The following is a 138,554-nucleotide window of genomic DNA, read 5'->3' as shown; positions in this document are numbered from 1 at the left end:
CAAGACCAGGAAACATAAATGGCCCATCTCGTTTTATATCGGTGAATTTCTTTATCACTTGTATTTCATCTCGGTATGATTATTATATAAGTGACATTTCGTTTCAAATGTTGTGCATTTTTCTGGTAAATCGGGCAAAAATATATAGTTTTTTGTCTATATCGTCCATTGTATCTTCTTTTCTTCTTTATCTACAATTTTAACCATTCTGATTAAATATAATATTATTTGTAAAATAAAAAAAAATAGGATGTGTTTTGGCCCTATGACTAATTTAACGAGGGAAATTGGTAAAGAGATAAAAAAGTATACACTTTTATTTTCCAGATCAAACTTAATAATGGATAAATATAAGATCACACTTGATATTAACGTTACTTTCCTCGTGATTTTTTTAACTATATTAAACGGGATTTTGTCAAGGGCATAGAGAATGTAAAAGGGGAAAACCCCTTTTTAATGTTTATTATAAGGAAACAATAGAATCTCATACCTGGCACTGAAGCTATCTCCAATGAAAACCTTAGAGGCAACTGAATAAACGTCATTTAACAAAGTCCATATCATAGGGATAGATAATTTAAATATATTCTTCGTTTACAATTTTGAAATCTTCCAATTTTTCTATAAGCTTTGTCATGCCTAAATGACCATGATACTTCATGTTTTCATATTCTATGCAAATATTTTTTTTTCTCAAATATCAAAGTCTAATACTTTTTCAGAAGAAGAGACATAGTTCAAGGAAGATTATCATAATTCCAGTCTTTCTAATTTTGCTCTCTAAAATAGCCTTGGATAAGGTCTAAGAAATGTCAGTGTCAGGGTATAAACTATGTACAGAATCTGAGCCACCAATATTTCGACAACATAAGCAAGTACTTTTACTCCAAACAATGTCTATCGATAGATAACAAAAACAGGAATGTGATTGTGTCTTTGTCCTAGAGCATCATCATCATCCTGACTTATTTATAATACAAGTGGACACTTAGAATGACTTCCGTCTACGTAGAGAAGGATCAAACTGGATAATGATTTGTGCATGTAGCTCTTGAATATGCAAATGAACTGTACACTATTTTGCCTTTAAAATCAAGGTGTTTATTATTTGCGTGGATATTCAGTGTCTTGGAATGGATTTGTTTGCTCTATCCAGTGACGGACAGACGGACAGACGGACAAACCATAAAATTTAAACCTCCCCCAATCTTAAATAACTGAGACATTAAAAGCTGAAGAGGAAATCGACTCTAACTGCCCAATTTAAGGTCTCCATGCATGAATTTACTTTTGACCGGTCGGCAGGGAATGCTCACTCCTCCATGGTACCTGGTCCCATCTCTGCTGTTTTGGAGGTCCGTGTTTGCTCTGCTCCTATTTTGTTTTGTTTTATGGAGTTTGATATTGAATACTGTTCGTTATCTCCATATGTTTCATCAAGAGAATCACATTGCCATTGGGATCGACCATTAATGTTTCGGTTCCATAACATTTCATCTGAAAAAAACGATTTTTTGTGTTGATTTTTTTATGTTTAAAAGCGAAATTTTATCCAACCTATTGTCCTCTACAAATATTTGAATTTTTCAAAAAAAATTTGTATATGACAATTAATTGTCATATACAAATTTTAATTGAAAAATTCAAATTTTTGTAGAGGACACTATCATTAATTTTGGAACACAATTCTGGGAAGTATTGTGTACATTTGCAGCATTGTAACAACACTTATTATGTTGAGAATCGTAATGAAGTGTAAGGGATTCAAGCTTCGATCCCTTAGTATAAGTGGTTCCTCTAAAATAAAATGTTCTTCATTTATCCTTGAGAGGCCACCAATGGCTTCTGTATCGATAGCAGCAATGTTATCTGGAGATAACGAGCAGTAATGGTGTTCAAAAATCCATTGAAAAAATAAATATCAGGAGAAGAGCAATTTAAAATTACAGATTTCTGAAAAAGAAAAAAAAAACACATAAAAGGTAGGGTCAGTAACATTGGAAAAACAAGCAACCTTGTTAACTGATCACACTCGCCATGTGCCTTTTTTTTTTAAAAATAATTAAATTAAGAAAACGGAAAAATCCTTAGATTCAGGAGTGTTAATAAATAAAAGCTAAAAATTTGTACGAAAACCATCGGTCAATATTCGACTTATTGATAAAGGAAATTTTGAGCGTTCATTAAGAAATAATTTAATTTTAGTTGAAACCCTTCATTTCATTGGTTAAACGGTTTTATCCATTTTGTATAACATAACTTGCCTACGTCACAATGAGTTACGTCAAAAACGTATTACTCCGCTTGACGTTAATTTTTAGCCGGGCTTATTGCTCAAAGAGCAATTGCCGGCTTATATGATCCTGTTCAAGGCAGGATGTTAACCCCATAGTCGCCATTTCAAAGTTACGTGCAAAAATATAGTTCTTACTCTCAACCGCTTTTGAGATAATACAAACGCTAAATAAAGCAACAAAAATAAAACGAAGTTTTATCTATATAAAATAAACATTAGCAGTAATGACTTTGAAAACTTCATAAGTCAAAGAACATAGTTCATTAGCGTAAGGATTTTTGATAATCAGTGTTACCGTAGTTCTCTACACATACGAAGTAAAGCAGGAGAGGGAACCAGACTGGCCTGTTTGTATACATTCAGCTGCGGTACCAGATTAATTCTGATTCTGACAAAATCGGACCGTGGTATTAGGATTGAAAAACTAACTGACTGTCGTCACGAGAAAAGGGCCCTTAAGGTCAAATTTTCATAAAATGACTTTTTGGTGAATTTTGATAGCCGGACTCTTTCTGAATGCAAATATACATAAATTTTGAAAATATCTCACTTTTTCAGTATTTTATGAGTATTTTAGTGAGGCGCTCCAAAAACAACTTTGACGTTATACATAAATTTTGAAAATATCTCACTTTTTCAGTATTTTATGAGTATTTTAGTGAGGCGCTCCAAAAACAACTTTGACGTTACTCACTGAAAACGTAATGACGTCGCATGCGTCTAATTCATTTTTCAGAAATTCTTAAAAATACATTATTTAAATAACCTCAATTGTTTTGAGAATTAAAAACTTTAGAAGGTATTTTTTTTTCTTCCAAGCGACTAGTATACAACTATTCCTAATGAATTTCGTATATCATTACTCTTTTTATACTATTTTAGAGCAGATCTAGTTATTTCGTAAAAGGGGTGGGGGTCTTGACAGAATCTAAGAATATTTTATACATGTAACATAATCAGTAGGGAAATAATATTTGTTTAAATCCATGCAAATTATTCTTTTTTATATAAAATAATCTAATCCAATTAATAAAATATATAAAGCACTCGGACACTTAAATATTAAAGGAAATATATACAGAGAGAGAGAATTCCATGCAGAATGGCACCGCGCGCTAAACGGGGCACCCCCTCGAAAAAAGAACATCGATCCCGATATTAAAAAAAAATCATATGAGTCAGCATTCACTCACCAACACACACGCACGTAACTTTATTCCCTATAACTGTTACGATAGGATGAAAAACACCATGTATTTTCTGTATCATCGAAAAATTCAATTGGAAAATAAATTCAGATACGCCAAGATATGTAAACTTGTTTTTAGAAACGTTTATTCCGTTTATAAAAATTCATAAATTAAAAAAATATATACTATACTTTTGCTACTTCCATGCAAGCGGATTTTAAAACTTTTACTTTTGTGAATATCTTTTTAAAGCTGTAAGGTTCCATTCTTTAAACAATTCATTTTTTCGCCTGTCTAAGTTATGGAGTACAAACATAGTAAATAGGCATATACTAGTAAAGGATTCTCTTATGAATGGTTTATATACCGTACCTTAAGTTGAAACTTTCTTTGAATTTATACTTTAAATTGAAACCGTCTTTTAACTTCTTACTTTTTTAAAAGTATACCACAATTAAAATCGGTAACAAATATTTCTGCACCTTAACTTTTTTTTTTAATTTTGTGGCACCTGTACCCTGTTTAACATGAACACAACATTTGTATATTTTTTCCAAGGGCGGCTACTATAATATGAAGAAAAAAAAGATTTATGTATATTGTATGATATAATCAAAAGGGATGGTGATATTTTGCTGTTCTTGTCTCTTTCTTACATATGTAAACTATACGCCGTGCTTGACTTTTCTTAGCTGCAGATCTGTAGCGATATGGTTTTACATATTTGTCTTTGACCATGTAGCGTTATGGTTCTACATATTTGTCTTTGATCATGGTCAAAGACAAATATGTAAAACCATAACGCTACAGATCTGCATTTGACTTTTCTATGCGAAATTACAGTTTCATTAAAATTTTGAATCTATTTGAAACTGAAACTGAATAAATACTAGTATATTTTTTAGGCAAGAACGACAGGCCCGTAGGAAGCCATATTAGGTGTGTGTTTGCAGAGGGGGGAGCTATATTTTTTTCAGTTGTGGGCACTTTCAACCACCAAATATTCCTTGACAAGCAAAACAAAATCTTTCACGCGTCCATAAAAGGTCATATATTCATTTTCCTCCGTAACAATGGCTAATTAACTTGACACCTATAGGTTTTTTCACATTTCGATGCGATTGTCTTATCCACCAATGAAATATTACGTCCAGCACACGTTCATGGTTTTTGCATGAGGCAATGCTTTTAATTGAGTAATAATATACCGCTCTAATTTGACTCTCTTTCGCTTAAAATATTTATGCAAACCATTGTTTTCCTAGTTATTACTTCAAAACATACCAAACATATAAAAAACCCACACATTTGACTCGTATCTTCGCCTGTCCCCACACAACTCATTTGAAAAAGGGGGGGGGGGGTCAGCCAGAAAAAAAAATTACCTTAAAAAACTACTCAACCAAAAAAGGGGGAGAGGGGTTGTCGAATCCGCCGTTGGGGAAGGGGGGGGGGGTTAGTTTCAATCTTCGTTCAGTATTAATTTTATTTAATCAAACATAACACACTGCCTTATACTTTTGTAGTGCACGGATTTGACTATGCCGCAACAAATAGTGTCTATTTGTGTGTGTGGAGGGGGGGGGGGGACTGGACTTTCAATGTAGCCCCCTGTTGCTACTTGTGTGGACTGTAATGGTCAATATTTTCTTTAAAAGTAGAAATATTTGTGTTTGTTTATTAATTCCCTTCCGTAGAGTCATGTTACATGTAGGATTAAAAACTAGACAGTAAAGTCTTATCTAGATTTCAAAGAAACTTCAAAGAAATTAATGTCGATAGAGATATGCGGGGTATTTTGATACATGTATCAGATTTGCAGATTTCAACGCAAAACGTGACTTATTTATTTCATTTCATGAATTCAATAGTCAGTGAAATATGTTTCACGCACATTTTCATAACTTTTGGAAATTACACCCATAACCACTTGTCATTTATACTTTTTGTCCTATCTATAGTAATGTATTCTCAATACATTTACAATACATGTACATGTACCCATATATCTGACATTAGCCAGGAATTCGTACGTCTTTTCGCTTACTGTAATCTATATAGTTTTTTTCTTTTGGTTTATAAATATCCTCATTCATAATATCACTGTCAATGCAATATTGTTAATTCCACCAACATTGGGTATAATGCTTTTGGGAAAAGTCTACAATATAGCTGTATTTAATTTCTTAACATATTGCAATACAGGTTCGAGTGGGATTTCATTCAATCATTTCATCGGAATAATTTTAGAAATTTAAAAACAATAGTAATTTTTATCATACGATTCCTTTGAATATATTTATTTGATCATTTTAAATTTGTTTTTGAAACAAAATTCTTTTTTAGCAAAATTTTCGTGACATCCCCATCCTCCGTATTTTTTCCCCCTTTTTTTCCTTAGCATGTTCTCTTAGTGTTAATTTATTTAAAAAAATTATTGATGTAGAAGGTTTCCCAGTATTTTTATTCAATGAAAGAAGGATTATGTTTTTACCTTGAACTTTAACCGGTCTTTTAATTCGGAGATTGTTTTGGCTTGTCTACTTAACCCCCCCCCCTTTTTTTTATTAAACACTTTAAAATCGACAGTTCATCAAAGGCTGGCTATCGGGGTACATCAGTAAGATTAACTATGGATTAAAATTAAAATGGCTAAATACATTTTAAATTATGGTATATAAGTAGCGCTTATAAGAACGGTAATTACTATATGTGCATAGATCTCTCACTCGCTCTTTCTTTCTCTCTGAAAAAAAGTACATGTATATGGAATATATATTTTAATATAGAGACTTCTTATCATTAATTCAAATTTCAGCATTTGTAAATCGCCCAGAAAACAAATATGCAGCAGCTTTAATTTAGTCATGCATAGACATCGTTTTAATCGCTGTTCCTGTGTTCCACAGCAATGTGCATGTCCAATGCCCCGTATATATATCAACAAGTTAAATACTTTAACAAAATTATGAATAAATTAACGTACTAAATAGTAAATAATATCATATACCTATTAAAAATGTCCGCATCAAATTTCAAATTTTTGATACACTTTGAAATTCAATTTTATTTCTTGTTCACAAAATACAGTCAACAAAATGTACTTCCGTGTTTGCAATGCCGCGACTTTGACGTCGTTTTCTCAGCATTGTGACGTCAAAAGATAAGGGCCCTTTTCTCATGACGGCAGTCAACTGTCAGTGTCTTATCATTTATATTGATAGTTTTAAAATAATTTTTTCATCAGAATATAAACGTGATTCATGTAAGAAATCCATTCTACTCTGTAAATGAGCCCGGCTCTCTGTACTTCTGAGTACTTTGATTAAAATATACGATATTTGACACCTTTTTCCAAAGGAAAAAATTGTCTCATTGTCTACATTGAAATAAAATTATAAGGAATGAAAGACACCGTAGGTAATATCCTCCAACTCATAATTCCTGGCATTATTAATGTTAAGTTCGGTAAGGGCGTCCATGGGGAATATTCTGAACGAGTTCCAATTGTCATAGAGTGTACATTGCAATGTATAGCATTAAATTTCGATCCTATATTTTAAAACAATTACCTTAGGGCTAAGTTTAACTAGTGCTAATTGTAACGGGGACCGTTACAGATGTTCCCCAAACGCTCCCCAACTCCCTTTTGGTGCCATATTCCCCGTAAGCTTCATTAAATAGGACAAAATCTATGCATTTTTGACTTTAACAACGCCAAGTTCATTCAAATTTTAGCATTGCACGTGTGCGCATGTGAATGCATGTGCGTAATGACCATATCATCTTGTTTAAACAATCTATATATTTTGATATACTAAATACATGTATTAAAGTATTTAATCCAAAAGTATAAAAAAAAACGCTCATTCAAGTGTATTTTTTATTTTACCCGTTTCACGTGCACGCACGTGCATACATGAGCATGGTGACTATACCTTCTTGTAGATGTCCGTTACATCTATCTATGTTCTAAATCCCACCCCGTTTGGTTGAAAACCAAGGGAGTTATAGCTGTTTAAAGTTTCAGCCAATCAGATTGCAGTGCAAATACATGCACGTGTATGCATGTGTATGGTGACCATATTTTCTTGTAGCAGACCAGTATATCTATCTATGTTCCAAATCCCATCCTGTTTGGTTGAAAATCAAAGGAGTTATAGCTATTTAAATTTTAAGCCAATCAGATTGCAGCGCACGTGCATGCACGTGTTTTCATGATAATTGCTATATATCATGTTGTAGGATATTCTAATGCATGGCTATTTTCAAAATTTCAAAGGATTTCGTCAAAAAACAAGAAAGATATAGAGACTTTAGTTTCAGCCAATCAGAGCAAAGTGCACGTGCATGCGCGTGAGATCTTGCTCTTTTGACCATGTCATATTGTCTATGCTACTAATATATCCTTATGTTATAAGTTTCAAAGCATTTCATCGAAAATTTAAAAAGTTACGCCTATATCAATTAAATCGGTCATTTCACATGTTGCACGTGCACGCTCTTGCAAGCACGTGCACGCAAAATGACCTTCGTTCCGCAAATCTACATAACATGTCTACTGACCCTAAAAACATTTCACCTTAGTCGGATGTATAGTTTACGAGATCATTCCCGGACAAAAAAGTACCCAGGAAGAAGAAGAAGAAGAAGAAGAAGAAAAATAATAATAACTAGTGCTAATTGTAACGGGGACCGTTACAGATGTTCCCCAAACGCTCCCCAACTCCCTTTTGGTGCCATATTCCCTGTAATCTCTATTAAATAAGAAATACTTGAAGGAATTTAGACTTAATCAAGGTCTTCCCAGAAAAATACAAAATATATTTAAAAATAGGCATTGCATGCGTGTTCATGTGCGTAACGACCATATTATTTTGTCTACACTATCTAAAATTTTAATATTACTTAATATCAAAGCATCTAATCCAAAAGTATTAAAAATATACTCATTCGAGTGTGTTTTTAATTTTACTCATTTCACGTGCACGCACGTGCATAATGACTACACCTTCTTGTAGGAGTCCCTTATATTTATCTATGTTCTAAATCCCATCCTGTTTGGTTGACAAAAACAAGGGAGTTATAGCAATTTGAAGTTTCAGCCAATCAGATTGCAGCACACGTGCATGCGCGTGATTTCATGAATTTTTTTCTATATCATATTTTAGGATATCCTAATGCATGGCTATGTTTTAAATTTCAAAGCATTTCGTCGAAAAACAAAGGAGATATGACCATTTAAAGTTTCAGCCAATTAGATTGCAGCACACGTGCATGCGCGTGATTTCATGAATTTTTTTCTATATCATATTTTAGGATATCCTAATGCATGGCTATGTTTTAAATTTCAAAGCATTTCGTCGAAAAACAAAGGAGATATAGCCATTTAAAGTTTCAGCCAATCAGATTGCAGCACATGTGCATGCGCATGCTTTCATGAACATTCTTATATATCATGCTGTAGATCTTCATAATGTAGGACTATGTTCAAAATTTCAAAGGATTATGACAAGAAACAAGAAAGATATTGAGACTTAAGTTTCAGCCAATCAGAGCGAAGCGCACGTGCATGCGGGTGAGTTCTTGCTATTTTGACCATGTCAGCTTGTCTTTACTACGAATGTATCCTTACATTATGAGTTTCAAAAAATTTCATCAAAAAATAGAAAAGTTACGGCAATATCCATTATATTGGTCATTTCACGTGTTGCACGTGCGTGCTCTTGCAAGCACGTGCGCGCAAAATGACCTTGATTCCGCAAATCTACATAACATGTCTACTGACCCTAAAAAGGTTTTACCTACATCGGACGAACAGTTTACAAGATCATTCCCGGACAAAAAAGTACCCAGGAAGAAGAAGAAGAAAAATAATAATAACTAGATACGATCTCGTTGCGAGCAACGAGAGGTCTTCCGTCCGATTCAGGAAAAAAAAACTTGTAAAATCGAACTAAAAAGTGATTAAAAATTTTGATCACAAGGAGGAGTGAATCCAGGTCGCCAACGTGAATGCGCCTTTTTTTTCTCTTTTCTCCCCAATGCGCGAACCATTTAGCTATTGGGAATACTGCTTTAAATATACTTGTGTATACTTTTGCAACAGTACACCTGTCTAAGAATCATAAAAGGCGGGACACTATTCATAATTTCGTGTCAAACGCCACGCATAAATATTCGCACCTTTTCTTTGTACTGATCTATTAAAGAGGTGCAATAGCTTCAATGAAATTAATTAAATAAAACATTCTTATCACCTTTATTTTATTTCGGCGTTAGGAAAGTATATTTAACACATTGTACACATTACATATCGTATCTAGCCCAGTAACACTAAAGCAGTGAAACGTAAATTAAGTTTTTTTAAGATTGACACTGAATTGCAACGTTCTACTACGTGAGAGTCCAAGTAGTTTTTTGCATTTCATGTATCCTTACGTCAGAATGGTTGAATCAAACGCTCAGCTGCCTCCATAAGCCCCTACTCGCGAAATGACGGAGTTGACAGAGACAGCCGCCATCTTGGGCCCGCTTCAGATTTTCAAATATCAATATCTAGAGTTCAGATTAACCAATATTAAAACAACTTATATAGTAAGCATCAATAGAAGTGTCTCTATTAATATTCCAAAAATAAATGAAAAATATTGAAAAACAAAGAAAGTTGAAAATTTGGACTTTTTGAATTGGCTTCCGGTAGCGACAGGAAGTACTGACGACGAACAAAAAGTTGCGTCCTGGAAAGCATTGATCATCATCTATAAACTCTGAAAGTTTCACATTGATATCTTTTACCATTTTTGAGTTTAATCGTGGACAAAATGTCATTTTAAAATCAGGAAAATGGTCCAAAACTTGGCACCAGAGAGGAATTTCCAAAAACTGTCTTGGAACTTTCAAGAGTATCTTACAACACATCTTTCCTGAAAATTTCATGTAATTCTATCCAGTAGTTGTCGAGATATCGTGTCAGAAAAATAATAATAATAATAATAATAAGAAACAGAGCAATAACTATAAGGTCTTCCGTGAAGACGGAAGACCTTAATAATAATAATAATAATAAGAAACAGAGTAAAAACAATATGTTCCCCAACTTCGTTTGGGGAACATAATAAGAAACAGAGTAAAAACAATATGTTCCCCAACTTCGTTTAGGGAACATAATTAGAACCGGTGTGTATACTACACTAGTGAGAATTCTACTGTACATCGCACCAAAAGTCTCTGATATTATCCATTATTATCCGGTGGTCACGGAGATCTTCAGTCTTGATTCCGCGAGGAACCTTGGGCTGACAGAAAGAATGTTAGAGGTGATAAGAAGTTCAGGGTCGTTACCTATAAAAGAATCATAACAATTACATCATAGTACATACGTTATTCTATTTAAAATATATAGGCTAGTTTGCTACATGTAGCACACACTGATACCCTTTGAATATTTCTAAATTCTTTTTTTTTTTTAGATATTCTTTTAAAACATGAATTTTCTTCTTGGGGAATGTTTATGACTATATTTAGAATTAAAACAAAGCAAATTAAATATTCTAAAGAGCAAAATGTTTAGCAAATAAACAGCAAAAAAGTAATTTATAACTTTTCTCATCTTCAATTGTTAAAATATCATTTTTTTAAAATTTCATTCCCCTGTTACCTAAAAGAAAGTTTGGATCAGGCCGTAGACCACAATCAAATTGAACTAAATTACTTTAAATTAATTGTATTTCTTTATTTTAATAACTTGGAAAATACTATAGTAGATAGAAACTCATTTAACCTGCAATATTTCTTCATAAATCGCTGCAAAAAGATACACTTGTAGAAGCTAGAAGCTGTTTGCAATGAAGTTCCTACCAAAGAAATCAGTACAAACATTATGACCATGTCTTTCTATAGTTAATAAGTATACATGTGTAGTATCTATAGAGATAAGGGTTTTCTCAGCATTAATTATATATATACATGCAGAAAAGCACTGAGTAATCTTATGGCACTTACCGACATTTAGCTCACCCGAAGAAGACTCGAGGTGTTTTAAGTTCTGAGAATTTTAAATATTATACACAAAGAGTATTGTTTAGGATGTTGACGTACCAACTTATGCTGATGCCGTGAATTATTCAAATCATTCACTTGTTCTTCAACAATTTCAAATTGATGTAAACTTTGTTTTTTATTGGTATTCTGCGTGGTAGGAAGGTTGAGGGTTCGTTTTATTTAAAGAATGGTTTTCTATTGAGGTTCAAGTATTTGTCAGTCTCTTCGAGTTGAGCCTGGTTCTTAGTATAGATTCAGTTAAAAACAATACTTATTTTTACCACAGGAGTTGCCATTCATGTACCTATTAGTTTTACCGAAATTTGCAGTTAATATAAAACTTAATACCTATGATAATATCAAAATTTTAATATAATGTTATTATCATAGGTATTACGTATGTGTTGTGTTTACTGAAAATTTCGGTAAAAATGTGTACGCCAATTTGTTCTTACGCGAGGAGTGCTGACTTTTCCAGTTGACGGCTTACTTTCACACTAGGACAATGTACGATATAGATTTTTAGCTCAACGTTTAATTCAACGAGAAGAACAAATTAAGTTATTTTTAAAGCACAAATAAGTTGTCCTTGAAGAAAACGACAACCATCCTAGCCTCAACTCCTGCCTCCACATGTTGATGCCCCTCCTATGATCACTAGGAAGGTTTTCTTATCTATTATCAATTCTGTACCTCCGTACATGATATTGGTTTAAATGTCAAAGTAAATCGTCAACTGTAAAAGTCAGTGCTTCTAGCAAAAGTCAGAGGAGATAATTATGGAAATTTCTTTTGTACCTTACCAATGATATTAGAAGTAGATCACAAAACGCATAAAATTAATATGTACATATTTTTTCGAGGTTGCCAAACTGCATTTTAAACAAATTGCTTTCTTCATTTTCTTCTCTTGAAAAACATATTTCAGAGTTTAAAATAACAGTTATAAAAAACACCAATCAAACATCGGTAAAACAAATTAAATTCACTTTAACATCTCCCAAATACAATCTACGGGAATACTAGTAATTCGGCATATTTCACTTATTCCTTGATAATGTTGTTGTAGCAATAATATACAGTGGACCCTCATTTATCCGGACGCTTTGGTTCCCAGTCAATTTGTCCGGATATGTGAAGCATCCGGATATCTGATTCACCAGTTAAACAAGAAATAATAACATTTAAAAATTTCGTTCCGATGAAAAATCGTCCGGATACTGAAGCATCCGGATATCTGGCGTCCGGATATCTGAAGGTCCACTGTATAACTGTTTGTAGAAACCTTACTATTTAACAAATTACAAGAATACATATTTTGAGAAGAACTTGTTCACAAGCATGAAAAATACAATTCGCTGTGTTTTAATGTATATCTAGAGAGAATTTCGCCTGAAGTAGTAAATCGGTTGATTATGTCCCTCACTGCACGTGAAGTAACCGTTCCCAAGGGAGTCCCATGCCACGGCCTCACCCTTATGTTCTTTGACGTGGGACACAACCACGGGGCTAATGGTACTGAGAGCCGTCAGATAGTCCATGTTGTCCACTCTCCAGTAATATATTGTATCGTGGGTTCTAAGGAGCACCTCGCGGCCGTTGGGGGATATGTCTCCACCCACAGGGTCGTTGTGAGTTGTGGGGGGAATATTAAGGGTACTTGTGTTAGTTATCTGGTAAGTAGAACTGCTAAGAAAAGCCGAGGAAGGAATCATCCCGATCTGCCCGACACCACCATGAACCTTTGATATAAGAATCACATTTCCATTTGGATCGACCATTACTGTTTCGGTATCGAGAACATTCCAACTGCAAATAGAACATTTTTTTCTTTCTAATTTTTATACAACCGTAGATGTAATTTGGTACGGAGATGCACAGCTGCAGAACTGTAGCATTATTGCATATTTGTAACATTTTTGACCATAACGTAATTGTCAAAGATTAAAGTACAAAACAATATCACTACAATGCCGCTAAAAATTGCAAAAATAGAAACTATATAGAATTGAAGCATCACTAATTGAATAGAGGTATATAACTGTAGTTTATAACTTTTCCTTACTCGTAATGGAGGGTAACCATAGGGTTAAGATCTCCGTCCGTTAGTAACAGGGGTTCCTCTACTACGTAAATGTTCTTCACACTTCCGTCCCCTGCGTGGTCCCCAGTATCACCTACAAAAGACTTAAAATCATACTACATAGACAGAAGACTACAGCCATGCTATACAGACAGATGAATTTGACTTCAATCATTCAGTTACACAATAAATAAATTTTGTCAGCTTTCGGGGATAACATTGGAAAACTCTGTCAAATTATTCAATATTGTTCCGTTTTGAAAATTTCATGATGAATTACTGGGAGACACGCTCTACGGGAGTTTTACCTATGTATATACAGGATTTTGTGGGTGCATTAGGACAGACCCCCACGGCGATATCCTCCCAGTCATAATTCCTGGCGTGATTAATGTTCAGCTCAGCGAGGACGCGTCCGGAGTCTGCGTCCACAGCGAATATTCTAGACGAGTCCCCTTTGTCATTATGTGTGTATAGGACACTGGCGTGAATCCTGCTGGACGCCAGACCAGAGGCCTCTGTTACTCGGTGGTCACTGATATCTCCAACGTTGAGTCCATGACTGAAAACGGGGGCTGAAGAACGTATAAAACGTCCGTTAGAAGAATGCAAAAGGAATAAAGGTCAGCACCATTACCAGATTCATATGTCAATGAAATATACGGAGATAACGAACAGTTTTTAAGCTAAATAGTCCATTCAAACAGGAGCAGAGCAATGACAGACCTCTAAAAAATCAGAGGTGGGATCAGGTGTCATGGAGGAGTGGCATCTACTGCCGACCGGTCACAAACACCGTGTGCTCTTTGTCATAATCGAAAAATAAGTAAAAATCCGTCGACAATTCAGTGTAAATAATGTCCTTACGATTAGTATGAAACATCTCAGTCAGCATTTGACTCAATGATAGATTTTATTTGCTGACAACGTCATTGTATACACCAAAGAACGTACGAAATGAAGACTGTAAAAGAGACTGTTGATATCCTTGTCTCATCAACTTGTTTGTCAATACCGGTATCTTGCCTCGTTTTAGAAACTAACCCAGATATACTACTGCGTATCGAATCAACTAAGAAATATAAACACCATATAAAATCCTTACAAACAAAATGCCTGTTCCAGTGAATGATCTACTCTTAACTCCTCACTAAAATACTAACATCAGTGAAGGGGGAATTTCAGGATTACTGTGCATCAGTGATAAGTAATGAAAATCAGATATGGATACTTAAAAGTTCAAATGAACTTTTGAAAATTTTGAAGTCACAAAATTTTACCTAAATCAACAACTTAAAAGCTTATGACTTTTCAACTTTTTATGCTACTATTCCCCCTAACAGGTCCAACGACATTTCAACTTCAACAACCATCCCCACGATAAATTAAAATATTTACATCATTGTCAGCTGCATTTTCAATAAAAATGGAACTCGAATATTTACCTACTTTGTCACTGGTCATTTGCAAAATTATTTTGTGAAAAAAAACAAAAAACATTTTGATTGTACACACAGGTACTCTGTAGTTTATAATTAAAAGAAGCTTCAGAGTTCTGATTGACAATATATTAGGTTTTGGAGATCAGGCCTTCCAACAATCTATTGGCCGGAATTCATATGGGTGCCAATTCTGCCCCATTATTAGCCGACCTATCATATTGTATTTATATGAAGTATAATTCTTCAAAAACTTAAGCGTGAAAAGAAGAAAACATTTGCTGAGGCCTTCAACTCGACTTTTAAAAAATGAGCTGGCCTACTGTTAATCAACAACGGTTATTTCCATTCGAATATCGATATACGATATATTATTGTGAGCTTGAAATAAAATATACTACAAAGTCTGACACATCTGTTTCATATTTGGAAATTAACTAGAAAAAGTCGATGGCAATCTAACAACCAATTTTATGATAAACATGATGACTTTTTCCTTTTCAATCGTCAACTTCCCTTGCTTATTCAGCGATATACCTTCATCACCTGCATATGGGGTTATATCTCTCAGTTGATTTGATACGCAAGAGCATGCTCTACGTACGAATAATGTCTAAAATCAAGATAAGATATCGACAGACAGTTTGATGAAACGATTCTCGTTTAAAGTCATAATTATCGTAAGCTCTATAGTCGATATGTTAGCTACAATGACTTTGTCAGCAAATACATTATCAAATACTGTCAAACACTGACTGACGTTTTTATATCAATTTTTAGACCATTATTTACACATTGAATTGTCGACGGATCTTTCTTTATTTTCCGATCTGACAAGGAGTACTGGGAGGATGTGACTGGTCGACAGGGGATGCTCACTAATCCATGGCACATGATCCTATCTTGATGTTTTAGAGGTCCGTATTTGCTCTGCTCCTGATTTTTATTGTTTGAATGGGCTTTTGAGCTCAAATACTGTTCGTATCTTTACATATTTCATCCATGTGATAAAGGTACATGTATATTGCTGCATAAGTGTCACTGTGGAAGGTTAACAATTGTAAAGTTAAAGTCATTACGTCTATCAGGATAGAGCTTGGTTGTTGGATTACCATTAACGTCTTTTACAAGTAAAATATCCAAACATAAAACAGATTTGTCAGACTTTGTGGTCTGGTGTCAGACCCTGTGATTTTAATTTCAAACTCACTGTGATATATCGTGTCCACATATGAATGGACATAACCATTGTTAATTGACAATACGTCGTTGATACTTAGTATATCTAAATGTCGAATTGAAGCTAACAGGAAGTGTTTTCTTTGTTCCATGTCAATTAATCTCATTAAATTGAGATTTCCAAGATCCGCGCCATGTACTCTCTGCGCAGTGTGAATAGAAAATAGTTATAAAGCAAAACTGTGGAAGTGGACAGAAAAAAAATGTTCAGTATCTTTGAATTTTAAGCAACAAGGGACTTCTTTGAGAGGATCGGCATTCTAACCTGTATGAATAGGCTGCAGTAAGGATCCCACCAAAAGAGATAACACCAAAGTCGTGACCATGTCCTCAGAGACCGATAGGTATACTATAGTGATACAATTTATCCCAACTTTATTTATACATGCGTGAAATCTTAGGCTCTAAACCTAATCTAATCACCTGAGAAAGATTTCAGAATTTTCATTAGTGATAAATATGATTTTTTAAAAAAAAAAAAAAAACTTTTTTCAATCTTAGAAATTCCGTTTGCTAATTTTAATGTTATCTAACATGTACTTTCACCAGATTTCTTCAGATTAGAAAAGATGATTTCAAGCCTATTGTCTTGTATCTTGTTTTTGTTTAAGTACCCTTAAATGACATATGCAGTGTACATGTTAAAAATCCTTGTACCATCACCTTATCTGCCTAGTTTTAGAATGAAATATATGGTGATAACCAACAGTATTCAAACGTTCATAAAACAATACAAAATTGGAGCAGAGCAAACAAGGACCTCCAAAACATCAGATGTTGTATCAGGTGCCATGATGGAGAGAGCATTCCCTGCCGACAGGTCACAGGCACCGTGTGCTCTTTGACGATCTGGAAAATCCGTCGACAGTTCCGTGTGTTAATAATGGCCTAACAATTAGTATGAAAATCATCAGTCAAAATTTGACCTATTGGTAGTTTGTATTTGCTGACAAGGTCATATTGTATTGACCATAGCACTTACGAAATGATGACTTTAAACGAGACTGTTGATATTCTTGTTTCAGTAATTTGTTTATCAATAATTTACCTCGTTTTAGAAATTGTTCATACATAGATCATTTGTACGTAAAGCATGTTCTTGCGTATAGAATCAACTGAGATATATATCAACCCCGTAAGCAGGTGATGAAGCTAGGTATATTGCTGCATAAGTAAGGGAAGTTGAGGACACTGACACATCTGTTCCATGTTTGGATATTTTATATGAGAAAGATATTGATGGCAAATTGACAACTAGCTTTTTGTAAACGTGATGACAAAGACTGATAAGTCATAACATATCGTCAAAGACTCTAAGTCCATTATTTATGAAGCAATATACAATGTACATGGAGTTTATATCTCACAGGTTTTGATACGCAAGATCATGATACAAAAGAACTACTTTTATTGTCAATTAACAATGGCAATTTCCATTCTTATATTCATACGATATATCCCGGTGAGCTTGAAATAAAATATACACAACAGTTTCTTCAATTTCGAGTGCAATCTTCCTATCAAAGGAAAGTAGGAATAAAACTAAATGTGGTTAATTTTCAACACGTCCTCATTATATCTGAACAAAGAAATGATTTCCACATCAAGAGTCTTTTTCTTCAAAAATACTGATACACTTGTATTTTGAATAAATTGTTAAATTAATTAAAGGGCGTTTAATTTCTTGAATATAAATTATATCGGAAAATAAATGCAGGGTATAAAAAAAATTATGACAAATACTAAAACGGATGCTGTTCAATAAAATATCAATAATTATAAAAAGTTTAGTAATGTACTTCTTTTTTTTCTCGTAAAAATATATATAAAGATCTGGAATTTTGCTAAAACTTCGAGGTGTGGGATTTTGACCATTTATTTTATAAATGATTGAAAATCCTTGCATGTCTTCACCTTTTATCATATAAATATATGTGTTGAATATACATGTAACCTTACACACGTGAAAACTGTATATATCACTATCTAAATGTCGTTTCTACACAAATGATATCGAAATGTCAAGGTAAATGTACATGGAATCTATAAGCACATCAAGTACACATATTGTCTGAATCGTTATGGAATGGAATGATTTTGTCGAAAATACGCCCTCTTTAAAAACCTTGAAAACAAGTGCAATTATAATTCTATAATAATAAGACAGAAAATAGGAATCTTATAGACTCTAGAGTACTGAGATAACGTATTAGTATAGTGCATTAATTGTTTCATAAATAATGAACATTGAGTATTAAAATACCTTATATGTAGTAAACCGAAAAATAATAAAAAGTGCATCGGATGCAGCAGACTCAGAAAGCTTTTCTAAAACGTACTCTTATAGAATCAGCTAACTGAAAGTGTATTGATACAGTTAATGTCGTGTATCGATTTGAAGCTAATTAAAATCGTATCATAGAATTAGACAATTAATTAATTGTATATTGATAGTCAACATGTTAGACAATCAATTGTATATAAATACAGATCATCCATAGTGTATTTAGCTAGGTATCCTGACAGTAAATTCAGTGTTTTTGATTGAGCTTACCTGTGTAATCGAGTGAAATTTTATATGTTTTTAATAAATTTTATTTTTCAGGTATTTTCTTTGATTTAATTATCATTTTCAGAGTTTAAATTGAAATATGTAAATAAAGATTTATTTCATTCAAACTATAAATTAAAGTATGTGTTTTGTTATTTTATCATTTATGAAGTCTTACAGGTAAAGTATTTAGTTATCTTTTGGGTTTACCTGTAGATTTGTAGTTATTTATAGATCTGGTTAGATAGTGGTCATTCTGGATTGGTCAGGTGATTTTTAGGAGGGAATTCTATTCTTGTTTTTCATGCCCAAGCATTCTGATGGGTGTGTATGTTCTGAGACATTTTTAGAAGTTTTGGTTTGATCAGTACTTGATATTCCTAGTTTGAAATAAGTATGGACTGAGATTATTCCATTACCAGAACTCGAACCATAATATTGAGACAGCTATAGACAGCTGAGTTTTTGTGTATAGCAGACCTTTGCACCTCATGGGAGGTAAGGTTGATTGTGTGTTGGTAGAAAAATGAACACAGCATCATTTTTAAATATTGATGAAGTATAAGCTATTTTTGAAAGTATTTAAACTCATTTTTTTATTTGTTCAATTCATGTAATTTGAGAGTTTTGCATGAGGTTATCTGTTATTTAAAATTTACCTAGTTTGTGTTCATCAGAAACTATGAATATTCTAAGCTTATTAATAATGAGTTGTATGACAAACATTGTTGTTAAAAAGGATAATAGTTTACATTGGAAATTTTGGTTTTATTTTATGTTAAAACTGCTTTGCTTGTGAAAATTTGCATGCAGAGTTATTGTTCTTGTATTTATAATTTTAATACGTAATTACAGGGTCATCTATCTTTACCATAATGGGCAATAGTCTACCATCACAATAAACCCACGTATTATAAACCAGATGGAATGTGTTTGAGTTGTTGCTTATTTCCACCCGGTTTCAATGGCGCCCAGCGGAATTGTGATTACTTGGTGTGACAACGCCCATTTTTCATTTCCGGAAACATCAGTTCCACAGTGAAAATTCTACGACTTCCTTATCTGTGTTTACTTCCGGTTGTGATTTAGTACACGTGAAAGACTACGATTTTCCACTGGACAGCTGATTGAGGTTTGAAAATAAAACTTTTTGACTTGTTTCATTCTACAGCAGTTATATTTCTTTACAAGTTGACATGTTCCTGTTATTCGCGGACAATTATTTCTGTTTGTGAAGCTGTATGAAACATTTATTTGCAGTAGTGACAGTCCTAGGAAACATGCGCTCAAATTAGACTTGATTTGTTTACAATTTTGCTTTTCTCAAAGTGAATATTTCTGACTCTTTTCGAAACAAATTTTGATTATTTTTTTTCAGGGATTTCAGCAGTATTTGTGCTTATTTTTCATTGAATTGAATTTATTTTGTTTATTTATCTTTATTGATTACTTGTGTCTGTCGTTGGTACTTTATACTTATATACACATACAGACATACATTTACTACAAGGTCAAGGTTACCGGATCCGGAAGTGAGGGTAGTTAGTGTAAACAAATCTTGAAACTTTTATTTTCTTTGTGTTTACATATTTCTTTTTTCAGTTTGTGCATTTATTTTTTTTTAATTTAGGAAGTTATTTTTTTCCTCCATATTATTTTGAAAGTATACATATATCCCATTTAATTTAAAGTTATTTAAATTTTTATTTGATATTTCAATTTCAGTTTAGATAATTTGACATAAATAACTAAAGATAATTAACATTACATTTACGTCAGGAATTTTGAATCAAAAATACTGAAATCTCAGTTCAAAAATAAATTGTTAGATAAAAGATAGGAGAGCCGCTTAATCATACAATACCTCTCACCCAACATCTTCCATCTCGTAAAAAATTGAGTTTTAATTTACAAAGCTCATTTTTATAAGTCATTATATACATATACCCGGTACTAATACATACTTAGGCCTGTCGTTCCGTAAGGAACATAGGCCATTGACGACAGTCCTCCAACTAACTCGATTCTGAGATGCTTTCATTGCATCCTGCCAGGTTGTATCCTGCATGTGCCTTTAACTCTGACTCCGAGTCACGTCTCCGTGTATTTCTTAGATGTCCTTTTTTTCTTTTACCCTGTGGGTTCCAAGTCAGGTCCTGGTGTATGATGCTGGACGGTGAATTCCTTAGCGTGTGTCCAATCCAGGCCCACTTCCTCTGTCTTATTTGTACGTCCATTTGTCCCTGTCCTGCTCTCTTCCATAGTTCTTCATTTGAGATCCTTTCAGGTCATCGGGTGAGGAAGATGCGCCTGAGGCAAAAGTTGTAAAATGTCTGGATCTTCTGTAGGGTTGCTTTGTTCAACCTCCAACTAACCTCCAACCTCTGCATCTAACAATAGGACGGACTTTACATTGAAGCTGAGGATACGTTGTTCGGCGGTAATGCGGGTGTTCTTTGAGGCCCAGATGTTCTAGATCTTTACCGAGGTCCCATGTCGCAGTAGGTGCTGGCACGCAAAGGACCCCTCATTACATGATTAATGGGCGTAAGTGCCGAGTATATGACAAAATTTGCAGCTCTCTACCGGTAAGTGGTGGAGTATCCAAATGAGTGAAAAATTATCGAGAGGGACGTTAAACAACATACAATCAACAATCAATCATGTTAATTTTGAAACACGTTTCTGTCGATGGTTTTGCAAGGCGAGTTGTTTTATCCTGCATGTGACTGTGGTTGTGTGAAAGGAGAGCCAGGTCATCGGCAAAATCAAGATCAGCGAGTTGCGTCAAGAGTGTCCACTGTATACCATTCTTCCTGCCTGATGTGGTAATCCTAATGATCCAACGCAGTCCTTGAGACTGACTGCAGTAGTGTTATTGCTGATGAAAAGAAGGACTGCTGATGACCCTGAATTCTGGAGTAAGGGAGCAAGAACCTGATGTTATGACCAGGAGAATAAGAAATGGGGACAGCAAGCATCCTTGTCGAACTCCTGTCTTGACCTCGAAACTCTCAGACATCTGGCCACTATGCATGGGCAAGCCTGCATATCATGCCTTGGTCGGTGTTTCGAATCAGAGAGACGAGCTTCTCTGGTACTCCAAATTACCTCAGTATCCATCTCTCGGTCCGCGCTGTCGAATGCTTTCTCAAAGTCGATGAAGTTGACATAGAGGGGGAACCTCCACTCCAGTGATTGTTCTATGAAGATGCACAGACTGGCTATCTGGTCAACACATCTTTTGACTCTAAAACCAGCCTACTAGTCATGGGCATTGGATTCACTGCTTCTTACGTTTTCTCGAGAATTATTCTGTTTAGGAGCTTGCCAGGCACTGACAGGAGCATGACTTCCTCTGTAATTACTGCAGTGCCTCAGATCTCCCTTCTTTGGCAGCTTAAAAAGGATGCCTTCTTTCCATTCCTCCGGAATGTTCTCTTCTTCCCAGATCTTATTGTTCAAGAGGTTGTATAGGGTGTTAACGGCTGTCTCTGTATCAGCTTTGATGGCTTCTCTTGATATCTGATCAGGCCCTGTCGCTTTTCCATTCTAAAGTTTGTTATTTGCTCTCCTGATCTGACTTTGTTGGCTTGTCGCAGTTGATAGGGAGGTCTGTATCGGAAGTGTTTCTGGTGTTGGTCTATTTAATAGCTCTCCAGAGTGTTCTACCCACTTCTTCAGGTGTTCATCTGTTGTTGTGAGAGCCACTGAGAGGTTTTCCGTTCTTGTCCTTCACTGGCTTGTCTGTCTGCTGGCACTAGTTGGAGAGCTACTCTGTGATTATATACAGTTCTTTCAAGTTACCTTATCCTGCTGCTTCTTCAGCTTGTTTGGACAGGTTGTCGATGTGATCTCATTTATCTTTCCTGATGCTTTTCTTAACCTCTTTATCTGTAGTGTGTAGTCCTCTTGAGCTTTTGTTTTGGCTGTTCGATCTTGTCTTGGTTGTTTTCAGCACTGGTTTCTTTTCCTTCCTATCATCCAGTTTCCTCATGGTATAGAGAGATCCAATTCCTCCTATTACAAGCTGGTTGAGGAAACATAGTTCTGCAAATCTCTCACCGTTGGCATTCATGTAGCCCAGTCCTTGTGTGCCCATGACTGCATTGTAGCTAGTGTTGTCAGTTCCAATTTTGGCATTGAAATCACCAATAAGTATTGTCATGTCTTTCTTTCCTGTTTTATCCAAGACTGCCTGCAGTTTCTGGTAAAATGTGTATTTCTTTTCCTTGTCAGCACCATTTGTGGGGGCGTAACATTGTATGATATTCATTTTGATCTTAAATTTCTTGGTGTTAAACTTGGCTGTCATTATCCGGGTGTTGATAGGTTAAATTCCCATCCAATAAGAGAACGTTGAGCTTCCAGGGATAACATCAGGCCTATACATTCGGTGTGGTGGGCTAGCTCCCTCCTCGGTGTGTCCTGAATACAACAGTGTTTCCCCGGTGGTTAGCCTCAGCTGTCCTGTCTGTAGCCACCTTGTCTCACTTAGTCCTAGGAGACAGATGTTGTAGTGCTTCATCTCCTTTGCCACCTGTGCTGTTCTTCCTGCTTCATACATTGTTCTGATTTGATCCACGTTGCAAATCTGATGGTTTTCCTGGTTGTCAGAAAGGGAGTCAGCTCTGCAGTTTTCTTTCGGCTTTCATTGCACAACATCATAGTTCCCCTTGAAGTAGACCCAATCTGACCCAGGTTATGTAGGTTTTGGCATGTCATTGTTGCTTCTGTAATTTGAGGCTGTTTTATATAAGGCAAGGTTGTTGACCATATGCAGACTTCTAGTAACCTCTAGGAAAGATGGTCTGATTTTGGATCGAGTTTCTTTCCTAGACTGCTTTCCTTCCCTGCATAGGCGTCGGAACCGGGAGGGGGGGGGCTTACCCCCCTCCACTTTTTTTTGTTGCAAAAATAGACATTAAAGTTAAACTTGTTGGATGTAATTGGTGTCCATAGATTGGATTTACCTTTTTGGCTTTGTTGTAGCACCGCTTTCTCTTTTTTGATAGTCTTTTCACTTTCCGGTTGATCCACACCTGGTTAAATCTTTCACTAATGACTTTTGATGGTACATGTTTCTCCATGGATATTGATCACTATTTGTGAAGTTATATCCAAAGGATGTTTCCTTCACCTTTCTCTTTATATGGAATTCCTCGCAAGGCAGCGGAGGTTTGGAATCAGTTTCCCTTATATCTTAGATGGTTTCTATATATTTGGCTTTGCTGAGGGTGTCTATATATGCGATTGTATCATGGTCGCTTATACCTGGTATACCTACACACCTGTGCACTAGGTTAGGACGATTTGTTAAAAAAATTTCTAAAGTTACTTCGTCTCTAGGTGGAAAGTTAATAATTTGATGGAGTCCTGTGTCTGATTTTGTATGGTTGTCAGGGGCTTTTTGAGGCCCAGGCATAAGGAGCATTTTTTAGACAATAAGAGCTTTTCTCCATTGCCATCCCTTTGCTATGACAACCTTTGGAACCAAGTCATTAGATACATCTATCATAAATGGTTTAATTTTGGCGGTATGTCAATAGGAAAATTGGCTCCGATGCCTGCATTTTGGGAATGACACGGGGGATATCATCAGTATAGAAGTACACAAGTGCTGTATTATAAGAGATAAATCAATTGGTACATGGACTAATCAAGTATTATCTTGTCTGTGACTGTATAATGAGTAAGATCACTGTACAGCGTTGCGATCAAAACACACAAGAAGTCTTAACAATTTAGATCGGGTTCGTTGTATCAATATATTCTACTTTCGTTTTTCTTGTTTGTGAAAAAATGTCAGAAAAACATGTGGCGTAATGTATCTTTTGTAGAAAGAATAGAACTTGATTTTTCGGGAAATTTATTTAACCATGCAATTGTTCTTGGTGATGTAGATAATGATCAGGTAAACATGTACAGATAAAGATATCTGAACACGGGTTTATAAATGCTCAATGAGTGATCACACACCGTGATATCCAGGGTCTTCGTTTATAAAATTCATATTGATATATAAAAAAATACCTTTTATGTGCCTGTAATTGAAGGTTTGGGGGTATATAATTTTTGTCCTTTTTGGCCATCTGTCTGTCAGTCTGTCTGCATAAATTTTAACCTTGCCCAAAGCTTTTGAGTGGGTGGGGCTGTATGTCTTTCATATTTCACAGGTGTATTTCTTGTTACAAGACCTTTGGGTACCACCAAATTTGAACTGTTGACTTTGACGTTTGACCCACTTTTACAAAAAAAATGGAGTTTGACCTGAATATGAGAAATTCCAACTCTCGCAATTAGCTTCCATATGTGGGAGGGGGGATCAGCTAGTGTTTTACAAACACATCTTGTTTAATATATCAGTAGAATCATAGATATTTATAAACAAAGATTATAGTACCTGTGTTCATTGCAGTTTTATTTTAATTGACCCAAAACTGTAGTATTGAAAGATGTGAAATGAGAAAACAAAAAGGACGTATGAAAAACAGGCCACATTTAGGACATGTCTTCAAAGAGTTTAGAACTTGATATTTAAAATCTGTACAACATTGGTTTTTACAGGGACACGAGTTAGTTGTTGGCAATACAGATGGAGAACTGGCCATTTTTAAGGGAACCTCAAGATCTCCATGGAAGAGGTGTTCTGGTCTTGGAATGGTGCACTTCACTTTTTTTTTTAATTTTCATAGTACAATCATGTATATAATTACCTTGAAGGCTTAGCCAAGTTCAGTACAATCATTTAGAGAGAATAAAATTTGTATCTAAAGACAATTTAAGCATGATGTTATCTTTCAATCTGTCCATTCACTTGTTCCATCATAAATGTATACTCGCATATTTTATACTAAGTAGTGTGCTTTAAATTTCATTTCTGACATAGGGTCTAATTTCAAGATGGCAGTGCAAGTATTAAATAATATGTTTTGTTATTGCAGATAACATGCATAGGAGTTGGAGATGTATTCAATAAAGGAAAGGTAAAAAAAAGAGTAATTAGGTGGTAAAGATACAATATATTACCGTATCAGTGGAAATTTTAGCGAGACGCAAATTTAGCGATAAGTCCTTAAAAACTTGTATTTTATTTTTAATGAGAAGTAATTTTGCCAAAATTAAATCCTCGCTAAAAATTCTGCTTATACGGTATTTTGTAGAAGATGAATTTGAAACTAATTTTTATAGGAAAACCTACAACAGTTACATTACTTGAAATTAAATGCACACACATTGTGTAAATGTTTCAGAATGTATTGGTTGTGCTGACAGCAGAAGGGTGGTGTAATATATTTGATATCAAGTCTGAGCCTGCTACAGATGTAAGTCATAATATAACAGTGTACAGAGTAGCATCACAGCCATGGCAAATGTTCCTTGTTTTCAGTTTACATGGAATGTCAAGCATGATTTAATAAAAACAGATTGCTTTTGACAAGCTTCACTTGTAATGTAAAGGCAGAAAAGTTTGAATTGTACAAAGATTCCCTTTTATTATATGGAAGACCTGCTTATTACAGACTACTAAAGATCCGGACACAGTTGGGGAGAATATAACCCCCTCCTTTACTCAGCACCTCCCAGCCAACGGTAAAGTTCTACTGATAGAGGACGTTGGTGAGTCATCAAATATTATATTTACATATAATACATAAATGTCACTGTCAGTGCGTAATGAAAATACTCTTGGATGAAAATTAAAATTTGCATACCATACTCTTCTGTATTTTTATCAGTCTGATCATTTCAGGGAATTTCACAGGAAAAAAAGTAACCATAGAACAGAGCAAAAAAAAAATATTGAAGATTTCAAGTCAAACTGAAATGCAGAACACATCAGTTATTTTCTTCTGGTAACAATTAATGAGAATCATTATATTTGTGTGGCATTTCTAGATGGGGATGGTAAGGTTGAGCTGACAGTGGCGTATTCTGATCGTGTGGTGCGGTGTTTCCGATGGAGCACCGTGCAGGATCCAGAGACAGAAATCATCTCAGATAACCTGATACAGACTCAGAAATGGCAGCTAGCGGGACAGGTCTAGCTCTCCTCTTCTCTCTTTCTCTCTCAGAAATGACTTAACATTTTGTAAGAAATGTAATGGTTTCTATAAAAAAATATAAAAAATTCTAATGTAAATTTATCAGGAAAATGTCTACTATAATTGATAAGAAAGGCAATCAATCTGTGATTGTATTTTTTTAGATTAGTTCTCTGACCGTGAATTTTACAGAAGATGGACATCCAGAACTTCTGGTTGCTCAGCCTGGAGGAGACTATGTAACAATGACCTTTAAACAGGGGTCAGAAATCGACCTCTCTGGTAATGAAGGGTATGTGGATTCGTCAATAGATATTGAAATTATTAATGAATGAAAAAAAAAACAATTAAGTTTTGAATGTAACACATCCAATGTAAATGAGACACAAACATATGTGTCAAATATATCTGATTGTCATAAAAAATTAATTTTACAAAACTGCAGCATTCATGAAAGAAACTCCATGAGTCATGAATATTTGCATTACATTGTATTTATAAAATGGATTGTCACAAGATAAATGTCATGTTATGATACATATATCAGAGAGATTTTGTGACAGGTATAATGAGGAAGTATTGAAGTCTGATCAGAGGGCGAACCAGACGGTATCTACAGAAATCCTGGGTGGAATTTCCAAACAGAGAACAAAACAGCCGGGGACCTACTACGCCATCTGTACCCTGGATGGTCAGTCTGATTTCTTTCACAAAAATAGCTGAACATGTGGTGATAATAAAATTTACATGTATGTTAATTGTCCATTATGAATTTTTGTTTACAGGTAACTTACTATTAGTGGAGAAGAAACAAATTCTCTGGTCTCTACAAGTTGATCATCAGCTGTTCTCACTGAAGAAGTTGGATGTCACAGTTAAGTCAATTTTCCTGTTAATTAGATACAGTATAACTTTGCATTCTACTTATACTCTGTTTACTTTCCACCAGAGAGTTAATTTAACAACTGCTATTTGATGTGTTGACAGGGTAATGGTAAAGAAGAGGTGGTTTGTTGTTCCTGGGATGGTCAGACATACATAGTCAATCACAACAGAGCCGTCGTTAGATATCAATTCCAGGAGAACGTCACCGCCTTCACAGCAGGTAAGTCAGACGTACATTGTCAATCACAACAGAGCCGTCGTTAGATATCAATTCCAGGAGAATGTCACCGCCTTCACGGCAGGTAAGACAGACGTACATAGTCAATCACAACAGAGTGGTTGTTAGATATCAATTCCAGGAGAATGTCACCGCCTTCATGGCAGGTTTGTAAATTGAAATGGCCCACTTCTCTTTTATTCAGCTATCATAGCTACATGAAATCACAGCCAGTTTAAAAATTTAAAATCAATGCCCCTTCCCCTCCTCTCTTCAGCTATTCCATATACATGAGATTATAGTAATTTTTAAAAAATATGATGAAAAGTTATAGTGAAAAGACTCTTCTACATTGTAGGCCAGAATACTGTAATTTAGCTGGCTGTTAGGTGATTTTATCATTATTACACATTTGGCTAGTTATCGATATTAATTGTAAGTATGTTTTGTGTTATAGGGCTTTATGGAGGAGACAACAACCCTAGCTTTGTGTATGCTACCTATAACAATAAGATTTACATCTACAACAACATACAGCTGCCCCAGGTGGAGTCTACTAATCTAATAGAAGTGATGGAGAGACGAGAGAACACGCAGGAACTGTTAGAAAAGATCGGATTACAGGGTAGGTAAAGTCACGGAATCAAATTCGTAGAAATTATTTAAGTGTTCTTAGAAGAGTAAAATTTAATTAATTGGTTTAAAACATTTGTTCACAAGTACTATTACCCTGCTACCTACTTTACTATAATTTGTAGATCCACATCCAAGTCAGCTACGAGATTTATACCATTGGTTGTTGTATGGATGGAGGGGCTACACCTGAAATTGACATTGCCTTTAATACTTAGAAGAGAGCTATATGACTTAGGTGTGATGATAAAAAGACCCAGGTGTTTTCCTTTGACCAGCAGATAGCAGTCAAAAGGATTCCTACACATATCTATTATTTTACTTTAGATGCTATAAAATCACTAATTTTTGTGGGATTTGAAGAAAAATTTCTTGTTGCTAAGATTTGATTTGGTGACTGTAAAGTGTAGAGGTGGTATTCATTTACATTTCTAAGAGGACACGAGTTTGTAGGTCTCTGCATTCCATGGAAGCAACAAAAATCAACAGGCGTATTGAAATGATTCACATGTAGTTTGATCTCAACTTTTGAAAGTTCTTCCTTTGTTGATAACATAATGTAGCTGTTTATTCAATATCTGAGTTTATTTTACTGCTAGTCTTTTCAGTAGAGATTAACTTCACTTGTTTAATATTTGAATATAATATTTTTATTTGTTTGATATTGACAATACCACAGAATTTTTTGTAAATTTGCTTATGTAGAATGCCTTCATTAGTAATACTTAGCAAATCTTTTCACAAGTCAATATAAAAGATTTTAAAATGTGCTTATGTAGAATGCATTATACAAAAAAAATTGTGTAATTATGTATTTCTTTATAAAATTTTAAAGTTTAAAAAATAATATATCGTAGGATATAAATATATATACTGTCTCTTTTCAAAAGAATTTTATTTTTAATATCTTTTATAGGACGTTTTCATAAAATATTACTTCTGAAAACAAAGAGAGATAACTCTAAAATTTTGGTAAAACTTGTGTTTTCCCTTTCAACTGAAAACGGTATATTTTTACCCCTCCCCCCCCCCCGTGTCACAAAAATTCCTTTTTACGGGTATCCCAGCACACAGCCTCACCCTGGGGCTCTGTCTTTTGGGGCACCTCCCAGGGCTCGGTCGTGTTCAGTGTCGTGAGGTACTTCCGATTATTGACCATCCAGTAGTAGATCTTGTGGTGTGTCCTCAGCACAACTTCCCGACCGTTTTTCAAGAGCTGGTATTATGTCCCCTCCTGTTTAGCGCTGGTATTAAGTTCATCAATTACCATTGGACTGTTCTTTGAATTAAACAAAGATTTTATGACCAATATTCAGGGTTGTGGAGTTTGTGATGTTGTAAGATACCAACAAATTTGGGAATTTTATGGGAATTTTATGTTGCAAAAGAACAATAAAAAGAATACTGATTATTATTTTAGTGATTAAAATTTTAGCGGGCTTCTTTCTAAAATAAACCAAAATGAGCACCCCGCTAAAATAACCCGCTATAGGGTATACTTATATAAATGTCTGTGGCATTTTATCAGGAATGTTTAGTCCCCTGTGGGATCGACCATCAGTGTTTCTGTGTCGTAAACATCCCAGCTGTGGAGAAAACAGTATTCGTCAATATTAAACGATACATGGAATAATCTAAAAGAAACGTCACAACTACTATTAAATCTTCAGTTATTAAAAGTTAACAAAATATTTATATCCATGGTAACAATTGAGAAGTGAAATGCGTGGCGGATATTTTCTGGGAACCTGTGAATTTTGAATATTAAATCAAATGTTATTCCAAAAGCAATGTAAAAATATTCTTTTTGTTAACATAATTACGCGAGGCAGTTTTTGCTCTCGCATAATTATTTAAAGTATATGCAATTTTTTTTTTATTTTAGCATCAGTCAAAATGTTTGTATCATTTTGTAATGACCCACAGTGATTAAATATTTCATGGCGGTTGTGCCTTTACTGTTTGATTTGGCAGTCCTCGAATATTTTAAGTGAATGATAAACTATGATAAAAGATACTTGTAATGAAGTTTTGCGAGGAGGGGGAGTGTGTCGTTCCCGGAAATAACATCCGGTTCTTCTACCACGTAAATGTTCTTGACACTTCCAGCGTCACCGTAGTTCCCGCCAACGTCACCTATAAAAACACCAAGTTTCAATGAGTATGGAGATAGCATTGCTAACCAAAGGGAACAATCTTGAGGAAAAACAAGAAATTTTCCTGAAAAATTCCGATAGTCCCATGGACTGTGATTTTAGGCTGTAGGAATGTGATCGGTTGGCTTATTTGTCATATGGTCAAAGACTGTTTTAAACAAATGAAACAAAAGTACGTGAGAGTAGTTTTCATAGATTTAATATCAGATTTGATCAAATTCTTAAGAACATAATAATAATGGTCGAATCAGGAATTAAAAATTGTTCTCACTTGTGATAAAAGCGTTAATACCCAACTTAGCTACAGAACTGTAGTTCTCCGAAAAAATATATATTGATAGACCGGATAGCTACAGTGCCACCCATTGAAAAAAAACTGTATACTTATTGCGTACAAAAAAGTGCGCTGTTTTTAGCTCACCTGAGCCGAAGGCTCAAGTGAGCTTTTCTGATCAAAGTTTGTCCGTTGTCTGTCGTCGTCGTCGTTGTCGTTGTTGTCGTTAACTTTTCACATTTTCATCATCATCTCAAGAACCACTGGGCCAATTTCAACCAAACTTGGCACAGTGTATCCTTGGGTGAAGGGGATTCAAGTTTGTTCAAATGAAGGGCCACGCCCTTTTCCAAGGGGAGATAATCATGAATTTGTTAAAAATTAATGGCATTTTTAAAAAATCTTCTTCTCCAGAACCGCTGGGCCAGGAAAGATGAAACTCATGTGGAAGCATCCTCAGGTAGTGTAGATTCAAGTTTGTTCAAATCATGACCCCCGGAGCAAGGGTGGGGCCAAAATGGCCGACCCAAGTTTAACATAGGAATATATAGGAAAAATCTTTAAAAATCTTCTTCTCCAGATCCACTGGGCCAGGAAAGATGAAACTCATGTGGAATCATCCTCAGGTAGTGTAGATTCAAATTTGTTCAAATCATGACCCACGGGGCAAGGGTGGGGCCAAAATGGCCGACCCAAGTTTTACATAGGAATATATAGGAAAAATCTTTAAAAATCTTCTTCTCCAGAACCACTGGGCCAGGAAAGATGAAACTCATGTGGAATCATCCTCAGGTAGTGTAGATTCAAGTTTGTTCAAATCATGACCCCTGGGGCAAGGGTGGGGCCAAAATGGCCGACCCAAGTTTTACATAGGAATATATAGGAAAAATCTTTAAAAATCTTCTTCTCCAGAACCACTGGGTCAGGAAAGATAAAACTCAAGTGGAATCATCCTCAGGTAGTGTAAATTCAAGTTTATTCAAATCATGACCCCCAGAGCAAGGGTGGGGCCAAAATGGCAAACATTGTTGAATTTTCACGAGAGAAAGAAGATTTATTCGATCACTGGTTTAGATCAAGTTTTACATAGGAATATATAAGAAAAATCTTTAAAAATCTTCTTCTCCAGAACCACTGGGCCAGGAAAGATGAAACTCATGTGGAATCATCCTCAGGTAGTGTAGATTCAGATTTGTTCAAATCATGACCCCCGGGGCTAGGGTGGGGCCAAAATGGCCGACCCAAGTTTTACATAGGGATATATAGGGAAACCTTTTAAAATTTTCTTTTCAAGTACTTCAAAGCTATGATTAGTGATATTTATATGGAATCATCCTCAGGTAGTGTAGATTCAAATGATGAACGCCTGGAGGGGGGGGGGGGGAATAAATTCAAGCCCGATGTGCTCAGGTGAGCGCTGTGGCCCCTGGGCCTCTTGTTCGATTTATTTCTCCATGTTTTCAAAACTGTCATTTCAAAATATTACTAACCGTGTGTTCCTTACATATTTTTTCACTGTTTCCACAACAAAACATTCTTTATGATTGTTTTTGATAGCCCTCCTGGTCCTGAAATTGAGATCATCGAAAATTTCGCCTATTTATACTGCCATTTTGGTTTGTAAGATAATGGGTCCAACGCGCTTCGTACAAATGTAAACTACAAAAGTATAATTTATAGAGGAGTAACGACTTTATTGAAATCTAGCTTTTTTGCAACTGAGGTAAGAATTTTTAAGAATTAATCCACAAACAGCGCACTTTTTTGTGCGCAATAAATATACAGTTTTTTCAATGGGTGGCACTGTAGCTCTCCGGTCTATCAAAACATATTTTTCGGAGAGCTACAGTTCTGCAGCTATACCCAGCTAAAACCTGGTTTTAAAGTTAATCAGTTTATACATGTATGTTCCTTTTTTGGAAAGGGAGGTGAGGGGCTTTGTTCACCCGCCCAGCCCATCAACTTGTACATGATGTACAAAATAAAAACCTTCAGTACGGAAAACATTGCCCTACCGTCGGATCACAGGCACCCGTTGTGTGGATACTCCCCGACCCCCCCCCCCCCCCAATTAAAAAAAATACAAAGAGCATTTAATCTCTCCAAAATATGAGATATCCACGTCTACGATATCTATATGTTGATCTATGTAAGAAGATTATTTTCTTACGTTTCTAGATTCTCTTACAATTTTTTTAAGTAAAAAGGGGGGAGCTATCGATTAACACTCGAGGCGCCTGTGGTCGGAGCTTCTTCCACAAAAGTGCTATTTTTGTATTACTTTTTAACCCACCAATGTAGATGCAAGATCCTGATCCTGAGGGACACACGCCTACCGCCATATCCTCCCAGTCATGGTGAGCAGCTGAGGGGATATCGTACACCGCTAACGTCCCGCCACCCTCTGAGTCCACGGCAAAGATCCGCGCCCGATCTCCGCTATCATTGTGGGTGTACAGCACACCCGGATGTAACCGACTTGCAGCTAATCCGGACGCCTCGTTAATTTGAATGTCGGTAACCTTAGCCAAGTTTATTCCGCGTCCAAATATGGGAACTGTAAAACACAGATTGCAAGTTTATACATGTCTTTGGAAAATTGTTTTAGTTAACAGTGCAATAATTTCTTTTCCAAATACAAGTAATTACAAGTTAAAATTGATGCAAAGCATCAAATCGGCCGCAAACAAAATTAAGCATTAAAAAAATTTCTTTCACAATTTTGAAAGCGTCCATGCAACTGAGGAAAGCTTGTCAAGATATTCAAAGGTGAAATAGTTGAATCATTTTTATTTCAGGCTATAGCTGTCTTCAAAGCAAAATAAATAAGAATTACATAAATAGACATTTTACTGCATTTGCCCATAAATAGATTATAATAGACAGATAATAGATTCATCGATGTAAAAAAAGGTAATGATCATTGATGAGTGATAAGAATTTATTGTCATCAAAATGAAGATGAACCACGTCCTGATACCCTCGATCTTGGTCACGTGATAATGCCTATGGTTTCTGCAGAGTATGCTATTCTGCAAGCCGCGGTGAAAAAATGTAGAAAAAATATCTTGGTGTCATTTACAGCATATTCAAAGCACTTTTTACTAGTTGAAAAACTTTTCAATTTTTATTCACCATGCAATTTTACCACGTCATTACTATCCGGAATCATGACATCATGACGATTTCCTTTCATATCTTACACACTCCCAGTCTGGGGAGTATCTATTGTATCCTCTTTTTATATAACCACAAATTATCAATTATCCACTGAGACATAAAAATGAAATTGAAATATAATAACAACAGTTAATACTAAGTTTAAAGCAAGTTTTTAAAATATTTTACTCATGATTTTTACATGTCATTGAAGAATTCTATTTTATTGAACTTATAAAAAATAACGTCTCATTTCCCCATGTGCACATTCTAACAGGCTGGTAAGTATCTATTGTAACCTCTTTTTATATAACCACAAATTATCAATTATCCACTGAGACATAAAAATGAAATTGAAATATAATAACAACAGTTAATACTAAGTTTAAAGCAAGTTTTTAAAATATTTTACTCATGATTTTTTACATGTCATTGAAGAATTCTATTTTATTGAACTTATAAAAAATAACGTCTCATTTCCCCATGTGCACATTCTAACAGGCTGGGAAGTATCTATTGTAACCTCTTTTTATATAACCACAAATTATCAATTATCCACTGAGACATAAAAATGAAATTGAAATATAATAACAACAGTTAATACTAAGTTTAAAGCAAGTTTTTAAAATATTTTACTCATGATTTTTACATGTCATTGAAGAATTCTATTTTATTGAACTTATAAAAAATAACGTCTCATTTCCCCATGTGCACATTCTAACACAACTACAAATAGATCGGCCGCTGCTGCGGCCGATAATTATTCAAGTACTTTCAAATTTTATATCAGAAAAAAGTTGATTGCTTCTTTGCTCTTTGAGCTAAAGGCTTACAGCTAATCTTTTCGAGATGGGTGATCTCGTTAGTAAAGACGAGATCACCCGTGGGTTTCCGACGATGGTCTTTTCTGATCGTTTCCGGCAATCGATCTGTTTGTGTGTCGTTGGTAAAACTTTACCCTTTTCCAGTATAACATGATGCTTCTTAAAGATGAGTGGTTTAATATTTTCTTTATAGGCACTGTGGCCCATTGGGCATGGGTTTTTTAAAGTTTTATACCAAATACACACTTACTACTGGTGTTTCCTTCGGGCTGAATGTTTAAGGCACAGCAGTCTTCATTGTAGCAAGCAAACAGATGCAAAGAGTAGCACTGTTCCGCGGGACAGGAAGTGTTCAGGTCCCGGAAGCGAGGGGGCGGGGTCTTCACACATAGCCAGTGTTTCTTCTGACCAGCCGACACACAGTAAAACAGGAGCAAGGAAACTATTGATAAACAAGAGATGCTTGTAAAACACTTATGGCCCCTTCCCCAAATAATTAGAATTTTTCTAAGTCCTAGGGGCATAACTCTGTCCAAAATGGTCCGATCGTACCCAAAACAAAACATGATCTAGATATTCTCAATTATGATAAATCTGTGTACCAAATTTCATTCCAATATGTGCAACCTCTGCGAAGAAAATGAAGGGAAACTGCAAATTATTGGAATTTTTCTAAGTCCAAGGGGCATAACCCTATCCAAAATGGTCTGATCGTACCCAAAACAGAACTTGACCTAGATATTCTTATGTTAAATCTGTATACCAAATTTCATTCCAATATGTGCAACCTCTGCAAAGAAAATGAACGGCGGAAACTGCAAATTATTGGAATTTTTTTCAGTCCAGGGGGCATATAACACTATCCAAAATGATCCGATCGTACCAAAAAACTTTGACTAGATTTTCTTATGATAAATCTGTTATACCATATCTGTATACCAAATTTCATTTCAATATGTGCAACCTCTGCGAAGAAAATAAACAAATTTCAACTGATGAATGGAGAAGGAAAATTGCAAAAATAAATTAAAAGAACAGTTCGACAAATTCAAAAGCACACATAAAGACCATTAATCAATGCACATTACGACCGACATGCAGCAAAGCGGTTGGGGTAAAATTTTAAATTGTTTAAATCATGACTTCCCTTCTTTTTTCTAAGGGGGGCATAAAAATTTTGTCCATTATTTAAGAAGATTTATATCACTGTACTTACCCCTCCCCCTTAATTTCCATCCCCATCAATACTTATGGCGATATAAATCTTCTGAAATAATGATTATTATAGTGTATGGGGAAATGCTGGGTACTTATCTTTTGGGGGTTTAATTGTAAATACAGAGTAAGTAATAAGTATCATAAAATGGCTAATTTCAATATCTGAGAAATCGGAGAAAAATTGCAGAAATAAATCAAAAGAACTCGAGTTCGAAAAATAAAATCCAAAAGCACTGAAGTACACATAAAGATACACATATAGTTAATCAATGCAATAATTTATAGCATTACGCGTTAAAACTGCAATGCTTAATGATATGTGTATCATTAAGCGGCGTTTTAACATTAGCGGTTGGGGTATTTAGATTTTAAATTGTTTAAATCTGGACTCCAAGGGGAGGAATGGGGCCACATTAGATAAACTAAATTTTCCATTAAAATACCCGGTATATAGGAAAGATCTTCTCAAGATTCACTGGACCAGGAAAGGTGGAACTTCTGTGGAAGTACCACAGGATAGTTTAGATTCTAAATTGTTAAAAAATTCAAATCATGGTCCCCCGGGGGGGGGGGTCATATTATGAAATTAAATACTTCAAAAATCTTCTTCTCAAGACCCTTTATTTTCATTTGACTCAAGCCTTATCGGTTCTCAGAAGACATTAAATTATATTTTGACAAATTTGAAATTCAGTTGGGGTGTTCGTTTTCTGTTACCACCTTGTCACGAACGTCACGTTTCAATCATCATTAAAAAGTGGATGATAAATGTTCTTAAATCGGTGATTATCAAAATGTAACATCTCTTGTATGAATAAAACTTATACATCACTCATAAATAATGTGAATTTTTTATTCATTTACAAAACACGCACTAGAAGTCAACAAATTTATTCAAATATAGGGACATTTAATTAAAATTAATTAAAGTCTATGAATTTTTTTGCTGTCAAATATCAAAGGGTTTTCGCAGAGTTGTTAAAAGGAAAATCTTGTTTTACCTTAATTTGTCACGAGAAATGGATTGTGTTGAAAACGCACGCATGGGCCGTTAGTAAGCGAAAAGGGGGGGGGGGGGGGAGAGGACACACAACTATTTTTTTAAAGGCACTACACAGAAAAAGTCTTTGACAAGCAAAAAGGGTAATCAAACGTTATTATTATCGGCACATCTATAAGGGGGCTTTGTTTCTACAGTATACTTCACATCAGCAAAATTTTTCGGGAGGGGAGAGGTGACAAGTTCTAAGCTTATAACATGGTTTACCGTTAATGAAAATATATTCTGTACTTTGAGATAATTATAAAGTGTTTTGTATGAATATACTCCTTTTGTTTTGCGAAAGCATTAAAAAAAGATAAATGATGAAATTCATGTCAAGCTTTAACCCCCCCTCCCCCCACACACACAAACACCAATGAGGTTTCATTATTTTAAGAAACCTATCCAATCTTAGCATTTGAATAGCGTATTCTTAAAATTTCTGAATTCGATTATACCGGTATTTCTTTTTTCCAAATAGCGCATACATGTATTTTCAATTTAATAAAAATTATACTCACGTGAAAGATAGCTCAACATCGCACTCTCAAAATGTATTTTCTCTTCTAAACACAGGCTCGTCTTAAGTGCACAAGATTTATCTATGCTAATTAATGCACTTGTTGATGTGGGAATTTGATGTTATGTAATTTGTTTCTTACCAATCTGAATTTTTGTTTTAATTCATAAAAAAAAATTCACGTTTCCCGTTTTCTGATAATTAATTCGTCACTTGATGTTTTGATCATTGAAACGGTGACATTTTTTTGTTAACTCTGATGTCACTCAAAGAGATTATTTGTACATTAAGGTAGTAAATGACAATGATGAAAAATATTTTTTACACGATTGTAAGTTCATTTTATAATTCATTTCAATTTGTGTGTGTTCATCTAAAATTACACATTTCATTTCTTTTTTAAAGATTAAGTGTCAGCCTATGTCTTGGTTTCTGATAATAAAAATCAAACACCAAAAGCACAAAGGACATGGGTGAACATGACGTGAGATAAGCCCATAGCGCAACAAAATGAAGGTGAAAAATTAAATCTCAATTATATCAATAATTTCCTTAATATTTCATCTAAAATTAAAGTATACTTTATATGTAAAATCTCTATAACTTGCACAAATTTCATAAAGGTTGAAGTTATTTGCTTATGAAATACTGTACACACAGGAAAGAGGACAAAACGAGTCATTTTTTCACACTATAACACTATTTTTCGATATGAGTGGGTCTTCTCTCCATTTTTTTGAGAGTTAATCCTCAAAGTTTGCATACAAACATACATATATTGGTTTCCAAAATTATGGAGCAAAGACCCACTATACCTTAAAAATATAATTTTATGACATAACGTTCGTATCTTTTCAAGAAATACTTGAAGTCCCTTAAGTCAATGGTCATATCACAAACATGATTTAAATGCCACACTTCATCAGGACTTGTGTAGCGTAGTGGTTAGCGTGCTAGTCTCAATAGAGAATGCAACTCAGGATTTTTATTGCCAGGGTTCGAACCCAATGGATACCACATTATTTTTTGTTAATAAAAGAATAAATTTTAATAAAAAAATTTCCTCAAAACATATTGTTTATCATGATTTCATAAAGAACAATGATAAGAACTTGACTCTAAATACTAAATTCACAATTTGAATATGATTTTTGTATATCTGAAGCTAGTGGGCTTTCTGCACGCTAAGTTCACCCATCTCCTTTTCGATGAAAGTGATTTTAATATCAGTAATTATAATACTAAACACAAATATGTAAAATACCATATTTTCGTGGGGTCTAAATTTTGTGATTTGTGGAAAGGGGGGACTATGGGTTCAAAGGGATTGGATTTCGTGGATGAAGAATTGTTCAGTAATTATGTATATTATATTTTATATTTTGAGACATGCATGAATTCCTGGGTCTGTAAATTAAAACCCCACGAAAATTTGTGATTTCACAGTACCAAAAATTTGTTAAAAAAGCGACTTTGTCCATTCAATTTTCCCACACATATTTCATGTTTAACGTTATCATAAATTCTTACACCAACTCGCAGAATGAAGTTCTGTTAATTTAATACCTTTACATTCATATGTTCTATACGAAATATTTTTTATTGTAAATAAAACTTTTTCACTCTAAAAACCAGTATAACTTCTTCCTCTGTCTTTCTGTGACCTGTCCCACTTGGATTTTCAGCCCTTTCTTCCTACACTCTCCAGGCGAGTCTGTCCCACTTAACTTTCCAGATCTTTCTACAGTTTTTCAGTAAATCAATCCGACTTGGATTTCTAGTCCATCTTTCCTACACATTTTCAGATTTTGAGTGGATTCTTAATCCACTTAATGCAAATGCCAATTCACCATGAAGATTTAATGAAGCATTTTCTTCTGTAGATTATTAATGGAATGACAGCATTTAGATTTAAAGCCTGTTAAGGTGAACAATATTATAGATGCTAAATTGGACTGGTATGTTTATGCAATACTCTAAAGTATGTGTTATTTTTCACTCCTTCTGGGTTGTACCAATACCGGATTTCTTGACCTGGAAAAAGAAAATAGAAATGTAACTTAATCTTATAAATACTAACATTTATATGAAATGAATGTATATCTTTAATAATCTTTTAAAAACTAACAGTAAAACTTTGTCAATAAGAACTCAGTTATAAGGAAATCGGGTTATAACATTCTTTTTTAAACCAGATACTTTGCACTACTGTATAACAGGAAAATTTTTGCCCCCGTTTAATTTTCGCCCCTTTCGCCCTAGTCGGGCGTGGGTGAATTTAAAGTAAACTGTATAAAATCTTAAACAAAATTCTTTTTGGGCGAATTTAAAACGGGGCAAACTTGTTTTCAGATGTGAAAGGGCGAAAATAACACGGGGCGAAAATAACCCTGTATACAGTATGTTCTTAATACGGTGAGCAAAAAAAAATTGTAGACACTGACCCTTGTGGCAAATCTAAGTGAGCTGAGGGTCTCCTCAAAACACTCCTCCTTGGGGGACACATGGACTAGCATCACCATCTTACCCATGTCCCCTCCCAGGGAGTTCTGGAGGAGGTGGGTCAGCTTAGACTCCCTATAGGGGATAAATCTAGCCTGTGAAAGAGGAATTTCATACTCAGTTATTGTGACAGATACCTGTGCATGCAATATATATAAAATTTGATAGCAGTTCAGTTGTATATGAATAAAACTTATTCCAAATGATAGTCTGAGAAGTGATTATATTGCTTTCCACACTTTAAACTTGAATATTAACTAGGATTTCCGTTAAAACATTATTCCCTGTTATATATAATTGGTCTGACAGTGTATGTACCTTATTAGCGATAGCCATGAAGACTGTCCTCAGTGCACTACAACTCCTGCCAATGGACAAAGCCTCTTTGAGTTGGGCTCCTCCTGAATTTGATGCCCCCACTCTCTCACTGCCACCTGAATCCACTAAGGTCAAGGTTCCTGAAAAATGTAAGGAATGCCTATAATTACCATTGTCTTTTATAAAAATACTTTTTATACTAAAACTGAAAAACCATTAAATTAATCATTGAAGAAGGAAAATTACCAGTTTTTTCGTGCATTATTAAAAAGGTCCTTTATGACATATGGCATATGTACATGCAAACAGTGAAATTCAATACATTTGACAAGTAAGTAAAGAAGTGGAAAGTTACTGATATAGACAATAAGACCAACAACAGATTGAAGTGGAAATATGAAATTTTATTTTAAAACATTTTAAATCTACACTTAGTCTTACCACTCCGGGTTTCCTGTGTGTTTTTGTTGACCCCTGAGATTCGGAGTTGGAACACAGTTTGGCTGCGTGAAGCTCGCTCATCATACTTAACCTCTAACACAGAACGGGTGTGGGAGGCTTTACGCAGTAATTCATGCACCTAAAAATTATTTTCACAACATGTATGGACAAACTCATGTATTGACAAAATATTGCTAAACATTTGTTCAGTCAATATAAAAGAAACTTTAAGAAAGGTTTGTAAATGTTTCATGAAGATTGTGCCAGAAGCCTTAGTTATATTAAGTTTGAATTTTGATACTGATAACAAAATACTCTCATATACAAGTTAACGTGTAATTCTAAGTAAATGAATTGAAGATGGCATAGGTACATATTGCATATAGACCTGTATCTGTAAAACATTTTGTTGGTGTGACCATTTCATTTGAGAGAGAGATGTTAAGCAGAGAAAGAGAGAGAGGAGAGAAAGAAAAGAAAGAGAAATAAGGAGACAGAGACATAAATTGAGATATATAGGTAGAAATAAGGAATTGAGATAGAGAAAGAGAGAGAGAACCTTGCCCCCTAACTACCTGCCATCTTCGCTAGCCAGAGGTTTCTGATACGCTGCTCTCCTGATAATGAGAAGATTAGTGTATCAGAAACCCTTGACTGGCGAGGATGTCTACCTGCTCCTTTGATGTGACCGGTACTGTCGTTAGATTGGTCACCATCACACCTTTCTGATCATCTGATCCTGACTTCTCAGACTTTTTGATTTGGTGTTTTACGTCATCGCTGTCAGTTCCAAGGAGATCTCGAATTCTCTCTTTGTAAATCTTTAGGAATGAAGCTTCTAATTCATACTGCGGTAATATAGATATAAATTCTCAAAATTGTGTGGTAAACAGACTAAATATGTATGTACAAAGAGATGGATTGAATAGATGTCAAAGTCTCTACTGGAGCCTAACATATCTCCTACAATCAGTTTCACATGCGGTACATTATAGCCCTAGATACTGAGAACATTGCACTTTCTTCCAGCCTCAGAGAGTTTCGTATCAGGGGCCAACCTACACTTTAAGTTTTAAGAGACACAATCTCTCTTGAAGCAAATCAGAGATCCATAATACATGTACTTAAAAACACATTCTTCCATTCTTTTATTTTTTATCCATCTACAATAACTAGCATTAGGTAACAACCAACATAATCCGGACACTGTACACCACTTGTCCCTATATCTAAATGTAAAAGAGCTTCCATATAGCGCTAGCTATTTAAACATGAGTACAGAACTGATTCCCCCTACCTGCCACTCTTTGCTGACCAGATCCTGGATACTGTCAAATATCTGCCCCACGGCCCGAGGGATCATTCCAGCATGTTTATGGCTGAATTCTGAAGGTCCCTCCATTGTGTGTGTCTTACCAGAGCCAGTTTGTCCATAGGCAAAAATACAGACATTGTACCCATCTAAAGCACTCTGTAACAGAAAGACAGACATTGTACCCATCTAATGCACTCTGTAAAAAAAAATACAGACATTGTACCCATCTAAATTACTCTGTAACAAAAATTAATACAGTCATTGTACCCATCTAAAGCACTCTGTAACAAAAATACAGACATTGTACCCATCTAAAGCACTCTGTAACAGAAATACAGACATTGTACCCATCTAAAGCACTCTGTAACAAAAATACTGACATTGTACCCATCAAAAGCACTCTGTAACAAAAATACTGACATTGTATCCATCTAAAGCACTCTGTAACAGAAATACTGACATTGTACCCATTTAAAGAACTCTGTAACAGAAATACAGACATTGTACCCATCTAAAGCACTCTGTAACAGAAATACAGACATTGTACCCATCTAAAACACTCTGTAACAGAAATACAGACATTGTACCCATCTAAAGCACTCTGTAACAAATATACATTGTATCCATCTAAAGCACTCTGTAACAAATATACATTGTATCCATCTAAAGCACTCTGTAACAAAAATACTGACATTGTACCCATCTAAAGCACTCTGTAACAGAAATACAGACATTGTATCCATCTAAAGAACTCTGTAACAAACAATACAGACATTGTACCCATCTAAAGCACTCTGTAACAGAAATACAGACGTTGTACCCATCTAAAGCACTCTGTAACAGAAATACAGACATTGTACCATCTAAAGCACTCTGTAACAGAAATACTGACATAGTACCTATCTAAAGAACTCTGTAACAAAAATACAGACATTGTACCCATCTAAAGTACCCTGTAACAAATATACATTGTACCCATCTAAAACACTCTGTAACAAACAATACAGACATTGTACCCATCTAAAGCACTCTGTAACAGAAATACAGACGTTGTACCCATCTAAAGCACTCTGTAACAGAAATACAGACATTGTACCCATCTAAAGCACTCTGTAACAAAAATACAGACATTGTACCCATCTAAAGCACTCTGTAACAGAAATACAGACATTGTACCCATCTAAAGCACTCTGTAACAAAAATACAGACATTGTACCCATCTAAAGCACTCTGTAACAGAAATACAAAACATTGTACCCATCTAAAGCACTCTGTAACAGAAATACTGACATTGTATCCATCTAAAGAACTCTGTAACAGAAATACATTGTATCCATCTAAAGCACTCTGTAACAGAAATACAGACATTGTACCCATCTAAAGAACTCTGTAACAGAAATACATTGTATCCATCTAAAGCACTCTGTAACAGAAATACTGACATTGTACCCATCTAAAGCACTCTGTAACAGAAATACTGACATTGTACTCATCTAAAGAACTCTGTAACAGAAATACATTGTATCCATCTAAAGCACTCTGTAACAGAAATACAGACATTGTACCCATCTAAAGCACTCTGTAACAGAAATACTGACATTGTACCCATCTCAAGCACTCTGTAACAGAAATACAGACATTGTACCCATATAAAGTACCCTGTAACAGAAATACAGACATTGTACCCATCTAAAACACTCTGTAACAAAAATACTGACATTGTACCCATCTAAAGAACTCTGTAACAGAAATACAGACATTGTACTCATTTAAAGCACTCTGTAACAGAAATACAGACATTGTACCCATCTAAAGCACTCTGTAACAAAAATACATTGTACAGTAAAACACGGTTATAGTGAAGTCCTGGGGACCTGTGAATTTAATTCGCTATATCCGTAATTCGTTATATCCGTATAACGAATTCGTATAACCATATATAGCGAATTCGCAATATGCATGTTTTCCTTCAAGTGTTACTATCAAATATGTTAGGGAAGCAAATATTAAAAAACATACCTTCAATAACCAAGGTTTTATTATGAATTGAATTTTATATAAAAATGCTGAGAGAAAATAAAATCAGTTTAATTATTCAAATTTTGAAATCTTTGAAAGTTCGTTATAAAAGATGTAAAATTCATTATATTTAACCTCAACGGGATTCAAAATCAGTTCGCTATATCCGTAAATTCGTTATATCAGAGTACGTTATAACCGTAAAATTTTTCAAAGAATTTTGCCAGGGACCCAGAAAAACTTCGTTATATCCGTGAATTCGCTATATCCGTGTTCGTACTAAACGTGTTTTACTGTATCCATCTAAAGCACTCTGTAACAGAAATACAGACATTGTACCCATCATTTTAATTTCCAGGCCTTCTTATTAAGATCTCATTCCTACAATGTTCAGGGTCCTTGGAAAAAAATTGTGTTATTGCACCTGGCAGACATTATATTCATTAATCACGAGGGTACTGCTTAATGCAGTTACATGTACCCGTACCTGTACAGTGTGACGGACTTCCTCAAACACCTGAGCTTGAGTGCTGTCAGGGTTAAATACTCTGTCAAAGGCAAACTCATACTTATTGTTTCCTTTACTGTCTGTCAATGAATCCTACAGAGTAAATAAGAGAGGGGATAAAGAATATTCTGATACTGATTATACATGTACTGATAGTAAACGAAGTCTGTGAGTCACAGACTGGTAAAAACTACACTGTACTTTGTTTTATATTTTTAAAAAACTTTTAGCTAATAAGATTAAATGAACAATTTTTCAATAATCAAACTGTCATATTAATTATCAATTAATGAGGTAGTTAAGTTATACCCACACTGACCTCACTGTGTGGTGAGAGGTTTTCCAGCACCAGTATCTTGCCGTCTTTGTCTGGGAAACTCAAGTGACATATCCTACCATCATTTCCCAATAACTCATCTCCGAGCAGAGGACGAACTCGACAAAACACTCGCCAGACATTTCCCTAAGAAATTCACAATAATAACACTGATAAATAATTCTTTATGATAATCACAGCCTTTATATTTTTAAGATACATGTACAAGTTTTAAAGTTGATAGGGAGATTTTGTTACATTTTGCTAAGAACCTGCATGGATGACATCATGTTGTGTTCTTTGACATCACGACGTCAAATCCAACGTGTAGCTACAAGTTTAGAACGTGTTTTAGTTTTACGCTGTCTACATGTACGACATAAACGAGTAAAGTTATTGATTAAGTTCTTTCCTTGATCATGTTGATTCAGTTGATTGATTTTTTAAGCAATAAAAGAACACTATCTCAAATTTTTAATGAATAATTATTGAATTTTTTTTATGATTCAACCAAAGTCATTGTATTTTTATCATGAATGAAATTAAATTAAACTGATACTGTAGTTTCATTAATTTTCGTTGGCATCAATTTTCATGGATTTTGTACAACAGACGTTCGAGGATACGTAATTTCAAGGACAAAAGCATTGCCTGTACAAATGAATAACAGATTTCTTCATTCAATGAACATTGAATTTTGTGGATCTGCTCAACAATGAAATCCTCGCAAATTGGCGCTTAAGGAATATTGATCAAACCACAATACCTAGCAGCATGTCTATTTTGTACGCAGGATTCATTTAAAGAACGCCCTGCCAACTTTTAATCTTCATTCTGCTACTTTTTCTTCAGAAATGAACCATAGTACGAAGTATTTGAGGCAGGCTATTGCTGTAACTCTTCAACATCTGAGGTTTAAACGAATGGGATATTTCTATGAAATATCAACAACTCTATTTTTTGTTGGGTTTAAAACTTTTGAAAGTAAGAAACAAAAGTTTTATATAGTGTTTATAGTGATGGACTTAAAAGGATGTCCAAAGGAAAAAGTAGAAGCAGGCAGCTAATTCATTTCAGTCCGTATTGATTGAAATGAGCGGCCAAAGTTGGGGCAAAAAATCCCTAATCACGTTGTACACGACTGGGCTGAAATGTCATAGGGACACCAAAACAAAGTTTTTGGTCCTTACAACATCTCACTGAGATGACAAAATTTATATTCTAAAACGAACCTTACTGAGATAAGACCGCGGAACATTAACTGGCAAAATTGGAAATATACAGCTTACGTCATTTCTATCTGTTACAATCAAAACATTCAGTGATAGACAATGTAATGGGCGGGTACAATTCGACGCGGACGTTTGGAAAACATCGGATTGAAATTGCAGATCGAAATTCATTTTCAATCCACCTCAGCTACGCTAGAAGGCACATTATTACTGATTGACCCAGAAGACAAATAATTTCAATTCTGGTACAGTTTGAATTTTTTTGTCTAGTGTTTTAAGTGAATAAATATTTAAGGGACAAATATTTCATTTCTGTTCGGTAAATACATGTATATCTTAGTGTTGGTGGGGGGGGGGGGTGAACGATTTTTAAATAAAGTTGTCCAACAGTTTTTAGTGTGAAAATAAGTATAAAACTCATGCACTCTTATAATCCTAGAAATAAAATATATTGTCATGTTAAGCCACGACATTACTCGACAATTTTTACCCCCCCCTTCTACAATCAAATATCTCCTGAAAAATAATCTTTGTCTTGTATGACCTTTCGCGTTCTTAAAATTATAAGCTTAAACTCATATTAATGTGAACTTCAAACAATATGTATTTGGGAGTTGAAATATAGTTGATTTTTGGATCATACATTCACTCTTTGCTTTGAAAACAGCTCAGGTGGATTGAAAATGAATTTTGATCTGCAATTTCAATCCGATGTTTGCCAAACGTCCGTGTCGAATTGTACCCGCCCATTTCGTTGTCTATCACTGAATGTTTTGATTGTAACAGATAGAAATGACGTAAGCTGTATATTTCCAATTTTGCCAGTTAATGTTCCGCGGTCTTAACTCTGGTCAGAGATGTATAACTGAGGGATTTAGTTCCTTAATTTGCTATAAAACTTGTTTTGATTTGTGTTCAAACACAGGCACCTAAATTTTTATCAGTCAGACGCTCAATAAGCCAAATATCAAAAAAATGTATGCCCTCTATATATAATTACACCAGATACAGAGGGCATATAATTTTTTTATATTTGGCTTATTGAGCGTCTGACTGATAAAATTTCCGGTACATGTGGTCCAAAAGATGCATATCACTGTGATATAAAGTCAGTGGCATGTCTGTCCAATGTCAATGTCAGTTTTTTTCCCATTGTTAACAGGTCTGGTACAATCACTAGATTTAGCTACGTAGCTTGATTTACCTACATAGCTTTATTTACCTACCTGAGGTAGCTTTATTTACCTACCAAATTGATCTATTTCTATTAAAAAGCATTTTTCTCAGGGTGTGCAGACAATATCATTTTGATGCAGTGATCATTTTCAACTTTGAACTCATCTGAAAACAACTCATGAAAAAATCCCTCTTGGAAAAAAGTCTTTTCCTGTGCAGTTGCAATCAAAGTTCTGAAAGTTTTGGGGCTATGTATGACAGTTAGAACGGTTACTCCTTGAATGAAATGACAAAGAAGTCCAGTTCCGTTTAACACGATAATAGGTCGGTAATTATTCAGCACAATGTGAAGTAATCATACTCAGTCATGCCTCACCGCACCTCACCATATGGTCAGATAACCAAACAATGAAATTACATGTTTTGCTCTAAATTGTCCAAACGCAGCAATGTATAAACTATCTCTGCTCTGGATTGTTTTTTAAAGCCTTCCTATTATAAATATCAATAGTCATTTAATTGCGACTTTTTGTCTCTTTTTAATAAAAAGAAAACTTTTGAAAACTTACCTAAAAATAGCTAAATAAAGCTACCTAAGGTAGGTAAATAAAGCTACGTAGGTAATTCTACCTACGTAGCTAAATCTAGTGATTGTACTGGACCTGGTTAACGATCTCGAGATTGGGCCCACAGAAGCTTGACGTTTTTAACCTTTCTTTTCATTTCATAAATAAAAATACCCCCTATACTATAATAATAAGTTATTATTATTGTATAGGGGGTATATTTATTTATGAAAAGAAAGGTTAAAAACGTCAAGAGCCTGTGATTAGGCCCTTTTATCGTCGATTTACAATAAAGGGAGTTACACTAATGTTTTTCACCTCTGGCTCTGCCATGTTTTGTAGGGAAAAGTCATACACAGTCCAATAAACTTGTGTGAAAATCTCCAACTTGATATTCAGCACATAGAAACATGATAAATATTGAAAAGAAATCTTGTAAACAATGTTTTTGTTGTGATCGGAAATACAAGGATGGACGGAACTACCAAAACCCGATGCGTTTAACGTATTTTATTCCGATATTTTATAAAAAAAAAATTTTATATTTGTTTTGAATGAAAGACCAACGTTAAGAAACCCTGAAACAGATTTTTGAATTTTGGAGAATTTCCCACTTTTTTTTTTAAAATTGAGCTTGTCTGAGTGTCATTTTATGTCTTTTCCCTTTCTCTATCACCCCCCCCATTTGTCAAAGATATTTTCCGTGCTATAGTTGCTCAATATTTTTTTTCCAGGCTGCTCATGCTCTCTAAACCAATACTTCATCCACATATGCCTTTACACAGAGTCATCGCCAAGTTTCAGAAAAGGGGGGTAGGGTGGTGGTGATTCCCTCCTCAGAGGCAGATTTTTTTTTTTTTAAATGAGAACTATTTGGGTGGATTCTTGTAGTCATGTTCTTGTTAGCTTCCCTATTAGACTCAATTCAATGTTTTGATAGGTGTTCTGAGTGAGACATCTTTTGGAGGGGGGAGGGGTGCTTCACATACAGTGACTGCCCTACAACTCAAAGGTATCTTCAGGTCCCTTTTACTGGTAGCAGTTCTACTTTTCAATCCGTCAATCAACAAAAGGATGATATCAATTCATGAAACTCTTGTTCTCTCAAATTATATGTGATCAACTTTAAATGCTATTCAAAATTTATGCATTAAAAATAATCAAATAAATCATAATTGTTACATATTTTATTTTCTAATGGTGTATGATGACATTGAAATAGGACAATTCCCAGTTAAGCTTGGACTTTCGGTAAGGTGTGGCATTTTCGACATTACATAATTAGCTTGAAATTTACATAGCTTTCTTTCACTGTTGAAATATACATAGGATAGAAATTCGGCTGAATGTCAAATCGTGTAGCAAATAGCCAATTAAATGTTCTCGCACGACACAGAGGCGGGGCTTAAGTCATCTCATGGTTGTCAACAATAATTCAAAGTTCCTGATGTTATCAATTTCTTAAGTTGACCAGTGAGAATCTACTCCCCTTTTGACAGATGCTAATTAAGTTGCACCAAGAATGTCATGCCTTACTTAAAGTCCAAGCTTACCTGAGAACTGTAATATTTGAGGGATATAGAGGAAGAAAGAGGATACAGTAGAAAGATAAGAATTACATGGACATGTAGCTATTGATCTGAAATTCTTATATACAAAGCTGGGCAAATACAAACATCACTATAGCACAAACACCCATACAAACACCCATAGACATAAGCTGTGTTGCAGCTTATTTTTGTGGTTTTAAAACATCTGGGTAAAAAGTTTATACAATAGATGATTCTCAGCACATGATAATTGTAGTCTGTATAGAGGCTAGCCAATCTGTATTCAAAATTATCTGCTACGTATCATGCATATAAAAACTTAAGCATCAAATTTAGATAATATTAAAAACCAACACCTTTATAGGCAAAAATTAAAAATAATTCCTTCTGACATTTTAAAAACTCTGCTTAAAACAATTTTATCAACACTCAAAAGTAGGGATAATTCATGAACAGAACATACAAAGTGTGTTTGCATTAACATGAGGACTAGTAGTGGAAATACTCCTGACAATACTAGACATATACTACTTGTAATTCTTTTTTTTTTTTTACAGTGTGAAAAATATTTCTTCATTCTAATAAAAATACTTCCTACAAAGCAATGATTATTTTGATTTCTTTTGGGCTGTACCAGTACTACACTGGTTAACCTGAAAGAGAAATTAAATACATGTTAATATAAATATTAATTATTTTTATGATAAAACCTACGCTATTATACAAATTGGAACCAAAATGAATTCCAGGAAAACCAAACCAAACCCAACCAGCAGTAGACACTGACCTTTGTGGCAAACCTGAGGGAGTTGAGGGTCTCCTGGAAACACTCCTCCTTGGGGGACACGTTGACAAACATGAGAGTCTTACTGTTCCCTCCCAGGGAGTTCTGGAGGAGGTAGGTCAGCTTAGACTCCCTGTACGGGATGTAGCCATCCTGTAACAGATCAGCTTCAGTTATCATAACTAATAATCAGAAAACATCAATTAAAAGACCAAAAGAAGTCACTGATTCTGATGATTGATTATTCATGTTATAACTGATCGTCTGATTCACTCATCTTATAGAATGCAATAAGGACATTATTTTTTTTTTCCACTTTACATATGCCAGAAGGAGAAAATGGCATCTAACACAAAGTAAATGTGATGTATCATGAAAAGATCAACATACTGACATACAGAAAGTGCCTGAGCAGCAAGACAACTGCTCCAGAAACTTTAACCTGCTCAAAAACATTGTACCTTGGCATCATTTTCTATCATTTACCCAGTGTTTACATTATTAGAGATGGCCATGACTTTACTTAGTGTTTGTACCTTGTTAGCTATTTCTATGATGACTGAGTGTTTACCTTGTTAGCGACGGCCATGATGACTTTACTGAGTGTACTCAGACTTTTGTTGATGGCCTGCGTCTCTTTAAGTCGGGCTCCCTCTGATCCTGATCCTTCAGTCTTTCACTGCCAGCAAGATCCACCAAGTTCAAGGTTCCTGGTAAAAATAAACGAATGTATACTTTATTCAATGATCAGATGCCAGGACTATCTTTCTGACCTCTGGTTCATTGATAAATTGCTCATTTAGATATAAATAAGAGGGAGAAAAGTTACTGTCAGAGATAAACCAGGATCCATAAGTTCTAGTTTAAGTGTTGTTTAAGTCTAGACTTACCAATACAAGCCTCCTGCGTGTTTTTGTTGACCCCTGAGATTCGGAGGCGAAACACGCTATGACTTCGTGATGATCTCTCGTTACACTTGGTCTCGGCTACAGCCCGGTTGTGGGAGGCTTTCCGCAGTAATTCATGAACCTACAAATCATGATTACAAATATTTATATCTAAGTATTATATGGTTTCATATATGTGGTTGGCAACCAATACCTGGCTTCATATAATCCTAGCTAAAATAAATCTGAATGAAAGCATGGAATACAAATTAATGCTTAACACACACACTTTATTGTAATTATATCACACTGCTTATGAACATGAGAATATTTTTAGGTGTATAAATATTACTGTGAAATTTTCATCTCAAGATAATGTTATGAAAGAAAAAAAAATAATTCGAGAGAGAGAGAGAGATATAAAAGAGATACAGTACATAGAGAGAGAGAGAGAGAGAATATTGTCTTTTTACCTTTTCCTCTGATTTGACTGCCACTGATGTTAAATTTGTCACCATCACATCTTTCTTATCAGCTGATCCCGTCATTTTAATATCATGTTTTAGGTCATCACTGTTGTTTCCAAGGAGATCTCGAATGCTTTCATTGTAAATCTCCAGGAAAGAAGCCTCAAATTCATACTGTATAAAACAGAAAAATACTAAATCTCCTGACCTGACAACAAAATTAATGCAAAACAAAGAAAAGCTGGAGACCAACACCTTGAGGTTAAAATTGCGGAAGATTCTCATGTGTGGATACCGAAAGGTATTCAATAGGGTCTGTACTTAAAGTTATAAACTAAGTGTTGGTGATCTGTTTTATACTTTTAAGTTTAACAAAATTAATGGATCAATTTACACTCAAAGTTGAAGAGATGTAATGTCCTCATAAGCAAATCAGGGAAGTTTTCACATTAAGCAGATTTAATTCTTTTTACTACAATTTAAAAACATTTTGGGGGTCCAATTTTAGTTCCTATCTCAATAATTATGACTAGATAACACAAGATACTGTACAATCTATACATATAGATGTATTTGATAGGTAAAACTGAAAATAAAATGAAGCCTACTACCTGCCATCCTTTGCTGACCAGACCCTGGGTACTGTCAAATATCTGCCCCACGGCCCGGGGGATCATTCCAGCATGTTTATGGCTGAACTCTGAAGGTCCCTCCATTGTGTGTGTCTTACCAGAGCCAGTTTGTCCATAGGCAAAAATACAGACATTGTACCCATCTAAAGCACTCTGTAACAACAATACAGACATTGTACCCATCTAAAGCACTCTGTAACAGAAATACAGACATTGTACCCATCTAAAGCACACTGTAACAACAATACAGACATTGTACCCATCTAAAGCACTCTGTAACAGAAATACAGACGTTGTACCCATCTAAAGCACACTGTAACAGAAATACTGACATTGTACCCATCTAAAGCACTATGTAACAGAAATACAGACATTGTACCCATCTAAAGCACTCTGTAACAGAAATATAGACATTGTACCCATCTAAAGCACTCTGTAACAACAATACAGACATTGTACCCATCTAAAGCACTCTGTAACAAACAATACAGACATTGTACCCATCTAAAGCACTCTGTAACAGAAATACAGACATTGTACCCATCTAAAGCACTCTGTAACAGAAATACAGACATTGTACCCATCTAAAGCACTCTGTAACAGAAATATAGACATTGTACCCATCTAAAGCACTCTGTAACAACAATACAGATATTGTACCAATCTAAAGCACTCTGTAACAACAATACAGACATTGTACCCATCTAAAGCACTCTGTACAAAAATACATTGTACCCATCTAAAGCACTCTGTACAAAAATACATTGTATCCATCTAAAGCACTCTGTAACAACAATACAGATATTGTACCCATCAAAAGCACTCTGTAACAGAAATATAGACATTGTATTGTATCCATCTAAAGCACTCTGTAACATAAATACAGACATTGTATCCATCTAAAGCACTCTGTAACAGAAATACAGACATTGTATCCATCTAAAGCACTCTGTAACAAAAATACAGACATTGTACCCAGCTAAAGCACTCTGTAACAGAAATATAGACATTGTATCCATCTAAAGCACTCTGTAACAGAAATATAGACATTGTACCCATCTAAAGCACTCTGTAACTAACAATACAGATATTGTACCCATCTAGAGCACTCTGTAACAACAATACAGACACTGTACCCATCTAAAGCACTCTGTAACAACAAGACAGACATTGTACTCATCTAAAGCACTCTGTAACATAAATACATTGTATCCATCTAAAGCGCTCTGTAACAGAAATACAGACATTGTACCCATCTAAAGCACTCTGTAACAACAATACAGACATTGTACCCATCTAAAGCACTCTGTAACAGAAATACAGACATTGTACCCATCTAAAGCACTCTGTAACAACAATACAGACATTGTACCCATCTAAAGCACTCTGTAACAAACATTACCCCACCTCTGTTGATTTTTCCGTGAAATCCTGGCTTACGATTGGTTGAAGTCTGTCACGTGAAGGCGGTGGATTACTTATACCCGGTCAGTTGTAAATCCATACCCGGTCAGTTGTAATCTATACCCGGTCGATGTATTACGTCACAAACACAAACGTGACGTCATAATAGGCACAGTATAAGCATGATGAAGGATTTAGCAGAGAAAACCATTTATAAACTACGGATAAAACGTAAATGTTACATCGGTGGGGTAAATTCGTTACATAGTCTTTTAGTGACAGGGTATGGGATGATACCTGGTTAGTAAATTTCATACCTGACTCGGCTTCGCCTCGCCAGGTATGAAATTTACTAACCAGGTATCATCCCATACCCTGTCACTAAAAGACTATGTAATTAATAATACAGACATTGTACCCATCTAAAGCACTCTGTAACAGAAATACAGACATTGTACCCATTTAAAGCACTCTGTAACATAAATACAGACATTGTACCCATCTAAAGCACTCTGTAACATAAATACAGACATTGTACCCATCTAAAGCACTCTGTAACAGAAATACAGACATTGTACCCATCTAAAGCACTCTGTAATAGAAATACATTGTACCCATCTAAAGCACTCTGTAACAACAATACAGACATTGTACCCATCTAAAGCACTCTGTGACATAAATACAGACATTGTACCCATCTAAAGCACTCTGTAACAGAAATACAGACATTGTACACATCTAAAGCACTCTGTAACAGAAATACATTGTACCCATCTAAAGCACTCTGTAACAACAATACAGACATTGTACCCATCTAAAGCACTCTGTAACAGAAATACAGACATTGTACCCATCTAAAGCACACTGTAACAACAATACAGACATTGTACCCATCTAAAGCACTCTGTAACAGAAATACAGACGTTGTACCCATCTAAAGCACACTGTAACAGAAATACTGACATTGTACCCATCTAAAGCACTCTGAAACAAACAATACAGACATTGTACCCATCTAAAGCACTCTGTAACAAACAATACAGACATTGTACCCATCTAAAGCACTCTGTAACAGAAATACAGACATTGTACCCATCTAAAGCACTATGTAACAGAAATACAGACATTGTACCCATCTAAAGCACTCTGTAACAGAAATATAGACATTGTACCCATCTAAATAGGGCTGGGTATTGGCCCGAGATTTCGTATTGCGATATATTGCGATACTTCTAACTGTATTGCGATATGCATTGCAATATTTTCAATGTAATAAAAATGGCATTTTCTTACTTTATTTACTTTAATTTACATGCAGAATGTACATAACTATGATAAGTAACCAACACAGACAAAAATTTTGTTGATTTCATTTGAGTTATGCTTTGAAATGTTCCAACAAAAACAACTTCTGTCTTAATGTTTGGCTTAATAACAAACTTTCATAAGTCCATTTTTATATTTAATGACAAAATTCCTTAATTTAAGTATATTGCCAATATATCGATATTTCAAAATCGTATTGCGATACGATATTTTTTGTCATTGTATTGCAATATATTGAAATATCGATATTATTGCCCAGCCCTACATCTAAAGCACTCTGTAACAACAATACAGATATTGTACCAATCTAAAGCACTCTGTAACAACAATACAGACATTGTACCCATCTAAAGCACTCTGTACAAAAATACATTGTACCCATCTAAAGCACTCTATACAAAAATACATTGTATCCATCTAAAGCACTTTGTAACAACAATACAGATATTGTACCCATCAAAAGCACTCTGTAACAGAAATATAGACATTGTATTGTATCCATCTAAAGCACTCTGTAACATAAATACAGACATTGTATCCATCTAAAGCACTCTGTAACAGAAATACAGACATTGTATCCATCTAAAGCACTCTGTAACAAAAATACAGACATTGTACCCAGCTAAAGCACTCTGTAACAGAAATATAGACATTGTATCCATCTAAAGCACTCTGTAACAGAAATATAGACATTGTACCCATCTAAAGCACTCTGTAACTAACAATACAGATATTGTACCCATCTAGAGCACTCTGTAACAACAATACAGACACTGTACCCATCTAAAGCACTCTGTAACAACAAGACAGACATTGTACTCATCTAAAGCACTCTGTAACATAAATACATTGTATCCATCTAAAGCACTCTGTAACAGAAATACAGACATTGTACCCATCTAAAGCACTCTGTAACAACAATACAGACATTGTACCCATCTAAAGCACTCTGTAACAGAAATACAGACATTGTACCCATCTAAAGCACTCTGTAACAACAATACAGACATTGTACCCATCTAAAGCACTCTGTAACAGAAATATAGACATTGTACCCCTCTAATGCACTCTGTAATAGAAATACAGACATTGTATCCATCTAAAGCACTCTGTAACAACAATACAGACATTGTACCCATCTAAAGCACTCTGTAACAAACATTACCCCACCTCTGTTGATTTTTCCGTGAAATCCTGGCTTACGATTGGTTGAAGTCTGTCACGTGAAGGCGGTGGATTACTTATACCCGGTCAGTTGTAAATCCATACCCGGTCAGTTGTAATCTATACCCGGTCGATGTATTACGTCACAAACACAAACGTGACGTCATAATAGGCACAGTATAAGCATGATGAAGGATTTAGCAGAGAAAACCATTTATAAACTACGGATAAAACGTAAATGTTACATCGGGGTAAATTCTTTACATAGTCTTTTAGTGACAGGGTAGGGAATGATACCTGGTTAGTAAATTTCATACCTGACTCGGCTCCGCCTCGACAGGTATGAAATTTACTAACCAGGTATCATCCCATACCCTGTCACTAAAAGACTATGTAACTAATAATACAGACATTGTACCCATCTAAAGCACTCTGTAACAGAAATACAGACATTGTACCCATTTAAAGCACTCTGTAACATAAATACAGACATTGTACCCATCTAAAGCACTCTGTAACATAAATACAGACATTGTACCCATCTAAAGCACTCTGTAACAGAAATACAGACATTGTACCCATCTAAAGCACTCTGTAATAGAAATACATTGTACCCATCTAAAGCACTCTGTAACAACAATACAGACATTGTACCCATCTAAAGCACTCTGTAACATAAATACAGACATTGTACCCATCTAAAGCACTCTGTAACAGAAATACAGACATTGTACACATCTAAAGCACTCTGTAACAGAAATACATTGTACCCATCTAAAGCACTCTGTAACAACAATACAGACATTGTACCCATCTAAAGCACTCTGTAACATAAATACAGACATTGTACCCATCTAAAGCACTCTGTAACAACAATACAGACATTGTACCCATCTAAAGCACTCTGTAACAGAAATACAGACATTGTACCCATCTAAAGCACTCTGTAAAAGAAATACAGACATTGCATCCATCTAAAGCACTCTGTAACAACAATACAGACATTGTACCCATCTAAAGCACTCTGTAACAGAAATACAGACATTGTACCCATCTAAAGCACTCTGTAACAGAAATACAGACATTGTATCCATCTAAAGCACTCTGTAACAACAATACAGACATTGTACCCATCTAAAGCACTCTGTAACAGAAATACAGACATTGTATCGTTGTAACAACAATACAGTCGTTGTACCCATCTAAAGCACTCTGTAACAAAAATACAGACATTGTACCCTTCTAAAGCACTCTGTAACAGAAATACAGACATTGTACCCATCTAAAGCACTCTGTAACAGAAATACAGACATTGTACCCATCTAAAGCACTCTGTAACAGAAATACATTGTATCCATCTAAAGCACTCTGTAACAGAAATACAGACATTGTACCCATCTAAAGCACTCTGTAACAGAAATACAGACATTGTATCCATCTAAAGCACTCTGTAACATAAATACAGACATTGTATCCATCTAAAGCACTCTGTAACATAAATACAGACATTGTACCCATCTAAAGCACTCTGTAACATAAATACAGACATTGTATCCATCTAAAGCACTCTGTAACAAACAATACAGACATTGTACCCATCTAAAGCACCCTGTAACATAAATACAGACATTGTACCCATCTAAAGCACTCTGTAACAACAATACAGACATTGTATCCATCTAAAGCACTCTGTAACAACAATACAGACATTGTACCCATCTAAAGCACTCTGTAACATAAATACAGACATTGTATCCATCTAAAGCACTCTGTAACATAAATACAGACATTGTATCCATCTAAAGCACTCTGTAACAAACAATACAGACATTGTACCCATCTAAAGCACTCTGTAACATAAATACAGACATTGTACCCATCTAAAGCACTCTGTAACAGAAATACTGACATTGTACCCATCTAAAGCACTCTGTAACAGAAATACAGACATTGTATCCATCTAAAGCACTCTGTAACAAACAATACAGACATTGTACCCATCTAAGGCACTCTGTAAAATATTATGAATATAAACTAAATAATGGTTATACAATGAAGCGCATTGAAGTGGTAAAAATTTCCATTTGGACGAAACGTTCTGAGTCATGTTTTGAATGTCAATTACAACATAATGACACGCCCATATTTTTAGAAACGAGAATGAAATATTCGTCGTATATGTTTTAGGACACCCCAATCTTCGCGACAAGCAATACGAGTTACACTGAAATGGAGCTTTAAAAAAATAAGAAGAGAGAGTTAGAGACTCCCCGCTTCTGTAAAACACAAATTGCAACAAATATGTACATATTTTTGAACTCATCATGTCTATTGAAGTTACCACAACACATGGTTCGGTCGAACATGTGTTTACTCGGTATTTATTTAGACCGTCAATTTCATTGGCTATTATATTTGTAGAAAACCTGTTCTACAGGTATTCGAATAAACAAATTGACCGTTTTATCCATTTCTAAAGAAATGGGCGTGTCATAAACGTTCTAAAGATACCTCAAAACGTTCCATTCGAACGGAAAATTTTACCACTTCAATGCGCTTCATTGTATATGCTACACAAATTTTCTGATATTTACAATGTTTGTTTGTTTCTTCTTTTTGTTTTTGTGATATAAAAGTTTTAAAATAACTTTGTGAAAATTTAGAGCCTTTCCTCTCCCTACAAAGGTGAATTTAGTGCCTTTCCTCTCCCTACAAAAGTGAACTTGTTTCAATTTTTTCTTCCTCAATAAGAGATACAATTTCTCCCAAATATATATATATTTTAACACAGGGCTCCAGTTCTTTTAAAATAAATCTTGTTTAATTTGTCTCAATTTTGTGGTAGTTGTGTTTTCAGATATAAATAATGATGAAAGGCAGTCAAGGCACTTAATCACTTATATGTTTTAATTTCCAGGCCCTCTTATCTAGATCTCATTCCTACAATGTTCAGGGTCCTGGGAAAAAACAGTGTTAACTGCACCTGGCAGACGTTCATTAATTACAGGGGTACTGCTTAATGCAGTTACATGTATTAACCGTACCTGTACAGTGTGACGGACTTCCTCAAACACCTGAGCTTGAGTGCTGTCAGGGTTAAATACTCTGTCAAAGGTAAACTCATACTTCTTGTTTCCTTTACTGTCTGTCAATGAATCCTATACAGTAAATAAGAGAGGGGATAAAGAATATTCTGATTATACTGATAGCAGTGAGTCACAGACTGGTAAAAACTACACTGCTATTTGTTTTATATTTTTAAAAAACTTTTTAGCTAATACGATTAAATGAACAATTTTTTAATGATCAAACTGTCATAATTATCAATTAATGAGGCAGTTAACAATCTTTTACAATTGTATTTTACAGTTTAGTTATACCCACACTGTGTGGTGAGAGGTTTTCCAGCACCAGTATCTTGCCGTCGTTCTCTGGGTAACTCAAGTGACGTATCCTACCATCACTTCCCTGTATAATCTCATCTCCAAGCAGTGGACGAACTCGACAAAACACTCGGACATTTCCCTAAGAAATTCAAAATAATAGTGATAAATAATTCTTTATGATAAATACAGCCTTCTTATTTTTAAGATACATGTACAAGTTTTAAAGTTAATAGAGAGGTTTAGTTATGTTTTGCTACGAAAATGTACGGGTGACATCATGTTGTGTTCTTCGACATCATGACGTCAAATTCGACGTGTAGCTACAAGTTTAGAATGTGTATTATGCTGCCTACACGTACGACATAAATGAGTAAAGTTATTGATTAAATTCTTTCCTTTATTCAGTTGATTGATTTTAAGCAATAAAAGAACACTATCTCAAATTTTTAATGAATAATGATTCAATGATTCCACCAAAGTCTTAGTATTTTTATCATGTCATTGAATGAAATTAAATTTAAACTGATACCTAGCAGCATGTTTACTTTGTACGCAGGATTCATTTAAAGAAGGCCCCGCCAACTTGTAATCTTCGTTCTACTACTATTTCCTACAGAAATGAACCATAGTATGAAGTATTTGAAGCAGACTACTGCTGTAACTCTTCATCATTGCAGGTATAAACGAATGGGTTATTTCTATGCAATATCAACAACTTTACATCATATGCCTCTGAATTTCTATCAATAAGCCGTTATATGATTGATCAAAGCGATAGCGTTCAATATCGCATCATTCCGATGACCCTACCTAGCGATATGATTTGCTTATTTAGGTTATAATGGGTCTAAAATGTACTATATTTTAATAAATAATTTCATTTTTGTGTGAAAAATAAACACATCTTACCTAGATGCCACTTTCTTCCTCTAATTTAGCTCTGAGAATTTGACCAGATGACTTTTTTTGTTTACAACGGGGTGTTCAATATTGAACGCTCGTATTCGGAATGCTTCGGGCATACTCATATACGTAATACAAAGTTAGTGTTCAATAAAACGTCAAGATATTGCATGAACGCAAAAATTCTCTAGATCTTCATTAGAGTAGTAGTATTTCATTAGAGACTTTTTATTAGCTATATAATAAATATACATATAGAGGGGGTATATATATCACTTTGATCAATCATATATAACGGCTTATTGATAGAAATTCATCAGAGACCTCTGTTTATATATTTTAATTGTTGGGTTTAAAACTTTTAAATGTAAAAACCAAAAGTTTTATAGTGATATAAGAGACTTAAAAGGATGTCCAAAGGAAAAATAAGAAGTAGGCAGCTAATTGATTTCAGCCCATAATGATTGAAACAAGTCGTCAAAGTCGGGACAAGAAAACCCCAATCACTTTGTGTGAACTGGGCTGAAATATTTTAGGGACATCAGAACAAAGTTATTTGTCCCTACAACATCTCGCTAAAATCGAAAATGAACCTTGCTGAGATAACTCTGGTTTGAGATGTATAATTGAGGGATTTAGTTCCTGAATTTGCTATAAAAATTGTTTAGACTTATGTCCAAACACATACACTTGAATTTTTTTCAATCAGACAATAAGCCAAATATCGAAAAATTCTACCCCCTCTATATATAAATACGCAAGATAGAGTAGGCATAGAGTTTTTTGATATATGGCTTGATTGATTAAAAATTCAGGTACAAATGTCTGAAGTCAATGTCATTTTTTTTTTACTGTTAACGATCTCACGAGGTTAGGCCCACAGGCGCTTGACGTTTTTAATCTTTCTTTTTATAAATAAAAATACCCCCTATACTTAATACTTATATAATTAAAACCGTAAAAAACGGAATAATAGTTTACTCACAGTTAAAAAAAAATTCATTTTATCAGCAAAAGAATATAACTCAGCAGCACCGTAACTTTGCAGTTTTCTGTTGTTGGAACCTGACTACCGAGTCATTGTACTATGATCTTGTGACTTCACTAGATGCACAGACTACCCGATCTCTGAGGCACTCTCTCTGTTGATTACCTGTGTATTGTGTGCGTTCAAGCGGAAAGTGATTTCCTGTTACGTAGTTGATGTATATTTCACGATTGTACAGAACAAAGGGTTCATGTTAGAGTCTTATCAATGCAACAGAATGATAAAATGACACTTGTAAAAAAAAGTTACATTAATGTTTTAACCTCTGATTCTGCCATGCTTTGTAGGGAAACCTCATCCACAGTCCAATAAACTTGTGTGAAAATCTCCAACTTGATGTCCAGCACATAGAAACATGATAAATATTGAAAAGAAAACTTGTAAACAATGTTTTTGTTGTGATCGGAAATAAAAGGTTGGACGGAACTACCAAAACCAGATGCGTTTAACGTATTTTATTCCGATTTCCGAGATTTTATAAAATATTTTTTATATTGGTGTTGAAAGACCAACGTTACGAAACCCTGAAATAGATTTTTGAGAATTTCCCACTTTTTTGTTAAAAGCTTGTCTAAGTGTTATTTTATAGTTTTTTTTTCCTTTCTCTTTCACCCCCCCCATTTGTCAGAGATATTTTCCTTGCTATACATGTAGTTGCTCAATATTATTTTTCCAGGCTGCCCATGTTCTCTAAACCAATACTACGTCTACATATGCCTTTACACAGATTCATCTCCAAGTTTCAGAAAAGGGGGGTATGGTGGTGGTGATTCCCTCCTTAGAGGCAGATATAAAAAAAAAAGAAAACAAAAAGAGAACTATTTGGGTGGATTCTTGTAGTCATGCCCTTGTTAGCTTCCCTATTAGACTCAATTCAATGTTTTGAAAGGTGTTTTTGAGCGAGACATCTTTTGGAAGAAATCCTGCAAAATTGGAAGTTGCTCTACAATTTGAGGGTATATTCAGGTCCCCTTTTACTGGTAGCATTCTAGTTTTCCGCCGATCAATCAACAAAAGGATGATATCAACTGATTCATGAAACTCTTTTGTTCTCTCCAATTATGTGATCAATTTTAAATGTTATTCAAAATTTATAAATAAAAGTAAATTTAAATACATACTCAGATAAATTGTATAAATACCGGTATCAATTCTCTTTTGACATAAAAATTAAACAAAAAAGGCCTTAAATTGATCAGCAAGTAAATATTTCATTTTTATGATTTTATGCTAAAAAATAAACAAATCATAATTCTTACATAATATTTTATTTTCTAATCGTGTATGGTGACATTGAAATAGGACAATTCCCAGTTAAGCTTGGACTTTTCAGTAAGACATGGCATTCTCGACGTTACATAATTAGCTTCAGAAATTTACACAGCTTTTCCTTCACTGTTGAAATATACATAGGATAGAAATTTGGCCGAATGTCAAATAGTGTAGCAAATAGCCAATTAAAAGTTCTTACACAGCACAGAGGCGGGGCATAAGTCGTCTCATGGTTGTCAACAACAATTTAAAGTTCCTAATGTTAATAATTTCTTAACCAATGAAAATCTATTCGCCATTTGACAGACACTAATTACGTTGCTCCGAGAATACCAAGCCTTACTAAATGTCCAAGCTAAACTGAGAACTGTAATACAGTATTTGAGGGATAGAGAGGAAGAAAGAGGATACAGTAGAAAGACGTTTAGAATTACATATTACATGGACATGTAGCTATTGATCTGAAATTCCTATATACAAAGCTGGCCAAATACACAAATCACCATAACACACACATATACACATAAACTGTGATGCAGCTTATTTTTGTGGTTTTAAAACATCTGGGTCAAAAATTAAGTTTATACAATAGATGATTCTGAGTATCAGCACATGATAATTAGACTGTATAGAGGCAAGCCAATCCGTATTCAAAATTATCTGCTATGTATCAGGAATATAAAAACTTAAGGATCAAATTTAGATAATATTAAAAACCAACACCTTTATAGGCAAAATGGATTAAAAATAATTCCTTCTGACATTTTAAAAACTCTGCTTAAAACAATCTTATCAAAGCTCAAAAGTAGGGATAATTCATGAACAGAACATACAAAGTGTGTTTGCATCAACATAAGGACCAGTAGTGGAAATACTCCTGACAATACTAGACATCTACTACTTGAAATGTTTTTTTTTACAGTGTGAAAAAATATTTCTTCATTCTAATAAAAATACTTCCTACAAAGCAATGATTATTTTGATTTCTTTTGGGCTGTACCAATACTACACTGGTTAACCTGAAAGAAAATTAAATACATGTTAATATAAATATGTACATTCTGATCCTGAAATCAACTGAATTTACAGGTACATAAATAATAAATAATAATAAACCACATGAGAATATATGCACAAGTACATGTACATTTTGAAAATATTGTTTTTACAATGGTATTTTTACAGGAGAGAGAGAAAGATGGGGAGGGGGTCCGAGAATAGAAATATACATGTATATTAGGGCTGTCATGGTTCCATAATCTTTTGGGTCAGGTTGGTTCTAAAAATTTTAGGTTCAATTTCGGGTATTTCAATCGGGTATACAATTGAATAAAAACTACTTTAATTTGTGCTGTTTTGCACATTATATTCAACATTTCAAAAAAATTTTTTTTAATTAATCTAACAAACAGCAACATAATGACTAGTTTAAAATAGTTTCCGGACAAGAAAAATAATTGAACTAAATGATATAATATTTCCACACTAAAAAATCTTCCGTTTTTGACCATTTTTATGATAAAACCTAGTCTATTATACAAATCGGAACTGAACTGAATTCCAGGAAAACAGAACCAAACCCAACCCGAATTAATTGTTCTACAGTTCTCGGTCATTTTGGATACCCACGACAGCCCTAATGTTTGTCCATAAGATATGAATGCCCTGTCCAGAGTTCATTAGTCATTTATTCATAACATGGTATTCAAAACATTTGTACACCAAAGCAAAGATAAACTGTTATTAACCAAAGAAAGAATCCTTAGATTTACAGCAGTAGACACTGACCTTTGTGGCAAACCTGAGGGAGTTGAGGGTTTCCTGGAAACACTCCTCTTTGGGGGACACGTTGACGAACATGAGAGTCTTACTGTTCCCTCCCAGGGAGTTCTGGAGGAGGTAGGTCAGCTTAGACTCCCTGTACGGGATGTAGCCGTCCTGTAACAGATGAGACTCAGTTATTATAACTAGTGATCAGAAAAAAATTAATTAAAGGACAAAAAAAGTTACCGATTCTGATGATTAATTATTTATGTCATAATTGATCATCTGATTCACTCATCTTGTAGAATGCAATCTGGAATAAAGACTTTTTTCCCTACTTTACATATGCCAGAAGGAGAAAATGGCATCTAACACAAAGTAAATGTGATGAATAATGAAAAGATCCATATACTGACAAACAGAAAGAGCCTGAGCAGGAAGACAACTGCTCCAGAAACTTAAACCTGCTCAAAAACATTTGTACCTACTACCTTGGCACCATTTTCTATGATTTACTCTGACAGTGTGTGTACCTTATTAGCGATGGCCATGATGACTTTACTGAGTGTACTCAGACTTTTGTTAATGGCCTGAGTCTCTTTAAGTCGGGCTCCCTCTGATCCCGATTCCTTCAGCCTTTCACTGCCAGCAAGATCCACCAAGTTCAAGGTTCCTGGTAAAAGTAAAAGAATACTTTATTTAATGATCCAATGCTAGAACTACCTTTCTAACCCCTGGTTGTTGATAAAATGCTTATTTAAATGAAGTAACAGGAAGAAAAATTACTGACAGAGATAATGCAGTTAGTGTTTGTTAAAGTCTAGACTTACCAATACAAGCCTCCTGCGTGTTTTTGTTGACCCCTGAGATTCGGAGTCGGAACACGCTATGACTACGAGACGATCGCTCGTTACACTTGGTCTCGGCTACTGCCCGGTTGTGGGAGGCTTTCCTCAATAATTCATGAACCTACAAATCAGGTTTACAACAATTTACATGTATATATATGTTTAACATGGTCTCATAAATGTGTTTGGTATCCAATACCTGGCTACAATAAATCTGAATCAAAGCATGGAACATGGATTAATATTAAACATACACTTTGTAGAATTACAGTACAGGCAACGCGGATCCCGTATTTCCTGTGCCCCGTCGCGGTATAATCACAATGCGGTATTTGACCAGGTGAGACAGGTAAACCGCGTTCCCTCCGTGGGAAATTCATCACCTACCTGTCCCCGCCGCGGTTAAATCATTGATCAATTACTGACAATTAGTATTGTAAACAAACGGGAGTTATCTCCCCGAATTGTAATTTGCGAATTTTCCCTGTAACAAAAAAAGAATGACACTGTGTGTTTATTATTAAAAGTATTTTCATTTATTTTGCTATGAATAGAATTTAAACTAAGAAAGAATAAGTTTATTTTTGTTTCTAAAATTACCTATCAATCTTAGAAATTGAATAGAAAATTTTATTAAATGGTTACGTCATTGCAGTTGGTGTTATTAAGAGTCTATCAAGAAACAAAATTAAATACTAGAAATTTTCATAATTTTTTTTTTGTTTTTTTGTTGTTGTTGTTTAAATCTTCATATTATATGCGAACTGTAATAAATATTGAACTCAGGCTGTTTGTGTTTCGATGAACGATTTTCAGCATTCATTTGAAAAAATTTTTTACATCTTTGAAAAAATGTACATCTTCATATTGTTTCTTTTGCTATGAATAGAATTTAAACTAAGAAAGAATAAGTTTATTTTTGTTTCTAAAATTACATATCAATCTTTGAAATTGAATAGAAAATTTTATTAAATGGTTACGTCATTGCAGTTGGTGTTATTAAGAGTCTATCAAGAAACAAAATTAAATACTAAAAATTTTAATTAGTTTTTTTTTTGTTTTTTTTTGTTTTTGTTTAAATCTTCATATTATATGCGAACTGTAATAAATATTGAACTCAGGCTGTTTGTGTTTCGATGAACGATTTTCAGCATTCATTTGAAATTTTTTTTTACATCTTTGAAAAAATGTACATCTTCATATTGTTTATATTCTTTTCCCAAATTTAGAACCCTTAATTTAATTAATTTCGCTTTTATTGTATTTTAAATGTGCAGGCATTTTTCTTATAGTGTCAAATTACCGGAAAACATTCGATGTCGAGAGTTTGCAGTTACATGTAGTGGGCACGTGAAGTTAAATTTTCTTTATCCAAGATATCAAGACTTAGAAAAAAAAATCTTTTCTTCTTTATTTCTCATCATTTATATACCTTCTGTTCCCAAATTTAGAAAACTTTTCTTTAATTTATTTCCCTTTTTTATATAAATGTGCAGGCATTTTTCTCAAAGTGTCAAATAACCGGAAAGCATTCGATGGCGAGAGATAACTTTGGGCACGTGAATTTATACAAGATATCAAGAAAAAATATCGCTTCTTCACCTTCATATTAACATGAATTACTTTTGTAAACAATGTCTTTCTTTTTAATTTTCATATTTCTCGATTTTCATGTTCAATAGATAAGATAGGATGTAAGCAGGTATGATGATAAACTTCACAGAAGAAATTAAATTAAAGGGGGGTATTACACTTAAATTTTTGATAAATATTCAATGCAAACTAGAAATATGTCCATAGGACATGAATGCCCCGCCGAGGATATATTAGTAAAGCAACATGAAAATTCGTATGTGTATAAAATTTGATCAGTTTGGTTCAGGAAGGGGTTATAGTTACTTGGGAATGAAAATGTAGGTCAGATCCAGCATCCGAAGCAAGTCTGGTAGTGTCCATCCCTAGATGCATCATCCATGCAAGTTTGGTTCAGGCAGGGCTTATAGTTACTTGGGAATGAAAATATAGGTCAGATTCAGCATCCGAAGCAAGTCTGGTAGTGTCCATCCCTAGATGCATCATCCATGCAAGTTTGGTTCAGGTAGGGCTTCTAGTTACTTGGGAATGAAAATGTAGGTCAGATTCAGCATCCGAAGCAAGTCTGGTAGTGTCCATCTCTATATGCATCATCCATGCAAGTTTGGTTTGGGTAGGTCTTATAGTTCCTTGGAAATGGACCTGCTCCAAAAACTTTAACCTGGTCACTTATCTGGAAAATGTAGGTCAGATCCAGCATCCGAAGCAAGTCTGGTAGTGTTCATCCCTAGATGCATCATCCGTGCAAGTTTGTATCAACATGCATTGTGAAGTTTGATTACTCCATCTTGAATGGTATGTTCAAATCTGAGCTAAACACTAATTTAAGAAAAGTGAGGTCAAGGTCAAAGGAAAGGTCAGGGTCAAAAAATGTTGATGCAGTTGCATAGCTCTCATCAATATCTATCAGCATATGAAGTTTGATGAAAATATCTTGGATAGTTTCTTTGAAACTTAGCTTTGAACAGAGCTAAACGCAAAGTGTGACGGAAGACGGAAGGACGGAAAGACGGAAGGACGGAAGACAGACATGACAAACACTATATGCCCAGGCCATATTCATGGCGGGGCATAAAAATCAAATACTTTCGTTTTCTTCGACAAATTTTGTTTCTTTGTGTATTAAGTATTAGTCGCGATCATTTCCTGTGTATAGGGATTAGCAGTACCAGAGCAGGAAACTGCATGCCCTGGGGGTTTCACACCTGTCCTAGTCAAGAGTACCTTGGGTAACACTCGCTGAATGTGCACATCGCTGTCTAGCCATTCAACACAACTTTTGATTCAATGTTTCATTATTATTTCATCGATATCATTTTCAAATGCGATAATAGCCTTGAAATTTGTGTCAATATATTGTTGCTTTTTTAAAACGGAGTGTATAAAGAGAATAAAAGTTAAAAAAAAACCCAAACTTTTAAAACAAATTAATAAAGTATTTGATATTAATTAAATAAAATAATGATCTATTACTATGTTATTTACGTGTCACTGTTTATACCTGTACCAGTTCGTTGATTGAGAGAGAGAGAGAGAGAGAGAGAGAGAGAAGAAAAATATCACAATATCAGGCACGTGCATGATCGTTTTTCCTCGTTTTGATCAGTATTTGGATTTCTAAAGTCTATCGAATAAAACTAAATTAAACATAATATAATAATAATGAATTTGCTTGCGGATAAGATTTTGTTAAATTCCATACAGATACATGTAGATCTTGCGGCCGCTGATTTATCAGTTTATTGACCATTTGTGGATCTTGTCTAAGTTTAAGTGTTATTTACCGAGAGACTTATTTATGATCCACTTTCTTCTTTCGTTTAGCACACATGACGTGTAATATGAATTACTTCCGCTTTTGTCGCCAGATTACAACGACAGATTTTGGTGGTAAAATAAAATGTATTTTTGTTATAACATTTGATTAAGAAAAAGACAGTATATTAAAATTGTCGAATTATTGAAAATATGTATTCAAGAGAAAGAATTTAAAAAGGATTCTGTCTGCAACAAAAACATGCTTTATTTCATGCATTTCAATTCATGAGCTACACATGAAAAAAACGGCTTCGTTTTACAATGTCGTAGGAAAACGCATACAGGTAATACACTCATTAATTTCTGTGTATATATAGGTATCTATGCTATACACAAGCCAGCGTCGTTCTCTTGGGCTTCTAATTATGCTGCTTGAAAGCTCCTCTCCACACCAAACTTATTACTGAGGAAAACCGTAACGATTACAAAAAAAAACTTGAAGCATGGCAACTTGCTGATTAAAAATAAGTTAATTTCTGTGTTGTGTGTTCAAATTATTTAAGGGCCCATATTTGTGTTTGTGTTTTATTTGAACCGGAGACATTGCATTTCATACCCGAAATTTGTTCACAAGTTCATAGGCATGATTTTAGTAATTTTCCAAGAGAGAAAATAGAACTACAGTCAAATACTAGCTATAAAATTATTGGTATTCTGAATAGAATGACTTGAGGTTATTTTATTAACAAACTAATTCCCCCCCAAATTCGACATTTAGTTCATATTGTCTTACAGTGTAGTGCATTTTTAATTGATTTAACATTTTTAAACACTTATTTTTACATTTTTTGTTTAAATTTAAAATTTTAATTATTTTTTATTCACTACCTATCATCGTTTTTCATGCTATTATTTATAACAGACATGTACACAGTAGTAAATGTATTTTTTTAAAAATGAAACCAAATGACTGTGATAGAATCTCGCTGATAAATAAAAACATAGCTACATGTAACTGCAACTGCACGGGCTAATTGTGAACACCGGATTATAGTGCTTATATAAAGTGCCCCGCCACAGCATGATACGCCCGTCAAATATATTGTTCAATAATCATCAATTGGTATTTACGGTGTCAAAAATACCAGATACCTTGATTAACAGAGAGAGAGAGAGAGAGAGAGAGAGAGAATTTCAATTTCTTATCATGTTTAAAATATTGTACATATATACATCTTGGACTTAAAGTGTAGGGATTAATTATAACAAATAATACATGATATAATTTTAAAAATGGCTGTGTTAGAACTTAACAAATATCCATCTGCAGCATTAAATTGTTAATTGCATATTTTATGGAATTTGTGGATCTTGTCTAAGTTTAAGTGTTATTTACAAAAAAATCAAAAATATATTATTCTTTCGTTATAACACATTCTAAATTTGAATTACTGCAATTTGTTGCCAATATATAAAAATTGAAATGTAATTTTTTTGGTAAAATAACACATGTATAATTTGTTTTAACATATTATACAAACACTATATATTAGTTTTAATCATACACTAAAACATCAATTTGTTTTAATTACATTACACTAATTGATGGCATCTTTATCTGGGCTATAGCCGATCAAGAACTCTTTTCCTAACACGCGCGACTATGAGTGCCATTTCTTTTTGCCAAAGTCCGAAGGTGCGGAGATAAATTTATGACAACCAGTTAGCTCCTGACAATACTCATCATTAATTTCTCTCTAATTTGACATGCAATTTCTGCTATCAAAATTTTTCCTTGTAGACCAGTGCTTGATAATTATTTTTGCACCATGTGTTTCAGAGATTGAATTCCTCGCAAAACATTAACATTTGCTACAGTTTGCTGTAAAAGTATATTATAATGATGAAAAAAAAAGTTTTTACTTAATTTAACATTTTTTAATAAGGCTTAGTTTTAATTATGTTATGCAATATTAATTTAGTTTTTATTACACACTGTATTTTAAAGCAGCAATTTGTTTCAATTACATTACACCAATTGAAAGATCTTTTTCTGAACTAGCCATCAAAAACTCTTAATTAACACAAGCAACTGTGAGGCCATTTCTTTTTGCCCAACTCCCAAGAGATTAAAGATAAAGATAACAGCTGCATTAAAAGACATGATTTCTGCATTTCCATTTATGACTCACTGACAATAAACTCATTAATTTCTCTCTAATACACTTGACATGCTGTGTATATATTCTGCTATCAAAATTCTTCTTTGACCAGTGCTTGATAATTATGCCCATGGGACACCAAACTTACCTCTCAAAACATTAACATTTGTTACAGATTGCTGTAAAGTATATAATGAAAAAATAAGTTTTTACTGTGATTGTGTTTTTAAATAAAGATACAACTATATTTTTACATTTTTTAGGATTATGAAATTTAAAATTTTAAAGACTTAGTTTTTTAAAAAAATTCACTTAAATTTAAGGTCACAGTGACCTTGAAATAGGCCGCGACACACCTTCTACCTAAGATGTATAATTTTGCCAAGTTTGAAAGCTCTAGGTCTAATAGTTTTCTAGTTATGAGCCATACAGGATTTTTCCATATTTGGTCATAGCATCTTTAATTGTAAAGGTCACAGCGACCTACTTTTTTCGCGCACACCGTATAACAGAATGTACAACTTTCAAAGTTTTTTTTAAAAATAAACAAGTTATGAGCCGGATAAATAAAAACATAGCTACATGTAACTGCAACTGCACGGGCTAATTGTGAACACCGGATTATAGTGCTTATAAAAAGAAGCGATATCATGGCATTCTTTAAATTTTAATTATACCTTTTTAGCAATTTGAAGATCATTTGAGGTGGCATTATTGATTTTAAAAATAAATATATTCGATAAATTATTCGACTTTATTTCATCCTATACATGTATTACTGTTAACAGACGTGTTTGAGAGTTAATTAATTTTGAGTGACTATTGGTACAAAAAAAAGATGTTTTTTATTAAACAATTTGATAAAACTTAAAAATGAATTTTTAAAGAATCCATGTAATGGTATATATCTATATATTAATGTGGTCGTAATCTTAAATCCCCCCTTTCGACGCGATTAAAAATTGACAAGACTTTACAGGTAAGAACATCTAAGCTGAAGAATAACAGTAGCTGGCCCTGCCGCGGCATAAACACGGTCTCAGGTAGCACAGCGATCAAAACCCGCGACGGTGTAACGCGGAAAGGATCAATACACCGCGGAGGGGACGCGGTCTGATATGGGATCCGCGTTGCCTGTACAGTATTTTACACTATTTACAAGAGAATATTTTTATGTGTAGAAATATTACTGTCAAATTTCATCTCAAGATACTTATGAAAAAGAAAAAAAATATCACAGAGATAGGAGAGAGAGAGAATCTTGTCTATATACCTTTTCCTCTGATTTGACTGCCACTGACGTTAAATTTGTCACCATCACATCTTTCTTATCAGCTGATCCTGTCATTTTAATATCATGTTTCAGGTCATCACTGTTGTTTCCAAGGAGATCTCGAATGGTTTCATTGTAAATCTCCAGGAAAGAGGCCTCAAATTCATACTGTATAAAAAACGAAAAATACAAAATCTTCCAACCTGACAACAAAATGAATGGACCAATTTACACTCAAAGTTGAAGAGATGTAATGTCCCCATGAGCAAATCTGGGCAGTTTTCACATTAAGCAGACTTAATACATGTACTAAAAATTTATAACATTTTTGGGGTTCAATTTTAGTTCCTATCTCAATAATTACAGCTAAAAAACACAAGATACTGTATAGTGCATACATATACATGTACATGTATTTGACAGGTAAAACAGTGATTAAAAGTCCCCTACCTGCCACCCTTTGCTGACCAGGTCTTGGGTACTGTCAAATATCTGCCCCACAGCCCGGGGGATCATTCCAGCGTGCTCAGGACTGAACTCTGAAGGTCCCTCCATTGTGTGTGTCTTACCTGATCCAGTTTGTCCATACGCAAAAATACAGACATTGTATCCATCTAAGGCACTCTGTATGATATAACAAATACATGTATTCAAATAGACAGATAGAAGGACCAATACATACATCATACTATTACATAAGCTCTTCTGGTCTCTGACAAATATTGAAATAAAGCCCACAAACCAAGTCCCAGCAATCCTCATCTGTATCACTCCCCACCCCACCCCCCAACTCCTTTTGACTTTTATTGCACAATGCCTTTGCACATTTGAAAGAAATGTGGCATATACTGTATAGCGGGTTTTATTGGTGGGTGTAAAATTTGGCGTTTTGTCTGCTCAAAGGTATGCCAATAAGGCTTTCTAAATTTAATTCTTTGGTTCTCAGGCCAATTTTCTGTAAAACAGATGCGGGAGGGCGGCATTTTATTTATCATTTTATTGGCAATAAAATAGATGAGGGAGGTATTTTTTTTAATTTTAATTCGAATTTTCTGTAACATAAAGGTAATTTTTTTTAATCACAGATATACTTTCCATTTCTGGTCAAAATTTCTGCTTTATCCATTGCTTATCAGCGTGTAAACATCTTAGGTAATGTCCTCGAATGTATTTTCAAACGAAGTAGCCAAAATTTCATTGCAAATGGCTACCAGAAGTAATATTTGAATACTAAACTATGAAACAAATGAGGTCGGATTTTTTTTTCCGGATTGGTCTCCGCAATACCAACTTTTTATTTTATCAAAAATACAATAAAATTAGCAATGCGGCTACCTCAAAATGGATGCGCGCGGGCCTGAGAACCAGAATTTCAATTTTATATAGCCTAATATTGGTGTAATTTAATTTAGTGGACGCAGGGTTTCAGCGCTTTGCAGATGGACAAGAAGAAGAGTACTGACTATTTAAGCGATTAAAATTTTAGTGGACTATCATCAAAATGCGATTAAAATGTTAGCGGACTATCATCAAAATGCCAAAATAAGCCAAAATCAGCACCCCAATAAAATAACTCGCTATTCAATAGTCCAGATTTTGTCACAAATAGCCATATGGTCAGTATAGTGACAGAGAAAATAAATGAAAGGCAATCAAGTAATTTCATTAATCATTATTCATCTCTATGACCTGGACATAGAAACTTACAAATTCTAAGACAAATACCTGTACAAGTTGACAAATTTCCTCAAACACCTGAGCTTGAGTGCTGTCAGGGTTAAATACTCTGTCAAAGGCAAACTCATACTTGTTGTTCCCTTTCCTGTTTGCTGTCAAACAACTCTGTTGAATAAAAGTAAACAAAAATCCTCTTATTTTTTATGAATTTATAATTAACAATGACTCATGAAAATGACGTTACAATTTTCCGTTCAAAATTTCAAGCAATATATTTTTTTCTTTGTCATTAAATTTTCAAATCATCTTCAAATGAGGCAAAACTCAATCAAGTCAACTGTAAATATCAAATCCACACACTGACCTCGTTCAGACCAGCATCTGAGATTTTTTCCAGCTCCAGTATCTTGCTGTCTACGTCCGGGAAACCCATGTGTTGTATTGTACCATCATTTCCCAATAATTCATCTCCAAGCAGAGGACGAACTCGACAAAACACTCGGATATTTCCCTAGAAATTGATCAATAATTTACTGGTACTTATTGTTAATAATTGTTTGTAAGCATTCGCCATGTTCACAGAATTACTTAGCATTGTTAAAGATTCATAAAATATATAAGGGTGCATGTTTGCTGAAAACAAAGTCGACATCTACCAACAGATACATGGTAAGCTTGATATAAATAGCTTATTATTTGACATCTTTACATATGTATTATATTTTTCAAATTTATATAATTTTCTATAAATAACATTAGGCCATAATAAAAATATTCCTAGATTCTCATCCCCGCCCGCCCCGAATTTAAACCCCCGCCTCGATTTTTTTAAATTTCTGTTTTTCTTCGTCTTAATTCTGATCGGGATCGGTATTCATCTACCATTCTACTTTCGTTTTAAATCCCGCGAAAGTCGACATGATTTTGACAGCTGAAAAGATGGTAATTGCTGTAATACATGCGTATATATTTTAAACAAGGGTCATTGGTTGAAAAAGATTTGGTGATGATGTGAAGTAAGGCCATATAAAATTGAAATCTTGGTTCTCAGGCCCAAGCGCATCCGTTTTGAGGTAGCCGCATTGCCGATTTAATTGTATTTTTGATAAAATAAAAAGTTGGTATTGCGGAGACCAATCCGGGAAAAAAAATTATTCGTTTCGTAGTTTAGTATTCAAATATCACTTCCGGTAGCCATTTACAACGAGATTTTGGCTACTTCGTTTGAAAATACATTCGAGGACATTACCTACGATGTTTACACGCTGTTAAGCAATGGATAAAGCAGAAATTTTGACCAGAAATGGAAAGTATATATGTGATTAAAAAAATTATCTTTATGTTAAAGAAAATTCGGAAATTAAAATTAAAAAAAATACATCCCTCATCTACTTTATTGCCAATAAAATGAAAAATAAAATGCCGCCCTCCCGCATCTGTTTTGGAGAAAATTGGCCTGAGAACCAGGGAATTAAATTTAGATAGCCTAAGAGATAATTGAACCTTTACTACGACTTTTATTCGGGTATTGTAGATAAAATTACACCGATTGACCAGGTCAATAAAAAATCTGCAAAATTGAAAAAATAAAAAATATAAAATAAAAGCCGCCCGCCCGCCTCAATTTTCAAAAAATTTCGGATGAGAATCTAGCAATTTATTTATTATGGCCTTAATGGATTCTTTTAATATAGTATATAAGCTACATTTTGGTTGCATATTTATATATCAATTTTCATGTGCAGACATTTAGTAAAGCATTTTATTTTTTTCCCCCTTAAATCACACTCTGTTTCCTGACTATAAGTTAACACAATCTGAAAATAAATTCCCAAACCTTCAGCTCCTGAATGGTGTTGTGGAGTTTACGCCTCATGGTTTCGTGTTCTTGTTCCTTGATTTTAAAACTTTCTATCTGAGCCTCCATGAGCGCCACTAGCTGCTTAAGTTCTCTGATTTTACTGTCTTTTTCTCGCCCAGAACCCTCAGACTGTTGCAGACTGATCTGTAGAGCCATACAATTTACAAATGAGTTAACTAAGCATCACCTGGGAATAGTTCATAACCATTTTTTACAGAAAAACTTCTAAGAGTAGGATGTGGTCAAAACATAAATTCTCTAGACAGCAGGGATTAAATGAAATTCCATATATGTGAAGGGGGCTTAAAATTAATGGCACCCACTCCTTGAGTTCTATTTCAATGCCAAAAGGAAGAGAAAAATCCATTTAATCAGTTTTAAATATTTTGAAAATGTTTTTAAATATTTATGTAAATTTGGTACTGCTTTTTGTATGAGTCAAATTGTACAGATGAAATAAAAGCAGAGAACACTTTAATTGATGATAAAGAATTCACTTAATCATAATTGATTATTCTTTGTTTTTAAAACAAGTATACAAACCTTTGTAGCGTCGAGCTGTGCTGCAATGCCAACCTGAGCGGTTTGGAGCTCTGCTACAGAAGACTTTAGTCCTGTGATTTCTATAGTTTTAGCACTGACTTCTCCTTCTAATGAATCCTTTTGTCTTTGTAAACTGTCCCTTAGAAACGTAATGTTGTCAATTTCCATCTGTAGTTTGCGTTTTGTCTGGTCAAAATTGGTCTCCAGTTCTCTGTACAAAACATTGAAAAATTTATAGGTTATTTCGATGAACAAAACAAACAGATACAAAACACAAATAGAGCAACCCCTCCTTTTACACCACACAGATTTGGTTCTTAACATGTAAGACAGAGAAATGTTTTTCCTCTCTGTACAAGTGTCATAGTTTTCCTTCCGACTCATTCAAATGTTTTAGAATAGATAGGAATGAATATAAAACAATTTCTCAATGAAGAATACCTGGGTATTTTACTGTCTTAATTTATCCCTTGTGTAAATCTGAGACAATCAATCCTATTTTACTTTTTTTCAGCTAGGTATTCCTTGTAAATCAGGTACATGTAATCAAACTCATTTTACTATTTTTAGCTATCCCTTATAAATCCTGTAGAAAATCCAACCTAATCTGTCTCTGGTACTCCTCAATTTGTTTAGAAGCCCCGTGTACGATTTCCTCTTTGTGCTGGACATCCCCGTACAGTTTATTTTTCTCAGACTCTAGGCTGGCGATACGGATGTTGTAATCCTGTAACTGGGTCTCCAGACTGTCTCGCTTGGACGACTGCTTGTTCAGCAGTTCCTCCATGTCCTGAAGCCGACCCTTCAAGTCCCATGCTGGTCGCTTAGCTTTGGTGCCTTATACATAAACAAATACATGTAGATTAAAACCAATATATTGATGTACTAGATTAAAACTAGCATATTGATGAAGTATCATGTTCATATCGTAGCTCTGTGTAGTTACATGTATATATGCTGTTAAAAAAATGTAAAAAAAAAAAAAAAAAAATAAAAAAAAATAATATAGCAATACTTTAAACTGCTTAATTTATGCTCAGGAGAGTTTTAATCTCAAAGAACACAGCAAAAGTTTCCAGTATGTTGGAGAATTTGAAGAACATCAAGGGTAGTATACTGTATGACTAGTATAAGAAATGTTTGACAGATTGAGTACCTGTTGCCTTGGGTACAGTTGGCCCGACAGGGGGTTTCTTTTTACCTACACTTGTCTTAGAAGCTGACCCGACAGTTGGCTTCGGGGCTGCAAATAAAACAAAACAACTGGAATTTTTTTTAAAGGTAATCAGAGAAATCAATTGCAGGGATAATCAGTTTTATGATTTTTATTGTAATACTTCAGAAAATTGTATGCTTTAATGTAATATATATATGCTACAGTAACTTTAAATATTTGTAGAAGCAATCTTTCCAAAAAATAACAAAGTACTTCACACTCTATGACACATTTTCCATCATTAAGCAGATTCAAAAGGCATCAAATAACACATAAAAACATTGGGTGATTCCATAAAAGCTCCTCAATGTTCTTGGTATGACTTGTTTCGAAAGTATGATGTATGAGTGTCTAAAAATAAATGCAGAAAAAAAAAGAGACCTTGTTCAAGTTTTGTGAGGTTACCTTGTACAACTTTTAAAACAATAAACTGAAGACCTCCTTACTTTTCTTTACTGCTGGTCTCACCACGCCTGTAGTTGTTCTGTTGAGAACCGAGTTAGATCGCAGGCTTCCTGTGCTGCTACTTGACCGGAAACTATTGTTCAAGCTGGATTTCCCCACTGACTGAATGCTTGTGTCATGAAGATTTTCTGTTGATGCACTAAGTATTTTCCTCCTTTTTTCAGTTGCTACCACTTTTGGAGCATTCTGTCAAATTGCATAGATTACAAGTTAGCTAATTCTTTCATATCAAGCTTTTTGAATTTGAGAAAAAAATCTATATAATATATAAGTTAATTACAGAATTATAAGCATGATAGGCATGACATATGAGGCATACTTTGCATATCTTCCGATGAAGAGTTTTAGTGGCATTAGCATTTATGTAAAATTTAGTGAAGCACAATTAATTGTCTGTTTACTATATGACATTTAATGATGGGGAAAAAAATCACTATCTACCGCAATGCGGTGTTCACTCGGCTCTGGGCAATTGTCTAGAATATGTACTTATGTAATTTTGTCAGGAGAAATTAAAAATACCATGAGAAGTCCAGAATACATGACCAGATTGGTAGATAGCTGCAGATCTGTAGCGTCATGGTTTTATATATTTGTCTTTGACCATAACGCTACAGATCCCGTAGTGCAAAAAAGGTGCAATTTACAGCGCAATATTTTTTGCGCTCTTTTGGGGAGAATTTCTCTACTTTCCAGCATCGTTCAATCAACTACCTTTCAACCCCTAATTCTAGACACATTATTTAATTAATTTGTATATTTTATCTATCTCCAAACCCTTTATAGTCGTCTCTACAAGTGATAAACTCGCTTGATCATGTTGATTAAAATTATTTGTTAGATTACTGAAAATTCATATCCAGAAAGTTTATTGCCTGTAGAGACAACTGTAAATGGTTAGGAGGTGGATAAACTATACATATTGGCCACAGAATGTGTCTAGAATTAGAACGTGAGAGGTAGTTGATTGACCAAAGCTAGGAAGTGGAGAAATTCTCCCCAAAAGAGTGCAAAAAAAATATTGCGCCGTAAATTGCACCTTTTTTGCACTACGGGATCTGTAGCGTTATGGTCAAAGACAAATATATAAAACCATAACGCTACAGATCTGCAGCTAATTGGTATAGACATGTAATTTATGAGGAAACTATAATGAAAAAGATAACAACCTCATCAGGACTGCGGGCTCTCTTCTTAGCACTAAACGTCGGTAAACGACTTCGAGTCGCAGCTGAAATTTTCTTATCCTGTACAATTATAAACATCAATATTTACCATGTGTACAGTCACACTTAAAGCATATTTACTCATTCATCTTAACTTTCAATATGAGATATTTCATTACAATGTCAATATCTTATTTTCTATTGTTTTCATGTGTCATTCAAATATATATTTAGATCAAATAACCTGTGTTTCTGCCATCACTTAAACTTTCCGTGTTTTACGATATTATTCTCATTTCGAATCTTGCAGCTAAAATATAACGTACAATTTCATTGGTCACTTTGTATATGAATACTAAACGCTGATTGGATAATTTTAGAAGTAGTAGAGTCGTACCACAACATACTCGACTTATAATCAATGCTTGTATTAGCAATCCAACTGAAAGTTAGATAAAATAAAATTATGCTTCAACAAAGTAATAATAACTAAGAGAAAACAAAGTTCAACAGTCCGTATTCCTTAAAGCTCGCTGAACAATGATATTGTTTTTTTTCATGGGCTAATGTGATATTGTCTTTTTTTTTTTTTACCATTATTATGTTTATCACTTACACAGATATTGCATTTAAATAATTATTATGAAAAAACGTATATGTTGTGATAAACTAATTGAAGACATAATTCAGTTTTACACTGATGTCTTCATTCTTCAAGTGTAAATGTAGTCGAAGTGCACCAAATGATTTTAAATTTTGCCGCGTCAAGCACCTGATTTTTATTTTACGACCTTCAATTTTTAACTGACGTTGATATTTCATTTTTCGTTATTTAAGACCACATATAAAATGTTTTAAGAAAGTTTCATTAAAATAAGGAAAGCTAAATAAATGAAAATAATATTATTTGTTTTTCAACAAATCACGACAACCAGATTAAGAAAGCTGGTTGCTACACAACAATTTTATCCGAGGAAAACTAAATATCTAGTAATTTTTTTTCAAAGCTGACAAAATATGGTAAGAACAAAACATTGTTTTGTTAGAAGTAACTGTTCTTGGTATATTGTAATTACCAAATCCATATCACTGACCAGTAAACGCACTCTGTAGTTGTCTGTGCCGGACCGAATTTTCTCAGATTTGATACATCAGTCATTGGATGTAGATTTCGGTCAATCTTAGAGCACCCAACTAGTGATACAGAAATCTCTAATGACATCCTAGGAATTTGACATTAGCATTCTTATGCTATTAAATATATTTCGTTGATCATGTTGATGTCCACCCTTCCCATTCTGACATGATTTTTTTATTTAATATTTATTTATTTTGTGATCTGCTGATGGGATATAAATATCTCCAAAAAGAGATAGATGTTGTACAGAAGGAAAATGTTTATGAATATAATAAATTGACCCTACATTGTCTTAACAGGCAGGCTTGATGCTTCGATCATGTAGGTCCACATGCAGTGCCTCGTTTAATTTTTTATGACAGGTTATTTTGTATGCTCATATATATCAATTTGTCTCCAGAGACTGCTGAAGTAATAGTTTATATAGTTAGTGGAATGTATGAAGAATTGTTGAAATAGGGGCAAATACTTTGTATCAGCACTATTGCTATGTGAAACAAAGTGTGTATGAAATAAATTTTTATTCCCAATTTATTTTGAATATTTAAGCCTCCAAAGCCAAAACTCAGCAAGGCTGAAAAGGAGAAGCTGAAAGCAGAGGAGGATTTGAGGAAAGCAGCGGAAGAAGGTATACAATACAATAGAATATAGAATAACCAAGTAAAATATGAATTGTAGATATACAGAATGTGTAAGAAAAGCATAAAAGTTTACAAATGAATATCAGTGAATTTTCAGAATTAACTAATAGACTAGTACAGGAGGCCTATTTACCTGTTGTGTTTAAATTGAATGTTTTATCAAACAGAGGAACTAAAGGCAATATTGCTTTTGCTTCAAAAATATATTAACTTACAAATTTAAAAGTTCTCATATGTAAAGCGTATTTAAATGTAGATTTTTGGGCAATGTTTAAGTACCCCTATCACCCCCACCCCTTCCTTTTTTGGTGCAAATATACTAGGAGTGATATAAATGGAATAATTGTAGTTTCTTTCATGTCATTATTTCACATTTGCATAGATGAAGGCCTAGTACACCCCTCATGATATTGTAACAGTGTTACGCATTCTTTCAATCAGAATGTCGTCGCTTCTAAAGTTAAAATGAAAATTCCGTATTCGTCCACATTAACTTCAAAATATCAAACATTAAACTCTTCATCTATTTCAATTTCTATGAAAAAGAAAAGGGAAAATGAGGTGGGACTTACACTCATTACCTCTTTAACATGTTTGGATTGAGTATGTATATGTTATCATCATTTTGATGCAGTTGTAAAGATATCATTGGAATATAAGAGAGTTTTTTAATAATTAATCTACAGGAAAAGAAAGACAGACGAGTCGAAATGACTCAACTGAATGCCATCCTGCAAAGCAACAGAGAGGCACTTCAGAATCTCCACAATGAAAGACGAAAACAAATGAAGGTACCTGTTTATCAAAATTGAAAAAGGCATAATTATTAAACGACAGACTTCTCTCCCTATTTGCTGTGAAGTATATAGAGCTTAAATAATTATCTGAAGACCTAAGTTTAATCAGTAAAGAATTAATTGTTTATTGCATCTGAAAATTGTTTTGTAGTGGAACCGGTACATGAGATGTGATGGTTCTCCCGACCCCACAAACCAAGGGGAGATAAATACATACATTAATCTTAGATTGGAAGACACTGCACATGATGATGTTGAATCTGTCTTCAAAGCCAGTGAATTAGACACAAAGGTCAGGGGATTTTAATAAATATGAGTTATTGCGTATAGAGTATAAATTGATCTATGACAAATATGAAATGAGTATGATGTAAGGGATGCACAGAATATAACCCTCCTCTTTCCCTCTTAATATTGTAACAGCTAATAATGGAACTGAACTTTTTACTGGAGGACACACCACCAGAAGAAATAACGGACAGAGAAAAGTATCTGTACAATCAAGTAAGAACATTTAGAGAAGATTCACCAAATCTAAATGTGACCACAATTGACGTAATGTCTAAGTCTCTTAGATGATTGATAATTTCATTTGGTCTTTGCAAGTCAATTTCATATTGATAAGGTTATGTTTTTACTTCACTATTTAAAGATCTGTTGACTATTTCTATGATAAATATTTTTGTTGTTTATTCACTTACTGGTAATTTTTTTTAGATAAAGGAAGAGTTACAGGCCTTGATTAAAAAGAAGATGGATTCTGCCACGCTCCAGTTGTTACAGGAGGCAACAGACCGTGCCGACTCGGAGACCTTTAACCTTCAGTTTGAACACAAGAGTCCTGATGTGTGCCTCAGTATCTGGGGAAATCTCAGTAAAAATCCCAGGTCTGATTTCTACAATGTTGAATTAAAAGTTATAATGTTAACTCAATCTCATTACAAAAGAAAGACTCTTAGGGGAGATGTGTGCAGGGAAGTCTGCGATGCTAGTTGAAATATGCTACTAACTTGTACTATTAACTATACATTTAAAACTATACTTCCTTACTCACATTTAGTAAATCTAAAAAGCATAAGTAATACATGGAACTTAGTTATCTACAAAAATTCATCATTTACAATTCTATACTTGATATTACGTACATGTACAACTAAAGTGCAGAATTATGTGAGTGACAATAAACACCACATAGAAATATTTTTAGTGTGTATTACATGGACTATTATTGTCTTTTTTGATGTGTCATCTTTTATAAACTTTCAGAATTAAGTCATTTGAGTTTGCCAAGCAGGGACTGACATTTGAAATTCCCCGAGTGTTGTGTTTGTCTGACTGTGCTATTCGTGTTCTGGATCCTAAATATGACCACTATTCACCTACATGTAAAAGCTTCTATCCAAGACAAAAGGTCAAAAAAGGTAATTAAAAAGTGGCTACAATTTCCTCTGTATTTTAAAGAAAATCTTGTCACTGTCCTGTCCATGGGATATTGGTGCCAATCAAGTAAATTCAGGTTTGTGGGAATCTTCAATATGTTGAATAGCAGGAAAAGGGCAAGTTGAGTCCACATTTTTAACTATACTGATCTGTAATTTTTTTTATGTTGAAAACATTATTTCAAGATCTTAGTAAATTTTTCTGAGTTTTGAAATATAAAATCTTAACTGTATTGAGAGAAATATGTACATGTAGATTTGTGATTGTAAAGTGAAGATTTGAGAGAAAAGTCAGTAATTTTAATGATCTGTTGTCGTAAGTTGAGGCCCCTGTTGAGGAACCCCAGCCAGAGGAAGGGGAGGAGAAAAAGGAGGAGAAAAAGGAGGAGGAAAAGAAAGAGGAGGAGCCAGAGGAAAAAGAGAAGGAACCAACAGTAAGTAGGGAGGGGCAGGGGCTGGGGGATGACCTGGTAGGGAGAGGAGAACTGTCACTGGAAAACTGTACCTTAATTTTTATATTTTTATAACTAAGTATATGACAAGAATTGGGGGGGGGGATCCAACAGGTACAACAGGGGAATGACCCAGGAAAACTGTATTTTAAATTTCTATGAATAGATTATACTCAGAGGAATACAAGAATATTGTTTAAATTTGTTTAAAATAGAAAATTAGAAACAAATATGCTAAGATTTTAAATGAAAAGAAAAATATTCTATATTCTATCTTCATATAAAGAATTTGAATAAAAAGAGAACAGATATGAATACTTAGGAGAATTTTAAGTAAACCCCCCCCCCCTTTAAAAAAAGGATCACAATATCAATTCAAAAACAAAAAAATACAAAACAAAAAAACAAACAAACAACCCCCCCCCCCCCCCCCCCCCCCCAAAAAAAAAAAAAAACACACACACACAAAAAGAAAAAACAAACTTTTCGTGTATAACAAGGTTTCTTGTTGAGTTCACTCCCATTTGATAATATTTTCTTGTGAATTATACACATTTCTATTGAAGGATTATGCACTTGAGTCAATTGTAAGTTTTTATTAAAAGTCTTTAGCATCTGTTTAGTGATTGGTATAGCTTTAACTTTATATTCATTTCACATTTTATAATCTATTACACATTTAGTATATTATGTGTACTTTATAAATAAGTGATATTGTAGTGGTATACGACTATTATAACATACTGTTATTATTTATATCACTGTTATGATTTCATCACATTTTGTTGAAAATGATTTATTTTTTTAAAATGTAAATGCTTAGTATAGTGTAAAACCAATTGATTTATGATTTTTTTGAGCAGTGCACAATGGGGAAAGGTTTTTCTGTTTTGTTCTTCTGATCACAATGGCTTGATTGGGTGAACACACCTGTTAGGGTCAGTAGGTTGTGGAAATGCACTTTATGGACAAAATATGGATACACTTATTACACCACAAACTGGCACAAAGCCTTGGAATTATAGCTCTACTGGTCAGAGACCAGAAGAGCATATGTGAGAGTAAGGTGTCCATCATCTGTCTAGCTCTCTATTTGCCTGTAAACAATTTTCAAAATTCTACTCCTCCTACAGGTTTGGTCTGATTTCAGTATAACTTGGCACACTCGTAGACTACATGAAGGTACATAATCGTTATTTATTTTGTCAGTTTTTGATTTTGATGAACAGTGCTGTCATGGTTACTAAAAATAGAAATGTCTGTGAAATACTTTTGAAACACTACTCCTCATCAGTTTTGGTGCGATTTTGATATAACTTGGCATACAACCACACTATACTTAGATACATGATAGTCTTAATCCTTTTTTTTGGAATTTAATGATGTTGACATGGTTGCCAAAAATCAACATTTCTTTTAAAAGGCTACTCCTCCTAGTTACCTTGCTATAAAATGATACTTAACCAAGGATCATTATTCTAGCTATTTTAAAATTTATTGCTGTTGCAAAGTTTAAAGTCCAAGTGCTACTTTTCTTTTCCTATGTTATAAGTACAAACCAGCAGAGCTACAGTTGCATCAGAGACTTTCTAGTTGTACTGTTAAAAGGATAGATCACTTTGAATTGCAATGAATATTTGGGGTAGAGAGCTGGGGGGGGGGGGGGGGGGGGGGGGGGTCATAGTTGCTACACCTTCACCTGAGTATTATTTTATGTTAGATTTATATATTTTTGATTTACAGCATTTAACATGTTTAATGACAGAAACTTACTTCAGTCTATACATGTACATCCGACTCGGGTCATCTCACTGAAATGAATGTTTTTACTTTTTTAAGTACATTAATGTTATGTTTGTTTGTAGCTCTTTATAGGCATGCACATTTTTCTCTTGAATATTGTATTAGATATTTTTGTTGAGTATATTGTTGTGATGAGAAGATGATGGTAAAAAATAACATCCACATGTGGTAAAAATATTGAAAAGACTGCAGGATAAGTGAGCTTTTAATTTTTTTGCAACAATTTTCAGACTGGAGAAGGAAACAAACCGGTATTACAGAACATGTTTTATTAATAGAGAAATGTTAAAACTAATAATTATTCTAAAAATTGAGTTCTAGAATATGTGTTAAAGGAAAGTGTTTACTGTAAACATAAAAATGCTCCATCTGGTAAAAATCTGTATATATTTTTAGTATTTTACAAGGAAGGAAGAAAATGTTGAATTTCAACTCATGTGTAAATAAGTAAAGAGAAATCTTGTGTTTTCCTTTCTCATACTCATCTTAGGTCTTTGTGAAAAAATTACCCCTGCAAAAGGTTTGATAGTCACGAAATATATTCCTAGTATTCGATACATATTTCATGTTTACAGTAATAAATCCTAATGGAGTTTTTAACACACACAAGTTTTTATGATGTCTGACATAATTATAGGCATTTCTGAATTGAAAAGATTTGAAAATTAACTAACTATATATCACTGAGTTTGTAACTTTGTTAACTACTGGATTATGTTAGGCTGATTGCATGGGCATGTATGTTGTATGTAAAATATGTTTCAGATCTAGATTTTCATGGATTTGCTTGAAATGACATAAAAGCAGTATGTTTTTGTTCCATTGAAATAAATCCAGTCCATTCATATTGCTTTATTTTAGCATAATGAAATAAACAGTCTCAATTTTAAATGCCTTTTTTTCGATATGTTAAAAGTCAAATTTCAATTTTTACCTTTGGAAAGAAGTACAAAGACTTATGATTGAATACAATGTCTCCATCTTTATTTGATTTCCTATCTCCTGTGTTCTAGGATCTAATGGCTGCTCTGGCTGAATTAGAGGATGGACCAAAAGAAGAAGAGGAAGAAACAGAGAAGAAGGAGGAAGAAAAAGAGGAAGATATTGAGGAATATGAGGAGCCTAAAACTCCTGGTAAGTCCTATTGAGGAATATCAGGTTGTCCAAATCTCCAGATAAATCCTTTTAAGGAATATGAGAAGCCTGAAACTCATTGTAAGTTATTGAGGAATGTGAGGAGTATGAATATGTGGTAATTCTGGTAAATCCAATTAAGGAATATGAGTAGCCTAAAACTCTTGGTATTAAGTCCTTTTGAGTCTAAAATGTGTTGTAAGATATTGAGGAATATGAGGAGCCTAAAACTCCTGGTCTGTAATACTGAGAAATATGAGAATTAGCCTTAAACTTCTGTTCAGTCCTTTTTTTCTAAAACTACTCTGGTTTGTTCTCTGAGGAATATTAGAGGCCTTTAACCCCAAATACTGTAAATGTATTATATTTGGCTTGTACAATATTTGGCGGAAATTGATTTTTGAATAGGTTAGCGAAGATTTGATATAGCGCATTTCTGCATGTTCTTATATGTGCAAGACATTTAGCCTTGTACTTGAATAAGTGGACCCTCACCAAAGGTGAAAGATACACAGCCAAAAATAAATATTTAATGCTAAGTCCTTCTGAGGAATACAAGGAACCTAAAACCCCGGATAATGGTCTGATGTAGGACTCTAGGTAACCTTTCTAAAGGTGATTTCCACAATGCTGATGTTGTAATAACATGTATATATTAGAAAATTTCTTAATAACTCTCTGTTTGTTCTATAGAGCCTCTGGAGTGGGAAGATTTTGAAGAGGATGAAGATGTGGTGGATCTAAGAGCTAATGATATTGTGGGGGGTGTATTCCACTTTGATCTTATGGCACTCCCTCCCCAACCCAAAACCATGAACAAATGGATCGTCACTAGATGTAAGGACAGTCTATTTTTAAGGAGGGGGGATATTGTCATAATGTTTAATATTATATTTAATATTATATTATCTTGGTTTTATGGCATTAAATGCCCCTGTTTGTAATAATTTTAACAACTTGAAATGACAGATGTAGGATATATGCAAATACACTAGACTCTTACATCCAATTAAAAGTGTGCTTGTTAATTTTTGTAACAGTGGTGGATCCCCCAGAAATCGAGTACATAGATTATGTAGCTGACTCAGTCACACAGATGCCCAAGGAAAACCAGAGTAGTGGTAATACCCCAGTCCAAGGGGAGAAGAGAGATGATAAACCACCCATAGGAATTGCAATGAAGTAAGAGAGAGAGAGAGAGAGAGAGAGAGAGAGAGAGAGAGAGAGACTGACTTATATCTTGATGGAGTGAGAAAGAGAGAGAAAGATTATAGAAAATCCAACATATTTTGATTGCTGTGGGTATTTTTTCAGACTTCCAAGTCATGTGCTGTTTTCTGAGGAGCCCCTCATTGCTCGCTGGGATTACAAGAAGAAATACTGGAGACAGGATGGATTTACAGATATGAGCTATGATGAAGGTCTGTGGCTCAACACTGATTTAATGAACTAAACTGCAGCACTGTGAGAACTGGTATCTACTTATATTACCAGTTTTCAGACTGCTGGAATTTATATATATTTCTTATTACCAGGTAACCTTGATACAGATCTATAAAATAAAGCATTATGGTATTAAGCTATGCTGATATAAATTTTAAGCCTATTTTTTTTTGTTTACAGATAACAGGATTTTCTCCTTTAAGACGGCGTACTTTGGACTTTTCGCCCTCCTTCAGGACTCCCACCTTAACATGCCGTTCCAGTCCTGGGAGCTCCGCCCACATAAAACTAATGCCTGTGTCCTCACCATTATAGCAGCCATCGTAGAAGTGGAAATCGAAATAAAGGTATAATCTTATAAAGATACTTCAATTATACGATTTTATAAGCTTCCTTTATGAAGACAACTGTTTTCATTTTAAGTTCTCTATAATAAAGCAAATATATTGTAAACTAGATGAGATCTCGTTGCGAGCAACGATAATTTCAGTAAGGAATTGATTTTGACTGAGATAAAAGAGAATGACTTTAAGTTTCCCTTCATTAAATTTAAAATTTGTGCTTTTTAAAATCAACAAATTATTAAGGCTGAAAAAATATTTTTTTGAGCAAATATTCAAGTTTGTCCCTTGTAATCTTTTTACGTAATATGATCAATGTTATCATATATTGATGCAAATCGTTATGATGTAATTTTGCCCCAGTAATATATATTTTTGTTTTGTAGGATGCCTTGTGCCCCTCTAAGTAAACCCGAATTTGAGGGGTCAGACCCTTTTTCTTGAATCAAATGAAAGGTCTTATGATTTTGAAGATTTTTTGTCACACCTAAAGAATTTATCGTTGTATATAACAACTTAAATATTTTATATTAGTACTACAAGTCCTTAATGGGGCCGTTTTACAAAAATTCAAAGTATGCATATTGTTTGCATTATTCCGACATGTTTTCTTATTGTTTAATGTAAAATATTCCCCATTTTAAAATATAAAGCATCAAATATTTGATATTCTCCTTTGTGATTAAGTAACATATAAATAAATTTGTATCATATATAGTTTACATGTCGTTAAGATAACACTTTTGCTTCAGTAATTTATGCAGATCATGATTAGAGAGTTATATAAATTTGTTCCCAGCTGATGACTCCTCCAAATATGTCAGCATTCAAAACAAGGTCAGATAAATCTAAGATTTTTTGTTCAGTACTGCAATAGCTAAGATTTCTATTTGTGATACTACGTCTTATAAACAAAAATTCAAAGTTTCAAATTGAATTCATTTCCTTCTTTTGTTCAATCTCACTTTAAGACAGAAATTTAACAACATATCTTTTGTTTGAATTCTTTCATTTCTTTAATTCAATATTGTATCAAAAGAATAAAGCAATCATATTTGAATATATTTACCTCTCGTTCATTTTAGAATCCTATTGTTACAAACTGGCTGTATGAACAAATGGCACTGCTGTCGTCTGCGATGGCCTTCTCCTGGTCCAAGTGGAACAGCGAGATGGAGACAAGTGATAAAGTTTTGTTCCAGGGATCTGAAGCTCTGGAGGATGAACCGCTGCTGGAGGTAGGGGCCACAGAAGGGGGCAAAATATATAAAACTATACCTTATATTGGAGCAAGTTTTTTGACAACACCTATCCTGATTTATTATTGTAGATATGTAAAAGTGGAAATTTTAGCGAGACACAAATTTAGCGATTTGTCCTCAAAAAGTGATATTCAATTTTTAGCGAGATGTAATATTAGCGATTTTAAAATGCTCACTAAAGAAGCTATTACATATAAAATGCAATTAATTTTTAGCGATATTCAATTTTAGCGATCCACTCTCGTAAATGCCAAAATTTTAAATATATTGTAAAAATTCTGCTTGTACATCTTCAAGCTCTCTGTAATTTTCATAAAAAATGTTTTACTTAAGACTGTAAGTCTGATATAATAATAAACTCAGGTCAGATTTTAATACAATTAAATGACAGATTTTCTCAAACTGTGTTTTACAGGAGGACTGGGGTGTTTACATGGCCACGAAGAAGAGATGCATGAAGCTCCGCTGTACAGAGTTTGATGAAGAGTTCTCAGAGGAGTACGCTGAGGGAACAACAGTAAGTCTCCCAGACATGTAGATGGTGTGAACTTGTGACTTTTCCAAACGAAGTCAATACTTTTATTTGGACTTGTTATTACCACATAATAACTTTTCCCAAAGATTTTTTGTTAATAATGCGCAAATATGCTTTAAAGTTTTTATTTCTTGTAATATATTGTTCCAATACTGACAAAATTTAAAAATACAATGTAAACAAAAATATTTTTTGGTCAAAAATGGAGGAATTCATTGAAGGAAGGCAGTTATTGATAACGCGCTAATATTTTCCAGTATCTATGGGATATGCAATGTTGTTGGTATTTTCAATATCTATCCACATGCAATGTCGTTTTCAGTTCCGCTCCAACCTGTACCATACCGTGTTGACTCAGTGCTCTGAGGAAGCCAAGGAGAGAATCAACAACTCCAGTTATCAGTACGTGGACTGTGTGGAGCAGATACTGAAGGCTACTAAAGTACTCACATACTCCTAATGAAGACTTTCATACTCCTAATGGAGAGCTGCGTAAAGGGAGACAACTTCTATTCAAAGACTTGCATAGTGTGAAAATGTGGGGAGGCATCTGTGTACAAAGGCGAAAGCTGTTAACATGGATATGTCTTTTCATGATATGATTCTTCATACATGTATTTTAATTTTGATATGTTAAACTGTGTTTTGAATGAAGAAATTTACTTGTGTCTTATTTCAAAAGTTAAAAACTCAAAAAAAAAATGTGCTTTAAACAGGAAAACTGTTCAATTGTGATATGCTCTAATGCTAAGTTTTTTTTCAAAATCAACAAAAAATGGAAAACAAGCATAATCTTTTTATGTAAACCAAGCTTTTTTATGTTTCATTGTTGTAAATATTTTTTTGTTTTGTACTTCTTTATGATAGAATGGACAGTCACGTTACATTGAAATGTTAAGATTCTAATTGTAAATATTTCTTACAAAGTGCATTAAAATAAAATTGAGATAAATATCTGTTAATATTTTTTTTTGGTAAAATTTAATTATGATTGTAATTTTTTGTGTATGATATCTTTAAAGTTATGTTTCCTGATGACATTTTTTACAAAAAAGACTGAATCAAGGGATTTTCATACATTTAGTCAATAGTTGCATCCATCTGTCTTCCATTTATGTAAAATTCACATGTATCTGTAAATCAAGGCATTTGCATTTGGAGGCATTATTTCCCCATGTTAAAGGTGCACATCACAAAATAAATCCAACAGGAAATCTCTCTATTTTGAAGATTCTTCCATATATGTATAATCTGTATAAATCTCATTGTTCATTCATCAATTTTTCATTGTAAATTCCATAAAATTTTTGACAATAAGTGAAACAAGGGTAAAAAATAAACCATGTTAAGTCTGTAAAATATTGTACAGCATCTCAACATTCTCCTGGTCCATGGACAAGAACAAGTCACAAATCCATGTACTTAAGGTTGAGGATTCTGGTCCATTTATTCACACCTTAATAAATATAGTATATGAATTGGCATAAATCTTGTAAATTCCATAAAATATGCCAGTGAAACATAACAAAATGTAAAGTCTGTAAATGTGTTTTACTGAAAGCTCATATAATAAATCACTGATTTTGATAGACAAGTGACAGTTTGCTTATCAGACCTATGTTATGGATATACATTCAGATATGAAAGCAATGTAAAACTTATATACACACAAATAAAGCAGTCCCAAAGACTTCAATACAAGATTTTCTGTAAAATTGAAATACATTGTACACGTAAATCACAACCAAAAATGAAAGCTCTTGATATATAAAACATTTTACCCAGTCCCCCCCATCTAAAAAAATTTTTTAATGACCTAGATATGAACACATGAATGTTTTTCAAGAGAGGGCAGTTGTTATGGTCAGAAACTTGAGAAAATTAAATAGATCTATTCAACTTTATATTCTTATAAATTTCACTTTATGGCAGTTCTGAATGTTACATATTGACTTCTATTATGTAAGCTTAACCTGTCAAACAAAACTGGGAAAGGAATAAATAACTGGGTTCTACCCATAAGACAAGACTTTGCTGCCAATACTTCAACAGTTAATTACATGGCATAAAATAAAAAAAAAACAATTGTTACATGTACATAAGTGACAATGATAATTTATAGGACGGAAAACATTTCACTCAAAAAATGTGTTGAAAATCCTTTTCTGTGGATTTCATGACATTGAAAAAAAATTGTACATATTTCTACATGCATTTGCCATTTTTTAATAATATCACAAAACAACAGTGCAATGTGAAGTATTATTACATTTTTTACATGTAACTTGACAAAGCAATATGATGTTTACAACATTATCAACACAATTGGTTTTCATAACTTGACAGCCTGAAATGTGCACATGTATGCTTAGACTGAGATCCTTCTGACATATCACTACAATATTGGCAGTTCTTTCATTAAAAAAAGACAAATCTTTAAACTAAATAATGTACAGCTCTCATAGTGAATAAATCTTCAGTGCACACTTCTAAGCACTTCAGAAGCATATCTTCACTATACATCTGTATTGTGTACACAGACTTTATGACAGAATCAGGAGTTTTTATTGTGTGGTAACCCTCTGTTTGTCATTATTATGGAGACATTATTAACACCCTGTGGTCACTAGCACTATATCACTTCCCCACTGCTACCTGGTAATCAGGGGAGATATTCCATGGCATAACACAGCACCAACCAAATGTCAGGAATGAACACATAAAATAATACACTAATGACTCAAAGCTTCAGCCCCAAGGATTGTTACCTCAGCCAGGGTCGAGAGAATCTGAAATGTACATCATGTAAAATTCAATTAACAGTTATTACCTTTGGTACATCACTTAGATGTTATTGGAAACATTGTATCATGTACAATTTCATAATATTATTAATGAAAACATTTCACCACGGGCATTGTGGTTTTCACTTTTCTGGGATTTCAGATTAAATCCTCTGCTCACTTTTTAATAAATGACTCAATAAAATGACTATGTTTGACATCAACATATAACACCCTGAAAAGGGAAGAGATCCTTACAATTTAATCTAGAGTTACCATGGCAGTTCTTTCTGCCTTTAATGGATAATGGTATACTCTCATCAGGAAATACTGTACACTTCTAATTCACATATTTTCATCTGGGTCAAATATATGACAGTGGTTTGAGGAAAATCTCTTTGTTCATTGGGATTTGAATTCGTGGATCAAGAATTAATGAGTACTTATGAATGTAAAATTTTACATTTCATGGTGGACATGAATTTGTTGGTCTTGTCATACCTCGAAAACAAAGAAAATTAAACCCCCATGAAAATTTGTGATTTCACAGTAATCTGTTTGGTTTTGGGTGTGTACTACTTATATTTGGGAAATTAAATGTACAAAAAGAGGATGGTATAATTTCAACAAAAAGATTTAGATATACTCCATCAGAGGGAATAAGGACTAAATTTTCCCTGAAGAGAGAAGGGGGGGGATCCAACACTCTGATACTGATACTCTGTTGGAGGGTGGGTTGGTACATGTATAACTTACCCTGGGGAGGGGGTGGAGATCCCACATTCTGATGTAGAGATTGGGTGGGTTGGTATAACTTACCCTGGGGAGGAAATCCCACATTCTGATATAGAAATACTTTGTTGGAGGTTGGGTGGGTTGGTATAACTTATCCTGGGGAGGGGGTGGAGAAAGCGAGATGGGTATAACTTACCCTGGGGAGGGGGTGGAGATCCAACACTCTGTTGACTTGTACTGAGATTCGACCTCCGGACGGACACTTCCTTTTCTGTCATCAAACGGAGATTATTCCTGGAGATTTTTACTGGAGTAATACTGGTGTGTGTCACCACGGCATTCCGCGCTGAATTAGGTCTGGAACCATGACCTTCACTTCTACCACTCAGTGGACGGATTTCTCTCTCCCTGCTTCAAAAGCAAATAAGTACATGTACATGCATATTACATGTGGGGTATACATGTGTTTATTTAATTTGATAATATATTCCAATCAGATTTTTCTAAATATTATTAATTTTTATCTTCAATCTCAACTTGGTACATACTTGAGCGAGCTTGGAATGTGAGAGTGATTGTTTGACATGGGAGGTAACTCTGGATCATCAACAGAACTTTGTAAAGAGTTTAGGCCCACATCATCTTAAAAACAAATTAAAAAGCTTAGAACTAAACATTCTGCTATTTCCTCAACTGCATTGTATAATAATACATTATGGACATTCAAATATAAATGTATTTCTTAACAACTTAAAGATATTTTGAATTTACATATGTATGAAATTCTTGCCAACAAATGCACAGGGCAAAATCTAAAATACATGATTAACACACATATATGACATTTTTGTCAACAAAGTCACAGAAAAAATAGAAAGTGCATAATTAATACACATTTGCAGGACTTACCATGGGATTTTATAAGCCCTGAAGCATACATTTCTCTTAACTTCCTCTTCAAGTCTCTGCTGGTTTTCTTGTAGAAATATAAGTCCTTCTCCAACCGATGAATTCTGTAACAAGTATAATGAATCAATAAAAATTTTTAATTTACTAATTTCCCATGTTATCTTTTAAAAGAAAGTAGAAAATGTGGGAAGTAAAATTTTGTTGTACAATTTAAAGAAAGAATATAAGAAATGCCTTTGTTTTTAACTAAAGATAATTCTTGACTATTGGTTAATGAATAACTTTTCATTATAATACTAAGGGCATCAAATGAAACTTATCTCTGAAGCCCTTCCTCCCTCCCCTTTTTGTTAATCACAGTATATCTTTGCTTGGTAACTTACTTGGTCTCAGTGGTTTCCATCACTGGTTGGTCCTCTACTGCGGTGCTACTGGTGGTGATCTGTTGCATCAGTAGCTGCATCTTCTGTTCGTACTCCCTCTGTTGTTTTGTCAGGCGCCGGTCCACCTCCACCGCGGCCCGCTGGAGCGCCCCCTCCAACTCACGAATCAACTGCTCCTGCTCATCCAACTTCACCTACAAAAACACAGTGATTCAGCTCTCACCATCAGACTGTGTTATCACTACAATTCCACAGATTCTCCATAAATACATGTACAGCAAAACTCGTTTAGTACGAACACGGATATTGCGAATTTACGGTTATAGCGAAGTCATCTTGGATCCCCATCTATATAAATTTAATGAATTTCTAACACGGTTATAATGAATTACAGATATAGCGAAGTTATTTCTTTGGTCCCTGTGACTTCGTTATAACCGAGTTTTGCTGTAAATATTTAATTTTAAATAAATACACTTGACAGTCAATGAAAGCCACTCATAATATTGCAGAATAAATAAAAGATTTCTTACCTCCATTTCACTACACTGAACATCAGTCTTCCTCTCCTTTTCTCTCAAATTGACCACTTTTTCAAAGTACTTAGAAAGCAGTGTCTTGGTTTCTACAGCTGACAGTGCTTTTAGTCTAATCATGACAGAATCTTCACTCTGAAAAAAAAAACATTATGAAAAGATTATAAGACATACCTTAATGGTCAATTTCTTTTTTTTTAAATCCACCTTTTTACACAGTCATGTATGTGTAGTTCCTTTATGAGTGTGTCTGAGTGACAAATAAATGGCCTGTGTTTTACCTGAGAGAGCACCTGTGAGTGCCTTAGCTCCAGCTGTTTGCTGTTGATGTGGTCATTCTTATACTCAATAGCAGCATCCAGAGCTTCAATGGCTTCATCTAGCTCTATCAATCTGAAAAAAAAGAGAAATCAATGATTTAAAGGTGTGCATTAAATAATATGAAAAAATATTGAACATTGTTATCAGGAAAATCAAACTTTTCAAAAAAGTAACTGGTGTTTCAAGCTGTGACTAATGACAATTTTTCCCTCCCTTGGTATTTTATGGCCCTCCAAACTAGTCCCAACCTCTGTTATTACCTCCTCTCATCCTGGGGTGACATCAACCTCCCCTCCTTGAGTTTCTCCTCCAGGACCCCCCTCTTTCTCTGCAGTGTGTCTCTGTTCCCCTGTAACAAACCCAGCTCCTCCTTAATCCTTTGCTGGTCCTCTAACGGTGTGTGAGCTAGTTCCCTGCTCTTCTCATCTATCATCCTATCCACTGTATCCAACTTAGAGGACACAGTCAGAATGTTCTACATGAATAAATATTTTATGAGGTTTTTTTAATCAGTGAACATATCCCTGTACTGTTAATCATAAGTCATTTATGAACATTAAAACTTAAGGAAGGTATGTTTGTGATAGTGAACTCCACGTGAATACATGCATTAGAAGTTGTATATGACTAATACCTTATTCACCACTTGACTAGATCGTAACTTCTTCATTTCCAGCTCACTCTTCTCATTCAGTATAGCCTCCTTCTTGCTGACAATTTCTTCTCTTTTCCTGAGAATCTGTAACAGATAATTTATAAGCAGTGTAAGTCTGTGACCTTTGACCCCATTTTAACAAGTCTCTTGACTTGTGACCTTGACCTGACACTGACCTCTTCCAGTTCCTCCACCTGTCTCCTCTGTTCCACCACCTTCTCCACTTCGTTGTCCAGCCACCTCTTCTGTTCCTCTATCTTCTCCATGTCATCACTGTAACAAAATTTTACATACATGTACAAAACAAAAAATTACCCGGTACTTAAAACCTCCTGTTAGAAATTCCATAACCCGAATAGAATTCTGACATTGTACTGAAATTAGGAATCTGCATACCCCAGATATGAATACTCACCAAACCATAAAGTCAAAGTTCATGTTTTAATAATACTAAACATATGAAGAAATGTTTTGCAATTTTCCTCTTCATCCATAAATTTTTGTTGCAAATAAGACATTATAGCACAGATAAATGTTCAGTAGTCTTACATCTGTATGGGAGGTAATGTCCCGGTCTTTAGTTTACGCTGCGCGGCAGCTATCTCCTCGTTTTTCTTCTTCAGTAATTTCTCCTGATGCTCGTTCTTCTTCTGTAAATCTCTGACCTTCTGGGCTTCCTTCTGCATCTCTTTCTGAAAATCATCAAACAGAATACTGTGAAATCATCTGTGGGTCAATGTTCGTTGGTAAGCAAAATTTTGTTGGTTTGTGGGGACAAAATTTTGTGAATACTAATTTATACAGAATATTCAATAAATAAATATGTTGACAAAATATATTTTCGTGGGTATGTAAATTCATTAATAAAGGTGACCCACAAAATCCACTAACTTCAGTCCCCAAACAAACATTGATGATTCCACAGCACATGTCAGGCATTATATAAAAGATCTTATAAGAATCTCTTTATAGACTCCATATCTCACCTCCAGTTTGCCCTTCTTCTCTGATTCGTCCTTGAGTCGTTTCTGTAACTGATCCTGTTGCTGTCTCATCCTGTCCACCTGCATCTCCAGATCAGAAATCCTACAACAACAAACACCAACATTGTACTAACCACTACGAATCTGTCTGAATTAAATTCCCCTCCCCAGAAATACAAGTACATATATGTCACTATATCTTAAAATTGAATGGTAAAATCCTGAGGCTTTACTTTTTGCTATTTTGTGCTGAGAAATTGGCAATTTTCTCTGTTTCTTTTTGTTTCCTTTGAATGGCAGACATTTTTGCCTTTGAAAGCTCCAACTTTTTCTTGTATTCTCTGAAAAAATTTAAAGAAGAAAATGAAAATGTTCTCAAGTCAACTAAAGTACTAGTTTCTGCTGATTGTAAAATGTCAAGGGGCATATGTGAACTCAGTTTACTGGGTAAAAAACAAGAGGCCCAGGGGCCACATCGCTCACCTGAGTAACTTGGGTGATGCAGTTCTTTACCAGATTTCCCCTCTTGCTTTACCTATCGTACTCCACTACCCTCTTCCCTTTTATGAGTTTAATACTTTAGAATCTACACTACCCCAGGATGCTTCGACATAAGTTTCAGCTTTCCTGGCTCAGTGGTTCTTGAGATGAAGATTCTAAAAAGATTTTTTCCTAAATACAGTGTATATCTATGTAAAACTTGGATTCCCTATTGTGGCCCCGCCCTACCCCTGGGGGTTCATGATTTTAATAATTTAATATCTGCACTATCCAAGGATGCTTCCACATAAGTTTCAGCTTTCCTGGCACAGCGGTTCATTGGAAGAAGATTTTTAAAGATTTGTTTTATATATTTCTATGTAAAACTTGGATTCCCTATTGTGGCCCTGTCCAAACCCTGGGGGTCATGATTTTAACAATTTAATATCTACACTATCCAAGGATGCTTCCATATAAGTTTCAGCTTTCCTGGCTCAGTGGTTCTTGAGAAGAAGATTTTTAAAGATTTGTTCCATATATTTCTATGTAAAACTTGGATTCCCATTTGTGGCCCCGCCCTACCCCCGGGGGTCATGATATTAACAATTTAATATCTACACTATCCAAGGATGCTTCAATATAAGTTTCAGCTTTCCTGGCACAGTGGTTCTTGAGAAGAAGATTTTTAAAGATTTGTTCTATATATTTCTATGTAAAACTTGGATTCCCTATTGTGGCCCCGCCCTATCCCTGGGGGTCATGATTTTAACAATTTAATATTTACACTATCCAAGGATGCTTCCACATAAGTTTCAGCTTTCCTGGCACAGTGGTTCATTAGAAGAAGATTTTTAAAGATTTGTTCTATATATTTCTATGTAAAACTTGGATTCCCTATTGTGGCCCCGCCCTACCCCCGGGGGTTCATGATTTTAATAATTTAATATCTATACTATCCAAGGATGCTTCCACATAAGTTTCAGCTTTCCTGGCTCAGTGGTTCTTGAGAAGAAGATTTTTAAAGATTTGTTCCATATATTTCTATGTAAAACTTGGATTCCCTATTGTGGCCCCGCCCTATCCCTGGGGGTTCATGATTTTAACAATTTAATACCTACACTATCCAAGGATGCTTCCACATAAGTTTCAGCTTTCCTGGCACAGTGGTTCTTGAGAAGAAGATTTTTAAAGATTTGTTTTATATATTTCTATGTAAAACTTGGATTCCCTATTGTGGCCCCGTCCTACCCCCGGGGGTCATGATTTTAACAATTTAATATCTACACTACCAAGGGATGCTTCCATATAAGTTTCAGCTTTCCTGGTCCAGTGGTTCTTGAGAAGAAGATTTTTTAATGACCCCACCCTATTTTTGTCTTTTCTTGATTATCTCCCCTTGCAAGGGGACTTGGCCCTTCATTTTCACAATTTAAACTCCCCTTCACCCAAGGATGCTTTGTACCAAGTTTGGTTAAAATTGGCCCATTGGTTCTTGAGAAGAAGTCGAAATGTGAAAAGTTTACAGACGGACAGACAGATCGACGGACGGACGGACGGACGACGGACAAAATGTGATCAGAAAAGCTCACTTGAGCCTTCGGCTCAGGTGAGCTAAAAAAACTTGTCAATGACATCAGCTGATATGATTTACACAGAAACATCATAGTTTACACAGAACTCTAAACTTAATGGTTACCCCCCCCCCCCAACTCAACCCCCACCCCACCCCTCCCCTCTGACTTACTGCTGTAGTCTCTGTTTTTCCACTTTTTCCTGATGTTTATTTGTCTCTAACTCTGTCAGAACTTTCTGAGTTTCCTCCAAATCTGACTTTGTCTTCTCTTTCTCCTGAAATGGAAACCTAATGTCAAAACCTCAATAAGAAGGTTCATGCAAACATTCCAGATAATATCCTTAACCAAGAAACAGTCCTCAATCTTATACTTTTATTCCCTTTTCACTCATCGGAGTGCTAGCTCTTAAGGATGTTAAGTATTTTGTTGAAATTGAAAGAGTTATCTCCCCCAGTGTATTGTACATCTTTAACTTACTATATTAGGTTTTCTATACACTGACATGGCTGCTTACCTTTTCCAGGTGTTTAATCTTCTCAGCATACTGTTTATTGAGGACTTCAGCATCTTTTCCTGTTTTAACAAGTTCCTTTATAAGCTGTTCCTTCATTCTGAAAAGAAAGATTCAGATTGTTATCATTTTATCTCAACATTAATTTAGAATAGGCAGTTCCAGAATTTTTAGGGATCTGCATACAGACATTTTAAGCCATCAGTGAAGTAAGGAAGTTAGGTCTCATGTTGTTTTTAAGTTTAGGCAAAGTGATGACTGACCCAATGTTTATTCTAAGTTACAGTGTATCAGTGATCTAATGAAAGTTTGAGTTCCAGGGCCATAAAACTAAGACACGCTCAGTTTTGATTTCAGTCTCAATTTAAGATTGGAATTTATAGAGGAAAAGTGAGAATGAGATAAAGAAGAGCACATTTTCTTTAGGCCCTCGGGGTCTAATGTTTGATTCTCACTGATGCGTTGATTGACCCTACATTTATTTTAAGTAAGCGTTGACAGACCTAATTTGATTTTAATTACTAGTGAAGCGATGACTGACCTGATGTTTATGTTATCAGTGAGGACTGACCTGATGTTTATGTTATCAGTGAGGACTGACCTGATGTTTATGTTATCAGTGAGGACTGACCTGATGTTTATGTTATCAGTGAGGACTGACCTGATGTTATCAGTGAGGACTGACCTGATGTTTATGTTATCAGTGATGACTGACATGATGTTTATGTTATCAGTGATGACTGACTTGATGTTTATGTTATCAGTGAGGACTGACTTGATGTTTATGTTATCAGTGATGACTGACTTGATGTTTATGTTATCAGTGAGGACTGACCTGATGTTTATGTTATCAGTGATGACTGACATGATGTTTATGTTATCAGTGATGACTGACTTGATGTTTATGTTATCAGTGAGGACTGACTTGATGTTTATGTTATCAGTGAGGAGGAAGGGGTGGGGGTGATTATTTTTAAAATTGCCTAAAAATGACATGATGTTTATGTTATCAGTGATGACTGACATGATGTTTATGTTATCAGTGATGACTGACATGATGTTTATGTTATCAGTGATGACTGACTTGATGTTTATGTTATCAGTGAGGACTGACTTGATGTTTATGTTATCAGTGATGACTGACATGATGTTTATGTTATCAGTGATGACTGACATGATGTTTATGTTATCAGTGATGACTGACATGATGTTTATGTTATCAGTGATGACTGACTTGATGTTTATGTTATCAGTGAGGACTGACTTGATGTTTATGTTATCAGTGATGACTGACATGATGTTTATGTTATCAGTGATGACTGACATGATGTTTATGTTATCAGTGAGGACCGACCTTATGTTTATGTTATCAGTGAGGACTGACCTGATGTTTATGTTATCAGTGAGGACTGACCTGATGTTTATGGAGAGGTCCCTCATCTTCTGATGGTCCTCAGACATCTTGATCTGTGTCTCCTTGATCTTCCTCTGTGTGTTGATGCTCTTCCTGAGGCGATCCTCCACGGTCTCATACACAGAGTCCCCAGCCGAGGAGGACACACTCCCCCGGAAAGCTGTTCATATATTACAGAATACTGATATACATGTACTAAAAGAAGTATTTGAAATCCTTGTCTCCATTATAGAATACCAAGTCTTGTAACCCACAAATTATATGTATAAAATGTTCCAATCAAATAATGAATCAGATGTACACCAATTTCAGGAGACCTCTGAACTTTAAGTAATAGTGACCTTACCTGGCTTACTGATTCGGATGGCTGGGACGTTCATCTGATCTGCATTATTTTCTTTATTGTCCTCGGTGTTGCCTGCACCTTTCTTTACTTTGTATGTTCCTTTCCTTTTAAATTTGCTTCCATTCCCACTAAAAAAGTCATAGTAGTTACACAAATGTACAAAAATCATCAAATTACTAGTATATATGCATAATTTATATGAAAAATACATAACAAGTAAGTGAGAAAGGGAAAATCTTCAAAAATAAGAAATATAAAATCTTCAAAAATAAAACATATGAAATATAGAATCATTTGACCCTAGCATGTTGACTTACTGAGAAAACTGCCTTGAGTTTCCTTATAAATTGCTCACTTATTTTTCAAAAAAGTTTGTAAGAGAGCAGTTGAGACTTGCAGAGACACTATACTTACAGACTGCTACCAATGACATTAGTCTCCTCCTCCTCAAATGTCTGATGCATGACCTCGTCACTGTCCTCCAGACGACTGACCAGTAACTGACTCCGAGCCCGGAAACTCTTCATCACTCGCTCCAGCGTGAACAACGCCGGGCTCGTCTTGATGTTTCTAGATGGTGGCCTCAGTCCAGGATATGCCTGTAATTTTGACTAGACTTCAATCAAATAGCTCTCACAAACATGTAGCAAAGCTTTGCTATCTTGACATGTTTGAATATCTTATGAGTACCTTGTTTTCATTTTTTCAATCACTTCAAGAAACACTTGTCTGCAATACTTAAAACAAATGACAATGAAGATTCTAAAATTCTTACGTCTGGTCTCCTTGACAACTGGACAGGTACAGACTTTGGTCGCTGACCGCCGGTCATTCCGGCCGGAGCACTGGACGCCACAGCCTCCTCATCCAGGATACTGCTCTCACTGAATAGCTCATCCTGTTAATCAAACATACAGCAAAACATGTACACAATATGCTGGGAAAAAATTCATCCTGTAAAGACCAACATACAGTAACATACAATATACTGGAAAACATCTCTAATTGTCTCCATTGGGACCCCACAAGGAAATGAAGTAGTCAAGACTAGGATTAATAATTGAGAAGAAATTAAACTAACAAAGGTTACAAGGTTCACTTAATGAATATAATTTATGAGCATAACATAAACTAAAACAAATGAATGATTACTATTTAAAAACACATCTTAAGTTTAAATTCTTAATATTGGTGTTTCCATGAAAGATTGGTCCAGATCTACCATATGTATATCTAGGAATAATGAGTTGTCCACTCCTTGAATAGAATTTTCTTCCTACAATGCAAATAAATATTTGCTCCATGACCGTAACCTGTCATGGTCACCTTGACATTCCCCTTAATGAAAATAAAGTCTCATATTAATATTAATAAGCTTAACCATCCCTTTATAAATACTATCAGATCTTTAAAAAATACAGAATAGCTGATATTATTAACAGATACAAAAAAAAAATCATTTGATTGACCCTTTTCAATAACCATGACAAAGACACAAACATAATACCAATCTTCACTTGTAGGATACAACTATTACAAAATCAATATGTAAAACACCAAAGTCACATGGTCAATACTGATGCAAATAGATATTTTATTTACTGGACCAGGTACACTTATGAACTGTATTTTTTATATTTTCAATCATACCATGTAATTAACTGTCAGTGAACCATACTACCATATTTTTAAAGTATAAATGTTAAATCATGAATAAAGTTACTTTAGTTTTCAAACAAATGTTGTAAATGCCATTGAAATATTAGCAAATCAAAATTTAGCAATCCATACCAGTGACATTCTGTGAAAATTAAAACAAAAAACTCAACCTGGTGCCATATACCCGGTATATCATAAACACAATACCAGATATTTTTAATACTGTCTGATGAAAATTAGACTAGTCTTCAGATAACCATAAAGAATTTTGAGGCCATATATTTGTGTGCTTCATTAATATGCATAAAATCATTTTGCAAATATACCTTTCACGTACTTCATTAAAATAGAGCAAAAGTATATACATGTATAGGATATTTTATATTATACAAATTAATTTAATACAAAAGATGTGATTGAAGATAAATTCATTAATTGCCTATTTGAACAGAAAATTTACAAATCAATAAAGTGTTATTGAACCTGGCCAATATCTTTGGGTGATCAAACAATGAGACTTCCAAAGATCATTTATGGTCCATGTAAACTAGATTTGTAAAACTAGTCTAACTAAATCAGACAGTCATTTCATCAACTTGCACCTAACCCCATAATACAAAGATGAATGTAGAGATATTTTTAAAAATTTATTTCTGCCGCTAAATTTGACTACTGAGTTGATTTTGAGAAAGAACTTTTTGGAATATGTAAATGTACTGTAAGTTTGATACAGATTAAGCAAAGATCTAAAGCTCTAAATTCTAGCAGTCCTAACATTGTAACCTAGCATGTATCTTATCTAACTGATTACAAGTCAGCAGCGTAAAGTGATGAAAATCAAGATAAAGTAAATGTTACAAAAAATCTGTATAACTAGCAATGATTAAGTAAAGGCATGCTGTATTGTTGGAAAGCAATTGGAATCATCATTGTAATATTTTCTTCCAAAATAGCTGAAGAGAACTGATGATTAATGTCTGATGATAATGACTGATTTCCAACATGAACAACAAAGAAAAACATGATAAGAGTGCCCTGAACCTGTACCTGGTTTGTCAATATAACACTGTCATGTACATCATCCTAGAAAAACAGGGATTGATAAAATATTAAACAGACATCAATTAATCTCTCCCTCTGCTGAAAAAGCCTCCTAAATTCTTTACTGCCATATCAACTCCTTGTAACTTTCATCACAATTGTAAAAATAAATTCATGACATTTTATAAAGGAATCTACTAACATATGATCTGATTCTGAGTATGAAAGCAGAGGCACACAAACACTATGGCTACAGGAGTAACCTCCCTTAGAGAGTTACCTCACCTTCAGAGCTTTGTGTAGTTCCTCTATCTTCATCTGCTGTTCTATCATCTGTTGTTCCTGTTTCCTGATCTGGATCTCAGCCTCAGACAATTTCTTATTGGTTTCCTCCAGCAAATTACCCTGAAAACAAAAACCAACGGAAGTCAACTAAGTTAAGTCCGATTTTAAGGTACAAAAATAAAAGCAAACCTATTCTGGTAGACACTCTGTCAAATATCTTTTATATTTTGCCCTCATGTTTGAATTGCTTCTGTACACTGTTCTTTTTAATGTCTGTCATTTTCAATTCAAGTAACAATGTTACATAATAATTATTCAACATGCACTGTACATAGTATAAAGGCATTCTCTGCAGAAGATGAGCATTTGTACATTTAATCTCTAAGAAGATGATTTGAACACTACATGTAAATATACATATAAGGAACAAAATTTAAAAAAGAAATTTTGAACTGCAATATATCCTCGTTATAAAGCATATAACTTTTACAGGTTGCCATACCATAAAACTAAAATATTAGATTAGCAATCACATCATAATATATGATTTTGAGTTAAAATGCTGTTAAAACCATACATACCAGTTCCTCGTTTCTGTCAATCAGTCCATTAAAATCCTTATTTTTCTCAGCAAAGATTTCCTCATCACTTTTGAGATCTTCCCTGCACTACAATAAAGAGTTATCAAGATCTACACTACATTCTTTCACAATGGCTGTTCTTACTGGTTCCCAGAATTCCAGATGTATATGTTATATAAATATAAAGAGTTACTGCTGGTTAAAGTCATGCCAAAGAAAATGATAGTCAATGTAACAATCTATTACATGCTCATAGGACTCAAAATTAAAATTATTACAATTAGTAGCATTAAACAGCCATTGTCTGTGTATTAGAAGTAAGCCAGGTGCATCAATTTATCACCAGAGATAACATTTTAGACAATCATTTTTTGTAACACCAACCAGTTCTTTATTTACTACATTCTTACAATATAATAAATACAGAGGTTATTTTCAGATTATACTCAAATAAAACTTCTCTCTGGCAATAAATTTCCCTTATTAGAAAACACTGCAGATTTGCAAACACATAAATGAGTCTCATTAGATAATCCATATTTAGACACTCTGTGAATCTGTTATACTGTTTATTAGATTTAGAGTTGTACTACCTTCTTGAGTTGGGATTGCAGATCTCGAATTGTCTGGTTTTCTAATTCCTCTTTAGTAAGAGTAGCAGGAACCTTATTTTTGATCTGGAATAAAATTTGGAGCATGTATCACTTGTTTAACTCCAACAATTTCTTTCATTAATTCTCAACAAAAGATGCCCTTCAACATATCAAAAAAGTAATTGTGTGTGATCTCACTGTAATATGTAATCAGGAGCCTGTAATATCACTGTAATATGTAATCAAGAGCTAGTTATCTCACTGTAATATGTCATCAAGAGCTCGTAATCTTACTGTAATATGTAATCAAGAGCTCATAATCTTATTGTAATATGTAATCAGGAGTCTGTAATCTTACTGTAATATGTAATCAAGAGCTCATAATCTCACTGTAATAGTTTTGTTACGGTAATATGTAATTATGTGTTCACTACTGAGCCTCTGACCTCCTCCATCAGGTCCAGCCAGTCCTTTAGTCTGAAGTCCTGACTCTTAGACAGAATGTCTCGCTGCTGAATCTCTATCAGCTGTCTGTATGCCTCCTCCGCGATCATCTTGTAATGGGAACACTCAGTCTGTAATCTGTCAAAACAAAGACCAAACAGTCTATTACATTTCATTACAATCATCTTATAATGGGAACACTCGGTCTGTAATCTGTCAAAACAAAGACCAAACAGTCTATTACATTTCATTACAATCATCTTATAATGGGAACACTCGGTCTGTAATCTGTCAAAACAAAGACCAAACAGTCTATTACATTTCATTACAATCATCTTATAATGGGAACACTCGGTCTGTAATCTGTCAAAACAAAGACCAAACAGTCTGTTACATTTCATTACAATCATCTTATAATGGGAACACTCGGTCTGTAATCTGTCAAAACAAAGACCAAACAGTCTATTACATTTCATACATGTACAATCAAAGACCAATAACCATCTTTTACATACAATTACCTTCCCAAATCAATTAACTGTTCTTTTTGGAAAAATATTTAAAAATTATTGAAAGCAGAAAAAAAATACACACACTTATAATTTGGACAATCAATCCAGCAAATTATTTTTCATCACGAAATTCATGCAAAAAAAAAATTATAACGTTTAATGTTATTAAGAAAATAACAATTAACAGAGTGCAGTGTTAGATTGAGTTCGCACCTGATGACTTGTTGTTCTAACTTCTTCATCTCCTGTGCATCCTGCATGGCTTTCTCTGGATTATAGACATTGTCACCTCCCCCATTACTCAGCATAGACGTCCGCTGTCTTACCAACTCCTCCCGCAATGCCTAAAACCAAATAATTTACATGTACCTCGTAGTTAATTTAAACAGACTGTCTTAAAACTCGCACATCATTTTGTAAAACTTAAAGATTTAAAATGTAATCATTTATTCCTCAAAGTCAGACAGAGAATTTTGCCTGATTTGAATCAAGGTCAATCCAACTTATTTAATAATTTTGAATATTTGTACAGTTACCTTTATTTCACACTGCATTTCTTCAAATCTAATAGACTGCACATCTCTGTTCACTATAGGGGTATTTTTTATATTCTTGGCCTAATAAAATGACATAAATGTAAAAGTTTATGCATAACATGCTTTCAATTTATTAATGTTTTTCAATGATTTATATATAATATCATAATCTAACTTTCACTGTTTACTCTTCATCTATCTTCCTAAATCCATTCAAAAAGAACTTACCCTGTTGGCATACTTCAGAGCATTGTGAGATTCATCAAAATTGGCTGAGGAAGGACTTATACAGCAAATCATCAAAGTTTTGGCATTCCCTCCTAAAGAGTCCTTTAAGAAAACACAGGTCAACATTACATTAGAAACTGTTATGGCTTAAATGTCTCTAAAAATGCCAGTTCAGTGTATTGACTGACTACAGTACATGTGTATTAACCTGTTTGTAGTGTCGGAAGAATTACCTTTAGAAGTCGAGTGATTTTGGATTCTCTGTATGGGATGTGTGAGAGAATTACCTTTAGAAGTCGGGTAATTTTGGATTCTCTGTATGGGATGTGTGATAGAATTACCTTTAGAAGTCGGGTGATTTTGGATTCTCTGTATGGGATGTGTGATAGAATTACCTTTAGAAGTCGGGTAATTTTGGATTCTCTGTATGGGATGTGTGATAGAATTACCTTTAGAAGTCGGGTGATTTTGGATTCTCTGTATGGAATGTGTGATAGAATTACCTTTAGAAGTCGGGTGATTTTGGATTCTCTGTATGGGATGTGTGATAGAATTACCTTTAGAAGTCGAGTAATTTTGGATTCTCTGTATGGGATGTGTGATAGAATTACATTTAGAAGTCGGGTAATTTTGGATTCTCTGTATGGGATGTGTGATAGAATTACCTTTAGAAGTCGGGTAATTTTGGATTCTCTGTATGGGATGTGTGATAGAATTACCTTTAGAAGTCGGGTAATTTTGGATTCTCTTTATGGGATGTGTGATAGAATTACCTTTAGAAGTCGGGTAATTTTGGATTCTCTGTATGTGATGTGTGATAGAATTACCTTTAGAAGTCGGGTAATTTTGGATTCTCTGTATTGGATGTGTGATAGAATTACCTTTAGAAGTCGGGTAATTTTGGATTCTCTGTATTGGATGTGTGATAGAATTACCTTTAGAAGTCGAGTAATTTTGGATTCTCTGTATGGGATGTGTGATAGAATTACCTTTAGAAGTCGGGTAATTTTGGATTCTCTGTATTGGATGTGTGATAGAATTACCTTTAGAAGTCGAGTAATTTTGGATTCTCTGTATGGGATGTGTGATAGAATTACCTTTAGAAGTCGGGTAATTTTGGATTCTCTGTATTGGATGTGTGATAGAATTACCTTTAGAAGTCGGGTAATTTTGGATTCTCTGTATGGGATGTGTGATAGAATTACATTTAGAAGTCGGGTGATTTTGGATTCTCTGTATGGGATGTGTGATAGAATTACCTTTAGAAGTCGGGTGATTTTGGATTCTCTGTATGGGATGTGTGATAAATTACCTTTAGAAGTCGGGTGATTTTGGATTCTCTGTATGGGATGTGTGATAGAATTACCTTTAGAAGTCGGGTGATTTTGGATTCTCTGTATGGGATGTGTGATAGAATTACCTTTAGAAGTCGGGTGATTTTGGATTCTCTGTATGGGATGTGTGATAGAATTACCTTTAGAAGTCGGGTGATTTTGGATTCTCTGTATGGGATGTGTGATAAAATTACCTTTAGAAGTCGAGTGATTTTGGATTCTCTGTATGGGATGTGTGATAAAATTACCTTTAGAAGTCAAGTAATTTTGGATACTCTGTATGGGATGTGTGATAGAATTACCTTTAGAAGTCGGGTAATTTTGGATTCTCTGTATGGGATGTGTGATAGAATTACCTTTAGAAGTCGGGTAATTTTGGATTCTCTGTATGGGATGTGTGATAGAATTACCTTTAGAAGTCGGGTGATTTTGGATTCTCTGTATGGGATGTGTGATAAAATTACCTTTAGAAGTCGGGTGATTTTGGATTCTCTGTATGGGATGTGTGATAAAATTACCTTTAGAAGTCGAGTAATTTTGGATTCTCTGTATGGGATGTGTGATAGAATTACCTTTAGAAGTCGGGTAATTTTGGATTCTCTGTATGGGATGTGTGATAGAATTACCTTTAGAAGTCGGGTAATTTTGGATTCTCTATAAGGAATGTGAGTTGATCTCTTTTTCGGATCACCCAAAGAGCTGATGACATTACCAAGGGCCAGCAGTCCAGAGTTTATATGTACTGACTCTGTAATTCAGAACTTCACAATATCATATTGATACATTTTACTAACCAAATTATTGTTCAAGCTAGTACCTGTTTACATACAAACTAAAAAATAAGTTGTCTTGTGAATTAACAATATAATCTTTAAAAAGAATGTCTATAATATGTAGAGATTTACACCATTATTAATCATCTACTCATATAAAACTTCTTTCATTTGCTTCCTGTTTCTTAAATCTTGCTTAGATTCAACCATAAATATATAATACTTTAAGAATTTATGTGTTGTTTAGAATCAACATCAGAACTGACCTTTGAACCTGTCTCCCACATTTCCTGTTCTATGAGCCCTCTCTGATCCAGCAAGGTCAACAAAATGAAACTTCCCAAACATAGTGTGGGTGATATCTGAAAAATTACAGTAAAAGAAATGACTGGGATGTTAAAGAACTAAATTCATTCTCCTTAAATGATAATAACTAAGTTAAAATTATTATTATGTCATAATGACTGAAACAATGAAGAAAAATACAGAGAAATAGGAATTATATTCCAGTTGCTGTCAACAACGTATGCTCTTTTTTCAAATAAGACAAAAATATACAAGTGTTACAAATTACCATGTAACCAATCTTTTGAAAATTGATGTCAGTAAATAGAGAAGACTGCACTAAGTCAACCAACCATAATATTATTTAATTACTAAATTATAGTAATGATCCCCTTACCAGCAAAAAAAAAATCCATTTATTAAGCATATTCCTCATTATCATTAATAGTTTGGAATATAAAATTAGTTTAATTTGTAACATAGAATGCTACATGAACCCTTTGACAAATGGAACACTGTTCTACAGGCAAACCTTTAAGCTGCAGCAGTGAGTAAAGAAAAAAAAAACATGTACTAATGTGAAGAAAAAGCACAGATTACTATAAATGGACCACACAAGACAATTTCTACATGTAATTCAAGCCACTCTTTCATAAGTGTTACAAGCTTTGAAAAAAAGACAGACTTGAAATCACTTGAAAATTGTATAAAACAAACCTTTAGATGATGACGTTCCTAAAATCAAAGCATTATAAGAGCTTTCAATGACTAATTTCTTTTGTGAGTTTGCTGCTCATTATCTACTTATGAATTTCATTTGTCTTAGTTGACAATGATTCAAAATTTTTAAAATCAAAGGAAAAACCCTAAAAGTGATTTGGTGTCCAAGTGGAAATTTTGCATAAAGTGCTTGCATAAATGTAGCATAAAACACAACAAATCATCTCCCCCCTCCCTTGCCCCTTTCCCAATAAATGTAGAAACACTTTACACACTGTAAACCCACACTACAGCTTAGCAATACAGTCACACACAGTGATCAACCTATCAGAATGCATCCTCACTCTTAGTCACAGTGTAAGCTGAAAACATCAACAGTGCCCAAAACCATCACATGCAATACAGAGAAAAATACACACCTTCATCCAGTGACTCAGTGCTTTCACTTTGTTTTCTTTTCTCTGCCATGACATCATTTTCTATCCATTTCTGACCTATATAATCAAATTTTACTTTACTAATACTTTTGCATAAATAATATATCTGGTAAAACATGATATCTGTTCTCTGAAAAAAAAAAATCCTTGAATTTTTACTTTCTTTTCATACATGTAAAATTGTTGTAGAAAAAACTTAGCTCTTGTGTCATTTGAATACATGTAAATGATAAAATTTTATTGAAATCACAGAGTTTTAATTTCTAAATAAATGCCATAAATTGGAAGTCCTGTCCACTGACCTATGTTGACAGTGAATACAGAATGTGAACGACTCGAGTGTTCATTCATCTGAGTTGACCCTGTGGTTCGGACCGCTGACCCAGACTCGAGCAGACTCATGACATCATCAAGTGTCTCACATTCCACCTCCCGGGCCCCTATTATCACTGAAACAAAAAGCATTAAATCAGGGTGATTTGTCTGAAACTCGTTCTTAAATAAAGAATACAGGTGACTCTCGATGGCTAGATTGTTTGTTCTGCCTCTCGGTGAACCTCTGAATACTATTTTTCCTCTATATAACCAAGCAAATTTACTCCTGATCTCTCATGATCTCTCGTCAATATTCTACAATTCTTATGCAAAACCTAGGTATTACACATATTTCATTGAATTTTACTCTCTATCTCTCGAAGTTTTGATTGCGCGTGTATAAACGGCGATCAAGCGTAAAATTGAGTCTGGACTTACCTGGAAAAACACTGGCATGGAGGTGTTAATTGGGTGTTTACATAGATGACACTACACCTGTGGGTCGTCCGTGTGTTGATATAATTAACTGGTTATTATTGGTAAATTATAAACGAATTCATAACTTATTTTGGGGATTTGAAACAGAGACGATAATTTTTAGAAAATAAATTTATAGACGTTCGTATAAATAAGTTCCCATAGACTATGAACTTTAATTAGAGTCTACATAATCCCAGTATGGCAATTATTGCACATGAAATTCCTTTCTCAAGGACTGAATACCGATTTTAAAAAAATCTGGTGAACACTTTGAAGGACCCTCCCTGAGGAATAGAAACCGATAATTGCTATCCGGGTTTCATGTTATCGTGAAATAAGAACAAATAGATATTGAAACTTCAGGAATTTGTTGTATTTATTCTACATACAAAGAAAATATTCTACATACAATCATTGTTGTTGATATCAAGTATATTACCTGTAAACGTGCAATAACTTTATTTACATATACTTCCGGTATTTATAATAGTAGAACATCGATGAGCGGAACTGAAAATTCCAGATTTTATTTACGTTCTATCTCTCGAACCCCTCGATCTCTCGAACTTTTCTTGCGGTCCCTTGAACTTCGAGAGATCGCATTGATATGTATCACTTTTTACTGTTGTCCTATAAAAGTTTTTTTAATGACTTAAAGCAAAACTAGATATAGTGACATCCCTGCTGTATAGTAAGCTTTGACTTATCATGTTATACTGGTAATGATTTCCCTATTGTTTAATTCTGACTAACCATTAATGCCTTTATCATCCTCCCTGAGATGGAGATTACTGACTGGTGTCTCTATGTCTATTACCCCTGACTTACCAGTATTGCCTTTATCATCCTCCCTGAGATGGAGATTATTGGCTGGTGTCTCTATGTCTATTACCCCTGACTTACCAGTATTGCCTTTATCATCCTCCCTGAGATGGAGATTATTGGCTGGTGTCTCTATGTCTATTACCCCTGACTTACCAGTATTGCCTTTATCATCCTCCCTGAGATGGAGATTATTGGCTGGTGTCTCTATGTCTATTACCCCTGACTTACCAGTATTGCCTTTATCATCCTCCCTGAGATGGAGATTATTGGCTGGTGTTTCTATGTCTATTACCCCTGACTTACCAGTATTGCCTTTATCATCCTCCCTGAGATGGAGATTATTGGCTGGTGTTTCTATGTCTATTACCCCTGACTTACCAGTATTGCCTTTATCATCCTCCCTGAGATGGAGATTATTGGCTGGTGTTTCTATGTCTATTACCCCTGACTTACCAGTATTGCCTTTATCATCCTCCCTGAGATGGAGATTATTGGCTGGTGTTTCTATGTCTATTACCCCTGACTTACCAGTATTGCCTTTATCATCCTCCCTGAGATGGAGATTATTGGCTGGTGTCTCTATGTCTATTACCCCTGACTTACCAGTATTGCCTTTATCATCCTCCCTGAGATGGAGATTATTGGCTGGTGTCTCTATGTCTATTACCCCTGACTTACCAGTATTGCCTTTATCATCCTCCCTGAGATGGAGATTATTGGCTGGTGTCTCTATGTCCAATAGATCTTGAAGCTCCTCTTTATAAATCTCAATATAAGACACCTTCACAGAGTATTCCACCTCTTTATTAGCCTAAAGACAGAAACAAATTCTAGTTATCAAAAATAACATGAAGAAAAAGAAACATGAATCATAAAAAACTTGTAAAATAAAAAAATATCAACAAATTCATTACAATTTCAAAATTTTAACTACATGAAAACAATATTAGAAAAGGCTCTGACCTGCATGTAATCAAACATATCTTTGAGGGCCCTGGGGATAATGCCGTATTCCTCCTCTGTTAGAGCGTTCATGTTCCCCCCTCCCACCGTGTAAGTCTTACCAGAACCCTGAAATAAACAATTTCCTATCAATAAATTGATCTTCCATGTTAAAGTATTATTTTTTTAAATCACTAATCATAAGTATTATTTTCAAAGCAAGGCACTGCATAATAAAGCCCCATCTCTATCTGTCTAACATCTTATTCATAAATTTTGATAAAATAAAATTCATTCAAATTAAATGACTTTTTATTTTCTCAGTACATCACATTCGAATCAGAAGGATTTCTGTTATCTATATACTGATAAGAATAATGATAATTTCTTACTGTTTGGCCATAGGCAAATACAGTAGCATTGTATCCTTCAAAGATACTCCTCACTAAAGACTCTACACATGACTTGTATACTTCTTCCTAAAAAAATAATACCATTCTAGTTAAGTACCAGGTATCTATATATCAGTAAAAATACAAATTTTATGCACGTTTACTTAAAAGTATTGTAGTAGAAAAATGTGTAGATATTTTAAGTTTATAATTAATATACAAATTCCAAAGTAAACTCTATTCTGCTAGACTACTGTAAACCAACTTTTATTTGTAAACCAACTTTTAAATATTCAACAATTAATTTTCGTGATCAAGCCTTTTTGAATCTGTTTTTAATAAACACAGAGACTTTAAGGACCAGTTCGCACTGAGAAATATTCGTGATGAGGATACTCTCGCGAACTTTGCAAAAATTTCTCGCACGCAAATAAAAGTTGGTTTACAGTATATAATACATGATTATTTTTGCCCTTCACACTTGCATACAATTTTCCTACATATTAAACTTGGCCAAAAGCAGATATACTTGTGTTTAGGAGATGTTGTCTTTCTATAATTATCCTGTTTGAAAATTAAGCTCTTGCAATGTGGGTGACACAGAGACTAGTTTTTCAAATCTGGAAACATTTTTTTATTTACTGTTTTACGGGAATTTTTTTTAAAAAAATGAGTCGAGGGGTCGAAATAAAAATAAAAATAAAATCTTCAAATTCAGGAAAATAAAAATAAAACAAAAAAATGTAACAATTTTTTTATTTTTTAAATTACGAATGGAATTGTTTTATTACCTTAATTTGGCAGAAAAGGGTGTTATTTGAAAAAATTAATGCATGCAAAACAATTTTATCATATATTTTTTTGGGGTATTCAATAAATAATAAGATTTGAGGATTTATGAGTAGCTATCATATGGCAAGAATATAGTGAGGCTTTAAATGGACCATTTAAATTATTTCACAAGAGAGACTAATAAAAGAAAATCTGTGTATCTTTTTCAATGCAATTCAAATTAATATACACATAGGTAGATAAAACATATCTTATCTTTCTCTTGAAAATTGCCTCAATGCACAACTTTTGACATACATGATTTTCCCATAAGTATTATACTATATACATGTAAACTAGGCAATGACAATTACTCTGGCCTTGTTCTAAAAGCCATGTCATATTTGTATGGACGTATCATCTGCAGCTTTGTTTTTCCCTATTGGTAATTTTTTTATTTCACAAAGAAAGTTGTTATTACCACGCTGATGTACATTAATGTTACATAACAAGCAAAATTCCATTTTGAATCGTAATATGTGTGATTAATATGATATTAACGAGTGAAAGTTGTGACTTGAATTTCCTCAGTCACGCTACTTTCTACAGTGTTCTGTTCAGTCGTTACATGTAAAACAAAACAAATAAGTTTCAGAACAATCGTCATGCCGTATTTCAATGCTTTGAAACAATTGTCAAAGATAATACATACTTAAATCGTCTCAAAACAAGGGGTTGACAGAACCTCAATTCGTCAACTGTGATTGGATGGATATATTTACCTTAGCCAAAGACAATTCACGTTTTGAAAGGCTGTTTTTGTTATTTCTTTTATTTTTTCAGTTATAATGAGCATCGAAGGGAGAAACAAAAAATAAAACTTGATTTTATTTTTATTATATGTCAGCGCTCCTGTAAAACAGCATATAAAAAAATGATGGCCACATTTGTTATACATATATAATTATATGTTAAACTTGCACTACATATTATTACCTGTGAGACTTTTGGTGAGTGGACGTAGTCAAATGTAAATCCTCTGTCCTTCCCCAGTATGAGCTGGTTACTGGAGGGCACGACCCGCATACACATTTCTTCTCCCGATACCCTCTCCTTCGGTAGAAGTGGCCTCACCTATAGTTAATATTAAATCATCTTCAAGAAGGCAAATCAACTGTAACTTAAACAGATTCTTTAAATCTTATCTATAGCTAATTTCTTTAGTTATTTTTAAATGTTTATAATACAATGTAATAAACAGTTATTTAAAATGTTCAGAAATTGCTCACCCTTACTGCCACTCTGACATTCACTTCCTGTTGTGTTGTCATTTTTGATTCCATTTTTCCTTGTCTAAATTCTTTTTAGATGATATGTCTTCATTACGTTCATTGTAGTTTCTGGAAACATAAACAATTTCTAAATATTTACAAGGTTAAAATATTATAAACAGTAGTTATTACTTTGTTTATAATGTCTAGGACTTAACCACACTATAATTCCTTTGAAGACCTCCAATCTCGAAATGTGTTTTAGTATGTTGTAGCTGATGACACTAAGTCTTACACCAGTTCATTGTTTTACAATGCTTCCAATTCTGTAGCCAAAGAGCAAGAATTGTAGGGATATCACAGTTCCTATACTTTTAAGGTCAGTGAGCAATGGTACGTCAGTTCAGAAAATTTTTCGGTTCGGTTTCAGGTTTTTCAGTTCAGTTCCTCATAAATTTTTATCTATTTCAAGCTGCGCTTGACCTAACCATTTCACTGTCAGACATTTTGTGTTATTATGATAGAAGTTGGGAGAAGAACTCATTTACAATGGAATTATTTTTTGGGGAAAAATCTTTTTTAAAAATTCTCATTTCACACTTTCAGTGGGAAGTCATTCTTTCAGTAGAATTGCCAACACTACATTTCCAAATTATACTCAGTGATGTGTCATTAAATAACGGTTTCTCTTCAACTCATACAAAAATCATGAGCTGGCATTTGAATTGATAAATTTAAACCAATTCGTTATGATGTCCAGGCATGTCAGAATCCATACAACAATTTACACCAGAGTTACACACCTGTATAAAATGTAACTGCAAATCTAAAACTCTCAATAAAATGCTACAGACCTTAAATTGTGCTCAAAATGGCACATTTATCACTGTTAATGCATACTTTTCCTACGTTTCGATGTAAACAACAGAGAATCTGCAAGAATTTGTTGCGCATGCTTATTTGATATTTCCGGTACGAAACAATAATGATATATTTTATTTAAAGAAAAATACGTCGTTTGACGTAAATAAAGAAAGCAATAAATCAAGAAATATTTCTGATCATGATATTTTGAGACACTTTGAATTATATTTAAATGCGAAACAGATGGAAATTTAAAAATTTGTCTCCATCAACTGTGCGTTTTAGACAGAAAACAAACTTCGATCCCAATGTTAAAGGGCAATTACAAATGAAATCAACACACTTAGGGGCGATCACGTAATTATCCGAAAAAAAATTGCTTTGAAAAGGGTTTTTCAAAACTACATGTAATACGAAATAATTTTCTCATTTGATTATTAAAGAAATATCAAATTCGGCCATTAATCATAAAAATTTAGATCTAAGAATTTCTATAAACGATTGTATTTCGTCAAAACAATGGAGTTTTTAAACTTTGATTAAACAAATAAAATATGTTACAACAAATAATCAAATGCTATACATGTATAAAGCTTTTAAGGTATAATTACAAAATAACTGTTATTTATAATAGATTTAATATAACAAAGATGAGGAAAATGGTATAGAATATATTTATTTAGAAATAACAATAAACAGAAACTTACAAAACAGATTTTACAAAACGTTCTATTAGGAGAAGGCATCGAAGTTTTTAAACTTGTATCAAATCCTTTTGACTCTTTGCCGGTCAATAAAATATGACCGTTCAATTCAACAAAACAAACAATTGTATTGTTTAATGAACAGGGAGTTAGCTATCAACTTTGAAATAAAATAAAATGTAAATTACAAATAATAGCATGACAATATGTACAACGACTGTAATATGCCTATATTGTATGAGTACTATGTTCAGTTGCGGATCTAGGAATTTCGGAAAGGGGGGGGGCGCAGTAGAAGGCAGGGAGGTCCGAGGGAACTACACCGAAGCCCCAAGTTGGTCTAGGGCAAATCCCCAGTGAGAGTCCGGGGGCTTTGCTCCCGGGAGTCGACGTTTCTTACAATTAATATAAGATGTTTTTTCCTTGATTAATGGATAATGGACATATAAATTTTATATACAAAAATTTGAAACAGGAGGACGCGCACCGGCCCTGGATCCGCCTTTGTATTGTTGCTTTCTAATATTACATTTTGCATTTAATTTTTGGCATTATAAAACTGCAATAAGAGAATCTTCATTTGACATAATCCATGTAATAATTTCAACATTATTAAGGAAAAGCATTATTAAATTAGGAAAAAATTTAAAGATTATGTTAAAAAACTCTCCTCTAGAATCATTATAAAATGGACATTCTAGCAAAAAATGTAATTCAGTTGCAAACTTGGACGTGAAGTGAAGTATAACGACAGACTTTTTCACACCTAAGGAGAATTTCATTTTTACGATTTTACCACTTGCACATTTATTAAGTTTCCCGTCATATCTGCCGCCTTATGATTACAATTCTGAATTTTGTGAGAATACATCCGACTGTCCTGGTTTTTCATATATTCAAGTATTTTTTTTTTCAATATTGAATGAATTTTTATATTTAAACTATGTATTGAATTTACCAAATCTTTTCAATTAATTGGTATGGACATCTTTTCCAGAGTTAAAAAATATATCCATATATGATGGATACCTTCCCAGTTCGGAAAAGATTCCATCATTTGCACAAGTTTTAGATACTCCCATATATATAAGTCATAAAATGAGAGCTCGAGATGCCGATTCCCAAAGTGTAAAAATAAAAAAATTACCAATTCGCGGACGCTAAAGCTTATTATTATACTATAATATATGGATTAAAAATTTATTACGATGACAGAAACACCGTAGGCTGAAGTGCATGTGCGCGTGTGTTGCATGTGAGTGGGCCGGGGAGGATTTTTAAAAAAAACTTGAGATGGCATAAGTAACTAACTCAATCGACGTGTTCAAAAGTCTGTTACTGAGGATTTTTTTTTTAATTTTACATTTGGTGAAATGCAATTGAACAAGCCTAAATTAACAATTTTCCGAAGCATTTAGATTTACGTTAAATCAACACATATTTTTTATTTATATTTTCCTCATAGCAAACAGAGTAATTGTAAATAAATATCTTTAACCTTTCGAGATACTTACACACTCACTGAAGCACGCCATCCACTTGTACTTGTAAGGGAGATTAAAGATTGTTTAATTTATTTCTCACTGACTTCATTGGGCCACTCTAAATATATCGGGTTCGAGCTCAATAACATTTTAAGCGTCTTTGTTACACCGATCAACATTAATTTCTTTTAGAAAATCGTCGAAAAACGTCGAAAAATAATAATAACAATACCGATAGACATTGACGGTAGATAAAGGACTCAACTCTGTTTGTTAAACATCCTATTGTGAATTTGTTAAGGCACTGAAATGAATTACAGTTGGCTCTGATCGTTCGTGTCGCAATGGAAAGGACAGACAGTGCTAGTACTGGCATGGCATCTCTTGTCGAGATGTATGAAGAACATTCGGAAGAAGAAGAAGATAGTCCAGATGCTCCTTCTGCAGTGGACAATATTTCAGACGAAGATGAGGTCGATAGGGAATCGTCATCTCATAGTTCGAGGCCTCCATCCAGGCCAATATTTGAAGACGACAGTGCGGTATCATCGCCTCTTTCTCTTCCTGTTAAACCTGCCATGAAAAGAAAAAGTAGGTGTCACATTAAGTTGAGAGTGTAGGGAACCTTGGTTAACTAAATGGTATCGTGTTTCTGATTATTTGAAATAATGCTGAGCTCATTTCTAAAATGTCTAGTTAAACAGCTGTTAAACTGTTAAATGCAAAAAAGTAATGTAATTTTACAGTAAAACACGGTTATAGCAAACACGTTTACAATAAATTCATGCTTCAAGTTAAGTGATTTTCAATCCCCCGTGGTTTTTGAACATTTTATCATTTTACCGAATTTAAGGAATTACGTTTACAGCAAATCAAAATTTCCTATCCCTGTCACTTCCCTATAAGCTTGTTTTACTGTAGATCCCATGCTGGATATTATGTCACAAAAGAGCTATCATATACCAGTAGGGCAATAGGTCTCAGCCCTATAAGTGTTAAAAATATTTTTTTCTAAAACACCAAGGCCTTAATAGTCATATTCAATTTATAATCCCTATATTGTATGTAGTCTGAATTCAAATTTGGTTATAAAAGCGAAAAAACTTAATGAATACGCTGGTCATGAAGAACTGGTCTTTCTGCATGTAATTATTTACAAAATTTTGAACCTAACAACACGTTTCGGGACTTGGGTTAACACGTTTAAAACTTGGGTTTCTAACACGTTTCGGGACTTCTATATATTTTGTTAAGGAAATGAAATAAAACTTGTTTACTTTTGTTTGGCAATATGTTTATATATGTATAATTTCGCTGTTTTATACACAATTTATCATTTATTAAATCAAACTGTATTAGTTTGCATGCGGCATGGGGCACGCCGTGGCATGAGCATGTCAAAATTCTATGTACAAAACGCAATGTTGTCTTTACATTTCTTATTACAGCATTTGATATACAAATATATTACCTTTATAAAGTATTTGGTTCGCCAAAATTTAAGCCTTCAAAAATATATTTTAAATTAGGAATATGTATTGATTTATTTATAGTGTTTGATACGAGAGTTTGCAAACTGCAATATGTTTTGTTGTAATTGTTTTAAAAATAATTTAAACATATTCCTGTGGTTGTTTTACTTTTTCCCCAAGCTGCATGAATTGTTTCTCTCCATTTTAATAACAATTTTAAGTGTTTGATTTCATATTTGTTTACAGAATTAACAAAGGCTCAAGCTAGCACATGTGCAGTAAAAACTTTACGTTTTACGGGTAGATGTTATGTTTACTGTGTATACACAGACTACAAATTTCAATGAAAATATAATTAACACATCTTGCAAATATACCCACCAGTGCGTAATATTATGTGATGTTACATAATTAGGTACATGACACACTGTTTAAATGATACTGTAAATAAATACTAAATATTATTTAATTTGCAAATATTAAATTTTTCATTTTACATGTACGTTGTAAAAGTGTTTAAAAGACATCCTTTTAAAAAAAGAATGACTACGATGACAGGTCTCTAAATTTTATTTTTTATTAAATTTCCACCTAGCCACATTAAATAGATAAAGCTATGATGAAATTTTTTTGAATTTTTTTAAAGACATTATTTCAAACGATATCAAATGAAATCATGTTGTTTATACCATTTAAAGTTTCTTTTGCAGCAATTTCAAAAGTATGGTATTTTTTAAAAATCTACATTTTTGGGAAAATATTGGGTGTAGGTCTCATTTGTAAAATATGTTTATTTACAATGTTTTGGAAACTTTAAAAATGTTTTGCTGTAACATTTCCAGGGAGGAACAGGTTACAATAGATACTATGCTAAAACTTTTTGAAAAAAAAAATATTTGAAACTGTTTGGATGAAAAAAATAGAGAAAATCAATCAAAACATTTTGAAAACCTTTATATTTTATTGAACTTTTGATGATGGGAAAATTATTACTATTATATAAATATTGTTTGATTTGTAATTATTTCATTTACAAATAAACAAACAATATTTTTTTGCATATTTTTAGATTTTTATTTTCTTAAAATAATTTCAATAGAAACCACATAATCTTTTCAGTCCCCATTTGACCAAACTTGCATGTATATACATGTACGTAACACTTCCCTATGGGATATGTGTACCTGGTCCTAGTTGTTGTTTTAACAATTCACTGACATAATTTTAAAGATATATTCGACGGTAGCTAGAGATCACTTGAATATTCTAAAATATATATCATCAACCTGAAATATTACGTACTCTGTGTACTTAGAATAATATGCTATATCACCATAATAAAATAAATTGTTGGTGCAGGTTTCATCTCCGAAAAAATTTCTTTTTATTAAACTTGAGAAAACGTATCTATGGCGATTAAATTATAAAAAAAAATTATTTTATAAAGTTTAATGTCTGTCCATATATTTATCTAATGATACATTAATAAGATAAATAAATAATTTTAGCTAAATATGTTATTTATTTCAGTTTTTTGGAATCCCGAGGTTAAAATTTAACCCAAGTTTCATTTCTTAAACGTCTTGCCGCAAGTCCCAAACTTGTCTTATCGCTAGTGCACACTAATCGTTGTGTACCTGAATTCCAAATCTTTCAGATAATGTACCAGGTAAAATCTTGCACCCATTAAAGCCATGTTCTTTGTAAGATTAGAAGGGTGGCACAATAGAGCATCAAAAGTTTTTTTTTGTTTTGGAATATACCAGTAGAAGTTTTTATATAGCTATTCCAGAACAATCTTTTTAATAAATTTTGCAGATGACTCAGATGAGTGTTGTGTGACTTTGCCTTTTGACAACATTCATTGGGATTATAAAAAGTACTTTTCTATATTCTAGATTTATCAGTAAGCTTTAAGTGATTCCTTTGACAAACTGACTGTCACAGTGTATTTTACACACATCGTAAAATGTTTAATTTGGAACCCAACTTTCATACACACATTTTATCAGAGAATAGTCACTGGAAGATGTGTTTACCTACTAGATATTTATGGCATTTGATGGTTTTAGCTACGAGGCTGGTGTCGTACGGCCCGGATGGAGACGAGGAGGAGGGAGACAGTGATGAGGACTCGAGCCTCGGGGAGGAGGGGCAGGAGGATGAGGACACAGTAGGATCTGAGGCCATCATAGTCGACGTACAGAGATTTATACTCCTAAACCTATTTTTAAAACTCTTAATTGTGGTCAAACTAAATACACAACAATTGCTTAAACATTGTTAACTATTTCATAAGTTTAAGACTTACAGTTTAAAATCTGCCTATTTGACTCTAATACTCTACATGATTTTTACAGAATGACGTTAAACCCGAGGAGCCGTTAGATGCTGATCAAGCCTGTGAGTATTACTGTCAGGGGAATCCCCTTCTCTTCAAAGTTTGTAATTATAAAACATGTATCTCTGCCTGTCAGATGTGAAATTGTTAAGAAGTTTAATTTTGCTTTAATAAAAAAAAACAAAAAAAACAAGTTTCTGATTTTTTTTTTTTGATTACTTAAAGTTATTAAAACTGTGTGAGTTATTGAAGTCTTTATTGATCATAGTAGTTCTTGTGCACTTTTAAATGAATTTGATATCAGAATAGAGACATTCCTCTCTGTTTTTATGTTTTTTCTATCTTTGTTCTAGCATCCCTATCTCGCAGTGTACAAAACAAAACAGCAGATGAAATAGAACTTCCCGCTGAGCCACCTGGGAAGTGCTCCAAAGCTCTGCAGGTTCGGGACATATTTTCTATTGTTGGTAGTTAATTTTTAAGATAAGATGAAAAAAGTAAGGAGTTAACTTAAATAAAAAATACATTTAGTATATGTACATGATACATATACTTGTGAGAAAAATAATTTTTCTCTTCATGTATGCATGTGGAATAGGTTTGCAACAAACTGAGATACATGTAGTATTCTACTCAGCTACTCTGAGTATACAACTGGAATTTTATTTTATTCTTACTAAGTGGTTTAGCTATTAATATGCTGGGAATCAATACATTTATGAATTGCTTCATTAAAACAGATTTTTCTTTCTTCATATTTCAGGACAAAATTTCCAAGTTATACGACAAAATGCAGAATCAGGGATTAAATTTGAATTACATGAACAATAACATAAAGCAAAGGAAAAACTACCGCAATCCAAGGTATATGTTTTTCCAGTCATTACCTTTATACTGAGCTATTTCTATATTCAAATAGTCATCCTTAAATATTGTCATAATTCATTCAGTCTAACTCTGTCTCTGAAGCAAGTGTATAATTTGTTTATTTATAATTGATGAAGTGGTCACAGAATCCATTTCATATGTATGTGTTCCACTTTCACTAGGACTTATTTTGTCATGGAGATTATATACTTATACTGCATATGTTTGTATTCCTATCCATGTATAATGCATTGACACAAAATTTATTCTGCTCTTTTTTTTTTTTTTTGCAGTATTTATGAGAAGCTGATAGAATTCTGTGGTATAGATGAGAAGGGAACCAATTATCCCCCAGTAAGTACATGTAGCTGTCTTGATATTGTGTAGACCCAATCTGACTAAACCAAGACCTTTATGCTATCGCATAAATAGAGGTTTGGCTTTAGTCAGATTAATATATTGGAGTAGATCTTTTTACTTTTACTGGCTACATTCTGTTTAAAACATTAGGAAGTTTTGGAAGTTTTCAATTCATTGAAGCTCTCATATTTATGACGTCTGTTACTATTAGAATTCAATATGTGCATGGTTGTCACAAATACTGTACACCCTCATACTTCTATTGTTATATGCCTTTGCTTTACTTACAGGAAATATTTGATCCTCATCAGTGGGGAAAAGAATCATTTTATGATGCTCTGGGTAAGTGTGATTCTAATCAGGTGTGTGGGGGGGGGTGGATACATTTTATGATGCTTTGTTGACATTCTCTTATATTGAAGTTTCATCCTCTAGAACTATAAACTTGAACATTTCTATAATTCTTTGTCTATTTTTAGGTCACCTGAGTAACTCAGGTGACCTATTGCTATCTGTTTTTGTCCATCGTCGTTCGTCGTCCGTCGTATGTTAACATTTGAACATTTTCAGCTTCTTCTCTGAAACCACTGAACCAATTTCAACCAAATTTGGTATACAGCATTTATGGGTGAAGAGGAACAAAAATTTTGAATTTTATGGTTCAACCTGAGGGGTGGGGCCAAAACCACCAAAATTATAGCAATCTTTAAAAATCTTCTTTACTCCTGGACACCAAGCTGTCAAACTGTTGGCATGAATGTAATGAGCATTGAGTCCTCTACCAAAATTGTGAAATTCATGGCCCCTGGGTCAGGGGTTTTTGTGCTAGGGCGGGGCTATATAGATTATATAGTGAAAACGCATTATTTCTTTGAAAATCTTCTTCTTTGCTGTTGGGTATTAAGTAAACTAACTAAGTACATAGTTATGTTGAGCAAGAGTACCTCTACCAAAATTATGAATTTTATGGCCCCAGGGTCAGGGGTTCTAGTGTTAGGGCGGGGCTCTATTGATCATATAGTGAAAATGCATTTATTCTTTGAAAATCTTCTTCTCTGCTCTTGGGTATTAAGTAAACTAACTAAGTAAATAGTTATGTTGAGCAATAGTGCCTCTACCAAAATTGTGAATTTTATGGCCCCAGGGTCAGGGGTTATGGTGTTAGGGTGGGGCTCTTTTGATCATATAGTGAAAATGCATTTATTCTTTGAAAATCTTTTCTCTGCTTCTGGATATTAAATGAACTAACTAAACACATAGTTATGTTGAGCAAGAGTGCCTCTTCCAAAATTGTGAATTTTGTGGTCCCAGGGTCATGGGTTCTGTTGTTAGGGCGGGGCTCTATTGATCAGATAGTAAAATGCATTAATTCTTTGAAAATCGTTTTCTCTGCTTCTGGGTATTAAATAAACTAATTAAGTTCATAGTTATGTTTTCTTCCAAAATTGTGGATTTTATGGCAGGATCAGGGGTACATTAGGGTGGGGCTCTAATGATTATATAGTGAAAATGCATTAATTCTTTGAAAATCTTATCCTTTGCTCCTGGGTTTATGCCAATGATCCAAGTGTATATATTTATGATGAAGAAAGGTGCATCTAGTAAAATGGTTATTTTTTATGCCCCCTGGTCAGGGGGGGGGGGGGGGTGTTTAAAATAAATTAATGCTTTAAAATCTGCTCTATAGTATTAATCAACCATTTTATGATAAAATTTGCAAAATTTTGAAAATGTGGCCCCAGGGTCAGATTTCCTTTGGGATGAGGTGCACAACTGGTTATAAAGTGGAAGTGCATTTTCTCTTTGTTACTCTGATCTACATCTGGGTATTAGGTAAATAGAGTAAGCACGCTAAGTTTATAATGATGATAAGCAATATGGTCCTCTAAAATTGTGATTGTGAATTTCATGGCCTCTGGTTTAAAACACGAACCAATTTTAATTGTTTGAAAGTTGTTGCACGATACTCAGGTGACCTATAAGGCCCGTGGGCCTCTTGTTTTTAGGATGAATATTGTTATTACCATTTTTAGCTCACCTGAGCTGAAAGCTCAAGTGAGCTTTTCTGATCACCCATTGTCCGTCGTCCGTCTGTCCGTCCTTCTGTCTGTCTAGCTGTCCGTCCATCTGTTAACTTTTCACATTTTCAACTTCTTCTCAAGAACCACTGGGCCAATTTTAACCAAACTTGGTACAAAGCATCCTTGGGTGAAGGGGAATTTAAATTGTTAAAATAAAGGAAGGGCCAGGTCCCCTTCCAAGAGGAGATAATCAAGAAAATACAAAAATAGGTTGGGGTTATTAAAAAATCTTCTTCTCAAGAACCACTGGGCCAGAAAAACTGAAACTTTTGTGAAAGCATCCTGAGGTAGTGTAGATTCTAAATTTAAAAAATCATGACCCTCGGGGGTAGGGCAGGGCCACACTTTTACATAGAAATATATAGGAAAAATCTTTAAAAATCTTCTTCTCAAGAACCAGTGGGCCAGGAAAGCTGAAACTTATGTGGAAGCATCCTGGGGTAGTGTAGATTCTAATTTGTAAAAATCATGACCCCCGGGGGTAGGGCGGGGCCACAATAGGGAATCCAAGTTTTACATAGAAATATATAGGAACAATCTTTAAAAATCTTCTTCTCAAGAAGCAGTGTGTCAGGAAAGCTGAAACTTATGTGGAAGCATCCTGGGGTAGTGTAGATTCTAAATTGTAAAAATCACGACCCCCGGCAGTAGGGAGGGGCCACAATAGGGAATCCAAGTTTTACAAAGAAATATATAGAAAAAAATCTTTAAAAATCTTCCTCTCAAGAACCATTAGACCAGAAAAGCTGAAACTTATGTGGAAACATCCTTGGTTAGTGTAGATTCTAAATTGTTAAAATCATGACCCTGGGGGGTAGGGAGGGGCCACATTAGGGAGTCATAGTTTTATATAGAAATATATTGGAAAAATCTTTTTCTCAAGCACCAGTGGGCCAGGAAGCTGAAACTTAGGTGGAAGCATCTTGGGGTAGTGTAGTTCTAAATTATTAAAGTAAAGACCGGGGCACAATAAATATAAGAAAAGGGAAAATCTGGTAAAGAACTGCATCACCAAAGTTACTCAGGTGAGTGATGTGGCCCATGGGCCTCTTGTTTTGTTTTGATGGGGGTATTTTTAGCCGGGCTTATTGCTCAAAGAGCAATTGCCCGCTTATGTGATCCTGTTCAAGGCAGGATGTTAAACCAGTAGTCGCCATTTTAAAGTTACGTGCAAAAATATAGTTCTTACTCTCAACTGCTTTTGAGATAATACAAACGCTAAATAAAGCAACAAAAATAAAACGAAGTTTTATCTATGTAAAATAAACATTTGTAGTAATGACTTTGAAATCTTCATAAGTCAAAGAACATAGTTCATTAGCGTAAGGATTTTTGATAATCAGTGTTACCGTAGTTCTCTACACATACGGGGTAAAGCAGGAGAGGGAACCAGACTGGCCTGTTTGTTAACATTCAGCTGCGGTACCAGATTAATTCTGATTCTGACAAAATCGGACCGTGGTATTAGGATTGAAAAACTCACTGTCAGTGTCTTATCATTTATATTGATAGTTTTAAAATAATTTTTTCATCAGAATATAAACGTGATTCATGTAAGAAATCCATTCTACTCTGTAAATGAGCCCGCTCTCTGTACTTCTGAGTACTTTGATTGTAATTCCTATGTAATGTTTTATTGTGCAACATTAAAAAAATATATTATTTGAGGAAGTATGTAATAGACATACTAGTATGCTTCTTAAGTAATTTGTGCAGAGAACCATTACACAACTTTTACTTGAAGTGTTACTGAACAGTAATATACTATATGTGTACATAAATTAACATTTTCAGATTATAGCGCAATAACTGGGTACTGAGTGGTTGGTGTAATCATGAATTATTGCATCACATACCTACACCATGTATAATATTCAGTTATGACTTCTTCTGTACTCAAGAATTAATGCATTGTTGTTAGTGCCCAAACTGCTAAAATATGAAGCCCACTTTTTAAAGTACAGTAATTTGAAAAAGTATAAAACATTAAATGTTGTTTATTTATAGACAAAGCACAGAAAACAGAGATGGAGAAAAGAGAGAAAGAGAGAAAAGATAGGACAAAGGTGAAAAATAATAAGACCGTCTCACTTTTTAGTGGCATATTTCAAAGTTTTCTTATGAATATATAAAGCTAAAAAGATAGGGACAGAGGGAGAGAGATGAATATTTCCTTGAAAGCTGTCTTCAGATTTAATATCAGCATTTTAAAACCAATGTACTATTTATTTTTTATTTTTAGATAGAGTTTGTGACAGGGACGAAAAAATCAAGTTCAGATGGAGGGCCAGGTAATATTGATGATTCAGACTGGTTTGTTTACTTTATTGTAAGGAATGCCATTTTCTGTATGTATTGTCAGTAAATTTAAAGAATAACATTTATTGTAAGAAGTGACAGCTACATGTTTACTGTTTGACTAGAAAAATGAGTTACTAATTAAGATTCTCTGATCTTTTTAAGATAAATGCGTTAGAAAAAGATACAACGTTTAGCAGTTTAATAAAAAATTAAGAATTTTTATTAATTGACAGAGAAATCTTTAAAATAAAACTTCTGAAAAAAAATTAAAATCATTTTAGTTTTGTCAGCTCATAAATTACAGTAACTGGGTAGACAACATGTTTAAACCTTAACTTTGATCATTCATCCCAAAAAATATACATGTAGATCACACATTGAAATAAATATCCTTGTACATCATGTAGCCCCCCCCAAAAAAAAATACATACATGTAGATCACTCATCCAAATAAATGTACTGGTACATGTAGACCAACCCCCCTCCCCCTCCAAAAAGAAATACACGTAGCTTACTTGCAGTATCCAAAACCATTTTTAAGATGTAAAGAATAAAACTACATGTATTTACCCAAAGAAATACTCTGTGACACATCTTAGCTTTAAGTTAGGGGAGCTCAAAGAGGTTATGGCAGTATTTTAAGTATTTTTCTTCATTTTTCAGATGAGAAGAAGAGGAAGAGTAAATGGGACTCGCTACCCCAGGTGACGGGGACGAGACCGGGGGTCGTAAATCCCCCCGTCGTGGTATCCTCCCTCACCATAACAGCCACGGGAACCAAGACCACCGTCATTCCCGCTGTAGGCAACATAACCAAGAAATCAAAGTCCTGATACCTCCGTAATCTAACAGCTGAATTGTCAAGCCAAAGAAACATTGAAAAATGACAGTTTATAAATGAGTGACATCAGCAGCTGTGCTGCAGGGTATACAATAGGATTGGTTTAAACACCACAAAACATATAAAATTTATGTTGAACATCTGAAGTTAACAGAATATTTCATTTCTAGTTCTGGACTGTAAAAACTGTGAAACTGTGTAAAATACTGGTTAGTGTTATCATTCATGCAACTTTTATTATCAACATGATTCCATATAAAAATTTCATCATGTCAGTGTTTGTGCTGGATGTATGGCAGTGACTGAATAAGTGCCAGTATTAAAGATGAAGTGAAATATCACATATATACATTATATCAAATCACTCAGATTTCTTGATTACATTTTTAGTATTGGTCCTTATCAGTGAATTCTTCTCTGTGTAATATTGATAAAGTTTATTCTGTTGCTGCATTTTTGGATTTAATTACTCCAGTCTATATCTAATATGTATTAAAATTCATTGGGTGAATTCACCATGCATCGCACATATGTCTTGCTTCAGACAACTTCAAGCAATGTGAGGGTTCCCCTTTATTTACTTGTGTCTGTCTAAAAAAATTCTACGTTAGGATCACCTCGCATGACTCTCAAGATGGACATGAGAATTTTTATGATCCGCAGTGAATATGGCTGAGGCATATAAAATCTGTCATGCCTGTATTCCGTCCTTCCATTCTGCTTTGCGTTTAGTTCATTTCAAAGCTAAGTTTCAAAGAAAATATTCAAGATATTTTTATCAAACTTCGTTTGCTGTTCAATACATATTGCTAAGATCTATTTGACTGCCTCAACATTTTTACCTCGACTTTTATTTTGACTTTTCTTAAATGGACATGAGAATTTTTATTTACCATTGATTAATCAGAAATATGCAAAAGGAATACTAATTCTAAATGTCATAATTACTCAAAAAATGGCTGAGGTGATAGCCACATGTGTGTAATAAAAACTCTCTCCCACTACAAATGTAGAACTTTGGTCAGCTGTTGCAGAGTCTGGGGATGCGATTGTCTTTGGCAAATCATGTCAATCCATTTTGTCCAATGCTGCTTAATTTGGATTAAATCTAGCGATTTAGATGACTTTGACTGAAACAGGTTGTTGTTTCTTTGCAAGAATAGATGTTTCAAACGAGCCATATGTGGCTGTGCATTGTGCGATTGCAATACGGCATTAGGATGCTGCAAAATTGAATGGGTATGTGTAGGTAGAACATGGTTTCAAAGTTCATTGAATTCTAAACAAATCAATCTTACTTTCTTATAATACCTTTTTCCATATCATTACACTACCACCACCAACTTTTTTAACGTCCTGGAGGCAGTTATCTGTCTAACATTCATTTCAAAGCATTAGCACTCTTAAACTTATAAGATTTCAGATATTTTAACCAAAATGTTCAGCAGTGATGCTGTGGTCATAATCTATTGATCTGAGATCTTTGAAGTCGATATTTGGGGTGTTGTGGGGTCGGAACAATGGCATGTGAATTCCTCTTGCAATAATTCTTAGTCAACTGAAAACGGTCTTGTTAGATGATCTGTGCAGTTCAGGGATAGCTTATGTTTTAGATGACTTCCTTGCATTACATTCATGCAATTTACGTAATCCTCGGAAGTGATGCTGTGCTGCTGATGTCACACGTAGTCTACCATATTTTTTGCGAACATTTGGTGTTCGATGTTAATGGTTTAAGTTTTATAGGTTAGATATGGTCTGTGTGTAACATTAAAATCTCTTGCAATTGTAGATTGCGGTACCCCTGCTTCCAGTCGCCCTTTTTCCTTTTTGTGCTACGCAACATTCAGATGCAGCATTTCTAGGAAGCTTTATTTTTCAGATAAAACCAGGTTCAAAATATCGAGAACCCCCGCTTTTGATAGCCCCTTTGTACCTGAAGGAATTGCAGGAATTCAACAAATGAAAATTGAAATTTTTGGGGGAAATTTTGCAAAATCAGGTCTTTTTGTCTGTGAGACTGCTGTAAAGTTAACAATTGCATTTAAAAATCATGCGTTTCACTGGAATACATCGTATCCATACAAAAATAATAGTTATGACAAAACTATCATACATTTTTCAGGGCATTGTTCCTACTATGCGTTTCTTTTTTTGAAGAGTATATTTAGCTCAGTTTTATATGAACCATACGGGATACATGTAGAGTTATTCATTATGCTGATGCAAACTGAGTTAAGCTTTTCAACTGAATCAACCTTTTTTTTGCCTTTCCTTTGAGTTTGACCTCACTTTTCTTTTAAATTCATGTTTAGCTTAATTTTTAGAAAATGAAATTCAATATATTTTTACCAAACTTAATATGCTGATATATATGCAATTAGTGAGATTTATTCAACTTACTCAAAAACTTCTTTCTTGCACTTTCTTGTGACGTTGATCTCGCTTTTCTTGAATTTGCATTGTGCTTATTTTTGAAGAAAACATTTAAAATAATTTTATATAAGCTTACGCACTTATACTTAATTTAGTGAGATTTTATCTATATCCTTTTTTTGTAGATTTCAGTTTTAAAGAAACTAAAGAAGACATTCACCTCAAACTTCACCTTTAATACAAATGTTCATGCTGCATTCTTAATAAAATCTCGGTGGGGCATTCATGTCCTATGGAAAAATTTCTAGTTTTTATACCCACTATTGAAAAGTGGGAAGGTATATGGTGATCGGGATGTCCTTCCGTCTAGCTATCTGTACGCCCGTTTGTCTGAACTACGTTTTGTGGTACCCATCTCTCATCCGCAACTCCTATTCTACTGAATACTTGATACTTTTACAGATTCTTTATTACATAATGCCAGTGTGCGCCTCCTATTTTACTTTTTGATCTGACACTTATTTCGGTCTCCCAGAGCAAAACATGGACTTTACCATTATAATCATATGGGGGGGGGGGTTAGGGGGTATAATTTAGTTGGCTCACTGCTCACAGTACCTCTAGTTATTACCCGCGCTTCAGAAAAATGGGAGAGTTATAAGGAATCACTGTCTAGTTAGTGGGATTTGCCAGGGACATCATCGATAGTTGGAATTGTGGGATAATTTATGCATAACGGGCTTCTGTGGCATGCCAAATTCACAAAAATAAGCTAAAGATAGTTTCACAGTGATAAACTACGTTTATCGACTGTAAACTATAGTTTACAAACCGTGAACTATAGTCAACAATTCGTTAACTATAGTTTTCATCTGTAAAACTATATTTAACGGTTGTTAACTATAGTTTACGAATGCTAATCTAAGTTTATCTGTCTGCAATAAAACGTTAACAATAGATTTTGTTGATAAACATAGATTCACATCTGTAAACTATAGTTTACAATCGTAAACTATAGTTAAGAGTTGTTAATCATAGTTTCACAAATCGTGAAACTATATTTATCAGATCGTTAACTATAGTTAAGAGTTGTAAACCATAGTTTACAAATTGTGAAACTGTATTTATCAGATAATCTATGTTTTGCAATCGCAAATGATTGTTTTCAGTGTTAAGTATAGTTTACGGTTCTGAAACGTAGATTATAGCGTTAACTATGGTTTACAGATGTAAAATATAGATTAACGTTGTTAACTACCTATAGTTTACAGTCCGTAAACTATAGTTTTCAAATGATAAACCTAGTTTATCGACTGTGAAACTATGTTTATTGGCTCATTTTTGTGAATTTGGCGTGCCATAGGCTTCCCTTGATTCACTGACACTTTGTTACAGATAGTGCCACTCTGCACCTCATATATATTACTTTTGATTTTAAAACATATTTCTGGTTTCCCATAGCAAAACATTAAAACTGCCATTTTTTATATAATTTTGAAGGGTACCCATCTCTTATCTGCAACTCCTTCAATACCACTGAATACAATTTAATGATACTTTCACTGATTGTTTATTACATAATGCCATTGTGCACCTCTTATTTTACTTCTTGATCTGACATTTCGGGCCTCTCAGAGCAAAAACATGGACTTTGCAATTATAATCATATAGGAGGCGGGGGTATCATTTAGCGAGCTGTGCTCACATTACCTCTAGTTTTTCTACTTTTCCCCTTAAATATAGATTGAGAACTTCCAATTAATCTCTCTCGTTCTCTCTCTATTATATATGGGTGGGGGATTAAATGGCAGTGAAGAATACTGGATCATACTTTCCAATTATTAGAAAAATGTTTTTGGATTTAATTGTTTCCGTAACATTTATTTAATTGAACAAAACAATGATTTTTTGTGCTTAGATACAAGTATATACACATGTATACAAAATACGTATTATGAAGGATTTCAAATGAAGATGATCTCTGTGAAAAAGAAGATTACTGGTATTCTTTGAATTTGTGAGTCAACTTTAAACAAAGATAACTAAATGCACTTTCCATTTATTGTTTTCTTTTCCAAGCCTCCCAGACTTGAGGAAAATTGTAGACTACCTCGTGTGTTCGAGCCAAAAGTTGACGCAGACGGCAATAACGACAAAGAAAGTTTCCTACGTGTGGAGCAAAATAATGTGGCTGAAATTGTATGTAATCAAAGTTTTCTATTAGATTTGTGGAGAGCAAGGTCTCTAAAACATCAATCTCACAGCCTTCGCAGTTTATAGTTAGGAGGTCTATTTTATGACAGCCCACTCCTAGCTGAATGAAAAAATCCAAGACACTCACTAACCGAACCTTTTCAGTCGTTTTAGCTCGCCTTTTTTGTATAACTTTTTTCCTTGATAAATTCGTTGCGTCTCCGACTATTCCAATGTCCATTTCCTTCTGACTTCTGGAGAGGCCAAAGTTATACGTTCTTATGCTTGTGTTGAAGTTGAAAGTTTTAATGTTCTTGTTAAGTGTGTTGTAAAAACTTGGCACAGGTTCTATAACAACATAGTGCTTTGCATCTGTTACAGGAATAAGTCTTCTCAGAAGTTGACCGGTGTAACCCCCAATTTCAATTATTACAACATCAGATTTTCCTTTCAGGAAGGAGAAAAACTTACTTGTGATATTGTAATCCAAGCGTCGAAGATAAAATTCTTGAACATTTTCTGGTATCATGTTACCTTCCACACAATAATGAAACGAGGGTATCTCAACGCTGGATAAGTCTTTTACATGTTTTCGTTTTATCATATTTATACATTTATTACTTTTGGTTGAAGGTAGAATAGGTGTAACCTGTGGTAAGTCGGGTATCCTTATTGGTGATGTCAACTGCTCATTTATGAAGGGGAGATCTGAAGGTAGGTCACAATTCGTCACTCGTACTGCTTTTATTCCCAATAAGTCCTTCAAATGTGTCATCAGGTTCTTCAAACTGTATGATACAATGCTGATAACTACAACGGCTATAATTGTTTTCCAAAATATTCGTTTCTGGGACATATTCTGAAAGATAACCAAGCATAATTTTATTTATTCTTTTATCTATAGATTTTGTTTTTGTTGAAAGTTATCTTGTACACGTTTAATTTGTCAGATTACATGTATTCCGATGAAGATTGAAAATTTATAGCGACACATGCATGTCATCATCCATTGTTATGATTCCACGTACTGACATTTATAGTTATATGGATTAATGTACTTATCTAATGCCTATTAATTATGAATTTCGATGGCTGTGTTCATTTTGTATATCTATAATTGTATTTGCGCTGTAATTCTTTCGTCTTCAGAGATACAGATTTTGAGCACTAAATGTGTTGTACTAGAAATTTGCTTTAATCATGACACTAAATCTGAAGAGTTTTTAATCAGTTTCATTATATAGCCTAAATTTTTATTATTAAACAAGATGTGTTTGTGAGACACTATGCGCGCGGCTGCAACAAAGTTAAAGAAACCCCCATATTTTTAGCATATAGGTCACAGTCAAGATCACAAGGTCATCGATCTTGGTGTCATTTGAAAGAACTTGATTAGTGAAGTATGCATACCAAATATGAAGTCTCTATCTCTCATTGTTCAAAAGTTATGGTGAAGGTTAAAAAGGCTATTTTTAGCTTATAGGACACAGTCAAGGTCACAAGGTCATTGACCTTTGTGTAATGTGAAAGGGTTTAATTATCGGAGTATGTCAAATATGAAGTCTCTATCTTTCTTCGTTCAAAAGTTATGGCGAAGGTTACAGTTTGCCGACAAAAAAGCTATATTTAGCGTATAGGTCACAGTAAATGTCACAAGGTCGAAAACCATGGTGTCATTTAAAAGAGCTTAATCAGTGTTGTATGGATACCAAATATGAATTTTCTATCTTTTATGGTTCAAAAGTTATGGCGAAGGTTGCAGACAAACAGACAGACAGACAGGACAAAAACAATATACGCCTCGGATCTTTCGATCCGGGCGCATAAAAAAAGATTTTTGTTTTTGATTTTCGAAAGAAGTACAATGTAACTTGTAAAACTTGTTTTTTATTTGGAAAGACACGAATAGCACACCATCAAATTGCTGCATGTTCCTACTCACTGTATAAGCATGGAAAAATTAAAACTCACTTAGGCCTTCAGAAGTTCCTACGAATTTACATTGAATTTCAAACAACACACAATAATAAGATTATCTGTAAACATAAGAAATAATGAAAAGTAAACAAATCTTTTACCGTTTCTCTAGACTCGTTTTTCACACTGGTCTTTGGTTGAAACTGGTTTAATTCTGATCTAATAATAGATTTAAATCACCGATCACCACCCTGATGTATGGAAACCACTTAGAGAAAAACTACGACAAAATAGTTACATAAATAATAAAGTTTTTGTTTCACTTTCTTCTCCACCTCTGCTAATGTGTTCGGAACTTTTTATGTGCGGAGTTTAAAGTGGACATTATTCATATATCACACGTGTGCTTCGATGGTGACATACCAGAATATTTGCTCCGAAGTGACAGGAAAGCCCTGAAATGTTATGTCTCCCGCTGCCGAAAGCAACATTTCTGGTATAGTCACCCGAGAAGCCATGTGGTGATTATGAATAACATTTTTAGTATTTAAATTCGTTTAATATCAATCAAGTTAAGAAAAATGACAAAAAGAGTATTTTAGGCTCGGATTCGGCGTGGCTAACTATAACGAGATATTCCAGGTCATTTTAGGGAAGGTTATTCCATTCCTATTGTAATACTGCAGCAAGTTGTTGGACATTGTCAGGAGGTTGTTGACGTTGGCGTAGCCGCTGTCCAAGCATGTCCCAGCCATGCTCGATGGGTTTCATACTAAGTGCGGTCCATGGTAATGTTTATTGCCCTTGTCACAGCGACTTGTCTAGTGCAAGCCTGTACATGTAGCATGCCAAGAGCACACTAACCTCTCATCCTATGTTTAACGTCTCTGTTTAATTAAGGACTTCAACAACTGATAATCTGATGCTTTCTCTTCGGAATCTTTCTTTAGAGTTACTTCAACCTTCCCATTCAGAGGCATACTAATTTGTGGCACAACACTCTTGATCATCAGTAGCATCCCGTGCAGATCGGGATTTAATATAAAGAATTATGACCCTTTGATCTTGACGTTGGGGTTTGACCTACTTTTAAAAATTGGTAACCTTGGCCATAACTTTTGAAGGGTTAGGGCTAGGGCTTCCATACTTCACATATATATTTTTTGTGGCAAGACCTTTCATCGGATACCAATTACACTGACCTTGGAGATTTTCGTACTTATGAAAAAACTTTAAACTTGACCTACTTTCATATTTTCACAATTGTTTTCCAGTGAGATTACCCTACTTTGGATACCAATATATTAAACTTGCATATACAAGAAAAGTTTAATATTCGCTATGTTTCCATACGGGGACATCAGTGTTTCACAAACACATCTTGTTTGAATTGCTTATAAAAGCGTGGCTTCTCGGTTGACTATACCAGAAAATTTGCCTTCGGTAGCGGGATACGTAACACTTCAGGGCTTTCCTGTCACTTCGGGGCAAATATTCTGGTATGTCACCATCTAATCACTTGTGTGATATATGAATACTGGCCACTTAACTCCGCACATAAAAGGTTCCGAACACATTAGCAGAGGTGAACAAGTAAGTGAAACAAAAACTTTATTATTATTTATATAACTGTTTTGTCGTAGTTCTTTCTCTAAGTGTTTTCCATACATCAGGGTGGTGATCGGTGATTTAAATCTATTATTAGATCAGAATTAAACCAGTTTCAACCAAAGACCAGTGTGAAAAACGAGTCTAGAGAAACGGTAAAAGATTTGTTTACTTTTCATTATTTCTTATATTTACAGATAATCTTATTATTGTGTGTTGTTTGAAATTCAATGTAAATTCGTAGGAACTTCTGAAGGCCTAAGTGAGTTTTAATTTTTCCATGCTTATACAGTGAGTAGGAACATGCAGCAATTTGATGGTGTGCCATTCGTGTCTTTCCAAATTAAGAACAAGTTTTACAAGTTACTTCTTTCGAAAATCAAAAATAAAAATCTTTTTTTAAAGAATAGAATATAAGCTACATACTGAAACTAATTAAAAACTCTTCAGATTTAGTATCATGATTAAAGTAAATTTTTTATTTTATAAATCATTTAGTGATCATAACCTATATCTCTGGAGACCAAAGGATTACAGCGCAAATACAATTATAGTATCATAATGAAGTACAAAAAAAAGGTATACTGAAGTACTTTGAAAATTAACACCTCAAAATTGAAATGTAATAATGATACAGAAGATTATAATAACATGTTAAATCATTTTACTATATAGTTCGATGCACGTGCATGTATCAATTAAAATCTCATTTAGCTCACATGAGCTAAAAGTTCAAGTGAGATTTAA

At 34.2% G+C, this 138,554-nt stretch overlaps 9 protein-coding genes across 11 annotated transcripts in view; 3 read left to right on the top strand and 6 right to left on the bottom strand.

The window, feature by feature from the left end:
* Positions 1–12,872: 12,872 nt before the first annotated feature.
* On the bottom strand, positions 12,873–16,628 carry LOC134253405 (uncharacterized). Its single transcript, XM_062735930.1, has 4 exons — positions 16,559–16,628; positions 13,924–14,190; positions 13,598–13,709; positions 12,873–13,341 (listed from the first exon to the last, which is right to left on the bottom strand). The coding sequence occupies exons 1-4, from the start codon at positions 16,617–16,619 to the stop codon at positions 12,909–12,911; spliced, it is 873 nt and encodes a 290-aa protein (XP_062591914.1). The 5' UTR covers positions 16,620–16,628; the 3' UTR covers positions 12,873–12,908.
* A 7,995-nt stretch (positions 16,629–24,623) lies between these two features.
* Positions 24,624–29,199, top strand: LOC134253382 (KICSTOR complex protein ITFG2-like). Its single transcript, XM_062735903.1, has 12 exons — positions 24,624–24,758; positions 25,412–25,507; positions 25,789–25,830; positions 26,098–26,169; positions 26,368–26,464; positions 26,744–26,886; positions 27,054–27,181; positions 27,453–27,580; positions 27,675–27,763; positions 27,877–27,994; positions 28,449–28,616; positions 28,750–29,199. The coding sequence occupies exons 1-12, from the start codon at positions 24,660–24,662 to the stop codon at positions 28,815–28,817; spliced, it is 1,248 nt and encodes a 415-aa protein (XP_062591887.1). The 5' UTR covers positions 24,624–24,659; the 3' UTR covers positions 28,818–29,199.
* Positions 29,200–29,660: 461 nt separating this feature from the next.
* LOC134253375 (uncharacterized) lies at positions 29,661–38,027 on the bottom strand. The gene is made up of 6 exons (XM_062735896.1): positions 37,819–38,027; positions 35,288–35,479; positions 33,348–33,611; positions 30,643–30,760; positions 30,162–30,210; positions 29,661–29,840 (listed from the first exon to the last, which is right to left on the bottom strand). Exons 1-6 carry the CDS (start codon positions 37,835–37,837, stop codon positions 29,661–29,663), a joined length of 822 nt encoding a protein of 273 aa, XP_062591880.1. The 5' UTR covers positions 37,838–38,027.
* A 435-nt stretch (positions 38,028–38,462) lies between these two features.
* On the bottom strand, positions 38,463–48,661 carry LOC134253396 (carboxy-terminal kinesin 2-like). The gene is made up of 9 exons (XM_062735922.1): positions 48,529–48,661; positions 45,240–45,383; positions 44,900–45,013; positions 42,376–42,549; positions 41,750–41,926; positions 41,079–41,217; positions 40,638–40,777; positions 40,262–40,414; positions 38,463–39,851 (listed from the first exon to the last, which is right to left on the bottom strand). The coding sequence occupies exons 1-9, from the start codon at positions 48,541–48,543 to the stop codon at positions 39,813–39,815; spliced, it is 1,095 nt and encodes a 364-aa protein (XP_062591906.1). The 5' UTR covers positions 48,544–48,661; the 3' UTR covers positions 38,463–39,812.
* Positions 48,662–50,570: 1,909 nt separating this feature from the next.
* LOC134253395 (carboxy-terminal kinesin 2-like) lies at positions 50,571–79,706 on the bottom strand. 2 transcript variants are annotated; one of them, XM_062735920.1, is made up of 15 exons: positions 79,604–79,706; positions 79,363–79,440; positions 78,175–78,379; positions 77,669–77,755; positions 77,115–77,349; positions 76,513–76,723; positions 75,946–76,113; positions 74,473–74,619; positions 74,157–74,273; positions 72,882–73,055; positions 72,432–72,599; positions 65,628–65,766; positions 65,331–65,470; positions 64,822–64,971; positions 63,011–64,052 (listed from the first exon to the last, which is right to left on the bottom strand). In XM_062735920.1, the coding sequence occupies exons 1-15, from the start codon at positions 79,616–79,618 to the stop codon at positions 64,008–64,010; spliced, it is 2,079 nt and encodes a 692-aa protein (XP_062591904.1). In that variant the 5' UTR covers positions 79,619–79,706; the 3' UTR covers positions 63,011–64,007. The 2 variants fall into 2 exon arrangements, with proteins under 2 accessions (XP_062591905.1, XP_062591904.1); XM_062735921.1 differs by lacking the exons at positions 63,011–64,052; positions 64,822–64,971; positions 65,331–65,470; ... (1 more) ...; positions 72,432–72,599; positions 72,882–73,055 and adding exons at positions 50,571–50,697; positions 51,116–51,254; positions 51,435–51,573; positions 51,905–52,072; positions 52,510–52,683.
* A 522-nt stretch (positions 79,707–80,228) lies between these two features.
* LOC134253402 (dynein axonemal intermediate chain 7 homolog) lies at positions 80,229–91,087 on the top strand. The gene is made up of 20 exons (XM_062735928.1): positions 80,229–80,379; positions 81,047–81,125; positions 81,306–81,316; positions 81,685–81,699; positions 81,825–81,929; positions 82,087–82,227; positions 82,359–82,439; positions 82,653–82,822; positions 83,202–83,356; positions 83,696–83,808; positions 85,860–85,880; positions 86,643–86,763; positions 87,457–87,600; positions 87,804–87,945; positions 88,078–88,184; positions 88,387–88,553; positions 89,325–89,384; positions 89,633–89,785; positions 90,225–90,326; positions 90,667–91,087. The coding sequence occupies exons 1-20, from the start codon at positions 80,377–80,379 to the stop codon at positions 90,802–90,804; spliced, it is 2,028 nt and encodes a 675-aa protein (XP_062591912.1). The 5' UTR covers positions 80,229–80,376; the 3' UTR covers positions 90,805–91,087.
* A 1,546-nt stretch (positions 91,088–92,633) lies between these two features.
* Positions 92,634–117,354, bottom strand: LOC134253410 (kinesin-like protein KIF27). 2 transcript variants are annotated; one of them, XM_062735936.1, is made up of 37 exons: positions 117,253–117,354; positions 116,417–116,527; positions 116,124–116,261; positions 114,357–114,443; positions 113,986–114,093; positions 113,701–113,833; positions 111,705–111,851; positions 111,385–111,459; positions 110,227–110,322; positions 109,814–109,935; positions 107,854–107,955; positions 107,626–107,706; positions 107,303–107,433; positions 106,580–106,715; positions 106,134–106,217; positions 105,541–105,627; positions 104,960–105,079; positions 104,681–104,716; positions 102,750–102,872; positions 102,389–102,573; positions 101,975–102,102; positions 101,629–101,788; positions 100,218–100,314; positions 99,874–99,977; positions 97,883–97,990; positions 97,653–97,752; positions 97,216–97,358; positions 96,843–96,939; positions 96,646–96,750; positions 96,272–96,486; positions 95,972–96,083; positions 95,688–95,825; positions 95,155–95,348; positions 94,772–94,875; positions 94,411–94,504; positions 94,059–94,273; positions 92,634–93,133 (listed from the first exon to the last, which is right to left on the bottom strand). In XM_062735936.1, exons 2-37 carry the CDS (start codon positions 116,468–116,470, stop codon positions 93,114–93,116), a joined length of 4,179 nt encoding a protein of 1,392 aa, XP_062591920.1. In that variant the 5' UTR covers positions 116,471–116,527; positions 117,253–117,354; the 3' UTR covers positions 92,634–93,113. The 2 variants fall into 2 exon arrangements, with proteins under 2 accessions (XP_062591920.1, XP_062591921.1); XM_062735937.1 differs by lacking the exon at positions 104,681–104,716.
* A 2,244-nt stretch (positions 117,355–119,598) lies between these two features.
* LOC134253369 (SAP30-binding protein-like) lies at positions 119,599–130,160 on the top strand. Its single transcript, XM_062735892.1, has 10 exons — positions 119,599–120,041; positions 122,995–123,122; positions 123,283–123,325; positions 123,617–123,705; positions 124,027–124,127; positions 124,424–124,484; positions 124,781–124,832; positions 128,579–128,637; positions 128,814–128,862; positions 129,536–130,160. Exons 1-10 carry the CDS (start codon positions 119,795–119,797, stop codon positions 129,703–129,705), a joined length of 999 nt encoding a protein of 332 aa, XP_062591876.1. The 5' UTR covers positions 119,599–119,794; the 3' UTR covers positions 129,706–130,160.
* A 3,804-nt stretch (positions 130,161–133,964) lies between these two features.
* Positions 133,965–138,554, bottom strand: part of LOC134253389 (uncharacterized) — a 9,233-nt gene continuing 4,643 nt past the window's right edge. Inside the window, exon 2 of the mRNA XM_062735912.1 lies at positions 133,965–135,141. Within this exon, the coding sequence (XP_062591896.1) occupies positions 134,149–135,141 (993 nt within the window). The 3' untranslated portion in view covers positions 133,965–134,148. The remainder of the gene's footprint in view (positions 135,142–138,554) is intronic.

Source organism: Saccostrea cucullata, unplaced genomic scaffold (genome assembly GCF_032062105.1).
Source record: "Saccostrea cucullata isolate Sc308-1 unplaced genomic scaffold, CSIRO_AGI_Scuc_v1 ctg68, whole genome shotgun sequence".
Classification (NCBI taxonomy): domain Eukaryota; kingdom Metazoa; phylum Mollusca; class Bivalvia; order Ostreida; family Ostreidae; genus Saccostrea; species Saccostrea cuccullata.
Note: the sequence above shows the minus strand (reverse complement) of the source record. Positions and strands in the feature narration are given on the sequence as shown.

Excerpts from the sequence above, each read along its gene's own strand:
- LOC134253405 (XM_062735930.1), bottom strand. The coding sequence starts at position 16,619 with ATGGTCACGACTTTGGTGTTATCTCTTTTGGTGGGATCCTTACTGCAG. Across the intron at positions 14,191-16,558 it reads ACTGCAGCCTATTCATACAG|CCCCCGTTTTCAGTCATGGA; the intron begins GTTAGAATGCCG and ends TACGTTCTTCAG. Across the intron at positions 13,710-13,923 it reads AAAATCCTGTATATACATAG|GTGATACTGGGGACCACGCA; the intron begins GTAAAACTCCCG and ends AGTCTTTTGTAG.
- LOC134253382 (XM_062735903.1), top strand. The coding sequence starts at position 24,660 with ATGTGGCGTAATGTATCTTTTGTAGAAAGAATAGAACTTGATTTTTCG. Across the intron at positions 25,831-26,097 it reads ATGTATTCAATAAAGGAAAG|AATGTATTGGTTGTGCTGAC; the intron begins GTAAAAAAAAGA and ends TAAATGTTTCAG. Across the intron at positions 26,465-26,743 it reads TCTACTGATAGAGGACGTTG|ATGGGGATGGTAAGGTTGAG; the intron begins GTGAGTCATCAA and ends TGGCATTTCTAG.
- LOC134253375 (XM_062735896.1), bottom strand. Across the intron at positions 30,761-33,347 it reads AGGATCTTGCATCTACATTG|GTGACGTTGGCGGGAACTAC; the intron begins GTGGGTTAAAAA and ends GTGTTTTTATAG. Across the intron at positions 29,841-30,161 it reads TGGTCGATCCCACAGGGGAC|CTCTTGAAAAACGGTCGGGA; the intron begins TAAACATTCCTG and ends ACATAATACCAG.
- LOC134253396 (XM_062735922.1), bottom strand. Across the intron at positions 41,218-41,749 it reads CGGTCACATCAAAGGAGCAG|GTGCATGAATTACTGCGTAA; the intron begins GTAGACATCCTC and ends AATAATTTTTAG. Across the intron at positions 40,778-41,078 it reads CACACAGGAAACCCGGAGTG|GAACCTTGACCTTAGTGGAT; the intron begins GTAAGACTAAGT and ends TACATTTTTCAG.
- LOC134253395 (XM_062735920.1), bottom strand. Across the intron at positions 77,350-77,668 it reads AACTGTACCCAAGGCAACAG|GCACCAAAGCTAAGCGACCA; the intron begins GTACTCAATCTG and ends TTTATGTATAAG. Across the intron at positions 64,972-65,330 it reads TCATGGCCATCGCTAATAAG|GACGGCTACATCCCGTACAG; the intron begins GTACACACACTG and ends CATCTGTTACAG.
- LOC134253402 (XM_062735928.1), top strand. Across the intron at positions 83,357-83,695 it reads AAGACAAAAGGTCAAAAAAG|TTGAGGCCCCTGTTGAGGAA; the intron begins GTAATTAAAAAG and ends TGTTGTCGTAAG. Across the intron at positions 87,946-88,077 it reads CCCATAGGAATTGCAATGAA|ACTTCCAAGTCATGTGCTGT; the intron begins GTAAGAGAGAGA and ends GTATTTTTTCAG.
- LOC134253410 (XM_062735936.1), bottom strand. The coding sequence starts at position 116,470 with ATGGAATCAAAAATGACAACACAACAGGAAGTGAATGTCAGAGTGGCA. Across the intron at positions 104,717-104,959 it reads AACTACACAAAGCTCTGAAG|GATGATGTACATGACAGTGT; the intron begins GTGAGGTAACTC and ends CTGTTTTTCTAG. Across the intron at positions 99,978-100,217 it reads AGATTAAACACCTGGAAAAG|GAGAAAGAGAAGACAAAGTC; the intron begins GTAAGCAGCCAT and ends TTTCCATTTCAG.
- LOC134253369 (XM_062735892.1), top strand. The coding sequence starts at position 119,795 with ATGGAAAGGACAGACAGTGCTAGTACTGGCATGGCATCTCTTGTCGAG. Across the intron at positions 123,326-123,616 it reads GTTAGATGCTGATCAAGCCT|CATCCCTATCTCGCAGTGTA; the intron begins GTGAGTATTACT and ends TCTTTGTTCTAG. Across the intron at positions 124,833-128,578 it reads ATCATTTTATGATGCTCTGG|ACAAAGCACAGAAAACAGAG; the intron begins GTAAGTGTGATT and ends GTTTATTTATAG.